Below are 141,368 nucleotides of genomic sequence, written 5' to 3'. Positions count from 1 at the left end.
GGGGATCAGGATCTATGCGACGGAGAAGGATCAGAGGAGGAAGGAAATTTTCCTTCCTTGAACTTCCTCAACTTATTTTACCACCAAAGCCTGATTTTGGAACCATTTCTCCCCGAGCAGCAATGCCCATTCCATACCCCTCCTGCATTGTTCAGGAAGGCCCAGCCCTATAGTGGGCTAGAAGGGAGGGCAAACCTATTTCACTTAATGTCTCTTAGGACCCAAGCCATTTTTCCCCATGACTCTTTATCTCACCCTTCGGCCCAGTGGCCTGATTTGGACATGCATTTCATAGCTTGCTAAGCCATTGTTGAGCACCTCCTCTGTGGCAGCATTCTGATCCTCCTTGCCTTAAACTACAGTTTTCTCTTATGTCCAAAATGGGGAACTGGGGTTTAGGTTGTGATTCTTATTTTCACTTACCTGGAATAAGCCCCATGGGTCTCGCATCTCAGCAGACGTGCATAGGAATGGGCTGTGAATGCATGTTTATAGCTTGTCCAGGTGAGCATTCCTCCTGGTTTGCTCACACAAAGTTGATGTGAAGGTTAGATTATATTCCGTCTTTACTGATTAGTTTGCAGGGTGGTTATACAACAGTGAACACTGGTTCTGGGTTGTCCTCATTTGCTTGTGGGGCGCTCTTCCCTTTCGTCATTCATGGACCCCACACTTTTCCATGCATTTCGCGGTTGCTTTCCAAACACCACAAAGTCTGGTTCATTTTTTCAAAAAGTGAATTTGTTGCACTCAGGCGACAGGGCCCTTTAACCCACTTTCATTACACTGTCCTAAATTTTCGGTTTGTGTTTGAATCCCTACCACAAAATAGTAACAGTCCAAAGGGACTCATAGTCTCTGGTATGAGAACATCGCCTTCGATCTTGGCCCCAGGAATGGCTTTGACTACGCACCTGCCCTTGGCCCATGGACTGAAATGCAACTGCTCCTACCTGTTTACTGCCTAGCTGCCTGGACTCTTGCTAAGGCTTGAGGGAGGTTTTGCCATTGCTTGCTTCTCTCATCTTGTGGCAGTGAGTTCCATCTATGAACTCTGTGATGTGTTAGGAAATATGTCTCAAAGCTCCCGCTAGTGAGTTTCATTGGATGGTTCCTGATTGGTTGGTTTATTTAGACAATTTATATAGTGCTTAAACACAGCCGTCTCTCAGCAGCATACAGGGAGTGCCATACAATGCAAATAAAAACCTGCCAAATCTATAAAATCAGAATTTGGTTTAGCATGCCCACTGGACAGGGGGGTTGTGTGTTGAGGTTTTGTTAGCTTTTGTTTATTTCTTAATTAATGGGTGTGATTATTGCTTTGTTGATTATTTGAGTACAGTATGGAGTTTTCATTAATTGATGTTAAAAGGTAAAGGGACCCCTGACAATTAGGTCCAGTTGCGAACGACTCTGGGGTTGTGGCTCTCATCTTGCTTTAAAGGCAGAGGGAGCTGGCGTTTGTCCGCAGACAGTTTTTCTGGGTCATGTGGTCAGCATGACTAAGCCGCTTCTGGCGAAACCAGAGCAGTGCACAGAAATGCCGTTTACCTTCCCACTGGAGCGGTACCTATTTATCTACTTGCACTGTGTGCTTTCGAACTGCTAGGTTGGCAGGAGCTGGGACCGAACAACGGGAGCTCACCCCGTCACGGGGATTCGAACTGCCAACCTTTTGATCGGCAAGCCCAAGCGGCACAGTGGTTTAACCCACAGCGCCACCCCAGTCCTAAATTGATGTTACATTATATGAAACATTAATGTGTTATATTATTTCCCCCCCCACACACACACACACTTTCCCTCCTAAGATATTATGTACAGTACTGTATGTCTTTTTTTTTTTTCACTTTATCTTCTTAGTTGCATTCGGGTTACAAGCAACTAATAATGAATGAATGAATGAATGGGATTTCTTAAAAAGTTTTCAGTAGATGCTGGAAGTTCAGCAGGCCTGCCATGGAAGGCAATACTGAATGCTCATTCTAGCATTATGAAGGAGAGAGAAAATGCCCAGTTCTCTTCTTGTTTCCCATTCCTGCCTTGCACATGTGGGGTGGAGCGGGAAGAAAACCACTTCAAAACAAAGGAATGTAGCAGCTTAAACCTGCCTGACTCACATCCTATTCTCTCTCCCCTTCTTGACCTCCCTGCAATCCAAACAGAAACGGGATCCCTGAGTCATTGTCCCTACCCACATTCACAGTTTACTGCTGCCTTTTTTTAAAAAAAACCCTTCTTTGGGATCTGTGCAGTGCCGGAAGGCATGAAACGAGACCTTATTTACCACCGGGGAGAAGCTGCACATGTCAACGTTTTCAGGCAGTTTGGAGACCTCCGGTTTAGAAATCCAGCTCAAAGCAAGGTCATTCCTGATGCTTTTCTGTCCATATATGGGACTATGAAAGAGCGGTGCACATTGGAACAGGCGCTTCCAAACCGCGTTCCGCAAGCTTCCTTCAGGTGGTCTGAGGAATGTCTGTGGATTCGTGGCTGAAGGCAGGAGAGAGAGCACACCCATTGCATTTAATATACATACTGATTTTTGATTGCTTCATTTATTTATTTATTTTGTTGCATTGAAATCCGAATTCTGTGGAATTCAATAAAATGCAATATATAAAAGACAATAAAAAACATATAGAGGTACCTCGGGTTAAGTACTTAATTCGTTCCAGAGGTCTGTTCTTAACCTGAAACTGTTCTTAACCTGAAGCACCACTTTAGCTAATGGGGCCTCCCGCTGCGCCGCCGGAGCACCATTTCTGTTCTCATCCTGAAGCAAAGTTCTTAACCTATTTCTGGGTTAGCGGAGTCTGTAACCTGAAGCGTATTTAACCTGAAGCATATGTAACCCGAGGTACCACTGTAATTGAAAATCATATAGCATCTAGCACAGCATGTTATGATTTGCTACAACAGGCAAAAGAAGAAGAAGAAATAGTTCAGTGGTCTGCACAGACGCTCCACAATTTTTAGATGGGGTGTGAGGGGGCAAGTTTGGGGACCACTGCTTTATAATCCTTTGCAGTGTTCAGGGGTTCCATAGCAAGCATTTAGGGTGGGGGTCCTCAGGCTCAGAGACTGAATGCTGCCCTCGAGACTTAACATATTTTTTGCTCTATAAGACTCACTTTTTCCCTCCTAAAAAGTAAGGGGAAATGTGTGCGCGTCTTATGGAGCGAATGCAGGCTGCGCAGCTATCCCAGAAGCCAGAACAGCAAGAGGGATTGCTGCTTTCACTGCGCAGCGATCCCTCTTGCTGTTCTGGCTTCTGAGAGTCAGAATATTTTTTTTCTTGTTTTCCTCCTCCAAAAACTAGGTGCGTCTTGTGGTCTGGTGCGTCTTATAGAGCGAAAAATACAGTATTTATCAGGCCCTCAGGATGCTCCCAGACCATGTCCCCCCCCCTCACTGGTCCTCCTCCACATCCTCCCCAAGTGCTTTGGCCTGACTGAAAAGTGTCCTTGAACTTTCAGTAACTCTTCTTGCTTTTCTGGATGGGAGGATAGGGACGGGTTTGTTTAGAAGAGAGAGGAAAGACATTTGTTTTCCTGGAATGTCAGCCGCTGCACAAAGCGAAGATAGAGAAGCTGTGAGCCTTTAGATCCGTATTTCCCAAACTTGAGTCTCCAGCTGTTTTTTTGGACTACAATTCCCATCATCCCTGACTACTGGCCCTGCTATACTTAGGGACGATAGGAGTTGTAGTCCAGCAAGACCCAAGTCTGGGAAATCCTGCTCTTGAGGTTGCTGGACTCCCAACTCCCATCAGCCTCTAGCCAGCATAACCACGGGTCTGGGATGATAGGAGATGTAGTCCAACAATGTCTGCAGGGTGCCACGTTTCTCATCCCTGGTACACAGGTTAAGAGTCACGTCCATTGCGCCACGTACCCCTGGTCCTGCCCCTTTGGCCCTTGGCTCCACCCACCACTGCCATGTGGCCCTCAGGATGAAAAAAGTTCCTCACTCCTGTCCTGATTTAGGGATTGAGCTCTTGTGGACAGTTTGTATCGTATAACTCGGGCTTGGGTCCAGGCTTAGACATTCTTAGAGTTGCTGTTGTTGTTGTTTAGTCGTTTAGTCGTGTCCGACTCTTTGTGACCCCATGGACCAGAGCACGCCAGGCACTCCTGTCTTCCACTGCCTCCCGCAGTTTGGTCAAACTCATGCTGGTAGCTTCGAGAACACCGTTCAACCATCTCGTCCTCTGTCGTCCCCTTCTCCTTGTGCCCTCCATCTTCCCCAACATCAGGGTTTTTTCCAGGGAGTCTTCTCTTAGAGTAGGCCCATTGAAATAATAATAATAATTATTATTATTATTATTATTATTATTTATTAGATTTAAATACTGCCCTTCACCACAAGATCTCAGGGCGGTTCACAGGGTAAAAATACAAAGTTAAAACACAAGTAAATAGTTAAAACGAAAACAACAAAACAATACACCCCCTTTAGTCAAAAGCAGTCAGGGATTATAATTTAACACTCTTCTGACCTCTTCCACAAAGGAGGCTGCCCACTGTATCTCTTAACGATTTATTCCATTTCATTTTGTTTGCATCTGCACTGGGTGTGACTAGGTCACTTGGTCAAACCCAATGTAGCAGCGGCCTCAGAAAAGCCCATTCATGGAAGAGTCTGCCTGCTGCAACCCTGTATGAGTCACTGCCCTGGGCTCATCTCTACCCATTCAGTGGGCCTCACTCAGGACGCATACAGAAACACGGCTCCACTGAGAATGGCAGATTCTTTCTTTTTCATACTCTAAAAGTAAAACCCTTCTTTGGGGGTGGTTAAGCTTTCCTCTCCTTTTATTAAATAACGATTTCTGCGTGTTGTCTGACATTTGGAAAAGCACGGCTTTATTTATCCTCCGCCCGTGCTGCTTCTGCCTTGCTGAATGCTTATTTGCCACCTGCTCCTTTCCGAAGATTGCTCTTCCATTGAACACAAGCTGTATATTTTACCGAGCTCCTCCTCTTACACACAAACACACCTGTCTCATGCCAGATTTACTGCTGCAGATCTGCCTGCTATCCTGCAGCCCTGGTACCATTCCATGCCTGCTTCTCCCGCATGCCTTCCCGTTGCCCCCTCCAAACTTCCCCTCATTTCCCCTTCCCATCCTTCAGCCCTCGCAGGCTCCTTCCCTCCTTCCCGTAAACAACGCAGGCACTTCCCAGGGGAAAGGTTACTAGCGGTCAGTGCAGCGCAAGTTCTTTGGGGGATATTTATGTCCAGAGAGGCCCGAGAGGGGAGTCCAGAGTGGGACCAGCTTCTCTGCAAGCCAGGAATTCCAGAGCAACGGCCACTGGGACACGAAGCAGGGTTGCTTCCTCCTGCGGCTGGTTTGTGAGAACAGCCGCCGGTGCGATCGCACAATATTAGCCTGGTTCTTTTAATAGTGGGCTGGCCAGCCTATGCTAGTTAACGGATGGGCACATTTTAATTTGCAGACTCACAAATTAAGGCTGCTCCTTTATTTATTTCTTTTGATTTTGGGGTTTCCCCGCCCTCTCGCTGATTATCGTCATAGGGAAAGGAAAAGGCAATTCCAAAATAGTATAGACTCCGTAAGGAAGCTATTTCGTGTTCCGTTCCAAACCCTCCCCAAGGTTCCGTTATAAGGAGGTTAAAAGGGACGCGGATGGCGCTGTGGTCTAAACCACGGAGCCTCTTAGGCTTGCCGATCAGAAGGTCAGTGGTTCAAATCCCCTTGACAGAGTGAGCTTCCGTTGCTCTGTCCCAGCTCCTGCCAACCTAGCAGTTCAAAAGCTCACCAGTGAAAGTAGATAAATAGGTACCGCTGTGGCGGGAAGGTAAACAGCGTTTCCATGCGCTCTGGTTTCCATCACATTGTCCCATTGCGCCAGAAGCATACTGGCCACATGACCCAAAAAGCTGTCTGTGGACAAATGCTGGCTCCCTCGGCCTGAAAGCGAGATGAGCACCTCAAATCCATAGTCGCCTTTGACTGGACTTAACCATCCAGGGTCCTTTACGTTTACCTTATAAAGAGGTTACTGTAATATTTGCAACTGGTTGATTTTTAAAAAGAATAAAGTAGTCCTTGCCAACTTGCTCCCCCCACTCAAAAGGTTATGTACTCCCAACTCCATAACCAGTATGACCAAGGGTCAAAATGAGTTAATATATTTATTGCTGGAATAGCTCAGTCAGTAGAGCATTAGAATTTTAATCTCAGGATGGTGAGTTTGAGCCCCCTGTTGGCCAAAAGTCTCCTGCATTGCAAGGGGTTGAGCTAGATGACCTTCAGCGTCCCTTCCAACTCAGTGATTCTATGGTTCTATTGCATTTCTACCCCACCTTTTTCTTCAAGGAGCTCAAAGTGGCATACATGGTCCTTCCCCCTCCTCATTTAATTCCCACAATGGCCCTATGAGGTAGGTTAGGGTGAACTGAAGTAACCCAGTGAGCTTCATGGCTGAGTGGAGATTTGAATCCGGGTCTCCCAGGCAGTGGCGTAGCGTGGGTTGTCAGCACCCGGGGCAAGGCAAGTAATTTGCGCCCCCTAACCGCACCGCACGCCTGGCACACTGCCCCCCCCTCCACAGTGGGCGGCGACCCGGCGGCTCGGATCGGATTCACACAGCCAGCACTGCAGTGAGAGAGAGTGAGTGAGCCAGGTAGGGGCAGAGAGCTGCGGGTGCGAGCGTGCCCCCCCAGATGTTGCGCCCGGTGCAGCCGGCCCCCCCTGCACCCCCCACGCTACGCCACTGCTCCCAGGTCCTAGTCCGCCACTCTAACCACTGCACTACACTGGCTTTGCTCAACTGTTCCAGACCTAGACTCACCTCTGACTCACAGGCTGCAGCTGGGGGCCCCTTTCATGTTTTCACTTCTGATTTATACTTAATAGTGCATGCTATTAATCCCGAAACGGCAGTTCACTGAGCAACATACATAGTGTTACTAAATGAAAACTAGTCCTGCAGTGTATCAGTCCCCAATTCGCCCTTAATGGACCAGCCTTCGCTGATTTGGTGCTTTCCCACCCTTCGTCCTGGCAGAATCAGGTGGTAAAGGAGAGCTGTGTGTCACAACATGTTAGTGTGTCGGCTGCAGTGTGCAAGTGTGTCGTGCGAAAGCTCCCTGTGCTCTTCCCAGAGTTGGAAAGGGGTTAGTTTAACCTCCAGTTTGCTAGTAAAACTGAATTGCTATACAGTGGTACCTTGGGTTACAAACGCTTCAGGTTACAGACGCTTCAGGTTACAGACTCCGCTAACCCAGAAATAGTGCTTCAGGTTAAGAACTTTGCTTCAGGATAAGAACAGAAATCGTGCTCCGGCGGTGCGGCAGCAGCAGGAGGCCCCATTAGCTAAAGTGGTGCTTCAGGTTAAGAACAGTTTCAGGTTAAGAACGGAGCTCCGGAACGAATTAAGTACTTAACCCAAGGTACCACTGTATTGCGAAATGATGCGTGCCTAAAAAGTGTGTCACCAACACGAAAAGTTTGGAAAGTTCTGCGGCAAAGTTTCAAGGTTATAGAGTGAACCGTACCACTTTGGCTTTCAGGTGGAGAACTGAGTTTAAACATCCCCCCTCACCCAGCACCAATTCCCTGCAAGCTGAAGAGAGAAAAACGCTAGCTCTGTCCTGTGCAGGTTTTCTGCTTATAGGGGAGTCTGTGAGCAGCGGCAGGGAAGCATCAAAAAAATGTGACCTGTCAGCTGCAGTTCCAGTGGTGCAGTCCGTTGTATCATCCTGCTCAGCTGCACGTGCTGAGCGAGGGCTGGATCCCACTGCGTTCAGAGGGTGCTTACCCTCAGGTTAGTTGTGCGGAGAACTGCAGCCTCAGGGCCAAAGCTCGACACGACACCATTCGTGCAGTTAGCAATTGTGTCTTTGTCAGGAGGCATATCGGGAGAGACAGACCTGAACGGAAAGAGTCTTCTTGTTTTTAAGCAACATGCTGCCTCTTCCTTTTGCCCTCTTCCTTTCTGTTTCGTTCTTCACAAACTTTATACCATTTGGCTGTTGTGGGGCTTGGGTGCATTTGCGCCAAAACTGTCTTGCGTGCCTGGTCACTCGGTTCATGCTCTGTGTCTGTATTGAGTGGGGTTTGTACGGAGAAAAGCAAGCTAATTTAGTCTCTGTGGGGGCAGGGAATCTGGATGCTACTTTGGCTTTGCCTTGTAAGTATATGTCTTGTCTTGGATCCCCGGAAAGCACAGGTTGCCTAAGATAATGACATACCCATCTTAAGTGCAATGCAGAAAAATGCATTGCTCCTTTCCTGGTTGCTTGTCCCGCCTTCCAGCCACGTGTTTGCAGGGAACAAGGGACAACTGCCATGAAAACAAAGAGTGTGTCTGTATAAGTGCATGGAACTAAAGTAAGGGTCAGCAAACTTTTTCAGCAGGGGGCCGGTCCACTGTCCCTCAGACCTTCTGGGGGCCGGACTATATTTTGAAAAAAATAATGAATGAATTCCTATGACCCACAAATAACCTAGAGATACACATTCTACTCATGTAAAAACATGCTGATTCCCAGACCGTCCGCAGGCCGGATTGAGAAGGCAATTGGGCCGGATCCGGCCCCTGGGCCTTAGTTTGCCTACCTATGAGCTAAAACTACAGTGGTACCTCAAGTTAAGCACTTAATTTGTTCCAGAGGCCCGTACTTAACCTGAAACTGTTCTTAACCTGAAGCACCACTTTAGCTAATGGGGCCTCCTGCTGCCGCCACACGGCTGGATCACAATTTCTGTTCTCATCCTGAAGCAAAGTTCTTAACCTGAAGTATTATTTCTGGGTTAGCGGAGTGTGTAACCTGAAGTGTATGTAACCTGAAGCATATGTAACCTGAGGTACCACTGTATATGTATATTTTATTTATTATTATTATGGTTGTCAGCAATGCATTCCAGAAGCAAGGGCTCCCTCCAGACATTCTTTCCATTGTGCATTCATAATTATTTGTGCTCATGATAGTATCAGAGCGGCTAGACATGACCCTGCTTTCAATAGCATTTGGTCCTGCAGAGGTTTCAGGGAGGACGTGACGCTTTGCTTCTAGTCAGCGCATGTCCCCATAACTCCCTGCTGAATTCCTGTAACTTTTCATACCACAAATGCTCCAGTTTATTTTTTGGTGCCGCTTTTGTTGCGCAGTAGCACCGCAGGAGTGATCCTCTAGGCAGCAATGGCGCGGTGAGGTTGTGGAAGGATTGCAGAACAAGAAACAACAGGGAACACTGTGTGGACCCTCCAGTATAAACCCACCCCTAATTCACTACTATTGCATATTGTCCAAAGCGGCACACAGAAAAACCGGGATGCTATCTTCCGGGGCTGCACAGTGCCCCAAAACACACAGTTTGGAGTGCTGCACAAGATTGCAGCCCTGGAAAATCACTTTTGGGGGGTGAGATTGCATCCCAAAATTGCGCGAGAGCACAGCTCCTAAATTGGCCGCCATGCTGTCGCAGGAAAAAACAGCATGTTTTGGTTTGCCCAGGACAATTGTGGGGTATGCTGTTGTTCCAATGACATGTTGCAGAGTACATCTACTTTAAAAGCACCAGTTTAGAGGGTCCCAAGTCCTATTGGGTTCAAATAAATGTGCATGGGATGGTTGCCTTACCAGTAAATTCTAGAGTGAGCCTATGTTTCCTCCTCAAAAGTAAGCTCCACATGGGAGTTCACTTCCTAGTAAGTTTGCAGAGGATCACAGGATTTAAGACCCATTAGGCACAATCAAATATACTTCAAAGTACACACATATAGGACTGCAGGCTAAATCAGTTAAGTTTGTTTACATTAACATAAAATGGAATAAGCATTTTGTTTCCCCCGCTTTGTTAATAAAGGATGTACGTATTTGTCACAGTGGGAGCTATCTTAGAAGATGCATGCCATCCTATGTGAAATAGGGTGTTTTCAGGGGTGGGGGGTTGCCTTTTCAGTGATGGAGCCTGCCACCTACAGATTTTTAAAGTTCTTTTATTAGAAACAATTATATAAAAAATGTGTTGCCCTTTTAATCAAGAACGCTTTTATCAGAGTTAATTGAAAGGGTTTTCATGGAGTTTTCATCTAGCCAATTAATTAGCTAAACATTCCACCCTGCACTGAAGTCTGGAGTTCTTGCAGAAATTCTAAATCCAGTTTTGCAGTGTTATTTTATAGCGTTACAACAATCACTAGGGACTCTACAGGCTCTCTCTCTTTCTCTCTCTCTCTCTCTCTCTCTCTCTCTCTCTCTCTCTCTCTCTCTCTCATACACACACACACACACACACACACACACATCATTAGTTCCATGATTGTGCCCCGGACGTGTGGAATTGGTTGTTGTGCATAGCAAATTCAACATCTTGGGAATCTCTGCTTCAAGTTTTATTGCTGTTTTGTTAAACAGAAGTAAGTTTCCAGACCTTAAGACTTCAGAGAAACACTTTGGAGTGCGTGGCTGAGCACATATCTCACAAACTGGTAGCAGGAGGGCAGGTTGAGAAAGCAGATGCAGAATACATTTTTATGCTAAGCAAATATCCTGGAAACTCTTCTTAAATTGAATACCTAAGACCGGATTTCAGAATTCAGCTTCTCTGGGCACAAAATGTGGAATCGCTCGCTCAGACAGACAGTTTTCATGAGGCTCTGTGGATTGTCCTTTTGTCAGCAAGCACGGAATCAGGCCAAAGAGGAGGAAGGACTGAAATCCAGTCATTACCGGGTTCCAAAGGGACAGATGAAAAAAGCCTGGCTGGCAGTATGGCTCACCATCAGGACACTGAATAAATCTAACATGTGCCCTGGCAGATGCCACCGTTTTGCCGGGGCTGTAATCCGTGCAAATCGGGGCTGGTGGTCCCTGCAGAGTACACGTGATTAGCCTAACTCGATGCCAACCGCACAGCCTGCCTGGAAGTCGGAGCATGAGATATTATTAGAAATAATTTCCTATGGCACGTTGAGCGCAGAGGGCTCGCAAAGTGAAACAAGGATGGTTTTGTTAATGAGAGGTCAGATGCCTGAGCTGGGCTGGCGCCAGCACCCTTGGGTGGCTGCTAGGAGCCAAACGCCCCGGCAGCTGCCCACCAACACTGGCACCGGTTTGAGCCTGCCTGCCTGCCCCTTGGCTGTGAACTCTTCCGGTATCAGCTAGCTGGGTCAGCCACTTGCCATTGTAAGGCCCAAGTTGTGTGTAATGCAAAGCCGAACCATAGTTTAGTGTGAGCTAGCAGGTTCCTGGAGAGGAGATTGCAGCCACTTTGTTCCTCCCTCCACTGCACTGATCTAAGCCATGGTTTGGCTTTGCATGTTGACTGATCCTGGGCTCATGGTTCAGCTTTTTCCAGGCTAAACATCACCCACCAGTTACCGAACTTCAGCCGTCTTGTAAAGATGTACAGTGGTACCTCTAGTTGCGTTCCGCTCTTGTTACGCACTTTCAGCTTACGAATGCAGCAAACCCAGAAATGTTTACTTCTGGGTTCGCCACGCATGCATGTGCAAAAGCGATCTGCGCGCTTCATGCATGTGCAGAAGTGATCTGCGTGCTTTGCGCATGCGCAAAAGCGCTCGATCGCGCCACGCACATGCACAGAAGAGGCACTCTAGTTGCGGACTTTTTGGGGTGCAAATGGCACCTAGAGGTACCACTGTATCTTTTTGCCCAGGCTTTCCCTGGACCCACAAGATTTGACTCTGTTGTTATTGAATTCCTGTTGTTATAATGCTGCTTTCCTTTTTCCTTTTTGGTATCTCAGTGTTACTATACAATTGTCTTGTTTTATGTTGTATTTAAACAGATTTTTAAAATACTAAGCGGTGTGGAAATGATTCTAAATAATAATAATAATAATAAAAATAACTGAGAGCCCTCTTGAGGAAATGCCTTGTTTCAAAACGCGGCATTGAAATTCTTGAGTAAAATAAATTCAGAAGTCCTTTTGAGTTTGCTTTTAGCACCCTCTGCATCCCAGAGGGTTTTGCAGTTTCTAATTCCTTTTTTTTTGTTTTGTTTACTTTTTCAAGTGTATTTCACAATGTTGTGTATTATCATCCTTTTTATGTATGTAATCAACAAGCAACAGAGCAAAGCCCCCCCCCCCAATTATTCCATTTTACAATTTTAGATCTGGAGATTTTAATAAGCATATTAATATTACACCCCCACACCCACCCTATCTATGCCCCAGACTTAAGGTGATGACTATCCCTGAGGTGGGTTCCTCATGCAGGGAGAGAGGCTGACCTAAGACTGGGCTTTAGGACCTCTTGGTGCTCCCTACGGTCTTACGATTTTCTTACATTCTCCTAAAAACAGCCCGACACAAGGGACTTGACCTGGGCTGCCTTCTTACGACGTGCCTCCCTCTGACTTTGCCTTTTTGCAGTTCTATGTGCTGGGAGCTGTGCTGGCCCCGATCCGTGTCGCTCTGGCCTTCGTGGTCCTGTTCCTCATCTGGCCCTTTGCGCTGCTCCAGGTGGTGGGATTGCCGGAGGAGACCCTCCAGGAGCCCTTCTCCGGCTGGAGAAAGTAAGTGGTGGGCCCCGCTCCGTGGGTTGCCTGGCCCTTTGGACCCTCCTGTGCTCGGCTCTCCTAATGCCCCTTCCTTTTGTTTCCCGCCTCCCCATTTCTCCCCCCTTTTCAGCACAGTTTCTCACGGTTCTGTCTACTTCCTGAGCCGCCTGATGTTCTTCTTGCTGGGCTTCATGAGGATACGGGTCCGGGGTCAAAGGGCTTCGCGCCTGGAAGCTCCCATCCTGGTGGCGGCCCCTCACTCAACCTTCTTTGACCCCATCATCCTGCTGCCCTGCGACCTCCCTAAGGTGGTCTCTCGCACCGAGAATCTCCACGTGCCGGTCATTGGAGGTGAGTGACTCCAGCACAACAGACCAGGGCCGTGGGGAGGGAAGGGAATGGGGCAGCCTTGCAAGGTGGGAAGAGGTTGCTCTGCGGCCCTCTCGGAGCGATGCCTCTGAAACGAGGACCCCATCTGAACTCAACATTTGAAGCTCTATCATGCCACTTTCAGTAGCCACGACTTTCCCACAAAGAATTCTGGGAACTGTAGTTTGTTAAGGATGCTGAGAGCCATAGGAGCAAACTCCTAAGGACTGAGGTCCCTTTGCCCACCCCCCAATAAAATATTTGAGAAGGCCTCCCACCCCCAAGTTGCCATTCAAATGACATGTGTGTGCCATGTCATGTGATTGGTTATGTGGGGTGAGGCTTACCTGTCCCCACCCCATATTTTATTCAAGTTGGCACCCCTGCACAGAGTTGTTAGGAGACCTCACAGAGCTGCAATTTCTAGAGTGTTCTAGGAAGAGCGGTTGGCTGTAGCACCACTTTGTGAGGGGAATAGGGGGGGTCTATTAGCACTTGGTAAACTACCTTTCCCAGGATTCCTTGGGGAACATAATGGCTGTTTAAAGTGGCATGAGACCATTCCAAATGTGTAGTGCAGATGAGGCCCAGCTCTTTCCATGCCTAGGTCAACATTGTAAATGCTGCACCCATCCCGGCTCTCTCATCTCCTGGCATTTTATTCCCCAGGATGGCCTGAAGCCTCTTTTTTCATGAAATGATGTGTATGGGTTAGCAGGAATAAACCCTATGTGCTGCCCTGCTCCGTGTCATTCCTACTGAAACAAATTTCTCCTCAGTCCGGCTAACTTCCAGTCTCGTTCCTGGGATTTGGGGAGGGGGAGCACTTCAAATTACAAAGCATATTCAGGTGAGGTGAGGAAGGTTGGTTTGGTCTTCCCATTTCCTGTTCAGAGAAGTGTCAAGAGAAAGGCCTTTAAATGTAAACGTAGCAGATACGTGAATGAACACATGTGGCTCTCCTGTGACAATTTGTTTGGCCCTCACTTGAAGACAGTTTTGTATACTCACTCATCTGATTCTCCCAAAATCTCAGCTTTATCAGGGTTTGGGGAGGGGGGTTGGCAAGGGGGGTGGTTTTTACTGTTAAATAACTCCATGTTCGTGTCGAAGCTTTGATGGCAAAGACTTTAATTTCAGCAGACCAGGTGGCTTAGGAGGGAAACGTGCTTGGGAAATAAAGAATGCCTCGTAACGTTTGTGTCAGTAAAGCACCGTATAATAATAAACAAGAGGCTGAGAAACAACAGTGGGCGGTGGACGTCCCCTTCCTGCCTCGCTGGTGGGCTTTCGATGGGACCACCTCCATGAGGCTCTCTCAGGTGTTGAGACCACACTGCATGCCACCAACCTGAGAGGCTCGAAAAAGAGGATTTGACTAATTAATGGAGAAATTGGAGACCAATTCAATGGCTTCTACCCATGATGGCTGTGCTCTGCCTCCACTGTCAGAGGCAGCAGTTCTTGTGAACACCATTGGCCTAATCCAGGAGGCCCTCCTGATGTTCTTATAAATAAAGCTCTCTTGGCAGTTCTGCCACTGCCAGAAGCATGGGGAGTGGCGACCTGGATATGGCAGGTTCCTCTGCGACAGCCCCAGACTGTGGAAAGTCCCTGACCACGGAGGTGCATTTAGCATTCCCATTTCATAATTTCTGCCATATGCAGTAGACACACCTCTTTACCCTTAGCCTTTAGAATCAGAGAATCGTAGCATTGGAAGGGACCTCAGGGGTCATCTAGTCCAACCCCCTGCCATGCAGAAGTCTCAGCTAAAGCATCCAGGACAGGGGACCACCCAACCTCTGGTTTAAAAACTTCCCAGGAAGGAGAGTCCACCAACTTCCAAGGGAGACCGTTCCACTGTTAAACAGCCCCGGCTGTCAGAAAAGTTATTCCTGATGTTTAGTCGGAATCTCCTGTCTTGTAACTTGAAGATTACAGTCATAACTCTTGTTACGTTTGCTTCAGGTTAAATCTTTTCAGGTTGCGTCCCACGGCAACCCGGAAGTACCAGATATGGTTACTTCCGGGTTTCGCTGCTCGCACATGCACACTCAAAAAGACGTCACGCACATGTGCAGAAGCGGCGAATCGCGACACGCGCAGACACGGGTTGTGTTCTGCTCATGTTGCGAACGGCGCTCTGGAACAGATCCTGTTCGCAACCAGAGGTACCACTGTACTTCGACAGTAAAGTATTTACAGTGGTACCTTGGTTGTCAAACTTAATCCATTCCAGGAGTCCGTTCGACTCCCGGAACCATTCAGAAATCAAGGTGCGACTTCCAATTGGCTGCAGGAGCTTCCTGCACTCAATCGGAAGCCGCATTGGATGTTCGGCTTCCTAAAAAAGTTTGCAAACCAGAACACTCACTTTTGGGTTTGCGGCGTTCGGGAGCTGATTTGTTTGGGAGCCGTTCGGGAACCAAGGTACCACTGTACTGGGATGTGCGTCTTTTGTTGAATCTATACTGTTCAGGCTGGAACAAGTTTCTTTTATTGTGTGTGTCTTTTAATACATTGTTCTGCTTTTAAAGAATAAATATATGACTGTGTCACCATGACCTCCCCTGGGACCTAGTGGCTAAGGGTGGACCAGAGATCTTAAATAAGTTGATTAAAATAAACAACAACAACAAATCCGTTTATTGTGAGGACCATGCCTGTACACAAACATCGACACAACAATAATTAAAAATATTAAAATAAAACAAGACTTCTGGGGAAGCTGGTCAGCTCTACTAAACCGGCCTTTGGTCTGATCCAGCTGGGCTCTTCATATGAAGCACTCGTTCAGATCGCCACAGCGATTTCAGCGATTTAGGGAAAGCTTCCTTAGGCCCATTGAGGTGTCTGGCGATGACCCAGGGATGCCCCTAAGTCCAATCCCATTTCTCTTTCTCTTCCACCCCCACCAGCCCTGCTGAGGTTTAACCAGGCCATCCTGGTCTCGCGTCACGACCCGGCTTCTCGCAAGAAGGTAGTGGAGGAAGTGAAGAAACGGGCAACTTCCCAGGGGAAATGGCCGCAAGTAAGGTTTTTACAGGAGCTGCAGTTTGCATTCCTGAGTTACCGGTTTGGGTCCCTGAGTAAGATAATCCACTTTACTTCCCCTTCTCTTGTTTGCAGGTACTTTTTTTCCCAGAGGGAACCTGCTCAAACAAGAAAGCCTTACTGAAGTTTAAACCAGGTAAGAGGCTGTGGGGAGTTGGGCAGATGAGCCTGTGGACAGAAGTGGGTGCAGGGCATTTTAGCTGAGGTAGGAACTCTACTCCTCTCCATAGCTGTCAACTTTCCCCTTTTCTTGCGAGGAATCCTATGCAGAATAAGGGAATTCCACTTTTTTAAAAAGGGAAACATTGAGAGCTATGCGCCTCTCATTCATGCTGGGCAGACATTCTAGCAAAAATGGGGGCACAGCCTGGGTTTACTTTCAGCCACCCATAGGATGACTTGCAGTTATTTTCATTGATTATAGTTTGTTGTTGTTTAGTCGTGTCCGACTCTTTGTGGCCCCATGGACCAGAGCACTCCTGTCTTCCACTGACTGCCGCAGTTTGGTCAAGCTCATGGTTTTTGTCCATGGAGTTTTCTTGGCAGTTTAGCAATTCTTTATTGTACAGTCATACCTTGGAACTTCAACTTCCAAAATGTTTGGAAACCAAAGTGCAGCTTCTGAAAAGGCTGCAGGAAGATCCTGCAGCCAATCAGAAGCTGCGGAAGCCACACTGGATGTTCAGCTTCCAAAAATCATTTGAAAACTGGAACACTCACTTCTGGGTTTCAATTGCTTGGGAGCCAATTTGTTCGGGAGCCAAGGCATTTGAAATCCAAGGTACGACTGTAATTTTTAATGTAAACTGTGTAGGTGCAAATAATAATTTAATTTGCGGGCATTTAAGTTTTCTGTTTACTGTTATATTCCAATGGATTATTTAATATTGCTTTATTTGATATAAGTTGTTTATTTGTAAGTTACATTTTTATTATATATATTTTTCCAGTGTTGGATCAGATTGCTATTAGGTGTGTCGCCTTTGCTATCTATTTTGCTGTTTCTTCAGCTTGCAAAACCGCCTTGTGTATAGCAATACAGAAAGGCGGTACACAAATTAAAAGTGACTTGAAAAGAATGAAACGAAGGACACAACAGCAAGTCTTGAGGGTGTGTGTTCTTCATCCTCAGGTGCCTTCATATCTGGTGTCCCCATCCAGCCAGTCCTCATTCGATACCCAAACTCTCTGGTGAGTCTACAAGAACATTAGGGAAGGGTGGTAGAACATCTGATTGGCTTGAGGAATCATCATCATCATCATCATAATTTATTTATACCCTGCCCATCTGGCTGGGTTTCCCCAGCCACTCTGGGTGGCTCCCAAAAGAATATTAACGACATGATAAAACATCAAACATTAAACAGCTTCCATCCCTGACATCTCCAGGTAGGGCTAGGAAATATTCCCTGTCTTACACCCTGGAGAACCACTGTCAGTTGGTGCTAAGCTATATAGACCCCATGTTTTGGCTTTGCATCATTCCATTGCTGATGTTCCTAAAGGTACTGATGGTGAGGCAGCTGAAGAGGCTGTATTTCAGTTCCTCCGCACATGCGTACAGCTGTGCACGTGAATTCGATGCCATGACAAACCTCCCTAATTTTTTTTTTTTAAGTGCTTCTTTTCTTTATAGGATTCGACGACATGGGCATGGAGAGGACCTGGAGTGTGAGTAATTGATGTCAAATCTGGAATAATAATATAATAATAATTTATTATTTATACCCCACCCATCTGGCTGGGCTTCCCCAGCCACTCTGGGCGGCTTCCAGAAAAATATTAAAATACTGGAACATTGTGTGCATTGATGTGTGGGGTGGGGTGTGCTTGTTCTGCAGGCTGATGTGGTCTCGGTTTGTAGCCAAGCATCACCTTCCATTTTTGTCCTTTCAGGTTAAAAGTCATCTGGTTAACAGCATCTCAGCCCTGCACAACAGTGGAAGTCGAGGTAAGGAAATGTCTTTCTTTTCTTTGCACCACAGCGCCCCCTACTGTGTCATGCTTCCTAAGTCCCAGATTGCCCGAACTCTTTAGGATTCAGAGTCAGAATCCATAAATTCAGATTCAGTTAGCTACCCACTCCACTTTTTGAAGGGAGTAGTTTTTCGAACACCCCTCATCCCCACCACTAACATTGTATAACTCTTTTATCATATGCAATTATTGGAATTTCTGGAAAATTTGAAGCCGTAGAGAGGGAGAAATGTTTTGCTGCTGTTTTTTTCTAGGGAAAAAGGGTGGAACTTTTGAGGGGAATTGAAATAGATGCAATACTCATTTGCCAAAGGTGAACTCATTTTACTACTTTAACTGCATAGAATGCACTATTTAGCAGAGGGGATGGCATGCAACGTACAGAGCAATCGTGAGGATGTTTATTCAGAGACAAGGCCCACTTTTCAGTGGAGCTCACTCCTAAGTAAAGGATCCCTGAAATTTCTCTCCTACTGGAAAAATGGGGGGTGGGAAGTCCTAGTAGAGTGGGGAAAGAAAGTAGGGGAAAAGCTGTGATTTTTTCCCCTTCCCATGAGGTTTCGTGGACCATCACAACTCTTAATCACATCCAACTCTTAATCCACAGCAAGCCATCTCTCCCCAATCGCGCTCATAATTCTTCCTGTCATTTTCAGTTCCTCCCAGTTTATCAGCCCAGCGCTGAGGAGGCTGTGAACCCCACACTGTACGCTAACAATGTCCAGAAAGTGATGGCCAAGTAAGTATGGAGAGGGAGCGGGTGTTCGTTGTTTGGGGGAGTGAGGGACTTTGGTAGGCTGGGCATGGGGTGGAATTCTGTTTAAAGTCCTTGCTTCCCCTCAAAGAATTCTGGGAAGTGAAGGTGACCCTTCAACAATTCCTAGCACCCTTAACAGTTCCCAGAAATCTTTGGAATTACAGTTGCCAGGAATCTTTGAGGGGAAGCGATGTGCTTTCTGTGTATGGCACGGATACGACCGAAGAGGTCCAGAAATGAGGAGGAGAGGCAGTGGCTGTGTGGAAGAAATGAGGTGAAAAAGCTGGACCCAGGCCCCCAACAACAGCCCCACAGGTTGCATGGACACGATCAAAAGTCCTCCATTCCACTTTTTCACATTGTGGAAACTTCTGCTGCTTGAAAGGTGTCAGAAGCAGCCGCAGGGACTGTGAGCACTTAAACCTGAGGCAAATAGGGAACATGGTAGCTGTAGTCAGAACAAGAAGGAGTAGCAGGTAAAATAAAGAGAGAGAGAGAGAGAGAGAGGCTTTTCTGCTAGCAGGAAAAACCCCATCACCCTTAAGCAGCTGATTCAAGTCTCTGGTGGTTAATGTCTGGGGGAGACGATCAGGATGTTTGTGGGCAGTGTGACTGCAGCATTGGCCCTTGATGCAATCTGACGGGAAACCCCTCCTCTTATCAGGTGAGGCCTCAATTTGCTACTTAGACCTTTTCCCCCCTCTCCTCTGCCTCTTGCCCCTTCTCCCTTTTTTTTTGGCCAGAGCCCTGGGAATCCCAGCTACAGATTGCGAGTTTCTGGGCAACCTTCCAGTCACCGTCGTGGGGCGCTTGAGAGTGGCCCTGGAACCACGCATCTGGGAGTTGGGCAAAGCGCTTCGGAAGGCCAGGTGAGAGGCCACATATGTGTGCAGGAAGGTTGCAGGTTCAACTCCAAGCATCCCCAGTTAGAAGGATCAGGAAGTAGGGGCTGGGAGAGATCTTGGCTTGAGATCCTGGGAAGCCACCCTGAGCCAAAGAACACTGTCTAGATGAGTCTGTTCTCTAAAAAAAAAAAAAAGAGGAATGGAGGGGCTGGGAACACACAGGAAGCAAAGGAAGATGCCTCATATCAGACTCTTGGTCCATCTAGATCAGTGTAAACGACTGGCAGCAGCTCCCCAGTCTCTCCCAGCCCTGTCTGCAGATGCTGGGAATTGAACCAAGAACCTTCTATGTGCAAAGCAGATGTTCTGCCGCGGAGCACGGGGTGTGCGTCACTGGCAGGAGAAAGACACTAGTTCAAGAGTGCACGAGAGGGTCCCACATCAGGGCCAGCTGCATAATGATGGTTGAAGCAGCAGTAATGCCCAGGATGCCACATTGCATTTTCTGAAGGCATCTAAGTTTCCCTTCAGTCTCCTCTCGCGACGGGCAGACATGTCCCCTCATCATCCATGGCTGAGTGAAGCATGTGGGGAAATCCAAAAGAAGGGTACAGTGGTACCTCTGGTTGCGAACGGGATCCATTCCGGAGGCCCGTTTGCAACCTGAAAGGAACGCAACCCATGTCTGTGCCTGCGCGGGCCACGATTCGCCGCTTCTGCGCATGCGCGTGACGTCATTTTGCGCGTCTGCGGATGCACGAGCGGCAAAACCCGGAAATAACCCTTTCCGGTACTTCTTGGTTGCCGTGGGACGAAACCTGAAAACGCTCAACCTGAAGCAAATGTTGAGATATGACTGTACTTGTTACGGTAAATGTGAAAACCTTGTTTTCCTTATTGCTTTCTCCCCTTCCTGCAGGTGCCCGACAGGTGGAGTCAAGGGTCATTTGGATTCCTTGCCTGCAGGTGCATCAGGACAGCTAGGGCCGAAGGAGCTGGCTCATTGGCTGGGGCTGGCCTGCCCTGAGGATGTCGAAGGGCTCTGCACCTATTTCCAACAGGTAAGTGGGAGCAGGAAGGAAAGCACAGAAGCGGCTTGTGCAATCGTAAGCCAGTATATTAAACGCGAAATGTCCTTGAGGGTTTTGGCAGGACAGCGGTATGCAAATGTAGCAAGTACAGTGGTACTTCGGGTTAAGAACTTAATACGTTCTGGAGTTCCGTTCTTAACCTGAAACTGTTCTTAACCTGAGGTACTACTTTAGCTAATGGGGCCTCCCACCGCCACCGCACGATTTCTGTTCTCATCCTGAAGCAAAGTTCTTAACCCGAGGTACTATTTCTGGGTTAGCAGGGTCTGTAACCTGAAGCGTCTGTAACCGTTATTGTTTTTTGTTTGTTACTATGGTATTTATTTTTTGTGTTTTAATATTGTAAGCTACCCTGTGATCTTTGGATGAAGGGCAGCATCGAAATTTAATAAATAATAATGATGCGTTTTATTCATTGCATTTCTATCCTACTTTTTCTCCATGGAGATCAAAGTGGTTCTCCCCCTCCTTATCTAATCCCCACAACAGCCCTGTGAGGTAGGTTAGGCTGAAAGGCCATGACTGGCCCAGCGTCAGCTTCATGGCCAAGTGGGGATTTGAACCCTGGCCTCCCAGGTCCTAGTCCTAGTCCTAATAATAATAATAATAATAATAATAATAATAATAATAATAATTTATTATTTGTACCCCGCCCATCTGGCTGGGTTTCCCCAGCCACTCTGGGCGGCTTCCACAGAGACCAAAAATACACTAAAATATCACACATTAAAAACTTCCCTGAACAGGGCTGCCTTAAGATGTCTTCTGATTGTCAGGTAGTTGTTTATCGCTTTGACATCTGATGGGAGGGCATTCCACAGGGCGGGAACCACTACCGAGAAGGTCCTCTGCCTGGTTCCCTGTAGCTTTGCTTCTCGCAATGAGGGAACCGCCAGAAGGCCCTCGGCGCTGGACCTCAGCGTCCAGGCAGAACGAATCCTAGTCCAACGCTCTAACCACCGCACCACACTGCCTTTCCAAAATAGAAAGGACATGGAAAGATGTGGTATTAAATGAATATCCTGAAACAAGGGGAGATGCTTTGTGAAAATGGCTGCAAAAATTCTAAATCACTGTTAATGTGCTCCCTGATTGGCTAAGGTTGGCCATTGTGATCTGCATGGGGAAAGCCGCCATTGTCTTAGCTATGTAGGCCTAACTTGCCCTCCGTTTTGCCTGCACATAGCCAAAATCTGATGGGAAACAGAATGGGGGAAATAATAAAACAGGGGTGAGCTATGGCTGTGAACACCTTTGCAAAAAAAAAGGTAATCCAGCCCCCTGCCCAATTTGTCGCTACAGTGGTACCTCGCAAGACGAACGCCTCGCAAGACGGAAAACCCGCTAGACGAAAGGGTTTTCCGTTTTGGAGGCGCTTCGCAAGACGAATTTCCCTATGGGCTTGCTTCGCAAGACGACAGCCCATAGGGAAATATCCGGGACAGCGGGGAAGCGCAGCGCGTCTTCCCCACTGTCCTCGGACCTCCTCCGAAGCCTGGCGGCGGGGCGGGAACACCTCCTCCCGCCGCCGCCGGGCTTCAGAAGGCTCCTCCGAAGCCGGGCGGTGGGGCGGGAACACCTGCCCCCGCCGCCCGGCTTCGGAACGATGCTCCGAAGCCGGGCGGCGGGGAGGGAACACCTTCTGAAGGCGGGCGGGAGGCGAAAGTCTTTGTTCCCCCCTGCCTGCCTTCCCGGGAGAGCGGAGAAACGCAGCTCGTTTCTCCGCTGTCCCGGACAGCTTTTGAAGGCAGGCAGGGGGGAGCATAGACTTTCGCCCCCCGCCCGCCTTCAGAAGAGGTCCTGGACCTCTTCTGAAGGCAGGCGGGGGGCGAAAGTCTTTGCTCCCCCCCGCCTGCCTTCCCGGGAGAGGGAGAAACACGCTGTGTTTCTCCGCTGTCCCGGACGGCTTTTGAAGGCAGGCAGGGGGGAGCATAGACTTTCGCCCCCCACCCGCCTTCAGAAGAGGTCCTGGACCTCTTCTGAAGGCAGGCGGGGGGCGAAAGTCTTTGCTCCCCCCTGCCTGCCTTCCCGGGAGAGCGGAGAAACACAGCGTGTTTCTCCGCTGTCCCGGAGGGCTTTTGAAGGCAGGCTGGTCTGAAGGCGGTTTCCCTAGGAACGCATTAATTGATTTTCAATGCATTCCTATGGGAAATCGTGCATCGCAAGATGAAAAACTCGCAAGACGAAGAGACTTGCGGAACGAATTAATTTCGTCTTGCGAGGCACCACTGTACTTTTTGAGGTTAAAGTTGAGCCAGGAGAACATCTGGCTCAGTGTGCAATGCATTTAGTCCTCTCCTTCTTTTATCTCTTCCCAGGATGCTGATGGCAACATGGACTCCCGGGAAGTGGCCCTAGCCCTGGAGGCATTGGAAGGAGAGCACAACCCACAAGAACTGACGTTTCGTGCTTTTAAGGTAACCACTGTGGTTGAGTTCGATGGAGAGAAAGTCAAGCTAGTAATTCGATGGAGACAGAGAAACCCAATTCTCTACTAAACATCTAAACAATGAGTTGGACTGCGCTGGCTAGAGGGTATGGGGTGATGCCTAGCCCTTCTGGCTTGCTGCTTCCCCCCTGCATTCCACTCCCCCAGCCATTTTTCTCCTAGTGGCGGGGGGAAATGCATCTCAGCATCTTGGTTGCGGAGAAGCATCCAGGGAGGGGAGTTCTAGGGTGGTCCCTACAGGACTTCTGTCCACGTGAAGCACAAGTGGGATTGTGAGTTTAGAAAGGGGTTAATCCGAGCGATGGAAGACATGGCTGTGTGCTGCTGTGGTCTAAACCACAGAGCCTAGGGCTTGCCGATCAGAAGGTCGGCGGTTCAAATCCCCGCAATGGGATGAGCTCCTGTTCGGTGGAAGCTTCTGCCAACCTAGCAGTTCAAAAGCACGTCAAGTGCAAGTAGATAAATAGGTACCACTCCAGCGGGAAGGTAAATGGCATTTCTGTGTGCTGCTCTGGTTTCACCAGAAGCGGCTTAGTCATGCTGGCCACATGACCCGGAAGCTGTCTGCGGACAAACGCCGGCTCCCTTGGCCTGTAGAGCGAAATGAGCGCCGCAACCCCAGAGTTGTCCACGACTGGACCTAATGGTTAGGGGTACCTTTACCTTTAATCTGAGCGATGGAAGACATGGCTGCGTGTCTCTGTGTCGGTCTGGGTGGGCTATAGAATGAAAGGGGCGGGGATTGGGGCAAAGTGGACCAAACCAAAGGTTTAAAGGGGAGGAGCCTCTGCTGTGGTGGGAAAGAGGGCATTATATGCAATGTTGCATTCAGAGTTCATATTTGTGTTGCTGACACGTACACCCCTCTGTACAACACTAGCTCTTCATGGAGACAGACGATGAGGCAGAGAACAGTCGGCTTTGCCAAGATGGATTCTGCGCCATTTTGCGCCTCCTGCTGGGCACACCAGGTGCAGATGGGGCCGAACTCTATAGTCGACTTTGTGGGGACCACAGCCAAGATGGATTGACCCTCGGTGAGATCCCTCATAAAAGCAGGGCATGGAAGGGAAAGGGGAGGCGTGACAGGTGTCATTGTATATCGAGTAAATGAAGGGCACGTTAACATCAAGTTTTGAGGAAGAAGGGCGTTGGGTTTTGAAGACTCCTAGGAAGTGGGTACAGACCAGGGTCTCATCCACACCATATATTTTAAGCATATGGCTTCCCCTAAAGAATTCTGGGAACTGTGGTTTGTTTGTTAAGGGTGCTTGGAATTGCAACTCTCTGAGTAGGTGAACAACAGTTGCCAGGAGTCTTTGGGGGAAGCCATGTGCATTAAATATATATTCAGGAAGGAAAGAGGTTGCTGATTGGGTAGAAATGAAATGAGAAGTGTGATGTGTTGATTTTGGTCAGCTCAGCTAGGGAAAATGACGAGGAAGCCCCTCTGGAAATGGAGAGATGGAGGGTTATGGAAATGATTATGGAAGAGGATTGGGGACAGCTATGGTAAGGGGCAAAAAGTCAGGAGGTTGATAAAAGCTGCAGGAAGAGGTGTCAACCCCGGGGTGTCCAACATGGCATCTGTCACTGGCGCCCAACGCATCATCTCCTCCCTCCCTGCTGAAATTTGTTGTGAAAGATGCATTCTGCAGTAGCCAGTAGACTAGCTGCAATGTTTGTCAGATTGCCCAGGCAGGCGAGCCCACAAGAGTTTCTCAGGTTTGCAAATGGGCCCATGGGTCCCAAAAGGGTGTCAGCGCCTGGTCCATACTGATGCAACTTCTGATGCCAGGGGATTCTCCTAGGGCTACCCATACACCACTTTTACACTGATATTCCTTATTTGTGCTTTTTATCTTGTGAACTACGTCGAGATCTTTAGATGAAGGGTGGTATATAAAGCTAATCAATGAAGTAAAATATTCACCCTGCTTTCCTTTTTCTCTCTTACCCAGATGAGTTCCAAGACTTCTCTCTCCGCCACCCTGACTATGCCCGCCTCTTCAGCACGTACCTGCGCCCGCCTGTGGCGTGCACTCTGTCCAAGCCTGGCCTCCCGCCCACCTATGCTAATGGCGTTCCTGCCTCCCCTCCCAAGAGCAAGGCAGACTGAAAACCCCCTGAAAACTCTTTAGCCATGTGTATACAACGAAACACACACACACACACACACAGCCATGCCACATCCTTGGCCACGCAGACCCCGCCCCTCCTGCTCGCTTGCTCGCTCTCTGCCGCCACGGTGGTTAGGCAAAGGGGGGCGGAGACACCCCCATCTCAGGGCAACCGTAACCGGGGAATCACAGCCGCAAGTTCTTTGGGGATTGGGGCTTCTCTCCGTTTATTTTAAAAGTTTTATTTTTGTTATGTTTTAATTATATCATTTTATCTTACGTTGTTGATATTCTGTTTTGTTCGTTTGTCAATGGGAAGGGAAGGATGGAAGGGTGAGATACTGTTGCTTTTCGTTTTATTTTCTGTTTTGTAAAATATAAAAAGTGCTATTTTATATATAAAATAAATATCTATATCTCTATAATAAAAAAAAAGATATATGTATTAAGTTTTAAAACAAAGGTGGTTCCTGATTTTGTTTGTTTGCTAAGACAACTTCTGGAAGACTGGGGGAAGGAGTTTGGGCTGTGGGTGCGGAAGATGGAGGCCACACCTTGAGTTTCAAGGTTTTTAGTTCAAGGTTTTAAGGTTTTTAGTTCAAACGTTGGAAGTTGGTCCATTTGAGCAAGTGGAACACTGACCCAGAACTCACTCTCTCTGCTTTCAGCCATCCCCCATCTGCCTGCCTTCTTACTTACAACCAGTCCAGGGGTTGGCACTGCCAGTCATTGCCTCAACCATTGTCCAGTGGCTGGCATAATGGGACACCATCACTGCTCACCTGATCTCTGGTTGGTCGCATCGCTACTGCATGCTAAGAGAAGGGCAGCACGGCAGCACTAGCAAACACAGCGCTGCGCAAACACGCTGGCAGAACCAATCTTGGGTTCCTGCTGGCACATTTGCACCGCACCAACCTCCCCAACCTTCTGCCCTCCTTTACATCCCAGTAAGCAGCGTTGGTGAGCAGTGACATCCCACCCTGCTGCCTGCTACTGCTGTAGTCTCGGTGTTGCCTCTGTAGAAATCAATAGGGAGGATGGGGACAAGATTAGAATTAGTCGGCTGTGCCCTGTCAATGGGTTTGGTTCCACCTCCTGTGGGTCTCCTTACCTTCTGCCCTACCAGCCCCAGTGGCCACCAGCCTCCGCTGAACTCAAGTTAGATATGCATGTTACGTGCCGAGGTTGCATTCAACTTGGCTGTAAGACGAGAGCAAAAGGTTGCACTGTGTCGCCAGCCTTTTAGCAAGAGTGATTCTATCCAGAGTTCTGTCCAGCCTGAAACTGGAGCATTGTAGCATTATTCAGAGACGGGGAAGGGAACTGGATCTTTATTTCTTTCCCACCCTTGTGCTATACAGCACAAGGGGGTTAGATTTGGGACTGGCTGCCAGCCCTGAACCTGTCATATAGCCAGGAGGTTCAGGACAGTGAGAAAGGGCAGAAGTATCATGTTTTCTTCCCTTTGCTTCCTGAAGCCTGCCTGTTTTTAAAAGCTCATGTCTCCTCCCTTCTCAACCTTAATGCTCGCCTCCAGGATGCTCGTGTGGACCCAGAATTGGCCTCCACAGTCACTTACGGACTCATTGTTAAAACCTGTTTATGGAAGACAATCTTACTCGGCTACGAATGATTGCCAAAGAAGAAGAAGCTATCAGCTGAAGAAGGCAAATCCCTATCCCTGTTGTTTTTAAACCAAAGTGACCATTTCAAAATTTTATAGGCTTGGAAATCACCTGTCTCAGGCTGGGGTTACTCTTCTGTTTTATTACACCCCCCCCCCATTTAATTTTATTTTTATTTTTAAACCAAATGTTATATGTTTGCACAGGTATGCAGAAACAAGCAATTCCAAAACAGATAGGCACAGGATAACATGAGTTCGATATTAGGCAGGCTGGTAGTCTCTAAGGTGGAGCTTTCAGAGCCAGGCTTGCAGCCAAGCAAGTTGGATTCAATATCTCTTTTAATTTGCTAAGAAATTTGAACAAATGCAAGGAGGGGGGTCTCTGTCAAGTCCCACGGGAAGCATATCTAGGCAGATTGTGACTCGGTCAAGTTATTTCGGTGCAGTCTTTTTCCCTGTTACCTGTAATATTTTGAGTAATGGTGGGGCTCTGAAATCTCAGCACAGGTGGCAGCTGCCAGAACGGGGACTTTAAGAGACTTTCCCAGGGTTTGCTAGAGTCAGCCTTCATTGAAAGAAAGGAGCGCTGCTACTGGTTGCGAAGGCGCTTGCTCCTCCGTGTGCCTGAGCCATTGTTCTTTCTTTTGTGACTGTGCTGAGCGGCTGTGTTGGCTTCTGGACTCCTGTTTGGTGGGGTGGTGGAATTCTGGGGCACCTGCGCCCTGGTGGAGTGCCTTGTCTTAGCACCTTGCTTCCCAGCATCCGTGGGTGAGGAGGACAGGGTGTCCCCTTGTTCCCTTGCGAGAGGCGCAAGGGCACTGTGAGGGGAGAGGCTGAGCTTGGAGGCAAGCAAGGAGGAGAAGCTAGATAGCTCCTCATCCTCCTCTTCGTCGTCTTCTTTAGCTCCATATTTAAGGATGTCTTCCATGCTTCCTCCGGGGAGTTCTGGAAGCAGGCCTTTTGCCACGGCGACTCTCTCAAGCAAATCTCCCCCTTCCCGCTTACTCGAGTTATTTGCATTACTCTCTGAACTGAAGAGCCCCCTGTGGGCTTTAGAAGGGAGCAGATCGCTAGACTCAGCTCTCTGACTGGGCTCATCATTTCCATGGCTGCCTCCACTGCTTCCTCCACCTTGCTGTAGTGGAAACGCTGCTCCCCCTTTCCCAGAACTGGCAGCCACAGGAGTGTGAGCTCCAGCTGGACTGCAGCTGCCTCCATCAGCTTCCACTGCGGCAACGTAGCTTGAAGGGTTTGGCGTGGGCTCTGGGTTCTGCTTGTCATCTGGAAGGTTTTCCACCCAAGGCGTGACTTTGCACTGATCTGTGAGTGGCCACTGAGACTTCTGGAATATCTCAGGGCACTTCTGGATACTTGGAGATCGAGGCTCTAGTAACGAGAGGGTGAAATATGGCACATGCTCAGAATCTGTGCCTGTGGGCTGCTCTTCAAGCAACCCTATCCGACTAGAATTGGATAGAGTCAACTTCTGTCTGTTTCCCTGGCTGAGTTCAACATGTGACTTTCCAGTTCCTTCATCTGTTTCCAACACGGGTGAGTCAATGGACTGTTGGCCATCTTGTCTGGCGGAAATTGGTTGTTTTTCTAATGATATATTATCTGCAGGCAACTGTACACTTTTGACTAAGCCATTGTCCTTTACTGATGTCGTTGTCATTTGCTTCCAGTTAGCCTCTGGCTTCTTCTGAGATTTGACCTGTGCTTCTTGGCTATTGAGATTATTCCCATGACCAAAGGGACTCAATGCTAGACTGTCTTGCGCTGCTGAGCTTTTCCCACATGGCTTGATGCCTCCTAACTGAGTTACAGTTACATTAGAGGTAGGTTTTGCCCCTCTATAAATGCCTTGGGACTGGAGTTGATTTTTGGCTACTTCTCCTTGACAGCCATTTAGCTTTTCACATTCAGCCTGCAGGAGTTCCTGTTTGATCTGGTTGTCTGGGTGAGATGTCATCTCATTACCTTGACAGTCAAGTTCTCTTCTACTGGAGATTTCCTTTGGCCCCCTATTACTTTGAACTTGGAGTTGACCTCTGGCCTTTTCTGCAGAGTCAACATTTTGTCCCCCATGCCCATTCAAAGTCATCCTAAGAGTCCTTTCTGCTGCTATGCGATCTCCTAATAACATTTTGTTTAGGCCTTGACGATCATGGTCGGTCCCTTTTGGATCATCTTCCTGTATTTTCCAGACAGCATGAGCCTTCTTTAGACATTTGACCTCCCCTCGTTGGATACCATCTTGTTTTTCACATTTGTTGTGGGGTGGTTCTAGATTATTCCAAACCAACTCCATCCCCTTATGGAACTGTCCTTTGACAGCAAGGCTGCCTTGCCCTGTAGCATGCTGCTTGACCTTTCCTTCTTGGCCGCCATCTTGCTTTGAATGTTCCAAGGCATGGGGCCTTGCAATACCTTGCTTGGCCTTGTTGTCCCCTTCGGACGTTAAGTTCCCAATAATGCTGGCATTTCCTGTTATACCAGGAGTAGCTTCCAGTGTGGCCCACTGGCTATGAGAAGAGTTTCCATGACTTTGAACCTGGCCTCGTCCCTGTGAGTTCTGGGTTTCCTCTTCAACTGTGCTCTTCAAGGAGAGTAGCAGGCTTGCTTCCTGGGAGTCCTGGGTGCCACATTTGTGAGGAGGAGAACTCTCTGCTTTTGGTGGAAAGCCTCGTTGCTGCGAATTATGTGCCAGTGGGGAACTGGTGGCTGGCATAGGCAATTCTGGCTGGTTGCTTCTAATGACTTTGCTGGTCAAAGGCCTCTTCAGGGCATGGCACGATGCATCTTCTCCTTTTCCATTACCACTGACCTCATCCTCTTCCTCAGACTGCGAGGGGGTGGAGTCAGAATGGGATGTAGGGTAGACAGAGGGCTCCCTTTCTTCTTCCGACAGCGCCAGGAGTCTCTTCTCTGTCAGCTGTAGACAGAAAGGAAAGAGGATCAGAGTAGCTATGGGGAAAGTTGCCAGTACTGCCTCTCAGCCCAGCCCTGTAGTGGGATAATTCTGTGCCTCCACAACCATGTGCAGGTTTGGACCCTCCAAATGTCCCTATTTTCCAGGGACAGTCCTGGATTTACAGAAGCCATCCTGGTTTCTGATTTGACCCCAGAAGGTCCCACTTTTCCTTATGATGTCCCTATTTTCATTGAAGGCCAATAGAAGACGTATTCCCTTTATAGGGAAGTTTTTAAATGTTTAATTATGATCTAAATATGTTGAAAGCCACCCAAAGTGGCTGGGCCAGTCGGATGAGCACAGTACCATCATCATCATGATGAGATAGGATGTGCCTATTTTGGAGGGAATCAGTTCTGGTCTGGCCTTTCAAAGGCCATTGCCAATGTCACTTTATGGGCACTGATGTGGCAAAAATAGGATTCCATGCATGATGGGAAATATGCTATGTCCCCATTCAGTGTTATGGTCAGTTTCCAGTTGTATGGGTAGTAACCAATACAAAATGGTTGGGACAGTCTTGACAGTGGTGAAGGGGAGGAGATAGTCCTCCAATTTGCACCATGGCCGCTCTGACCAAACAGCGGCTTTAAAATGGAAACAAGAAACGAGGCCTCTTTGTCTTTTCCACAGGTTTCACATACCTCTCTGCACAAGACTTCCAAACCGCAGGCTGCTGTGGCTAGAAGGCACAGTGGCAAAGCTGACATAACCACGGCTGTCGTGGTCTGAACTGGCCACATGAGCAGGCTCAAGCTGCAGCCTTGAAACTCCCCACGTGTCCCAATTCCCACCCCATTCTCATTCCGTGCATTACCTGGTTGGGTGTTAAGTTTAGCTCCTCCGCCAATTCTTCCATCAGATCTAGAGGATCCTGGCTTTTCTCTGGAGACAGCAAGTCAGCCATAAACTGTGGATGAATGACAGCTTCAACCTGTCAGAGAGAGGAAGGGGAAGCACCATGGCTTGTAGTATTGAGCCTGGCTGAAAAGGAGCAAAAGTCTGCCTGCCCAATCCTCACCCGAGAGATAATGTAATAACTCGTTCATTTAAAAATACTGTTAAAGATCTGGGTTAGGGGAGAGATCCCCCTAAAACCTAGGAATGAAGAAATGCTAGGATTTTGATTCATTGGGAAATGGATTAAAACATAAACTGCAGGGCTGTGCCAGACAGGGAATTCCTGGGCTGGCTTATGCAAACCAACCTTGTGAGATGAGATACAGCTAAAGGACCATTAACTTCTTCCCCCCAGGTGTGAACAGACGTATTGGGGAGGCTGCCAGGGTAACTCTGGGGGAGGGCAAAGGGTTTTATGGGAAGAAGGGGAGAAAGGGGCTGAGATCGATCTTGGAGAGAGGTTCCCTGAAGGTTCCATGCACTGCTGCCTATGGAAATGTCTATGCTGTAAGATCTGGGCTCCCTCCACACAGACTGGAGGCGTAAATAGGTGAATAAATCATATTTCTTTAGGCACAACAGCCTCCACTGTGTCTTCTATTCTCCAAAAGGACACAGACCCTCTATGTGTGCCTGGGACCCCATGGGCTCTTGCCATCACTCGGCAGAGAGAGGAGTAAGATGCAGGCTTTGGGGAAGTGAGGCTTTGTCAGCAGAGGAGTTTCCAACCTGCCATGGATGGGTAAGACCAAAAAATGGTGGGTAGAGACCACTGAATTCTAAGAGGGGAAGGGTTAGTGGAGCTAAGGTCAGGTTCAGGTGGTGGAGACATGAAGCAGGGAAAGGAAGTGGCTTGATGAATAAGGAAGACAAACTCAGCATATGGAGTGCTGTGGTCCAAGGCACGGGTGTGGATTGAGACTAGCCTTCCCCAACCTGGTGCCCTCCAGATGTGTAGGACTCCAACGTCCATCAGCCTCCGACAGCATGGCCAATGGTTGGAGATGATAGGAGCTGCAGTCCAAGAATCTCTAGAGGGCAGCAGGCTGGAGGAGGACTACAAATATCTGTTTATGATAGAGATTAGTAATAAAGGGAGGAGTAAAATACAAAGCTGCATAATTGCTTAGCAACACTCAGTAGTGCATTAAAGCTGGGCTTGTGCTGTTATAGCTACAAGACACAAAAGTCAAAGTTGGTGCTGGATGCTAACCATGTGTTTGTTGTGTGTTTGGCTGCCACCTTTTTAACATCTAGTAGGATTTACCCTGATGATGGTCATATTATGGCCCCCTCCAGGCGTCCTTTCTTATGGTGCATTCATGATAGTTTGTGCCCATGACGGTATCAAGGCACTTATACATGATTCCGCTATCAATGTTGTTTGTACTTACAAAGGTTTCTGGGTGGACATACTCCTTTATCAGTGCATGGCCCTCCTGAAACCCTGTAACTTTTTCATTTTACAAATATTCCGGTTTGTTTGTTGTCCTTCTTTCGTTCCGCTACAGTGCAAGTGGTGCCCCTCTAGACAGCAATAATGCAGTAACACTGGGGAAGGATTGCAGAACAACTAATAAATCAGAATGATGTGTGGGCGGTCCTGTATCAATCTGCCATTAATGCACTATTATTGCATTAGTGACTTGTTGCAGAGTATACATGCAAAAAAAACAACAGCCTGGAGAGGGGCTGAGAGAAGGGCTGCAAGATTTACATTTGCTCCATTCCCATGAAGCAAACGTCACCGTTGTTTACCTTACAAACAAATTCTTCATCATCACATAACTGATCAATATACTGCAGCAGGGCAGGATCTGGGAAGGCCCCCTCTTCCTGCTCTTGGGGGTTGTTGCACACCCCTTGTTCTTTCTTCTCGTCCTCTTCCTCCTCCCAACTCGTGTCCAGGCCTTCCATGATCTCAGCATACTGGTGCACCGCCTCGGCAGGGATCTCCCTGGGCGCTCCTGGGGTGGAAGTGCTGGGTGGACGCCGCTGGCGACGCCGAGGCTGGCGGCTCTTGGAAGCTGACTTCTTGGGGATGTAGACTTTGGGGGAAGCAGGGAGATCATGGAGTCAATCCTACATGAGGACACTGGGATAGGTGAACTCGAATGGCGTGTGCAACTCATTGCTGACCTATCACAGTAGTTCAAAAGGAGTGTAGCCATTTCCTGATGGGTCCAAGTTTAATCCACTTTTGGGAGGAGATGGGCTGCCGTCAGGCCCTGCTTTCCCCACCCACCCTTTTTTGCCTTTGGGTTGGCAACTGGGAGAACAGCTAGCACTCTGCCAAGAGGGCCTGCAGCAGCTGATCTCTGCCTAGGTCTGGAATGGGGAGAGGAGATTGTACCCCCAGCATATCCTTACAGGCCTAAAATGGTTGGTGACCCCTGCTCTCGGTATCTTGTTGCTAAGAGGAAGTGCTCAAAAATATGTTGGCAATGCCAGACGGTGTCTCAGAAGGCAAGGCTCATGGGGAGAGGAGCATAAGCAAGAATTTAAGTGGGCTCAGGGCTGCTGCATAGCTCCATCCCATAACTAGGGGAACCGGAATCAATTGCACAGCAAACAGAGTTAAATGTATTTAAATCGGCATATATATATATATATATGCGCAAATAAAATGTACTGAAATCTGCATAAAGTCAGGTTTTCTTGCAGCAGAAATTGGCTCAGAGTTGCAATTTTAAAATAAGCACCACACAGTCTCCCGGGCATAGGGAAGAATTAGCACATGGAGACGGTGTGTAAAATGAACCAGGAAGTCAATTCCATGTGGGGTTTTATGATCAAAGGCATACTGGCTGCCTGGGGTGAAAACATGCCAGACAGGGAAGCAATATAGAGTGGCCGGGGAAACCCAGCGGGATGGGCGGGCTATAAATAAATTAATTATCATTATTTTGGGGAGGAAAGAAAAGGAGCTCATTAGCCATTTGCATACGAGTTCCCCATCAGGTCCTCTTCCTATTGGCCTTGGGTGCTGATCCATTAGGTCAAAACGGGGCACTGCCCCACCAACCTCTGTCTGCCTTCAGCCAGCCCTCACCTGCCTGCCTTCTGACTTACAATCAATCTAGCGGCTGGCTCCAGCTGCCATCTTCCTTCTCCTTAGCCTTAGAGTTGCCCCTTGTAGAATTCAACAGGGAGGAGGAAGTGGGGAGGAAGACACTAGAATTGGCTGGCTCTGCCTGTCTTTGGTTCTGCCTCCACCTGCCGTTGAATTCTCTGCCTACTAGTTCCTACTGCTCTACTAGTTCCTTGAAGCCACCCCTGTTGGCCAACAGTTGGTCTAGATGGGTAAGGGTTTTGCTCAAAATGCAGAGGATTGTGGGAGGAAGACACTACCTTGCTGCTGCCCAGACTCAGGGGCAGGGGACGGAGGTGGCTTGTTGGGTTTGGGAGCTGGGGCCTGGAACTGAGAGCAACTGGCCAAGAGCTTCATCTTCTGGATCTGTTGTTCCTCTTCTGCTTCGAACTCCATGAACCTGAGAAAGGGAAGGGCAGAGGAGGGAGGGCGAAGTCAGAATGAAGGGACCCTCTTCACCCTCTAGCCACCCATAAGCCCATATGTGGGTGGGGAACTCTTACTTTTCTGCCATTTCGTAGAAGATCATGCGCTCAAAGTTACTGCTGTGCTCCCATTCTTGCACGGCACGGGGAACCCCATCCTCCAGGGTCATGTCGGGACGCAGGCGTGCCAGTGAGCGGAGGACGGGGCTGCAGGGGCAGGATGATGATGTCACATCAGTGAGAGCAAAGCTTCTAAAATGTGAACAGCAACCCTTGCCTCTATGGTCACACCCACACCAAAAATCTAAAGCACATTTAACACACATGGCTGTGGCATAACCGTCCCCATATAACCAGCGTGCTTAAGTCCTTTTCATGAAGGGGTTAAGACCATAGAGTAAGATGTGCTGTCAAGCTTAGCTAGGTCACTCCCCCTCACCTTGGGGAAGGGTTATCAAGCTCAGATCGCATGGCTCAAGCAAGCCATCTTTGTGTTTCTATGCAAATAAATTAGAATCATTCACCACTTTGGAAACTAAGTTTGACAGCCTGTGTTTTCTTACTGCTGTATGGGAAAGCACATGAATCTGACCTTTGAATAAGTAAACTTTTAAAAACTTACCATAGACGTGGTCTCTTTCTATAATAGAGGGGGATGTTGGAAGCAACTTAGAAGGGGATATTTTAAAGCAATATTTCCACACTTTTGTGGTTTTAAATTTCTCCAAACCTGGATCTAGGCATCCAGTGAATTCTTCTTTTTATTTACCATATCTTTTGCTTCCCAGCAATGACTTTCTCCAAAGAATCCTGGTAACTGCAGCTTAACCCTCACAGTACTACAATTCCCCACACCCTTAACAAACTACAGTTCCCTAGTTCCTTTGGGAGAAGCCATGTGCTTTAAATGTGCTTTCACATTTGGGTGTAGTTCATAGCCGTTCACCACCACAACCACCCACAACTTTGACCATCATGACATTTATGGAGCCTTCTCTAACCCAAATTTAGCTCCTTAACCTCCCTTGACAGTATAGGCAGTATAGCCTAGTGGTTAAAAGAAGACGAGGAGGAGACCTTCAAATAGGTGCCAAGGAGTGTTGTTGTTGTTACACTTGTACATGGGTTTTGAATACTTTGGAAAGCACCCTTTCTGCCGCGGAGGAACTTTGAGCAGTTGTAGCAACCCCTGATTGCAATTTGTCAATACTTTTCAGCTTATGAAATGCGCAGAATTAAGTGCTAAATCTACCTCACCCCACCCCCTGGTTTTAATTGTACCACTTCAGGTTGCGGGTCCTGGATTGCATGTCTACTCTAATTGAAATGTATTTTTCACAGGGGAATGTGCATGCATATTCAAGTGCAGTGTGGTCAGGTGGGGGGTTCCTTCTTGATTCTGCTGATAAACAGGAAAAACTAGCCCTTAGGATGATGGCTGTGTGAGTTGATATCGCACTTCAACAATTTCCCCAGGGTATAAAATGGGAATTGCCATGAAGTCTTGGGTTGGCAAAGTTAGGATTAGTGTTCAGTTTTCAACCAGGGCTTCAAGGTTCATAAAGAGAAACATTCAGAACTCCCAAATCCTTATTTTGCGTGGAGAGTTCTGCCACCAAACTCGTCTTGCTCATGACTCAAGGCCTTCCCTCTAACTTCAACCATTCTGTGTTTGTTGGATTCAGTGCCTTTAGAAAACAGTGGGATCCCACATCTCAGTACCAATGCTTTTGCTGTCACAATCAATAGTAGCCCAAGGCTGACCAATCCCCCTGCCAATCCTCACAGTTTGTTATCTGCTTACTATCCCCACTCTAGGTCACCCTTGTCTCCCAAACCAAATGATCCTTGCCACCAAGACCCTCACATGAAAAAACAGGCGAGAGCTTCGGCATCAGGCGTGGCAGGGAAATGGCGCCTGGCCAAGGCCTTGTAGCGTTGCCAGCGCCGATAATTCTCATAAACCCCCTTGGAGGTACAGGCAAAGGAGGCATCACTGGGAGGGGGCGCTCGGGCAGATGGCATGACCTCTGGCACTCTCTGTTTCCTAGCACCTGGCTCCTCGCCAGCTTTGGCCAGCAACACTGTGCGGATGCCGGGGCCTGCTGGCCCATCCCGACGCTGGGTGGCCCAGCCCAGTGGCATCCCTGTCACAAAGAAAGTCTGGGTCCGGGGTATTTCCTCGGCGCCCCCCATCATGGGGCCTTCTCTTTTTAACTTGATGATCAGCTTGCTCCCCGGGGCATCGGCTGAGGTCACGAGGAGAGCCGTCCCAGGGAAGGCGGGCAGGAGCAGTGAGGGGGCACTGGGTGGGCAGGAAGGTGGGGCAGGGCCCGGGGTGTGGGCCTGAGAGGCCATGGCCCTATGGGAGAAGGAATATGGAGCAAAGAGAGCTGTTCAAAGGAACTGGGGCCCTGTCTGTGTTTGCTCCGTGAAGTCCTGTTGTGGGATCGTTGACGGAAACGAATCGGATACAGGTCCTTCTGGGAAGTTCACAATGATGCCATTTGGTTTCCAAGAAGATCCATCATTGTTGACTCAACTCTAGGTGCGAAGGTTGAAGGATAACAATTCCAGAACCTAGACACCTTGGGGGTTCCAATAAGGGGGAGGAAGTTAAAGTTCTAACCTGCAGGCCTGATCTCTATTCTGCATGCTACGTCTGATTTCATCTTCATACTGTTTCCTGAGTATCCTCATGTGCAAGGGCTGTTAATGGATTCCACAAGGAGCAGGTGTTCCACTCGATCTCAGCATTACCTCCAACGTGGGCTGTCAACCTTTCTATTGGCTCCCGCTCCTGGGTCTTTAACAACAGCAGGATCTGCAGAGATAACAAACAGGTGACAACCTCCATGCTGCAAGACACTTCTCCAACCCGACCTATTATTATAAATAAAAATGTTGTTGTTGTTGTTGCAAAGATTGGGCATGATTTTTCCTGATTATCAATTGCTCGTCCTACCTCTGTCTATAGACATTTGAAAATGAAAAAGTGACAGGGGGAATCTGACCAGCATTGGTCCACACCAAAGATACACACCTCTCCCAACCCACGCCCCCAGAAATGATGCAAGAGGTGCTACCTGCCCAAATCCAGCCCAAATTAAAATAGCAATACAGTAGTTGTTTGTGAGGTGCCTGTTGACTTGTTTTGTGTCTGCTCTGACATCGGGCAGCAGATGCAAGCACAGGGTTATGCCACTTGAGGGCAACAAGCAACAAATCTTGACCAGTTTGAAACTGTTTAACTGCCATGGCTTCCCCTGTGGAACTTTGGGAAATAAAAGTTTTGAGAAGGTACTGAGAATCTGAGAACCATAGAACTGGGGAGTTGGAAGAGACCAGAAGAATTCTCTCTCAGGTGTGATGATTTGACAGAAGTTTCACCTGGGCACTGTGTGTGTGTGTGTGTGTGTGTGTGTGTGTGTGTGTGTGTGTGTGTTTCTGCTTTTTTTCTGCAAACCAGGAATTGTATCCAACCAAGTTCTTTCTAGAGCAAACCCTTTGAATTGACCCATGGAGTGGGTGTCACAACTGAAAAGGCTGTCTTCCCGGTTGCCCCAGTAAAAATCTTTGCAGTTTACGGCACAACCAGGAGGCCCTCCCCTAATGAGCTTCGTGATCGGGTAGGCTAATGTGGACAAACAGCCTGGTCCAACATTTGGGAGGATTTTCTTAAGTCAATGCTAAAACCTTAAACCTGCTCAGCAGCATATTATTATTGGCCAGTGCAGCTGCTTTAAGACTGGAGTAAAGTCGGTGTTATAGGATGCCCCATTCTTCAACCTAGATGCTGCATCCTGCACTTCTGAATTAGCCTTCAGGGCAGCCTTACACAGAGCATGTTACCACAGTCCAGCCTTGACATTACCAACACATGAGTCACAATGACAAGGCTATCCTTGTCTAGGCTATCCTTATCTAGGTCTGGAGGCCCTCCTAGACACTGTGACCTCTTGTGCCTCCAGCAATAAAGATGGATGAAAGAGTACTCCCAGACTACACCTTCTCCTTTTGAAGGAGTGCAACCTTGTCCAGTTCTGGAAGATCTTTCCCATTCCCAGACATGTGAACTACCTGCCCATAGGACTTCTATTTTGCTGGGATTCAGTTTCAGGTTATTTACCCTGAACTGCATCCAGGCAACGATGCAAGAATTGCACAGCCACACCTGGCACAGCCACACCTGACTAAGATGTAAAAGAGAAGCCCAGGCAGGTATCACCAGCAAACAGATGCCACCAGGCTCGAAATCCCCAAATGAGAGCTTGATAGGCCTTCTTAAATTATCGTCTCCTGTTTTATCTTCCTTCTTAATTCTTTGGTTTAACTATTCTATAAGGCTTGGCTCTGAGGCTTATTAGAACCCCATTGACATACAGCCATTCCCACAACTAGGCCTATCTCTTGTCCTCTCCTCTGCACGTAAAACTTTGTTTGGCCATCCTTGGGCTCCCGCTTATACCCCATGCTTAACATCTGGTTTGAATCAAAGAAACGTAGAGTTGAAAGTGACCACGAGGGTCATCTAGTCCAGCATTTCCCAACCTTGGGCCTCCAGCTGTTTTTGGACTACAACTCCCATAATCCTCAGCTAGCAAGACCAGTGGTGGGGATGATGGGAATTGTAGTTTGAAAACAGCTGGAGGCCCAAGGTTGGGAAACACTGGAACCCCCTGTAATGCAGGAATCTGTTGCCCAACATGGGCCCTAAGATCCCAGCACTTCAGAAACTCCTCCTTTGCCCTCTCCTGCTGGGATCCTGTGCCTGCCTCTTGACCACTTAGAATCAGGCTACTCAGCTTGCCTTTGGGCCCTTCGAGGTGTTTGTTTGTCATGACAGGGAAATGCAGAGGAAAGGTTGGGAACAGCAATTGCTTGAAGCAACGTGATCTAACCTCCTTGCAAACCGATCAGGATGAATGCTCCCAAGGCGCTCCTTGTCTCAGTAGGCCACACCTGTCCTCGCTTAACACCCTCTTTGTGATTTCACCTGGCAGGTATGTGTCCTTGAACTCTGACGATATCTGGAGGGAGGATAGAACAGGGTACAAAAATAAATCTACTTTAAATTTGCAAACCTTACATTTACTATTCTGCACACTTTTGACTCGTGCCCTGACCACTGATGGCATATGCCCCCTGGAAGGCTGCCCACAAATTAATGTGGCCCTGAGCCTGAAGAAGTCCATGCAGAGCTTGTCTGAGGCCCTGGGCAGGAGTCCCCAGTCAGCTGGGAGACACAGAGCTTTTTTGGCATGACAGTGTTAAGTCCGGCAGGCCTCTGGCAGGGCCCTCTGGGTACCTGCCCCACCCCTATCCCCCAAGCACATGTACCCACCTGCCCACCCCCTTTTGCAGAGGTACAGGTCACCACATTATTTGTAGAGGTGCTTTCAGTAGAGAAAGATGCAGACTTTCAATAGGGAACTCTGGGTATGTCTAGCCTGGAAAAGAGGAGACTGAGTGGAGAAAGGATAGCTATCTTCAAATATCTAAAGGGCTGGCACATGGAAGATGGAGCAAGCTTGTTTTCTCCTGCTCTGGAGGGTAGGACTAGAAATGACAAGGAAGGAACCTCCAACTAAACCTTAGGAGAAAACTTTATGACAGTATGAGTTGTTTCACAGTGCAGCGGTCTCCCTCGAGAGGATGTGGGCTCTCCTTCCTTGGAGGTTTTTAAACAGAGGTTAGATGGCCATCTGCCATGGTTGCTTCCACTGAGATTCCTGCATTGCTGGGGGTTGGACTAGATGACCCCGGGAGTCCCTTCCAACTGTACAATATAATTCCAGATTTGAGTCTAGTGTGTGTGGCTAGAGCAGATAGACTACAATTCCCAGAATGCATTGAACCAACAATGACTCCTGGAGCGGAGTACTGTACAGTATGAGAATCGGGAATTCTGAAGCCGAAAGACTACAACTCCCAGAATGCTCGGTTTCTTTACGAGCTCGATTAAAACATCCTGCTGGAGAGGAAGTGGGTGGGGCTAATGTGCACGTGAGTTGTACGGAAGCGCGTGTATATTGGTAGGAGGAAGCTCTTTTAATCCGTCTGCAGGTATATTGCTAACGCTTTCATAACCCGCAGCAATGTTTCTGCAGTACTTCCTCGACGAGCAAGGAAATAGGGTCTACACTCTCAAGGTAAGGATTTTACTTTAATGGCGTTTGTTTCTCCGCCCCCCCCCCAATTCTTAGTCCCTTTCTCCTTCCTGATGCCCCCCAAATCCAGATGCTATGCATATTAATTATTGTTATGTTCCAGCTAATACTAATACACTAATAATAATAATTTGATTATTTATACCCCACCCATACGGCTGGGTTGCCCTAGCCACCCATATCTAACTGCAATTAATCTTCTTTCCCGATTGTTTCTTTTAGAGATCGTCATTGGTTTAAATGTGGAATTATCTGTGCAAAATCTGCATGCTACTTTGATACTCAGGTCATAATTTAACTTTGTACTAATTGCATGGCTTTCGCTTGTGTACCCCCCCCCCCAAGTTAATTAAATACTTGTTTTTGGTCCTCGTGAATGGATTGGGGAGGGGTGTAGGAGGAAAAAGATTGTACAGTACAGGTCTAAGTGGTCTGTTGAAATCTTAAGAAAAGAGACATGTGTGAGTTCTCACGATCATGAAAAATTGTATTTTTATTAACTTGTTTGTTTATTAGAATATAAGCACGTGGGTAGGGAATGCCTTGTTTCGATTTCATGAAAGGCACTCTGGGAGAGTTGTGAGGCTCAGATTGGGAAGAGGAGAAGCAATGTATATCCTTTTCAGTACCTTGGAAGAAAGGTTGGACATGAAGAAAATAAAAGTGATTATAAGATGGAATGTGTAGCTTTTAGGGCTGGTTTGGTCTTGCTAGGATTGTAGTTGCTCACATATAGACTGCCAATATTAACGTACACATTTAAGCCAAGATTGGTGGGATATTGTTGTTGTTGTTAATGTCAGCTAACAATGTTCACACACACACACACACACACACACACACACAGAGAGAGAGAGAGAGAGAGAGAGAGAGAGAGAGAGAGAGAGAGATACAATATTTAAAACCAAGATTTTGTATGCTCACAAATTGCTGTGCCTTCTCTTCCCTGCTTTGCAGAAGGTGGATCCCACTGGCCAGCCAACATGTTCAGCCCATCCTGCCCGCTTTTCTCCAGATGACAAATATTCCCGACACAGGATCACCATCAAGAAACGCTTTGGAGTCTTGATGACCCAGCAGCCTCGGCTCGTTGTGTAAACTGCTTGCCAGCCATTCTGGTAGGGACCTCTGCAGCCCATGGAGATGAGACAAGCTTCCAGCTCCAAAGCAGCCTCGAAGATGTCGACACAGAAAACAAAAGTACCAGATCTGCATTTCTTCATTCCACTTTATCACTCGGACTTCTAGAGAGCCACTAATGATGTGCGAGGAAACTCCTGCAGTCTTCAAATGAGCTTGAATTCCTTCAGTTGCACCTGCTTGCCCCCTTGATTCTGGAAATAAAGCAAATGAAATACTTCATTTTATTCCTTTAACATAAGAATGCTGGTGGTGTTGTCTGAGTAGGAAACCTGGAATGATTTGGTTCTAGCAAAGCATCTGATATTGGGGGGGGGGGGTCATGTTGTGTAGTGAATAACAAAGCAGAGGGGGCTTCTCATCTGAAAAGGGAAGAAGCACTTGTATATCTCCGAAGTGGGGAAACTAGTGCTCCAAGTGTCCCAAGAGGAGTGCTCATGTTCAAGGTCTCTCCTAGGAAGGCATTCCACTCCTCTTTCTGTTCCCTCTTCCACTTTTCCAATCTCCTTTCTATAGCCAGTGCTCCTCATTGGGCTCTTTTGGAGAAGATTCCCCACCCCCTTAGTTTGTTTAAAACAAAATGTGCTTCTGCAAACATCTGGGTTCTCTGAACCATGCCAATAGCTCTGTCTTGTTTCTCATTAACATTGCTTTGATTACAGTCCTGGCAGCACTCACTAGCTGAGTTTGCTTGGAGAAGGAGCAAACTGATACTGCCTCACAATTCAAATCCATCACAGAAGTTCAGTATATGATATTAGAGCAGGGGTGCCCAAACTTTTTTCAAAAAGGGCCAGAACATGTGTGGGCTGACCAAAGTTGTTGAGCTTTTTTTAGGAGTGAAGTTACAATTTTACTACCCCACAGTTTTTGAGCTTTCTAGGATTGATTGGAGTTGCTGTGCTTTTTCTTAGGACATATACTGCCTCAGGGGCTGGATTAAATCAGATTAGGCCTACAAAACAGACTTTGGACATGCCTGTATTAGGGCAATATTTGCCAACCTGGCACCGTCCAGATGTTTTGGGCCTGCAGCTCCCACCTGAGGCAGATGGGAGTTGCAGTCCAAAATACCCTCTGGGTATTTTTGTTTGTATAAAATGGAAAACTTCAATAAAAATTTTATTAAACAAAAACAAAATACCCTCAGGGTGTTAGGTTGGTGATGGATGTACTACAACAACAACAACAAGTTTATTAAATTTGTGAGGTCCATGCCTTTACACAAAATACCATAAAACATTGTTAAAAGATAAACAATAAAATTATAAAAGTAAGCTAAAATTCATGTCATGCTATCCCAGCAAGGAAACTACCCAAAAAACCCCACCATTCAGGAAAGAAGATACAGCAACAGGTTAGGAGATCAATGGGAGGGACCTCACTGTTTCCTCCAGGAACCGTACCCTAGTTTTCATAGCCTTCACCACAAAGACTGCTACCACGTGAGAAATCCGTGGATCAGCGTCCACCAGTAAAAACTTTACTTGGTCCTCAGAGTTGACTATTGATTTGGGAATAGTTTGTAACATCGCATCCCTGAAGGCCGAATAGATGGGACAATACAACATGTAATGTATGAGATCCTCTTTGGTTCTCATATGACAAGGACATATACGCTGCTCTACTGGGATTTTTGCATATCTGCCTGACAGATAGGCCGTAGGAATGGTTTGAAAACGGGCCATGGTGAAGGCTCTCCGAAGGGTGGGATTGGTGATATTCGCTAAGTAATTGGCGCAGGTTTTGACTGTTTTCAGTCGGGGAAGCCAGTGGGAGGACCCTGGGTTCTGTATTTTTGTGATATCTAACAGAGCGTCTCTCTGCAGGATCCATTCCCGAACTTTGTCCGAGCTCCACAGTTTGAGGATATTAAACTCCGGTAGGGTGTATCTAACCAGGATCTCAGATAGGTTTTGACGCCAAGTGGTGTTCTTTTGAAGAGATACAAAGGCTTGTTTGGCTAATAAGGTGTTTGAGGTATTTGCAAGGTTGATGTAAAATCGTAGGAATCTTAAATGGGCTCTGGCAGACACAGAGGGTAATCCAACCTCCACCCTCAAGAAAGCTGCTGGGGTTCCTTGAGGAAGGCCTAGAATCCTCCTGAGATAATAATTTTGCAAAATTTCGAGCCGTTCCATCAGCCTCTGGTTCCACCCCCAGAGTTCTATCCCATATAACATCTGGGGAATAGCTTTCCCAACAAAAGCTCTTAATGCTGGGATCACCAATTGTCCTCCCCGGGTATGAAAGAAATTAAGCAGGACACCAATTGTTCTTCGTGTTAGGATGGTTACAGCCTTAAAGTGGGCTAACCAACTAGATGTAGCCTGGAATGTAACACCCAGATATTTAAAAAAAGGGCACTGTTCAATCACATGTTCATCTAAAGACCATCTAAAGGTGTGGCGAGCTCTAGTGAACACCACAATTTTTGTTTTGTCATAGTTTATCTTTAGTGAGTTATGGGAACAGTAGGCTGCGATCCCCTCCAGCATGCTGCGTAGGCCTCTTCGGGTGAGTGCCATTAAAGCCATGTCATCGGCATATAGCAATATATTCAGACGTTTACCTTCAAGGGCTGGAGCCGATGACTTGTACTTTGCCATGTACTGCACAATGTCGTTTATATAAAAGTTAAAAAGAAATGGGGCTAGCAGGCATCCCTGTTTGACCCCTTTCCCCAATGGCAGTGGGTCCGTAAGAGTTCCCGAAGGCCCAGTTCTGATTTTGATTGTAATATCTGTGTGTAACTCTCTGAGAATTTTTAAAAGTCGTCTGTCAATATCCGTTTCATATAATTTTTTCCATAGTCTATCTCTGCAGATTGAGTCAAAGGCAGATGTCAAGTCAACGAAGGCCACGAAGAGTCTGCTCTTATACGCTTTTGCATATTTAGCTACCAGGGTCTGTAGTACCATACAGTGACCTATCGTATTGTGGCCCTTTCTAAATCCTGCCTGTTCCTGGTTGAACAGGTTAGAATGGTCCGCCCAATCTACCAGCTTGTTTAATAAGTACCGGGTATAAAGTTTGTATGCAGTGTCCAGAAGGCTTACAGGGCGGTAGTTTGCTGGATCTTGAATGTCTCCCTTCTTGTAGATAGGGGCTACCACACTTAGTTTCCAATTTGCTGGGATTTTACATGTGTTGTTTATTGCCGTAAAAAGTTTGGCCAAAAAGATGGCCCACCATTGGGCATTTGATTTAAAAACCTCAGGGGGGATCATATCCTCACCAGGAGCTTTGCCATTTTTTAAAGTTTGAATTAGCTGTAGGCACTCTGATTCCGTAACCGGATCCCAACTAGCTAGATGATCATTCTTCAATAGGAGGGACGGACTCGAATTAGCAGTATATGAGGGTGTGTATAGCTTGGAAAAGTGTTGATACCACACATCGGATGGAATACTGCTGTTTACAATTTTTCCTTTGGATGAGACTCCCTGTGCTACTATTGCCCAAAATTTTCTATCGTCTCGCGATTTAATCGCCTTATCAAGTGCCTCCCATTGTTCCTTCCTATAAAGGGATTTCTTGAGTTTTAAGGTGTTTTTATAGTAAGAGCGCCATCTGTGGAAGTTTACCATAGATGACAGAGTCCTCTCCTGTTTTACCTTGTTTTGTTGTTTCCTAAGCAGGGATCTTAGCTTCCGGCAGTCTTTATCAAACCAGACCCCCGATTTGTTGTGTTGTTTGGGAGGCCTGGTGTTTATAAGAAATGGGAAAAGAGACCCTGAGACCCGCTGATATAATGAAAAATGATCAAAGTTAGGTAAAAGACACTGGTCTCTCAGAGCCAATAAATCTGGAGAGTGCAGGTGTTGTTTAATTTTAAGCTCCAGCTCGCTGTTCCATTTGCGCCTGCGTGGGGCCGGTGCTTGAGGAGGGACTGCACAATGTAGATGTTGTAATCCTCCTGATTCGAGGGGAGTTAGTGAGATTGCTCTAGGAAGATGGTCGCTCTCAGTTCTGTTAAAAGTGCTGAGACCCTGTGCCCTCTCCAAAATTGTTGGAGAGACCAGGATATGGTCAATCACACTTGCACCACGAGGGCCGATAAAAGAGAAGAAACCTCCTGACCTATCCATGTAAGTGCCATGCAGGTTGTATAAATTATGCTTAAAGGCAATCTCCAGTAATGTATTACCTGCCTTATTCAGGACCTTTTCATCAGAACTCCAAGGGATAAACCAGTCTGCCTCTGGTAAAAACTGGGTTTTGGAGCCATACGAATTGATGTCACTGCCTATCCTAGCGTTAAAGTCACCTGCCAGCAGGATGTTCCAGTCAGGAAATTCTATTTTGGCCTTCTCCAAGCATGACTCCAAATCTTCCCAGATTTGTACTGTCTGAGAGGAAGTACACATGGGGGGAATATAAACGTTGAAACATAGAAAATCTCCTCCTGTGTTATTGGAGATAAGTAAAATCTGAAAATTGTTACTCTTCAGATGGATGTACTAGATGTGTGCATGACAGACTTTTTTGCCTCGACAAATGAAGTCAGAAGAAATGAAGCACGCAACCCCAGAACAAGATGGATGGGTTTTTGTGTGTGTGTTCTCTCACGCCTTCTGTTCCTTAGTCTCCTTTTCTTTTGATAGTGCTTTTAAGCAAGTTGTTGCTCTCCACTTCCCTCTGGGAGGCAGTATGTAACCGATACTGATTAGCATTGGTATTCTGTGGAGGAAAGCGATGGCTCAAATTTGAAAGATCAAATACAAGCTTATTTGCCTGACAGAGAAGAAAGACAACATCAATTCCTACAGATTGACAATACCAGTCTCTTTACTGAGTGCATGGCTGGCAACATAACTGGGCCTAATAGCTCTCAATAACCTATGTCTATCAAGGGCCCAAGCCCAGTTTGCTGTCTGCCTGGGATTGCAAATAGGTTATGAATCACCTGGCAGGTCACTTACATAGCTGCTAGGCAACATTGGGTTACAGGCTGGCTGTAAGCTATTGTGTTTCATTTATCAGTCACAGTGGGGAATCCAACAAGGAGATTCAGTCTCCTAGCTCCCTGTGTACATTAGACACCGCCTTCTAATCGGAGGATAGGAATTCTTGCTGAACAAAAAGTCTTAGGAAAGGAACATTTGCAGAAAGGGAATTTTTAGGGTCAGAGCATCTGGTCAAGGATGTCTCAGATGGCATCATTTTAATCAGGAGGTCTCAGAACCGCTTGCCTATAGTGATTGTGATGACTGGGTTAGTTCATAAGACAGCAGGCTCCAACTTTTCCAGACCCACGCTCACCTTTAATCCAATCATGCATTTTGGGACCCATTTCTTATTTTTTTACCCCCTATTTCTATGGCTGCTGCTGTAACCAATCTTCAGTCTGGCAACAATACAGTAGTGGGTGTTTATTCACCAGTTGAAGTCTAATGATGTAAATTAAACAAGAATTGCCTGCTTATTAGCAACCAGGCTAAATTCATGGTGCTGGTATCCAAAGCCCAAACAGCTTCAGACCAATGTGTTTAAAATAATAATCTTAATCATTTTTCCCTTTTTTGCATTTACTCTCATTGATTGCTTGGGGAAAAAACCCTATTTTATTTTCTGATTTTACAGCATTCAACAATGAATATAAATCTACACAAATAAAATTTTCTGCAACTTCCCTTCCTCCCCTTATGCAGATTTTTATTTTTCTGTCATTTTCTTACTGTATATCTAAATAACCTTTTTACAAATTTATCCTTTATAATTCCTTTAAATTTCTTGCTGCTTGTGTTTATATTAATCGGGCTAATGTTTTTAGTTGTTTACAATTTGTTTTCATATATTCAATAAATCCCCCCCCCCATTCTGTTACAAAAAGTATTACTAGATCTCTTAATCTTCCGGCAAGTTTTGCCATCTTTGCATATTCCATCCATTTTAATTGCCAATCATCTCTTTCGGGGGCCAGTTCCTCTTTCCAATTTTGGGCATATATCATTGGGCAACCGTGGTTGCATACAAAAATAGATTTTTTTCTGGTCTTTTGGCACCTCTTCTCCAAGTATACTAAGAAGAAACGCTGCTGGTTTTTTAACAGATTATTTTCAACATTCCACCCCCCCCCCCCCAATTCATTATGGATTGTTTCCCATAAGACTTTCCCAATCTTACAGGACCACCACATATGAAAAAAGGTACCTTATTTTTCTCTACAATATTCTTATACCTTATATACCCAACTGATTGCTGCACTCTGCAGGAGACAGCTTCTTGCAAATAGCATCCAGGGGTTTGTTCAATATGATGTAGGAATAGGGCCTTTAGTGGAGGAACCTACTCCGTGGAATTACCTCCTGTTAAATATTAAACTGGCACCATCTTATTGTCGATTTGGCATTACTGAAGACTACCTGAGGGATAGATACCTGAGCCATGGTTTTCCCAGTAGTGATGTATGGAAGTGAGAGCTGGACCATAAAGAAGGCTGATCGCCGAAGAATTGATTCTTTTGAATTATGGTGCTGGAGGAGACTCTTGAGAGGTTCATGGACTGCAAGAAGATCAAATGCATCCATTCTTAAGGAAATCAGCCCTGAGTGCTCACTGGAAGAACAGATCGTGAAGCTGAGGCTCCAGTACTTTGGCCACCTCATGAGAAGAGAAGACTCCCTGGAGAAGACACTGATGCTGGGAAAGATGGAGGGGCACAAGGAGAAGGGGGTGACAGAGAACGAGATGGTTGGATAGTGTTTTCGAGGTTACCAGCATGAGTTTGACCAAACTGCGGGAGGTAGTGGAGGACAGAGGTGCCTGGCGTGCTCTGGTCCATGGGGTCACGAAGAGTCGGACACGAATAAACGACTAAACAACAACAACAACAACCTGAGGGATGAGGCTTATTAATCTCAGGATTGTAGGTTCGAGACTCATGTTGCGTGAAAGATTCCTGCATTGTAGGGAGTTGGACTAGATGATCCTCGTGGTCCCTTCCAACTCTCTTGATTCTATGGTTCCTCTTTGAAGAAGCCTTTTAAGTAGATTGATTTATAAAAATATTTACATATACTGTTCATTTAAAAGATCAGGGTAGTTTACAACAATCCTTTACATAAAACCATACAATTAAAAAATAATATCAACTAACTCTTGCAGAAGAATATTTTATTGTCAGCATAAGCTTGGTGGCAGTCTGTAGACTTCTCCCAGTATGCAGCTATATGGGTTGGTGGTTCAACCCATATAGCCTGGGTCAGGTTTCCTGCATTGCATCCCTTCCAACTCTATGATTTTTAGATGTTTTCATTGCACTGATACGTTTGCTGCCCTGGGCTCCTTTTGGAAGGAAGGGTGGGATGTAAATTTAATAATAAGTAATATTACACGGCGTTCCGTGTGCTGTGCTGGCTCGCCAGATGCAGCTTGTCACGCTGGCCACGTGACCCGGAAGTGTCTGCGGACAGCGCTGGCCCCCCGGCCTATAGAGTGAGATGGGCGCACAACCCTAGAGTCTGTCAAGACTGGCCCGTACGGGCAGGGGTACCTTTACCTTAATATTGCCTGAGAGTGGGATGCTGGAAAAAATATTCTATGAGTAATTTTGATGAGCTCCTTTCCCTCGTTGCTTGCTATGTGTCTTGGACATAGCTTGGGGGAATTTGTGGTCCTCCAAATGTTAGGCTCATTTTTCTTCACCTCCAGCCAGCATAGCCAATAGTCAGGAATGACTGGAGTTGCAGTCTACCATCCTCTGTATGGGCACAGATTAGCCACTCCTGGTTTACATACAAATACACAGTGTCCCTTTCTCATCACCATCCTTTCAGCCATGCTAGCCCTTTTGGTCAGAGTTTTGTGGTTTTGTCCTAAGAAAAATGGAGTAGTGCCTTTTTCTTAATCCCAATGTACCTTAATTTGTAATGTGACATCATTCAGTGACCTATAGAAGCTGCCAAATGTTGAACACCAACGGTGCTTTGGTAGGGCAAGTCTTGGCAGCTGCCAATTTGGGGTGTCATGAAAGGGCAGAAAATTGTTTATTATTACTGCATTTTTTGCGGGAAGGGAAGGGGTACTTATGGGATTTTCTGTGCCAGGTGCCAAAATAACTTCACTTGTCTTATGCATTTTAACATTGGGAACACCATTTGCTACGAAGCCTCAGGAAGAAAACCACCTAGGCTTAGGCCCTGTGCTTTGGGGAGACAGTTAGCCACATGTTCCTGCTGAGACGCATTTTCTGCTCCTAGTTAGCAAACATGTAAGCAGGAATTCAGAGGGGGAATATTAAGATTTCTCCCTCATTATAAATTTTATGTGCTGCCATTATGTTACCTCACTCCCTTTCCCGTCTCAAAGCCGAGATGTTTACAGCTGGTCAGAGCCCAAGGGCAGCTCTTTTAAATGCCTCTTGCTCGCTCACATCCTGCCACTGAAACCACAGCAAAAGTAGGGGGAACCAATCAAAAAGCTGTAAATGGAAAGCCTTCTGTTGTTTGTTCTCAAAAAGCAGAAGGGCTGAATGGAGGCTGTGCATATCGAGTTAACAATTTCCAGATCAGCCCCCAGCCTTGCAGTTCTCTTGTGCTGTTCAGGCTGATTCAGCCATTTTGCTGGCAAGGGTGTGTAAATGGAAATAATTTTGTGACCTCAAGCATGCATAGCGTGAGCTTGGGATGTGCAAGAAGCAGAATGCACATGACTGACTTTGCTGCAGGGTGGGAACCACCGTTGTCAGGAATATTCCTTAGGCTCATGTGACCATGTCCAAAATGCAGATTTCCTCTCCATGTTTCCCCTAACACCCAGTTAGGGTTATACTCCGAGCCAATGTGGTGCAGTGGTTCGGGGAGCATAGGACTCCACTGGGCAGGACCCAGGCTCAAATCCCCAGCCAGTCTTAATGCCCACAAAGTAAGTTTGGACCACTCTCAGCCTAACCCAACTCACAGAGTAGTTGTGAGGATAAAATGGAGGGGAGAACATTAAAAATAACTCAAATAGTCAGTTTGTTATTTAAGAGGTTTCAGGGCTTGAGCTGCATCACTGACATAAAAGCCCTGCTCTGTGTCTATTCCAGATACATTTTTTAGACAAGTTGTGGTCATTCTGTGTTCAGAAGAACTTTTTACTTTGATATCTAATACCATTTCATGCACGGGTTCCTGGTCCCCACATGTGTGTCGGTGGAGCACATATAAGCACACCACACCCTTCTACTTCTTCTTAATTTCCTATCAAGTGGCATTCAGAGGGAAACTGCCTCTGGCAATGAAAGCAGAACATATCCCTAACTGCTAGCTAACCTTGATGGCTAAACCACTTTTAAAGCCATCCAGGTTGGTGGCCATGCTTAATTTTCTCCCCTGCCAGCTTCTCATATCCCTCCTATGAAATATTGCCCTCCCTCTCCCCACTTATACTTTCAATATAGCAAGGAAATCCTATACAGGTCAACAACTGGATATGGTTGAACTTCTGACAAGGCAATAGGACAATGCAGATTATCAGTTTTATGGGTACTGGCGCTCATATTTTACATTTTCCAGTGTGGGTAGCTGTACTAAGCAAAAAACAAGCCAACCATCAACTGTATTTGCAGTAGCGATCTATCCTCACAGGGTTGTTTGGGATTACATGAGGTTGGAGGGAAGAACCAGGTACACCACCTGGAGATCCTTGGGAGAGGAAAAAGGTGCAATAAATATTAATTAAATGAAAACTGGAAAGTGCCTTGCGGCATCTTAACAACAGACAGCAAAAAAGAATTTTACAGCATAAAGCTTTTGTGGTGTGCAGCCCACTTCCTCAAATTCACACAACTGCAGCAGTCCATGAAAGCTTATGGCACAAATAAAATACACCACTTGCCTCTAAAGGGGCCACAAGCCTTATATTTCACATGTGGAGATACAGTGGTACCTCAGGTTAAGAACTTAATTCGTTCTGGAGGTCCGTTCTTAACCTGAAACTGTTCTTAACCTGAAGCACCACTTTAGCTAATGGGGCCTCCTGCTGCCGCCGCGCCTCTGCTGCACAATGTCTGTTCTCATCCTGAAGCAAAGTTCTTAACCCGAGGTACTATTTCTGGGTTAGTGGAGTCTGTAACCTGAAGCGTCTGTAACCCGAGGTACCACTGTATATATATAGTGTTGGGCTTTTTTTTTTGTGTGTGTGTGTGTGTGTGTGTGTGTGTATAAAGGCGCAGTCTTGCCCTGAAGCCACACTGCACAGGACCAGCCATACAAAAAATTATTATTATTTTTTATGATAATTTTTATTATTTCTCTCCCCGTCTCCCTCCCGCCCCCGGTTCTTCTGAGGAGAAGATGAAAGCCCAGCAACAGCAGCCGCTGCTCGCTCCTGCGCACGCGCGGAAAATCAACTGCACGGACGAGGAGGAGGGGCACTGGGGAGGATGAGGACAAGCGAGGAGAGTTACACGCTTCGCCAACCCCACCTCCCCGCCCCCGCCCCCCCGCTGCCCGCCTCCTCCTCCGAGCCGGCATCTGAGATAGCGGCACTGGAGCTGCGCGCGCGGGCAGGGAGCTAGAGCTGCCTGCAAGCTGCCGCCGGCGCCACCGCAGCGGCGATCATAACAGCGGCGGCCGAGGCGGCAGCGCACGCAAGCACGCGCGCGCGCGCGACCCTTCGGAACGTTCCGAGAGCAGCAGCAGCAGCAGCGGAGCGCGCGCCTGAGGTAAACAATTAACGGTCACTTAACTGCCGCATCTTACTTTCTCGGGGGGCTCCCATCGACCCAGGGGCTAGTGGTGGCGGTGGCGAAAGAGACAGGGCTGCGCACGCGCAGTTTAAACAGCACCCCCTCCCCAATTTCTGCACAGTGACCGGGGCAGGTGTGGAGCGCACACCTCTTCTGCACCTCCTTTCCCTCCCCATCTTTTCCAAGAGTTGTTGTACCTTCTCACAGTGGCTCACACTTCTGCTTTTTTGGGGGGTGGGGGGCTAATAATTTATGTGGGGCAGGCTTGCTTGCTAGGGTGAGGGAGAGCTTCCTCGCCCCACCTACCCTCGCCCTGCACACCTGGCGCAAGCTGGAGAGGTCTTTGCATGCTGCCACTTGCACCCTTTGCCTCTCTGCCCTTGGCATTGCTCAGCCTCGCACTGCCCTCCTGCTTGCGGTCCTTGGGTGCCTTCTCTGATGCGCTTGCCTCTTCGGTTGGTTCGCAGAGCACCCCCCCTTCCCCCCCCTCAGGAGACGCACACCCCTTTGCGCTCTTGAGGGCCCTGCCAAATTGACATTTCCTCTTGCGTCTGGAGTTACAATGGGTGGCACATGCATGCTTCCAAACTTGGCTCAGTCTTGCTCTCGCTGTCTTGAACCTGCCCCCGAGCCCTTATGGGATATGCCCTTATGTGTGTGCCCAAGTGTGGGAACTTTGGGGGATTGGCGCAATACACACCACGGGGTCCCTGTGTGGAAATGACTCATCCCTGCAGTTTCAATTTTGTGTAAGACACTAGACTTACATCTATATCCACTCTGTTTCTCCAGGCCCACCTAAGAAACATAACGTTCTTTTTCACGCTGTTGGGGAGCTGCAAACCCTTGTACTAGGCCCCATCCAGGGGTTATCTTCTCATACCAGGACCTTTGAAAAGCCACCAGAAGCCTGTGAAGTAATTGTGTGTTGTTTTTACAAGGGACAACATCATAACGGCACTTTCTGTTTGTTTTTGTTTTCAAAGTTCTTGCACTGGGACATTTCTTCTCCTTGGACTGAGATATGAAGGTTCTTGAATAATTGTTTCCAAGCCGGAATTCTAAGGGATATTAGCAATGAAGAAAACCCTCTTTCCTTGCATGTCACACTGGAAAACAAGTGGATTATTATTGAACTTTCACAAGGAACCCTCTAGCCTTTTTGTGTGCTTTGCAGATCTTTGCACTGAGATTTTCCCAGGCGGGAAGAAATTACCTCTATGCATTTTGCTGTGCCAAAAGATATTTGCCTCATAAACAAAACTTAACCGGGATCTGTGAGACGGTCTGTTACAACTCACATTAATGCCAGGAGTTTGCAGTGCAACCCTTTGGTAGACAAAGATTACAGTCACCTTTCCTTTAGATCCATAGGCTCCCTCTGAACAGGAAACTGCCTTACTTGCTTGATAAATGGGAATCTTCAGACTAATCACTCATGAAAATTGTTGTCTTGACAAAATCTTAGGTAGCATCTTCACTAAGTCTTCAGCTCTGCTTGTGGAAAATACATCTGATAATCATTGATATCTAGATGCAAAGTTGTGTCTGACCGTTTGTGAATAAATGCGAGACATGAATCTTTCTCTTGAGAGAGCACTTGGTAACCCTGTTGGTGTATGCTCTTTTGAGTGGGTCTTCTTCCTCTACCTGCTTAGCACTCCAGGCAACTCTTGATTAAAGTCACCAAGCAAGTAATTATTTCCCCCCTTCCATTCCTGCTGTCAAGATGGCTTCTGTCCGGTTCATGGTCACTCCCACTAAAATAGATGATATCCCAGGCCTGTCAGATACCAGCCCAGACCTCAGCTCCCGCTCCAGCTCCCGCGTCCGCTTCAGCTCCCGAGAAAGTGTCCCTGAAACAACCCGGAGCGAGGGTGCCAGTGACTTCTCTAGAGCAACCAGTTCACTGGCCACTGAAGCAGCTGAGCCGGCCACTGACAAGACTACCAATCCCCGCACAGATGCGGCTGAAGGTAGGTTGTCTTTGGCGTATTGGGTGGGAGAGGGACATCTGAATGGTAGAGGCAACCTTGTTAATGGAGAATGCTACCTAATACCACCTTGGGGACTTGATGGAGGTGCACAAAGCTTAAATAGAGTTTACAGCTTAGGAGTTCCAGAAAGGACTGCTCAAATCTTGGCTGTGCTGCAGATATAAAAGGCTGTCTTCTGTGATTTGGGTTATGCAAGGTGGGACTGAAGGTGGGGGGGGGGATCTCCTGTCGGTCTGACAATTCATGCATGCGTTTTGAATCAACTGTTTTCTAGCAGATGGTGTTTTCAGACATGAGTGGATTTTTTTGATTCACCTCTCCAAAATACATAACCTTGATGTGGCCCCTTCTTTTATGTCAAGGGCTTGGCTGTATTGCAGACAGAATAGTTCACGACCAAAATTTCCTCATCCCTCTTGCTGGGAACAGCTCTTGGCTTCCTATTTTCTAAAATGGGGAACATGCAAAGTAATTTCCTCCCCCCAGGCCATAGTTTCTTTCTGAGGGTATCTGTGCTTCTGATTTGTCCAGCTTTTCAGATTATCTGTTCTTCAGTTTTGTTGTTGTTGTTTTTGTGTGCCAGGAATTGCTGAGCAAGACTCATGGGAAATGACTCTGGAGAATTTCAGTTCCCCTAATCTTGTTGATTTCCTTGTCTCATGCATTTTAAAACGACACAATATGTCTGAGGTCAGACTGGTCTTTGCTCTATCACCACTGACTTAGTCACATCTTCTACTGTGGAGTTTATGAATAGCAACATTAAACTATCAACAGTCTTTGTAGATTCAGCCAGATTCTGAGCTGTAAGATTTACTAATCTTGTGACAGATATTTCAGAGACCTTTTTTTTTTTTTTTTTTAGTTTTTGAGATACGTGCACATAAAAGGGCATTGATAGGACACTCCATTCATTTACACACACCACACACACACACACACACACACACACACCTCCCTACCTTATTCTGGATTGTGTTGGTTGTGAGGCAGTAGCATTATCCTGGCCCCACCCCAAAAAAAACTGAAGATGAGAATGAAGAAATGCTTCACTAGATTGTGAAATAATAAAGTTGTTTGCAGTTGATGTAAATTGGGATGGGAAAGTTTTTGAAAATGATATACATACAGTAAAATGTACCATAGGTGGAGGGAGACTTGTAAATATCAATTTGCTTGCTCAGCTGTGATTAGCAAGAATGACCTCGGGGCAGTTTGGTAGGAAAACTTCTGTAAATTTGATTCCTCTCTATTTATCCATATTTAGCTACCCAGCTAAATGTCCTAGTTTATTGCACCTATTTTCTTGATTAAGGCAGCAATCATATCAAGATCTACCGGAATGAGCAGATTTAGGATCCAGGGGATCTCTAGTTGAAGCAGGAGGTTCCCAGGACAGCTGGGCTATGCTGACATTGCTCCCCATCCTTGGCTCAGCCAAAGGTACACCGGTATATCTCCCATCCCATCCCAGCTCAGCCAGAGCCCAGCTCAGCCGAGCCAGGCCCAGTGGATCTTAAGCCAGCATAAGCCTTAAAAAAACGAGGCATTCTGGGGTAGGACTAGGGGGTAAGGGGGCACTTAGACTGGAACATAAACCTGTTCAGCTCAGTTACATGACCTGGCTACCCAGCATAAATTAAGCTGACACAAGGGTGATGTAATCAAACAGTAATTAACACATAATTTATCCTGCCTTAACTTTACACCAGCTTATTGTGTGTAGGATTACTTTCTTAGGGAGAACTATTTCCGATAGCTATCCTTCCACACCATAGTCACACTTCTTCCATAGACGTACTTGTTATTCAAAGAACAAAAACAAATTCCCATTCAAATACCCTCTGTGCTGTTTCCTTCTTTTCTACAGAAATGAATGCAGTACATGTCTTATATGCAAAAAGCCCGCACTCTACCTTGCATCTGGCTTCTGTAGGCAAAAACCAAGGGAATCTGTGACTCTGCTGACGCATGGTAATAAGATCAATGGTTATAAAATTAACTCACAGGAGTCAATACTAAAGAATATTTAATATCTGGTGGCGTCTTTGGTGCTATTGCCTTGCCAGTGGCCACTTTTTTTTGTTTTACTGATTGTGCTCTTGTGCCTTTAACACAAAGTGGACAGACAGAGATATAAAACAATGAAGGGTGTTATTATGGCCCCTTAAAGACAACAGATTTACTGTAACAGTACGAGATGGTTGGACAGTGTTCTCGAAGCTACCAACATGAGTTTGACCAAACTGCGGGAGGCATTGGAGGACAGGAGTGCCTGCCGTGCTCTGGTCCATGGGGTTACGAAGAGTCGGACACGACTAAACAACTAAACAACAACAAAAGATTTCATGAACTACAGTATATTTTACCAGAATCATTGTAGATAGGTGTGAGATTGGCTCTTCTTGAGCTGATGACTTTTAGACTCAGGAGGATTCTCGTCTGTCATGTGGCTTGGAATCCCTTCAGTTCCTAATCTTATCATGTGTGTCTGAGGGGAAGGGAAATATGGGAATTAGTGTCTCAACCATGGGACTTTTACTTTGGGCTCCACAGTAGCATCCTGACTTGGTTAGTCACACCCTTGCCTATTATTGGAACTGATATTCCCCCAAGGGGAGCATCACTGCTTTCAGGTTTTACCGTAGTTTCTGTTTCTTAGCAGTTAGGGCTAAATTATACATTGCATTAGTCATGTAGTTTGCCTTAAATGCAGGGTTTTTCTTTCACAAATAGCCATTGGAGATGCAAGCAGATTGGGGCCCTGATGTGGGAAGATAAATTACTTTTACCCTTTGCCCACCACTGTGGGTTAAGGCCTCTCCAGATGGTCCTAGGCCAGTGCTCCACATAACCCAACAAGGGGTCCATTGCTACCATAGAGATAACAACATTGTCAAAAGTAGGGTGCCCATGGCTTGAGTTTTGAAAAACGGGGTCCTCAGGTAATTGGGAACCATTATCCTAATAATAATAATAATAATAATAATAATAATAATAATAATTTTTTATTTATACCCCGCCCTCCCTAGCCAAGGCCGGGATCAGAGCGGCTTACAAGCAATAATAAAAACAAGACGAATGATTACAACTTAAAAACAAAAATAAAATACAACATTAAAATAATGGAACATTAAAATATTAAAATGTAGCCTCATTGCAGGAGGAGAAGGAAAAGGAAAAAAGAAAGAGAGGGAGGGAATCAAATTGGCTCCAAGCCAAAGGCCAGGCGGAACAACTCTGTCTTACAGGCCCTGCGGAAAGAAATCAGATCCTGCAGGGCCCTGGTCTTATGAGGCAGAGCGTTCCACCAGGCCGGAGCCAGAGTTGAAAAGGCCCTGGCTCTGGTTGAAGCCAATCTAACTTCCTTAGGGCCTGGGACCACTAGGGTGTTGTTATTTATGGACCTTGAGGCTCTCCGTGGGGCATACCAGGAGAGGCGGTCCCGTAGGTACGAGGGTCCTAGGCCGTGAAGGGCTTTAAAGGTCAAAAGCAGCACCTTAAATCTGACCCTGTACTCCACCGGGAGCCAGTGCAGCTTGAAAAGCACTGGGTGAATATGCTCCCATGGCAGAGACCCCGTGAGGAGCCTTGCTGCAGCATTCTGTACCTGCTGGAGTTTCTGGGACAGCTTCAAGGGCAGCCCCGCGTAGAGCGAATTACAGTAGTCAAGCCTGGAGATGACTGTCGCATGGATCACTGTGGCCAGGTTGGGGCGGGAAAGGTAAGGGACCAACTGCTTGATGCGGCAAAGGTGGAAGAATCCTAGGCTGATTGATGGCTCCACCATGCTTTTGAAAGAAAAAAACTTGCACTTCAGGGCAACCCTTGTAATTAATGCAACCTGTAATTTGTTCTTTGTATATGCCTGCCAATTTTGCTCCTTTTCTGCCACTATACCATACCTCATCTCTATGCATCATTCTTTGTTTTCTAGTTTGCTTTTTTACATCTTACCTGCAAAAAAGCAATTGATCTAAAATAACCTCAGGAAACAATTGGACTCATTCCCATTAAATCTAAGAGTTTGCTTACATTATAATATCAAAATAGTATGTGGGCTTCACCTCTCCTTCGGTTTTAGGGCATTACTGTAAGTCTGGAAGCTTAGTTTGTGGACCTACGTGCATGTATGCAGGTTCATGTGCATGCTTTAGTAGGTCTTCCATAGCTGATGGTGTTTTAGGCTGTGACTCTAAGCTCTGCCTGCACAGCTTGTGACCCAACAAGCTGGATGCAGCTCACTAGGTGTGTATTGTGGCCTGCCATATGCTCAGTATCTCCTTCCCCACTTTTGAAATCCTAGCAGTAGAAACAGGAGATTAATGACCCCCCTCAATGCATAACTAGTGAGCTGTGTTCAGCTTGGTGGCTCACAGCTTCTGCATGTGTGTTTTAAGGACAATTAAATGAATTTAAATCCCATTACTTGCTCATTTCAGTTACCTGATGCTCTTATACTCTTTTGCTCGTTCTTATTCTTTATTAGGTTAAAACATTGTGTCACAGGTTGCAGGGGCATTGACATGACCTGTAAATGGTCCTGACCTATATTTGAAGCATTGGACAAGGTAGCATTTAAGGTTTCGTTTATTTATAAGAAAACGTGTACCTCACCTTCTGTTGCAGTCAGAACGCTGAGGGCACCTTTTCCAGTTTATTGCAGCCCTGCAATAATTGCAATATCTTTGGGATTTTTTTCCACAGGTAAATCCATTTAGGTTAGGGCTGTAAACAGTTTTGAGGCATGTTAACAAGTGAAAGTTGGTGGACCAGCTTTTGCTTCTATCTTAGCTGAACATTAATGTGCACATTTTCTCCCCTGCATATTGTCAATGTCTCAGAAAGTCTAACCCTTCAGGTTTAAGGAATCATTTGCTGGTACTACATCAGCCAATCACTATTTCCTCCCCCACCCAAACACTTGATTTCCTAGGCATCAGTTTACAGCAGTCATTTATACTCCTACCCCCTCTTCCTTTCAGATCATGTTGACATTATATGCAGACCCACGCTGTAAATGTAGGTCATCCTGCAAAAAACATGTTTTGCTCTTTGGATTTTTTCCCTAATGGACAGAGTGTCTGCTGTTTTGTCATTTTTCTCTTCCGGTTAAATGCCCTATCATTGGAGACCCAACCCTTCTGAAGTTGTAAATGAAGCCAGAAAGCCTTCTCTCCCCCAAACTCCACATGCACATGTATCAGACTAGATAAGTTGTATAGCCAGCCAGCCAGTGCTTCAGGGACTTCATGTCCCTGCCGCCTAGGCTGGTTTATCTCCTCAGAGATACTGGCTGTCGTTTTCAAATGGGAAACTGCTCTCTGCTGCTGTGTCCTTGTTGTGAGAATATTTGTGATTTGTAGAGGTTGGCAATGAGGGTGATGGCTCCTCAAGTCAAGGATGTGTGTAAAAGAAAGCCATATTCTATGTAGGTGGGAAAGCAAATTCTTTAGTCTTGGTTGAGTATTGCTCTCCCCCCCCCCCCGCCCCTGCCCCAGTACATCTTAATTTACATTTGTCAGCTCCACACACACCCCAAACATACTCTTGGGACTTATTTACATATGCAGAATTTGGATAACATATAATAACTTATATAAGCATATGTACTCAAGTAGGGAAGGTGTGCACATGCACACACAGACGTTGCAAAGCTTGGTTTTCAGGACACAAAGACCCCCAGGTTTCCAGATGCAGGTTTCTAAATTTGTATGTAAAGGTTGCTTTGTTTACTTTTGTTCTTAATTTGCACTTAGGTACGGCACTGGATATTTCTATGGGCATTTTTCTGTCATGAGCAAACACCTTAGTCTACCATTGCTCACTATTTTTTGTATTCCGGTCCATAATACTCCCCATTTTCTCTGCACAAGATGGCTTGTGTTCAGGGAAGTCATATTGGAATACCCCGAGGACCCTGTTGTGCTTCTAAAGAGGCAGTACTAATTTTATCTTAGTGGACATCTTGGGAAAGAATGGAGAGTGCCATTTCCAATAATATGTCTCCATGGCAGATGGGTGCAAACAGATAAGTGCTAACTTTCTTTATTAAATCTGAAAGCTGGAATTCTGCTTATTTGCCTAGCTCACATGTTAAATGTCATTTTGTCTATGACCTAATCATGTCCACACAGATTTCCCAGACAATAGCATCTGGTGTCCGTACTTCTTCTGTTCTTTGTTTATGCCAGATAACAATCTGCTTTCCTCCCCCATTTTTGTTTTCTCCCCCACTTTGATCCCGTAACAAGAAGCTCTTTGGCTGCTGCTGCCTACGCCTGTTTCATTTCATATGCTCAGCAGAACCCCAGAGTGGAGAAAGCTGTTGTTTCTTAGATGTGCACTTTAGCCCCCAATCCCTACCATTAGATCAGAGAGTTCACATGCCCCTTTGGTGCTGCCTCTTGTGAGGGGAATGCCACATCCCTGTGAGCTGTGGATAAAGAAGTATTCAAAGCACATGAAAGGTTAGCCCATCAGCCTGTAGTAACTTGGAGAATATGTCCTTAGAAGTTTATGTTTGTTTTATTCTCTCTCTTACCTATCTTACACTTCTTAGATGAATGGATGCCTTTTGTGAAATATGAATATGGTGCTGTTGAGTAAATGTATGCAAGTTGCAGCATAATTTCACTTTCCCATACATTGTCTATCATTAGATGTCATCTAGATTTTCACAAAAGAATTAGCTGCAAAATTATGGAATTGAAACAAGTCCAATAGACTGTATGTGGATGTCCTATATACCTAAGGAAGAAGGACCTACAAAATCCTTGTTCTTGAAGCTAGAAGATGAGTATGCAGGGACAAAGCTCACACTCAGCTGAAGATGCCTAACTATAGGATGCAAAGAAGTGATGATGCTCCTGGGAGGATTGCGTGGGTGGGAAAACACGTGTAATTTGGAGGGTTGCTTTTCTTTATACTTGAACCTGCTCAGTTAAGGGTTGCCTCTCTAGTAGTAAGAACAGCGCCTCACCTTTTTTGGCATGTGCGTATCATGTGTTTGGATCCAGGTATAGTTAAGAAATTGTTCTTAATGTTAGACTTAAATCTGTCTTTGAATATTTTATGGCTTTTGTCTTTTCCCACCATGTTTTGAATGAAAAATGAATCCCTTCCCTGAGAACTTATTAAATATTTGTTTTGAGGATTCAGCATGCCTTCTCCCCTCCCCAACAGACAGACTTTGTTTCCCTAAGCTGTACCTTTTAGCCTCTTCTCATACAATCTACTGTGTAGACCCTTATTTTCATCTTCACAGCTGAATCTTTTTCAATTTCATAATACTGCCTTTGAACTGTAGTATCGGGTGGCGCTGTGGGTAAAAGCCTCAGTGCCTAGGACTTGCAGATCGAAAGGTCGGCGGTTCGAATCCCCGCGGCGGGGTGCGCTCCCGTTGCTCGGTCCCAGCGCCTGCCAACCTAGCAGTTCGAAAGCACCCCCGGGTGCAAGTAGATAAATAGGGACCGCTTACTGGCGGGAAGGTAAACGGCGTTTCCGTGTGCTGCGCTGGCTTGCCAGATGCAGCTTTGTCACGCTGGCCACGTGACCCGGAAGTGTCTCCGGACAGCGCTGGCCCCTGGCCTCTTAAGTGAGATGGGCGCACAACCCTAGAGTCTGTCAAGACTGGCCCTTACGGGCAGGGGTACCTTTACCTTTACCTTTATAGGCTTAATGCTTTGAAGGGTATCCACTGTCAAAATATACTACCTTAGGGGCAGGAAATCCTTTTTATTCCAAGTGCCACATTCCTTCATGGAGAACCTTTTTAGGGGGGGCACATACCAATGGTGTATATGGCCAGAGGTAGTAGTGGGTGGAGACAGGGATAAAACGCAGGCAGACCAATTGTTGACTTTTGTATAGTAGGCCACATTCCAGCCACACGAAATTCAGAAGTTTCCACACCTAAACACATGCACACATCTCTCCATCCAGGCAAGCAAGATACATTATCAAGTTCAAGGATTCATTGCAGCTAGGCAAAAGCACCTGAGGAGGGCTCAGAGCACAACTTGTGAGGGGTGTGGTTTGGGGAGGAGGCATGGCCTGAGGAAAGTGCTCAGAGTCAGATAAGGAGACCTAGAAGGCTACATTTGACCCCTTCCCCCCATGCCTGAGCTTTCTCCTTTTCTTACTATCTTGTCTTTCTGTTTTGCCTGCCTCAGAATAGCAAGCTGAAATCAATTAATTGGATTTCCTTGTAAGTATACCAGCTCCATTTGTGGTTTTTTGGTCCCCCAAATTACTGAATTGGTTGGAATGCATTTGGAGACCTAAAGGGCTTTACATTTGATGCCTCTGCTAATGTAACTGATGTGCCGTAGCTGATGCACTTAGGCTCAGGGAGGTCATTAGTAAATGAGTTACTCTGGACTTCTCGAAGAACCAAGATTACGTTCTGTCCTGGCTTTGCCTTTGGTCTTTGTGCTCTTGGATTTAGCCAGATTTAGTCAGAGTGGGAAGTTGGAAGGACAAAACTGAAACTGGACACTTAAACATTTGGTGGCCATCTGTGTATTTACTTTAGGAAGCTAGTTTGTTGAGTCATTAGGATTCCCGTGGGTTAGTAAGAACAAAAAGCTCACCTGTTGCAATCAGCAGTAAATACAGGGCCCTTTGTAGTAGTCTGATGCTTTCTGTAAAGACTCTTGGAGAACTAAATAGATAAGACAAAGAGCTTTTTAATATTCTGAACAGTAGTAGTGTTGTTTCATCATTAATAAATGGCCAGCTATAAATCCAAATGCTTTCTACAAGCAGAAGAATGACCCTACGCCTACGCCTAAAATTCTAGTATCTTAACTAGAATCACAAATGTACCTGCAGTTCTAGGATACCATGGGCTGGGGATGCAAAACAATACATGAACAATGTAGTGGCTGTGAATCTGACTGCTTGACATCCTTTGGAAGTAACTGTTAACCTAACCTAATTTACAGGGTTCTTCTGATAAACAACACTCTGAGCTAATTGTAACAAATGAAACAAATAACATGATAGCTTGTGAATTGGCTATACATTGGCTGATGTGGATCAAGTGGAAATGTTGCAAATGTATATGGAGAAGCAGTCATGCAAGTGTCATGGTTCAGTAGAGTGAGTGAATTCCCCCCTCTTGTTTGTGTCACAGACTGATTTCACTACCCAGCACACAGCAGGTACTCTTGAATGTGTCCATTTTGTTAACATGTTGATGTTTGAGTGTTCCTGTAAATAGGCAAAATGACAAAAGACAAGACTGACTTCGGTAGACACTCAGGAAATTGTAATGGGCATCTCTTCTTTTTAGCGTTTCATCCTGCTTAATCTCTTCTGTGGCCAAAACTTATAGAAAGGCTCTAGTCCAGTGTTTCCCAACCTTTTTCTGACCATGGCCCTCTTCCGACCTTGTTTCTTTCCTGTGCCCCAAATAAGTACAAATCAATACAAATCTGAGATTCTGTCCCCCCCCCCCAACAAAAATCCTGGCTATGCCCATAACCTGCCCCCCACGTCCAACTGGTAGAAAGGTAGCTACTTAAATGTTTTGTTTGTAAATAGAACATGCTTTATTTATAATTTATACAAAATACAATTACATAAAATTCTAGGAACATAATGAAATATTGTTGAAGCAGAAAAACATAAAATCATGGAGCTGGAAGGGACCCCAGGGTCATCTTTCTAGTGCAACCCCCTTCAATGTGGGAAACTCAGCTAAAGCATCCATGACAGATGGCCATCCAACCTCTGCTTAGAAACCTCTAAGGAAGGAGAGCCCAGAACCTCCCAAAGGAGATCCATTTTCCATATGTTATAAAAAGTAAACCACTTATTTGACCCCAGTTACTTGGCACAGAGGGGGAAACGTACAGATACAGTCCGAAAGGCACACAGGGAGTTCTGTATATATGGGAGAATTTTAAAAAGCAAGTGGTCCTCACTGACCTGGTGCAAAAAGATCTTGTCATCTGGAGGAGCCTAGGCTGCCTAGAAAAAACACTATAGCCCCACATATCCATACCTGGGAGTAAGACCCACTGAACCCAGTATGGCTATCTTCTAACTAGACACTGCATTATTTACTAGATGCAAGTCAGCAGCACCAAACGATCCCATTCGGCTAGGCGCTGGGGTGGATTTCCCCCTGCGCCTTGCAGAGCCAGGCCAACGATGCCGATGGGCCCTGTGCCCCTCAGCAACATCCAAAGGTGCTGATCCACTAGGTGCTGGAGTAGATTGCCCAACGGGCCCAGCACTAGTGGCAGCAGCAAGCAGCTCTGGCTTGTCCAGCCCTACCCATTCCTACCCCACCACCACACTTGCCTGACCTGGGGGTTCTGGATCATGGGCTCTACTGATCAAAATGGGAGCCTCAGCGATCACCCTCTCCCGTTGGAAAAAAACCAGGACGGCTCAAAGAAAATGCACATGGCAAAAAGGAGTGCTAGGCCCTGGTGGGCTAGCCCCTTACCCACTTGTGACTGGCCAAGCAGGTAGCCAGCCAATCAGGATTTCCCCCTTCACTTTTCACTTCCCTCTATGGCCTCCTAGCCTCTTGCCCCCTCATTTACGCACTTTTCACCTGGGGCCCCCTTAGTATATCCTGGGGGGCCCCAGAAGGCCATATGGCCCCTAGTTGGGAATCACTGCTCTAGTCTTTCCTCATATTAATCTAGCCTTTCTAGCTTTCCAACATTTTTCATCAACTGTAGCAGTCCAAACTGAATGGAGAACTCTGGTTGTGGTTTAATAATAAAATTAATCCTAACAATTGTAGACTCAGAGAGATTTAGACAAGTTTAGTAATTTTGTGTGTGTGGATAAGTAACTTGGGAGGCATTCATACAGTATTTATGTATGTGAGTGCTGCTAGCAGGGAAACGAAGGAGAATTGTGACAAAGGAGAAAGTAGGTATTGATAAAATGTTGCACATTGATAAACTATTTTTATAACGGTAATATGTTTGGATAGGTCTGTTGTACAGTGCGCATTTGACAGGAATAGAGGTAAATGAACAACTATCAATAACTTTTCAACTTAAGAGAATAATACCCTTTTTCATCGCTGGTATTTAACCTTTGTGAAGATTCCGGTTTTAAAGTTCTGCTATATTCATATCTAATAAATGAAAATAATAGAAAATATCTCTATGCACTGATGAATGTATGACATACAATATCTAAATTATCAATGAAAAATTAATGGCTACATTTCAGGACTTTAAATGTTGTCAGGAGATGGGATGTGTCAGAGCTGTTGAGTCTATACAAAGGTGAAGAAAAGAAAATCAAGAAAATAGTAATTAAGAAAGATATGCAAGAGAAGATAAAAATAGTTTGATATTCTGCTAAACTGAGGCAAAAAACTGATTGTGGAACAACTTAGCACATCTACTTCTTTAAAGGTACTGTCCTATACACACTTACCTGGGAGTAAGTCTCACTGAACTCAATGGGGCTTCCTTCTGGGTAGGCAAACATGTGTAGGATTGTAAGAAAATATTTTAGATATGGAGAAGAAAGATCTGGGACAGATGTTTTAAAGAAGTTTTTTATCATCAAGACTTACCGGTAGTTATTGCCAGGTATGTTAGTGTTCTTAGCAAATGGGAAAGTACCATCATGACCAGATTTTAAGCATTTTATTTAAAATAATTTACCTTTCATTGTAAAAACAAGTCAGTTTACAAAATAAAGTTGATAAAATAACAACAAACCATACAAAGAGCTATCCAAAGTTCAGTAGAGCAATACTAGGGATCAGTGCTTGGGACTGCCAACATGAATGAACACCTGCACCATAAATAGGTGCCTGTTGTATTACCAACATATAGGCTATTAATTTATGACAGTGCATTCAGTATTTGCTGATACAGTTTTGATGTTACAGGAACATTAAACGAGACACATTAAACATAATAACCAGAAGTGAGAAGTGGTTGTAAAATAACTAATTGTGAGCAAACATTTAAGAGTCTCTTCTCAAAGGTTTACACTATTTATGGTTACACAGATATAAATACAGAAGGCAACGGGAGAGAAACTTGCAGACCAGCATTCCTGCTGCACAGTGGAAATATATTTGTGCCACAGGGGACTTCAATTTCAACAGATGCAGCAATAAAGACAAATGTTTACAAAACAGTAAACAAGAACCATAATTAGGAGTTTTAAAACAGAACAGCACATTAGAACATTTTGTTATTTTTGAAACCCACTGTTTTAATTTTTGCTGAACTCATGGTTCTTGAGCAATTGGAGGTAATGACATAAAACAAGGTGGTGACTCTGTATTTAATTTGTGAATAATAAAGAGCAGGATCTGGCCCTTGCTTCCTTGAGTCCTGAGAGTTAAGAGGGTCATTGAACTCCATACAGTGGCAGAACTTACTCAGACCTGTATAGTATAGCTCCCCTCAGCATGTGACATGCTGACCTCAGTCTCCTTTCGTTCCACTTCGGGGCATTAGCTTGGACCCACATGCTTATAGAGCTGGAGTAAAGATCAATGGAGGAATAACTGGAACAGCCAGCACTGAAATAGCAGAAGAAGATACAGCCAGATTATAATCAGAGGGTATATGTAGTGATTTGCAAATTGTTGGTTAGAATAACTTGCCAAAGGATCACAGGAACTTTATGAGTTCTGAATAAAGAACATTCTTTTGGAGAAATATTTTGGGCTCTAGTCTCCAAGCTGGACTTCTGGCTCCTTTATGCTTTCTGAGGATGAAGTTTTCCTCCAGTTCTGATGAGCTCTGTTTTGATCTTGAACAAGTGCTTACATTTTATGAGAAGAGGGGATGTGTGGGACTCAAACCTGTCGAAGATGCATGGCACTGATATTGTAACCATCATAGCGTCAGAGGGGATTCTTATTTGCAAGCACACTAGATTCCATCTGGCATGTGACAAGGATGTTTTGAAGTGTGCAGTGTACATGCAAGTCTACGCTTCTCACATGCAACCTTAACGCTTAGTTTTCTGACCTTTTGACGTTGAACCTGGCTGTGCTCTGGAATTTGGCTCCCGAGGGTTAATGAAGTAAAGGACAACAAAGATAAAATTCAAATAATTTAAAATTCAAATAATTTATTATATTAAAAAGAGAATAAGGATACCTATTAAAAAGTATTGGCACATGCTTTCATAAGCAACCCACCAACAATAGGCTAGTTTTAAAGATTTAGCATAAATAAAACATTGCATAGAAATACATACCATAGCTGGAATGAAGGGAAATTGTTTAGGAAAATGGATAGAAAACCAGCCAGAATTTTCTCTGAAACTAGAATATGCAGAAAACAATAAAGAGTAATGATTCTAAAAGCTGCTTTAAGAGCACGACATCCTACAAAAAAACAAAACAAAAAACTACAGGTGTGCACGTGTGTGTGAGTGAAGGAAGGAAGGAAGGAAGGGGGGAAGGAAAGAATCCAATTTGGTGATATTGATAAATGAACAAAGTTCATTTATCAAGTGAACAGGGAAAAGGTCTTCTGAAGGTGTTGGCTTCTGAAGGTGTTAAAGCAGCTTGCAATGTGAGCTTTTTGACTTTATAGGAATAGTGGAGAGAGAAAAAGTAATCAGCTGAGGCAAGGGTAGAGAAATAGTCTTTGGCGCTGGTGACAAGTCCAGTGAAAAGACATGAAATGGACTGTGAGCACATGAGAGCCAGTGTGGTATAGTGTACTTAGACTGTCAGGTTAGGACATGGGAGGCCAGGGTAAAATCCTGTCTTCCTGGTGGCTGCATATGATGGTATTCAAAGTTTTTTTAAATATTACCAGCCAGGAAGAGCTTGTTCTAAATTTTTGAGAATTGGTTTCTAAAATACATCTTCTGCCTGCTGTCCAGCTGGCTAGCTGGCTGACTAGTTGAAAATACATACAATACAATACAATACAATACATACATACATACATACATACATGCATGCATCATTTTATTTGTATGCTGCCTTTCCGTTATTAGAACCATGTACAAGGTGGCTTGCAACATGAAATAACACACCACATAATTACTAATGTAACAAAAGTAGGCATAAACAATAAATAAAATATCAAAAAGTACACAACCAAATTAAACAATTCCCACCTAAACCATAAGATCTAAGATACAGATACAAAAAATGATATCAATAACAGCAGCACCATTACCCCCAAAACAAAACACCCTAAACAATACTCCATCCCAAGAGACTGTTTTGCAGCCTCTGCTTTGTAGCTGGAGTCAGTCAGGGCCCCAACCACCCAAGCCAGGTGGGAAAAGTCCTGCAAGACAAGGAAACAGATCTTCCAGGACTCACTGCCAAGTACAGTGGTACCTCGCAAGACGAATGCCTCGCAAGACAAAAAACTCGCTAGACGAAAGGGTTTTTTGAGCTGCTTCACAAGACGATTTTCCCTATGGGCTTGCTTCGTAAGACGGAAACGTCTTGCAAGTTTGTTTCCTTTTTCTTAACACCGTTAATACAGTTGTGACTTGACTTCGAGGAGCAACTCATAGAACGCGGTGTGGTAGCCTTTTTTGAGGTTTTTAAAGACTTTGGTGATTTTTGAAGCTTTTCCGAGACTTTCCCGACACCGTGCTTCGCAAGACGAAAAAATCGCAAGACGACAAAACTCGCGGAACGAATTAATTTCGTCTTGCGAGGCACCACTATAGCATATATTTTGCCTCAAGCCACTGAAGCATCTTGGCTAGTTGAGGGAAGAAGGAAGGAGGGGTTTTCAATAACATTTTAGCTGATTATCTCCTGGCTTAACACTTCCAGAAGGAGTTTACAAGTGATAGGGGGATGACAGGATGGCAAAGATTTACAGAGGAGGAGACAGCAATCAGTAGAATTAGCAGGAAACTGTAGCCTGTACCTGAGAAAGGAAGCTGGGTTTCAGCTTCAAGAGGCAAAGAAGGAACCTTCCTTATGGATTTCAAGTTCAAGAAAGCGTTGTAGCAACTGTCAGTTCTATACTAGAGCTTGAATTCCATAATGGAGGCTCCTTTGCCTCTTGAGGCAGAAACAGAGCTTCCCTTTTCAGGTACAGACTATGTTTCTTAAAGCAAAAGCTAGATTTTAAGAGTAATTTGTAGCAAGGGATTTGCCCTGAGTAATTGCATTCTAACATACTGGTTACTGGAATGAATTATGAAGCTCATCGTTGCAGACATTAACTCAACCTTTAGGACCACCACCCTTCATGTGTTCCTCCCTGCATGCTCCTTTAATAATCCGAGGCCCTTCTCTGTATTCCTCAACTCCCCAAGGCCTTTGCAGATGGCAACAAAAAGTAGGGCACACATTGCTAGTGACACCCACCTTGTGGAATGCCCAGTTGAGATTTGACAAATCCTGACACTTTATGGTTTTAGGCATTGGCTCAAACCTGAGTGTTTTTGAAGGACCTCAGCTAAAAAACTGCTTTCTCTGTGCCTTCATTTGGGGTCTTTTTTTGGGGGGGGGGTTGTTTGTTTGTTTTGTTTTTTTCAGGGTTGGGAGTTATGAGTTGCTTTTTGTTGCTTTTGGAAATTTTGGGTTGCCACTATGTTGGTGTTTTCTGATGGTTGTCTTAATTCATTTAATTCATTTGATTTCATGGTGTGTATATATATATGCTGTAGTGAGTTGCTTTGAGTTTCTTTCTTTCTTTTTGAGTTTTTTTTTTTAAAATATAAATAAACCTGGTTCATTCTGTTCACCCCTGTCACCTCAAAGGAAGTGACCACGCCACGCTTCTGACCAATGACATCTGGCAAAGTGGGGTGCTCTGCTCCCCACTCCGACCCCCACTCACTGGGTGGCATCTTTCAATTTGAAATATTTCTCTCTAAATCCATTCTGAAAGCCATGAGTGATGGAGATGATTTCAGTCTCACTGATCCTGGCAAGTGTAGTGCTTGTGCTGGGTTGAGTGTTTGCAGTACTGGCCTCACATTCCCAGTTTAGCTGTCTTTTAAGCTGATTATGGCACTGGTCCTAATCTCAGCATCTTGAAGGTATAAATAGTTTGGGTGAGATTTCTGAAAGTAGAACTGGAACAACTGGACTTTTCTAGATTGGCTGCCTGCCTGAATTATTTTAGCCCACTAGAGTGTGGCTACTTTTACTAAATGAGTATTTAGAGCAGGGGTCAGCAAACTTTTTCAGCCTTGGGCTGGTCTAATGTCCCTCAGACCATGTGGTGGGCCGGACTATATATTGGGGAAAAATATGAACAAATTCCTATGCCCTACAAATAACCCAGAAATGCATTTTTAATAAAAGGACACATTCTACTCATGTAAAAACCCGCTGATTCCCGGACCGTCCGTGGGCCGGATTGAGAAGGCGATTGGGCCGGATCCAGCCCACGAGCCTTAGGTTGCCTACCCCTGATTTAGAGTGCTAAAGGCTACATAAAGTTATACAAGTATTGCAGTCTCTGTCCAGTGGACTTAAAATGTACATCAGTTATACAGAGCAGGTTGTGAACCACAGATATGGCTGCTAGGTGGTTGTGTGGAGTCAGAAAAGAAGAATTTTTAAAAAAATATTGCTGAAAACTTGTATCTTGAAATACAGTGGTACCTCGGGTTACAGATGCTTCAGGTTACAGACTCCGCTAACCCAGAAATAGCACCTCGGGCTAAGAACTTTGCTTCAGGATGAGAACAGAAACTGCGCGGCAGCGGTGCAGCGGGAGGCCCCATTAGCTAAAGTGGTACCTCAGGTCAAGAACAGTTTCAGGTTAAGAACGGACCTCCAGAAGGGATTACGTTCTTAACCCGAGGTACCACTGTACCTGGGAAGAGGCAAAAATATCTTAACCTTTCACCCACCCATTCCATTATCTTCGTGTTTTTCAAATTTAGGTCTCTAACTATTGTTCGACTACAACTCCCATCATCCCTGACCACTAGTCCTGCTAGCTAGGGATGATGGGAATTGTATAACAACAGCTGGAGACCCAAGTTAAAGAAACACCGCTTATCTCTCTTCCTCCTCTTCTCTCCCCTCTATTCTTTTTCTACTCTTTTCCGAGAACTGGAGGTTCTACCCAGGATTTATAACTCCCAGATATTTTTTTCTTGGTTCAACCACTTAAATGCTGTTCCAGGAACATCACAACACCAGCTCCGATTCTCTACTGCCCACAATTCTTCTATAACCTGGGGGGATTTTCTCCCCGTACTAATTGCTCAATGCTTCTGGGAATATTTAAAAGCAACTAGGGACCCCTCTGCATTCAATTGTCATTGTCATGCAGGCATATGCACTGTGAGTCACATTATGGCTTTGGGGGAAGGCATTTTGCCCAGATTAGGCAGTCTTCTGGTAGGGAGTAGGCTTGCTTTGCTGAAGTGCTTAAATTTGTTTTGTATAGTACATTTCTTGTCCCACAGGCACCACTAGTATGGCTACACCTCAGTCACTCCTATTCTTTGCTTTATAAATGATAATTACTCATAGCTGGATTCTTCAAGTACATGCTGGTTCCTGGCCCTCTGTTACATGACCTTTACAGCTCCTCCCAGCTTCATCCTTACCTAGTACCCTGTGTGTGGTGTTTGTAGAGTTGCCAACCAGCTCTCACGCCTGCAGGCATGTTGTATTTCCTCCCCAGCCCACAATGGAAATGTTTCTGTGTGGCTGCTACTTCATTGTCCTAGCTTAAAGGCAGCTGCAAATCAATGCTCTGGATCTGTCTGTCTCCTGTCTCACTGAACTGAAGGCAGCAGTAGAGGAGGGTATAATCCTCTTAGCACCAATGTGGTAAATATGCTTTCTGGCATGCGTACACCAGGACGCATCCACTCACATACTGGTGGAGGTGTGTCTTTCTAACACGCACACAAACCAGCACACACCCTATCCCTCCCATTCCTCAGGGGTTGCCTGTCACCTGATCTACCAACGCTTTCAGTTCTTCCGTTTCTGGCCTGGGAAGAAAGTTTTGCATTGAACATGCCTCAGTTCACTGTGACAAAGGTAGAAGATGATGATGAGGGGGAAGTGCAGGAAGGCATGCAGAAAAGAGCCAGCACAGGGCAGATCTGGAAACCTAATGAGACTGCCGGGTCAGGTAAGCAAGTTAGCTTGGATCTCTTTCTTTGAGATTTCTCCCTCTTCTCTCCCCCCCCCCCAACTTTTTACTTGGGAAGCTTTGATACGGAGAAGTAATGTTTAGTCCGTGTTACTAGACTCCCCCTTTCTTGTCTGCTAGTAGGCAGCCTTTGTGACTCCTCTAATTTTGTTTCCAGCTCTAGATATTGCCAGATTTCCCTTCATCACCAGTAGCATTCCCAGTGTCTCTGTTGCTTTAATTCACATCCCTCCCACCTGACCTTCTATAATCCAATGGTAGACTCTTTGTTGGAATTTTCTGGTTTGACCTTTAGTCAAACAATAACTGAATGCCAGGGGGCTGATTACTGATGTGGAACAGAAATATAATCAAATGGTTAGAGGAGGCTATTGAGGTTTGGCACCAGGTCTGAGCTCTCTGCCCCACTTTCGGAAGGAAATGGGGATCCACGCAGTAGTAACAAAGAGCCAGGACGCCTAGGTGCTATTTTCAGCTCTCGGATAGGAAAGCTGTCTAGAACAATGGAAAACTATAGGTTCTGATTCCCAAGCAATCTTAGGAATATCATCTAGACGTCAGAGCAACGTTGAATTGAGCAACAACATTTTCTAGTACCATAAAAAACCCTTAAAGCTGCTCTGCATCCCACCTTCTGAGCAAAGTTTCAGGATATCCCCTTCTTTATCTCTTTAGGATTGCATTCATTCTAGCATTCACAAATGTTGCATGTAGCTGGTGGCCATATATCCGTTCCAAACAGGTGATACCTGTATAACATTTTCTCCTAGAGTAGGTTTGCCAGGCACCTTGCTATCTTTACACTCTTTCCTATGCTGTACTGTCTTTCTGCTTTCCAGTATCAATTTTCTTGTGATTCCTATTTAACTGTATGAGTAGGAATTGCAACAACACATTTGCATTGTGGAGTGCATCTGTTTAGGGTTCCAGCCAAGATACTCTGCTCTATTACCCTTATTGACTGGTAGTTTTCCATCCCTGCCCCTCCAAGAGTCAGCCAGCATTCTATGACAACTGAGCATGTCATTGTTAAGCCGTTTTGGGTGTGTCCCTCCCCATTCCCATTTTATTTATTTACTTCTGCAAATCTTGGAGTTCTGCCAAGCCTGCTGATAGCTCCCTCTGCAAAAGGTGCTGTTCTAGATACATAAGGATCCACATGTTTTGTTGTTGCTTTGAGTCTTGAGAAATAAAGAAAGGGCTTATTGGTCCCAGCTTAAGAAAGCTTGTATATCTGTTCTTTTCCATTATCTTCTCCATCCCATCTTCTCCATTAGTAAGGCCTTGCTTTTGCTGGGTGGGAATTGGGCTGAATAGTTTATCTTCAAAGTGTTATCCTTCTCTCAGCACCAGCAAGACCTTTGATTTGTTAAACTAAAGTTTTTTCTCACAGCTTTGTCTCTTATTTGTTCTGTAGATTAAAACCACTTTATGTGGATTAAAACCACTTTGTAAAAGTCTCACTGGTTTTGGCTGTGGTTTTTACTTCTAACTGTTAGAGTGTTGGACAATGACCTGGAGACTAAGGTTCGAATCTCCACTCATCCATGAAGCTTACCATGGGTTGTCTCTCAGCCTAACCTTCCTCACATGTTTTTTTGTGAGGATAAAATGGGAAGGAAATAACCGTGTTCACCACTTTGCGATCCTTGGGAGAAAAGGTGGTATATAAAATGGATGAATAAAAGAATGAAAGGAATCTTACACGAAGTGGATGTGATGATGTTCGTAATACAACAAGCATTTATTTATCACCTAATATTGCTGTTGGTCTAGAAATGGTTAACATTGGTCTGTAAAGTGGTCTGTCTCATCCTTCTTTCTCCCTATCACCCCAAAAGGTAACTCACTATTATTCCCATTTATTGGGGGTTATTGGGTTGTTGTTGTTTTTATTTTGATTATGTACTTTGTCATTTTATATTCTGATTTTATCCTGTGAACTACCCTGAGACCTGCGGGTATAGGGCGGTATATTAATTCAATAAATAATAATTATTTTACAAACTTCGACAAACGGCTTGCTTAATGCCACCTATTGATTTATCTTATACTAATAAAGTAGGGATCTGAACCCAGAATGAAGCAGGACTCCAGGCTGCAGAAGATGGAAAATTAAGAACATAGACTCCTGGGCATTTTTCTTACTTAGGAAGGAATAAAGTGGCAAGTAGATTTGTTAGTTAGGAATTTCTTAGTTACAGGATTGACAATAGGCAGCAACCTACTTTAATGCTCTTTGTGTGTTCATCTTTCCTCTGTGTGATCAAATGTACTGTACTTGAATTATACACAGTTGCAATTGGAAAGTGACATGTGAACAAGAGGTGGTACCAATGCTACTGATCTGCCAGCTACATAGTTGGATACCAGCCCTATTCATGAAAATATCATTCAAATTTTGTCAATGACTATGGTAATTAAAGGCTGTGCATTTTGCTGTCTGCAAAACCAGCTGCTGTGTTTGAGAGACCTGGAAATGGCATGTACTTTTGTGTTTTTGCTCTTGGTACTGACAGTAAGGTTCTTGTGCTGCACAATGGCCCAGATGATTTGATTTGGGTTCTGTCTGAGAGAGCTGACTGTGATCTGGCAACCCAGGTTAAATAAACTCTTGGTGCACAAATAGCTACAACCATGGGATTGTTCAGTTTACTGTTTTTTTATTGAGGACAGGGTGTTACATCACACACTGTTCCCCCAGTGAATGCCCTTTAGCAGTCAGTTCCTTGTTGAAGAATCAGTGGGGCATAGTCTGATGCCTTACGCTTCACCCTCTAGCCTGCCAGCACCTTGAATTCCTTCCCAGCCCCTTCTCCCTTCTGGGCTTCGGGTCAAATTGAAACTCCATTCAGGCCCTATCTGCCCCCACTTTTCCTCTGCAGCTAGTAGGAACTCTGAACCATCCTGCCAACAGCTGCACCTTTCCCATCTGTTCCCTATCCGGCTTAGTTCCCAACCGTTCTCCACCAGCAATCTCTGCTGACCAAGGACCTGATCCTGCATTTCCACAGGAGGGAGGGAAGTGTAGGTGGGCAGTCCTTCACATTGGGGAAGAGACTTTTCTTTATATTCCAGCTTATTCCAAGAGCTCATAGTAGGTTGTTGCAACTGCTAAACGGACACAAGAGAGTCATCCTAGGTGTGCTGCTTTCACTGCCTAATTGGGCTCCTACTTGGCCTGCTATTCATACACCTCAAATACCTTACACATATCTCTCTATATAATTTGGCTTTGTATACATAATATCCATAACCAAGCAATTTCATTATTATTGTTGTTGAAAGGAGAGAGAAAAAAGAAAGAATAAAAAAGTGAAGACAAAAAAACAGAACAAAAATAAGGAGAGACAGAGAAAAATCCTCTACCACATTAGTGTTACATAACGAAAACAAAAAACAGATAATCCAGTTTAACAAGTTTTGAAAATAAAAACAGAAAAAATAATCCAAATGGAAAAAGAAAAAGAATGATTTCTGGAGTGGGCTGAGCTCAGTTTTCTCCTCCTCCTTTCCTATCCGCTTGACTCTGACTTGTTAATATTTTATTCAAAAGTGGTGGTGACTTTTGCTGCTTCACTAGTCAATAAACAGGTGATACAGAACAGGCATAGGCAAACTCGGCCCTCCAGATGTTTTGGGACTACAACTCCCATCATCCCTAGCTAGCAGGACCAGTGGTCAGGGATTATGGGAATTGTAGTCTCAAAACATCTGGAGGGCTAAGTTTGCCTATACCTGATATAGAACGTTCTCTTGTTGATTTTCACTGCTGATTGTTTATACCCCAATCTACCGGTGGAACGCCCATACTGGCAAAACAATATATTTAACAGTGTATCCTCTTATTAGTTAGTTAAGGGAGTCATTCAAAGCTTCAGTTCCAGGGTGAGGAATGCCTCTGCAAAATCTGGCTGGTCAAATTTGTGAGTTTGACCTGAATATGAAATAAAAACTTTGCTGGGAACTGAATGTAGTATTTCACATTCTTTGCCCTAGGAAGGGATTTTGCGTTAACAAATTTAGAGCGTGCTTAAATCACATCCTTGGAAAAGTCCAGAAAGAAATATATATTCTTCTGTTCCCTCTTCACTGGGGCTTCCATTGAGTTTTGGCGGAATTTGTGCAAGAGCTCATCTCTGTCTTGAACACACACAAACTTGACAATTACTATATTTGAGGGAGCCCACGTCCTTTGCCTTTTCACTGGGATTTTGAAAACGTATTCTATGTCAAACTGATGTTGAGCTGGCAGAGAGAGCACCTCTTTGACCTTAGGCAAATAACATTGTTCTGTCCCTCTAAATAAAATAAGAATCACAAAGACCTTTCACCATGCGCACAGAGAGGGAGAAAATGTGTACTCTTCAAATCACTTTTTTATTCTGGATGTAGTGGTTCTGAATAACTATCAGCCCTTGGATCCATAATTTTTGTCATTTCCACAGATTAAGGTTGTCATTCCACACAAAAGCTTGCTTTGAGAAACTCCCTCTTTGTGGCACACCTTAAAGCATTCTAATGGTGTCTTTCACCTCTTGGTAAAATGAGTCAGAATTGAAGGGCAGGGCTTTTTGAAACCTGGAAGTTAAAAATGACTGTGGATAGCTATTTTAGGGGCTAAGGTTAACCTTGGAATGGAATATGAAGGGCAGAAACAAGCATCTTAACATTAGACCTCCCAGGCTGAGTAATGCAATCGCATGCCCTCAGCGTGACAATCTTAAGCTCAAACCCTTTTTCTGACCCTCCAAAATTCCACAGTCTCAAAAGGATTTGCTCATTATTGTGCTGCTATCAAGATGGAAAAAAACAGAAGTTCACTTCTAGTCAGACTTAGACTATGTACACACATCCTTCCTGGTCGGAAATGTCCAAATCCCAGGATTTTCCATATAATCTCTATTTATCCCAGGGAGTTTGAATCCCTTTATCCAATGAACAGAAACAATGCCTTCTGTGTAGGGCACTGAGTGCAGACTCAACAAACAAAGGATGCTTCTGCTGCTGGAAGTTGAATGGTGCCAACAGGACTGGGGAAATTGCCAAGACTGGGGTGGCTGACAAGAGCAAAGATAGGTTGTTGAACAGAAACACATCATTTGTGTTTGATCCCTCATCAACAGACTTTGCTTCCATCTGTCAGTTCTGAATGATCTGCTGTCTACTCTGGCATCGCCCACATGTTCACTTTGCAGGCCTTGATAGGTGTGATGCACTTCACTAAATTTGCTGGCCTCCAGCTAGACCCATGGCCTTGCATCCCCCTGTTCCTCACTGCATGCTGTTGCCCCAGACAAAGGCACCATTTGGAGCTCTATTCATGTGGACCTTGTGCATGTCTTTACATTTTGAAGAAAACATGTAACTGCCTCCCCACCCCTTTCTCCTCTTTTAAAAATAAACAGTTGCTTCTACCATACCTTCCCTTGTTATTATTTTTGCACCTTTTTGCCAATACCAGGCCCACCCACAAGGCATAAGGTGTAAACATGCATAAACAGTAAGCAATATAATATATCAAAATAATAAACAATATAAGCTGCAGCAGCACACTTGTATTAACAAAACTTATTGAAACATAAAAAATTACAAAAGTGAATGGGCCTGTGTCCTCCTTGGGAGAGCAGGTTGGGAGTCCCTTCAAATTACTTTATGAATGGTTTTGTTCTGCTGTTTGCAAGTACACAGAATGCGTGAATGGATTGGTGCAAAAGCACTGCAACTATCCCCTAAATTGAATTGCTGGGTCTTCCTTTAGGATTCAAGTCAATTTTAACCCCTTCCCGATTTTTCATATACTTTTTGGAGATGGAAACCCTATGCCTACCCTAAAATGCACTGTGCTGTCTCTAGTCTCCTTCCCTTGGTTATCACAATCCGTTTTTAAGGTAGGAAAATGAAATGATTCAAGCAAATCAGGTTGTTGTGATTTTCCCCCTCAAAAATTCATTGTTAAATGGGTTTGACACCGCTCCACCTGTATATTACCAAATCTTTGCCTTCTGGGTCTGGGGTGTTTGCATTTTTATTACAAGAAACCTCTCTAGAGAATTTGAGGCTCAATTTGTCACAGAGTCAGGCAGATCAATAAAGAAGGGAGACAGTGTAGCATTCCCTAAAGGGAATTTATTTTATTTATTATTTTATTTTATTTGTTTATTTAATTTAAAGGAAGACTTTGGAAAATTAAACCAAAAGTAGGGAATTAGTCTCCTGCATTAATTACTGTGTCAGGTAAGGACAAACATACATAGAATGATGTTTATCTGAATAAAAAAGAGGGTGGGTAGAGATTCCCCCATAGCCCAGTCAACAGTAATCAAATTCAGAGGTGGAGAAGATATTGGGGAGAAGTCAACACCCATCTTGCATGTCTAAACTGTAATAAGAGTGCTGTTGATCTTTCCCACCACCATTTTCACAACATTGAAGGACCCCAGAGTTCCGGCCACACTACTCCCCACCCCTACAATCTGATCACTCCAGCAGGCCAGCCAAGTCATAAGCTATAGAAAACCACTCTGTCCTGGGGAGGGGAGAGGATGCTAGCTAGTGGTCACAAGTGACAACCACTATGCACATGAAACAAAGCTCATTCACAGAGGCTGAATCAACATATCTTAATAGTGGTAGAGGGTGGGGGGAGATACTGATATGATTCTGTCCTGTTGATTTTGCTGGCTTGCCTTCTCAACACAAAAAATTACTCCCTTTCCCCAGTTGTCCATTACCATAATGCCTGAACAAAGCCCGGTGGGGGAAAAACCCTCCTCTCCCCTTTGAGTTACAGAGTGTTTTCAATGGTGTGTGGGAGGGAAAGGAGATAAATACTTTTCTATGCTACTTGAAAGGCTTATGAATATTCTACATTTCCTCCCCACACCCCGTTGCAGCTATTCTTGTTTTGAAATCACAGCTTAAGACACTTATTTTTTTACTCCTTACTATTTTTGTTGCTGATTGTGATTGCGGGGGAAGAAAGCCATTTTTGAATCTTGGGGAAGTGGGAGAGAGAAACTTTAGCCCATCACTTTATTCCCTCATTCTCCCTTTATTTTGCGATTCATTTTCTTTCCCGTTTTCTGTTTGATTTTGCAGATGTGAGTCAAACTTCCGTCACAGGGGAACAGTATCAGCTCTTAGGTACAGTATTACAGGAATTTTGTGTGTGTGCAGTATATATGTCTCCTGTGTCTATCAGTGTTGCCCATTGTTAGACAAAGGTGTATGTGCCCCATTGCTAGGGGACAGGTGAAAAATAAGTTCTCTGTGTGAATGCATGTGTGAGAAAGAATGACTAGTAAAGAAAATGGTATATGTGTGTAACCATCTTATGTTGAAGGCACAAATGTCCCTGTGTGTGTGTGCTCTAGGGCAGACCTGTAGATAGCCACTCTACTGGTTGCCTGTGGCAAGTATTATCCAGATGAATAGGGCACTTCATAGAAGTTATTGTTTAAAAGCCATAAATTGCTAGCAAGTACAGACTTGCTGGTAATTTTTGTAGGCTGTTGAAAAACTGCTTTAGGCAAAAACCTTACTGGAATGCTCTTGTTCAAACTAGATTTTTATAGCATTTAATTTCAGCCTAAATTCTTTTCACCAAGGGATGGTAGCCGTCTCTCTGTTTACAGTGCTCTTGTTTGAAGATCGAGGTGACATTGAATTCAGACCTGTATCACATCTAACACTAAGAAGTGTTGTCCTAACAGGGATCTGCTTTATTTGATTGTTCCAGAATAACAACCTTTGAACTCACTGCTGTATTTTATACATTTGAGGGAAGTAATCCTTGATGGTTTAAAGACAGCCAATGATCTTTGTAAAGATCAAGGATTCTTGACTTGGAATAGCCGGTTGCATAAGTAGTAGCAGGATTGTTATCTCTGGTATGTCATAGTTAGTGCATTTAAGGTACCCTGGAGACATAGTAAGCAGGGGTAAGCTGCTGAAATACTCAGGAACTCCTTGTTCCTATACACTGAGGATGCTATCTAATAATAAAAATTCAGAGAAGCTTCACACTTGATTTGAATAATGGATTCTGCATCTTTTTTTAAAGAAAACCCCAGAAATAATTTCCATTAATTTCATTTGCCTTTTCCCGTATACAGCTGGCCTGTTGCCATGATTTGTATCAGTGCTTTTTCACTCCTGTAGCCAGAACTGGATGAAACATCTCCTGAGCTTTATTATCCGCTTCGTTCTGAATGTTGAGGGAAACAGGGTGTGGTGTTAATCCAGCCCAGCCAGATGCCAAGATTCCATGCCTCAGGGTTGTTGGGTAGGCCCCAGTAATAAATGTTGTGGTTCCTTGCTTGCGGACAAGCCTGTCTTTATGATTTACTAATTTTTTGAAGAGCACCCAGCCCTAGAGTCTGTTCACTTACATATCTGCATTCTGTGAGATGGAGCTGGAGGGGAGAGAGGGATGTTTTCTCACGTGGCACAGATAGATTTAGAGTTCAGGGGCTAGCATATGCTGATGGTTTAGAGAATGGGCACCAGGTCTCTGCGGTTCTGTTTCTGGATATATGGATCTGATGGGGTAGGAGAGAAATGAAGGCAGCTAGTAAAGCAGGGTACAAGGAGAGATTGGAATTCCTTATTCTCAAACATTGAGACAGTTGGTATAGTTTTTAGCTTTCATGGTTACACATAAAGTTGGGAAAATATGGTAAAATTGCAAAAAGGACTGTAAACAAATAAAGGCTTAGGCTACGTGTACAACATACATGTAAAGCACCTTCCACACACACAAAACTAATCGGAGCCATAGGTTTTAAGGATGCTGAGACTTGTAGCTCTATGAGTGGTAACCTATAGTTCCCAGGATTCAGGGTGGAGGGTGGCTTTAAATGTGCTTTAGATACATGATGTGTACACAGACTTTGTTAGCATTTAAAACTGCTGTGATTTTTAACCTTCATTCAAGGACTGAGTACAGCTTTTCACACCTGAAGCACTTATAAGAACCTTACAGGAGGAGTTATAGATAGGTAGCCGTGTTGGTCTGCCATAGTCAAAACAATTTTTTTTTTTCTTTCCAGTAGCACCTTAAAGACCAACTAAGTTAGTTCTTGGTATGAGCTTTTGTGTGCATGCACACTTCTTCAGATACACTGAAACAGAAGTTGCCAGATCCTTCTATATAGTGAGAAGGTGGGGAGGGGTATTACTCAGAAGGGTGGTGGGAATGGGTGATTGGCAGATAGCTGTGATGAGCCTGTTGACGACTCTTAACGACTGCAGTAGGTGTTACAGGAAAAAGCAAGGGGTGAGAAGGTGAAAAATGGCTTTGTCATGTATAATGAGATAAGAATCCAATGTCTTTGTTCAGACCAGGTCTCTCCATGGTTTTAAGTTTGGTAATGAGTTGCAATTCAGCAGCTTCTCTTTCCAGTCTATTTCTGAAATTCCTTTGTAGCAAAACAGCTACTTTGAGATCTTGGGCTCAATGTGGTGCCTTCCATAGTTCCAGTTACAGATAGGTAGCCGTGTTGGTCAAGATCTCAAAGTAGCTGTTTTGCTACAAAGGAATTTCAGAAATTGCAACTCATTACCAAACTTAAAACCATGGAGAGACCTGGTCTGAACAAAGACATTGGATTCTTATCTCATTATAAAGCCATTTTTCACCTTCTCACCCCTTGCTTTTTCCTGTAAGACCTACTGCAGTCGTTAAGAGTCGTCAACAGGCTCATCACAGCTATCTGCCAATCACCCATTCCCACCACCCTTCTGAGTAATACCCCTCCCCACCTTCTCACTATATAGAAGGATCTGGCAACTTCTGTTTCAGTGTATCTGAAGAAGTGTGCATGCACACGAAAGCTCATACCAAGAATTAACTTAGTTGGTCTTTAAGGTGCTACTGGAAAGAAAAAATTTTTTTTTGTTCTTACAGGAGGAGTACAACATGCCCCTCTTTAATTTGGAACACACCCTGTTCTTGAAAATTACAGGCAAACAGCTTTCAAGTACATGCAATTTAAATATGCAAATTGCCATTGCCGTCGTGCTTGTTAGCCTTTTCCTTACTGGTGAATTCAAACTATTGCATTTGAGGGAACTTTTCCTCCATATGAGGCTGTAGCACAACCATGCATGTAAGTTTGCTAAACTTGGCTGCTTGCCTGTCTGTCTGTCCTTCCAAACACCAGGGGGAAAAAGAACCTCCAAAGCTGCATGGGACTCCCTTGCCTTTCCCTTCTGTCTTGGCAATGGTATAAGGCAAGGAGAAGTGAATGCTTGACAGCAGTATTACTCAGATGATCTTTCTAGCCTCATATTCCTTATTTCTGTGTAGCGTATTTCTCCCCTAAACCCCTTGCCTGCTGCTCACTACAGACCCCACTCATATGGGGACAATAGTAAATGCCCTGTGGTAAAAATTAGTGTCAGCAGCTGAGCAGGCAAGTAGCTCATTATCTGAAAAGATCTAGGGTAAGGAGGGGGGAGCAACTTTTCATACCAAGTGGACTGCAAGAGTACTTTGACAGGGAACCCGTAAGCCGCATACTGCCTTGTGTGTGCTACCTTCCAACGCCCGCTAAGTGAAGCGCTGGGCTTTGGAAAGGGGACACAAAGTCCTGTCAGGGTCCTTGAACCTTCACTCATCCCTTCCCAAATCCCAGCACCTTTCTTACCTGCTTTCTGAAGGCAGCGCAAGGGCTGTGGCTGGGTGTAGGCCACCAAAAAGGCCGTGATGGACCACCTTGATCTAGGGTGTTTCTCTTACTTTTCCCACTGCCCAGATAGAGCTCCAATAATCTAAATGTATGCGCAGCACTAACTCTTTGCTGGACTACTCCTTTCCTTCCATTTGATCTCTCTCTTGTTGCAGATCCTGGTCACAAGAAGGATCCTCATAATGCCTATCTCAACAATATCAACTACGAAGATGGCGATGAATTCTTTGACAAGAATTTGGCACTTTTTGAGGTGAGATTATTGTTGGTGGGTTAGTTCTTCCTGCCTTTTGCCTTCCTTCCTTCCACTATATGTGTCCATATATGTATTAATCGGTGTTAGAAACAGATATGAAAACTAGGAGCTAAATGGCACCTTAAACCTAGGTTATGGGTGCAACAATGGAATGTCTAGGCACAATTTTTCAATAACAGTAATACAAAGCTAAAAATGAATAAACTGCAGCTAAAATATTATGTTCATTTTTCACATGGTCTAGTTCTTCCCCTGCCCACTCCCCTAATATTCTTAAGAGGGTCTCTTCTCCAGTCTCCAGAGAGTAGCTGGAAGTGGGGAGGCAGAAAAAGCTCCTCTTTTCCTTCCACTCAGCAATTTTAATCTGAAATCTTAGGCACAGTGCTGTGCCTAGAGCTCAGAAACTGCCTGCTCTAATGAAATTCCCTATTGCAAAATGCACCTAGAACTATGGGAGTTTCGAACACTGGTTTAAATCCTTCCTTATAGCATAGCCTTTCATGATAGCTGGTATTATGTCTGCTCTGTTTCCCAAGGCTATGCATGGTTGTTGTTTTTAATTCCGCAAAAACACAGAAAAAGTTGCAAAGGATTGGGAACTGTGACATGGGAAATTGCATCTTGGAAATCTTACGTCTCTTTTATTTTTTAAAGGTTATTTTTAAACTCTCATAGCTGCAGCGATGGACTTGAAAATGTATAGGCAGGGGTGAGAAATCTCTGGCCCAGGGATGAACAACCTGCAGCCCACCAGATTTTTCTGGACTACAACTCCCATCAGCTCCAGTCAGCTAGCCAGTGATCAGGGCTGATGGGAGGTGTAGTCCAACAACATCCGGAGGTCCGCAGGTTGTGCACCCGTGCTCTGGCCCATGGGCCAATCTTGACCCACAGAGGGTCCAATTTGGCCCATCAGACCTTTTTCCCCAAGCTGCACCTACTTGCCAATCAGCTGACATTACTTGGTGATGAGGTTCAATCCTGATGGAGGCTGCTTCACTTTACTGCAATGAATGCACTGGCAATGCAGACTTCTCACCCCACCCCTGTGGGGAATGAGCTGGCAAAGCAGGCCCCTTTGCTCATCAACTGGTAATCAGAGTATTGAGTCCTACTGGACTGAATGCATTGGCAAATCAAATCCCCCTCCCCACTAGCCCCCAGCTGATTTTGACAGGTGGGTAGGATGGCCTTGTTAGTATTTGTACTGTATTTGTTAGAAGATGTGTTTTACAAAAAATAAATTGTATTGGGGAAAGAAAACCAATATACAGTGGACCTTCTGGATACGAATTTAATTCATTCCGGGGGTCCATGCACACCCTGAATAATCTGTATCCAGAGGTGGCACTTCTGCACATGCGCGAGTGGCGAAACCCGGAAAAATACTTCCGGGTTTGCCACTTTCGCAACCCGAAGTTTACGTTACTTGAGAGTAACGTAACCCGAGGGTCTACTGTAATATAATGTAACATAATGTAACAGCTGCAAAATCTTGTGACTCCAATTAAGGTCACAGAAACGCTGAACCATTGCTTTGTTAATTGGTTAACTCCCTTTAAAAGTGAGCCTGTATGTGTCTTTGGTAGTGATAGGAGGGGTGGGAGTTGGAGGTTGGTTGCTTTGCTGAGCGTGGAGGAGACTCCAACAACATACTGCCGGAGGAGTTGGTAAGGACAGACAAACTATAATTTCTGCACTGCTTCAAAGGAGTTTTAGAAGCAAGAAGAGCCTCTCATGGGTTCAAGAGAGTGAAATACAATGCATCCAACTCAGTATATATGTATAGTAACTTGTAATAGTGGCCATCCTGCCAGTAAAGAGTCATCTTCAGAGTATTGTGTGTGGGGTCTACTTCATCCCTAGGGCTTTGAGGGTGAAACCTCTGTATCACTCTGCATAAATCAGAAAAATAGCTAACAACCCCACAGCATCACAATGTCAGAAGATCGACAAGGGTGGCCCTGCTTACCTGTCAAGGTGGGCCCATGGGGTGTGGGGAAAAAGTTGTCCCACCCCTGTGGCAGAGGAAGGAGGTGCAAATTGATCAAAGATTGCAAATTTGCCTAATTTAGCAAAATGTAATATACAGATTGCAGAATTCAGAATTTCTTGGCGTATAAGTTGTGGGGTTTTTTTTTAATGCTAAGGTTACACCAGCCTGCTTGTACCCAACCCATTTCTGTCATATTCTGCTATCCTATGTCTTCATTCCCAAACTACTATAACTATGCTAATGACTAGTGGTTTTTTGCCTTAGGAGATTTTTCATATTAAGTTTTAATGTCTACTGCCATCCTTTCCACTTTGCAGGAGGAGATGGACACCCGGCCCAAGGTGTCCTCCCTGCTCAACCGCATGGCCAATTACACCAACTTGATGCAGGGAGCCCGTGAACATGAGGAGGCTGAGAATGTCCCTCCAGGCAAGAAAAAAGCTATCAAGGTAAGGAGCTTGTTGATAGTGAGATACGTAGGCAGTTAGAGGTGGTAAGCATTTGAAGGTAGTGAATGTCCAAAACATTCAGAGTTGATGCTTTCGCCATGGCTGCCCTACAACTATGGGGCTTCCCTTTCCTGGAGACTTTCCAGAACAAAAAAACTGTGCTTCTTGAAGTTTAAAACACCTTTTTGTTTGACATGGATTTTAGCCGCTGGTCTTAAGGGAGCATGAGGTAAACCTCAAAAAATATTTTTGATTTCTTGACATTTGTTTGAAATTTGTAGCAGCCAGTTAAAAAATAAATACATCAGATCAATTAAAAGCCCTGCTCAGAGTTATGCAAAATGTTCGGATTCCTAAGCCACCGAATCAAGCTCTGAGGTATCTGAGTAACCAGGTACCCAGGATTATTCCCTAGTCCTGTGAGCAGGGCTTTAGTTTTTATGTGTTGCCTATTTGCAATTGATTTTTAATATGACTTACTATATGTACAGTTTAGTGCTGTTACCTGCTCTGCACTTGGTGGCTGGGTTTGTCTGGGAATTCAAACAAAGGGGTGGGATTGTCAAAGAGAAAGATATCTGAAGGTCTGAGTAGCAGAGATGTTGCAGGTATTTAAATCACGTATGCAAAGGATGAAGAGCAAGGTAGGGGCAGCAAAGTGGAGTAGGTTTGGTTTTGAGAGTTTGTCCTTTTCCTTCCAGTCTCCACAGATGGGCACATTCATGGGAGTCTATCTGCCTTGCCTGCAGAACATCTTCGGGGTGATTCTCTTCTTACGGCTCACCTGGGTGGTGGGTACAGCTGGCGTGTTGCAAGCCTTTGCCATTGTCCTCATCTGCTGTTGCTGTGTGAGTTCCTCTCTCCTACTGTCTGAATTTTGTCCTGGTTTAGGGGTTTTAATGTCTTAGAGAAGAAGATTGGAGTGAGCAGTCTGGACCACAGCATGGAGATGGGGGCTAAATCTTACTTTGTGACTTTAGCAGGCCACAGCTGAGATCCTAATGTAAAAGTCATAAGATTACCCTTCTTCCCATATGCATCCAGCTGTGTCATGAGGCCAGTGATAGATTTTATTTCCACAACTTGCCAGATTTTCTTTAGCTGTAGTTGTATCTTATGGGAAATTGCCTATTGTCCTATCTAACAAGAGTATAATTGCACAACCTAATGAATGAAAGCCCTTTTTCATTCATTTCATTTTTGTGTGTTTTTCTTCTAAATCCTCCTGTGGACTTTTCTCCTCCTCAGACTCTGCTAACAGCCATCTCCATGAGTGCCATTGCCACCAATGGAGTTGTGCCTGGTGAGTACTTAATATCTAAAGAGCCATCTTCTCCCACACTTCCCTGCCCACCAAATACATTCATCTTCAAAAGCAGCCCTGAGTGCTCTCACCATCAGAACTTAACCAAGTAACTACTTGGGAAAGGTTCTTTTCTGAGGTGGTGCCCAAATGGTGGAATTCTTTCCTTAAACTTGTTCACCAGATACCAATGCAATCTATGTCAGATGACGTTCATCTTGCCATAAAAACACAATGCCTTCTTATAGTATTTGAGATCCACATAAATGACTGCTTTGTTTTGTGCTATTCATCGGCTAACTCAGTTGATCATAACTTGTTGGTTTGTTTAATTTCATTTGGGTGCTGTCCTGACAAAATTCTAGAAATAAAAAGTTCCTCTACAAGCAGATGTTTAGGATGTGTAGGGAGTGCAAATGATAGCCCTTTTCCCTATCTGCAAAGTCTCTTGACCTCCTACCCACTGCTTTATTTCCTCTTCACAGCTGGGGGTTCCTACTTCATGATCTCACGAGCTTTGGGGCCTGAGTTTGGAGGAGCTGTTGGACTCTGCTTTTATCTGGGCACCACCTTTGCTGCTGCAATGTACATTTTGGGAGCCATTGAAATCTTCCTGGTAAGTGTTCTGCTCCCCTAAAATTAACGAGATGCAGTGCTCCATAGTTGTGAAACAGGTGCTATTCCACACGGCTGTGGCCACTTCCAAGCAGCCTGACACCCTTGAGCGGAGTGAGCACTTCTGCTAATCTTGCAAAATCCATGTTTTTCCCCTCTATCTGCTGACCTTTCTAAAAGTGACATGTGTCTCTTTCTTCCCTCTCTCAGATGTACATTGCCCCTGAGGCAGCCATCTTCCATAGTGAGGATCCCTTGAAGGAGCCAGCAGCCATGCTCAACAACATGCGGGTGTATGGCTCAGCCTTTCTAGTGATTATGGTGCTGGTGGTGTTCGTGGGTGTACGCTACGTGAATAAGTTTGCCTCTCTCTTCCTTGCCTGTGTCATCGTCTCAATCCTGGCCATCTACGCTGGTGCCATCAAGTCCTCTTTTGCACCTCCCGACTTCCCGTAGGTTATCAGCATACTTGGATATGATTAATTGTGATACTTGGATATGATTCATTGTGACTTCTCTTTTAATCAGTCTGGGATGTCGCAGATCCTACAAGAAGTTGTTGGAATATGTAGTTTTGTGAATGTGCATAGAGTTGTCTGTTCTGGGGAAGGGTTAGGGATCTTTGGTCACAGTTTTTTACAAGACTGCAACCATCTCTCCATAGTTAGATAACTTCATTTTCCCATGCCCTTGGGCAACTTAAGGGTTGGGACTCTCAAATTTGTTTGTGCATGCCTTGGCCTCTTTATAGCCTAACGGGTTTGTTCATCTTTTTGTGTCTCCTCTCCATTCAGCGTGTGCATGCTGGGGAACCGCTCTCTCTCCCGGCACCACATTAATGACTGTGCCAAGACGGTGGAGCGTGACAACATCACCCAGCACACTGTCCTCTGGGAGTTTTTCTGCAATGCTACCAAGCACCACAATGCCTCCTGTGATGATTATTTTCAGCACAACAATGTCACCGTTATCCAGGGTATCCCAGGGCTGGCCAGTGGCATTATCACTGGTGAGAGATACCTTTCCTTCCCTGTCAACAGTAAACTTGGTTTTCCCCATGTTGGGACAATCCAAGAGGTGTCCTACACGCTGTCTAGATAAACAGCCATTTCCCTTCCCTCCCTAATTGAGGGCCTGTGTCGTGTAGTGGCCAGAAATAGCAACTGGGTGTCCTTGAGACAGTTACCACCTCTTAGCCTAACCTATCTCTTAGTTTGCAAGAAATTTGTAGACCACTGGAGGAAGGGTGGGATGATGATGATGATGATGACAGCAATAATTGTGGTGGTTCTGGTGGTAATAATAATAATAATAATAATAATAATAATGGTATTGATAATTGCAGAGAATCTTTGGAGCAGCTACTTGGTGAAAGGTGAAATAATTGAGAAACCATCATTGCATTCAGCTGATGTGTGGGGAAGCCTGAATCAGCAGTATGTGCTGTCTGACATCACCACTTCCTTTACGCTTCTTGTGGGCATCTTTTTCCCTTCAGTCACTGGTAAGAGCTACGTTGTTGCTATGTATTGTTCAGAGGTGTCTCCAGAGGCAAACCGTTCCAGAAGTGTAGATAGCCAACTTTTAATCTGGGATGCTTATACTTAAAACACAGGTCTTTCTATGGACTCTTGCAGCTCTCAGCAAAGCACCCTCTTTCAGCCTAGGAGTAAGGACTTAATATTGCCCCAGCTGTGAGCTGGACTGGATGCAGTTTTGTTGCTGCTGTTCCCCTCTAATGGCCCAGTTTGATGCAATATCATCTTTCTTCATATTGCCCAGCATAAGATCAACTATTTTCTTTTACATCAGGGTAATAGATCATATGCAAAAATTATTCAAAGGTTCAGTATAGTTTCTTAGCAGTACCTCCTTTGGTCACAGAATTTTGTTTTCTTGCCCTCAGAAAATCTATTTTTTTGTCTTCACAGGAATCATGGCTGGATCAAATCGTTCTGGAGACCTGAAGGATGCCCAGAAATCCATCCCCATTGGTACCATCCTGGCTATTCTCACCACCTCCTTTGTGTGTATCCTTCCTGGCAAATGTAGGGTCAAATAAGCAAGGGGTGGATAAGGGTGGGATGGAGGAATTTGGTGCCTGTGTGGGAAGGATGGCTGCCCTTTTGCATCCTTCGCTTTCTTGCAAGAACATCTTACTGCTCCTTGACCATTTGACACATCAGATCTTAGCAACGTAGTGCTGTTTGGGGCATGTGTGGAAGGTGTCGTGCTCAGAGATAAGTAAGTAGTAACTTTCCCTAGTGCCACAGTTCTCAGATATAAATCAGATGTGAAATTTCTATTTTGGATTCAAATTTTAAGCTGTGTTCTTAAAAGGCAGTTATGGCTACTTACCTGGATGGCTTTAAAAGCAAATTAGACAAATTCATAGAGGAGAGAGCTGTTAATGGCTACTAGCTACTATGGCTGTGCTTTGACTCCACAGCTGTAGGCATTAGTGCTTTTGAATACCAGTTGATGAAAGCCACAGGATGGGAGATTGCTCTTGTGCTTGAATCCTGCTTGTGGGTTTCCCACAGGCATCTGGTTGGCCAATGTGAGAACAGGATGCTGGACTAGATGCGTCATTGTGACTAAAAATGTGGGGCCATTTTTAGGGGCAGAGTCTCAACCCTTTGGCACATATTTCTGGCCCACTCATTTCTCAGCCATGCTGGGTACATGCTGTTAGCCTGGATCCAACCCACAGAAAGGAAGCTGGAGAGAAAACTAAGGCTGCAATCCTATATCTGCTTTCCTGGGAGCAAGTCACATTGAACTGACAAAACTTATAGGATTGTACTGTTAAGTTAGTTGCATCTATTCCTTTTGAAACCAGTGGAACAAATGCAACTAACCTAGTTTGGATCCAATCCTGCATCGTCTGATTTCTCTGTGTGCTGGACCATTTGTTTCTGCTGGATCTTTGTACTTCTCACTATTAGCCCTTAGACAGATACCTAATGGCCTCACTTTTGCTTCTATTGGATAGGTTTGGTGATACAGTGAAAGGGAATCTGGTGGTCGGGACCCTGTCCTGGCCCTCCCCTTGGGTCATTGTCATCGGTTCTTTCTTCTCCACGTGTGGAGCTGGGCTGCAGAGCCTCACCGGCGCACCCAGACTGCTACAAGCCATAGCCAAGGACAACATTATACCCTTCCTGCGGGTAAGAGTGACAACCGCTAATTGACTTGCTGCTGGAAAAAAACTTGGTTGTCCCAAGTAATTTGTTTCCTTATTCACTCTAGGTATTTGGCCATGGCAAAGCCAATGGAGAACCCACGTGGGCCTTGCTTCTGACAGCAGGCATTGCAGAACTGGGGATCCTCATTGCCTCTTTGGATATGGTAGCACCCATCCTTTCCATGTAAGTGCCATATTTATCATGGGTTAGAGTCTCTAGGAATTGTACACAGCTGAGACTATTTTGTGTTCTCCCCTAGGTTCTTCCTGATGTGTTATCTCTTTGTCAACCTAGCCTGCGCATTACAAACTCTGCTACGCAGCCCCAACTGGAGACCCCGCTTCCGATACTATCACTGGTAAGAGGGCCACACTACCTAGTGAGTGGGAGGAGGAAGAACATTGGCGGGTACTACAAACGGTGTGTGTGTGTGTGTGTGTGTGTGTGTGTGCAAATTCAGACTCCCGAGTTCTACGTCCTGCTGTGCAAAAGGAATGGGGTTAGCATAAAATGAGGGAATAGGGGCTGGACTCCTGCCCTGTGTATTTGGTATGTCTGCTGACAAGTACAAAAGGTTCTCTTAAATGGAATACAGCACCCTTAGACTCTGGGCTCACATTTTAAATAGCAAACGAAATAATAGTCTGCATGCTTTCCTCCCTTCCCCCTTTCTCTTCTTGTAGGGCACTCTCCTTCATGGGCATGAGCATCTGTGTGGCACTCATGTTCATCTCCTCCTGGTATTATGCAATTGTTGCCATGGTGATAGCTGGAATGATCTACAAATACATTGAGTACCATGGGTGAGTGTCTGTAACCTTCCAGAGCTCTAGGATTCTAGCCCTCTTTATCCAGCCTCTTACTCCACAGCCGGGGAACAGCAGGGGGAATTCCTTGCAATCACACTCACTCAGTCTCCAGTTGGGTGAGAGCAGAATCATTTCCTTTATGGAACTGTTGCTGAGATCGTGAGGGTGAAGGTTTGGTTGTGGGTTTTTTAAGGCTCAGGCTCTGGAAATAGACGGTTGCAGCCAGAAGTTTTGGGGCTTCTTACCTTCAGTTGCAGGATTTTTGTTTTCTTTTTGTGAGAAATGCAGGTCAGAGGGCATGAAGGCTTGGAATCATGATCCCTTTCTTTGAATGTTGAGGGTGGAAGTCACCACACCTGGCCTCTTTTGTGATGCAGCCTTGTCCTCCTGCCTCCTGCATGATTGCCTTGGCTGCATTTCCCCCTCTGCCAATGCTTCTGGAAAGGAGGGGCACTGAGTGACTTGGCTCTCCTTGAGCTCATTTGGCTGAACATTTTCTGCATCCCCCAGGGCCGAGAAGGAGTGGGGCGATGGCATCCGTGGCCTGTCCCTCAGCGCAGCCCGCTTCGCCCTGCTGCGTCTTGAGGCGGGGCCACCCCACACCAAGAACTGGAGGTAGGAAGAGACTTGATGCTTCTTTGTTTTGCCATGGGCTGTGTGTGCCACATGCAGAGACCTTGTGCATGCATACCTGTATTTGTGTGCATGTGCTGTGGAGTGCTCCAAACATGCACACAAATACGCTCTTCTGGGTGGCAGCCTGAACCCACCTGCTACTTTGCTCCTTGTATGTGCATTTTGGACTTTCTTTTCTTTCTTAGGCCACAACTGCTGGTGCTGCTAAAGCTGGACGAGGATCAGCACGTGAAGCATCCGCGCCTGCTCACCTTTGCCTCTCAGCTGAAAGCTGGAAAGGGCCTCACCATTGTGGGCTCCGTCATGGTGGGCAACTTCCTGGAGTGTTACAGTGATGCACTGGCTGCCGAGCAGGTGAAGCCCACTGCTACTCACTGGATTTCATAGGTCAAATAGGAGGTGTAGGCACTGGGGTTGATCTGGCAGTCAGGCCATCAGACTTAGAAGCCCTACTTCCTGATCCTAAATGTAGAGGACAGTTGTGGTCATTCAGGCATAATGAAATGGGATTATTCTTTTCCAATATTCAGCAGATGCAAGAAATGTAGGAAGCTGACTTATACTAGTCAGACCATTGTTGCCTCTAGCTGAGTATCATTCACACTGACTATAGCAGTGACTCTCCAGAGTTTTAGACAGGGATCTCTCCTTGCTTTACATGGAAATACCTAGGATTAAACTCCATTGCCGTATTAATTCCTGCTGCAGAAACCTCCAGTATATTGATTTTAGAGACCATTTTCTCAGTAATATCCCGTCTCCATAATGCCTTCGACCCTGAAGGACAATCTTTTAAATACTTAACCAACTTAAGTGAGTTGGAGTTCAGCAACACAGGATTTCACTGTGGCAAAGCATTCACCGGGTTGGGGCACAGAGTGCTCTCCATGCTAGTGCCCTCTAGCAGCCTTAATGTTTCTTGTTTCAGACCATCAAGCACCTGATGGAGGCAGAGCGGGTGAAAGGCTTCTGCCAAATCGTGGTGGCTGCCAAAGTGCGAGAGGGCATCTCCCACCTCATTCAGTCCTGTGGGCTGGGTGGCATGAAGCACAACACGGTTGTCATGGGCTGGCCCAACGCCTGGCGCCAGAGTGAGGATGCCCGTGCTTGGAAAACCTTCATTGGTAAGGCCTCTCCCGTAGGGAGGTGAGAGCGAGGGCTTCCTGGTCAAGGGATCCATATTGCATTACTCTCTCTTTCTACCCTGCAGGCACTGTCCGAGTGACTACAGCTGCTCACCTCGCCTTGCTTGTGGCAAAGAACGTGTCCTTCTTCCCTAGCAATACAGATCCTTTCCCCGAGGGGAGCATTGACGTCTGGTGGATTGTTCATGATGGTGGGATGCTGATGTTACTCCCTTTCCTCCTCAAGCAACACAAGGTGCTGGCGGCGGGGGGGGGGGGTATCACTGGGGGAGATGAATCAGAGGGGAAGGTAAATCGGTAGATGGGGCTGCTAACTCTCTTTTCCCACTTTAAAGGTGTGGCGTAAATGCAGAATCCGCATCTTCACTGTAGCCCAGCTGGAGGATAACAGCATCCAGATGAAGAAGGATTTAGCAACCTTTCTCTATCACCTCCGCATTGAGGCAGAGGTAGAAGTGGTGGAAATGGTGAGAGACAAAACAGGCAGAGGAAGCCAGGAGGGGTTAGGGGCATTAGTTGGTTTTTGTTTTTCCTGTGGTCAGCAACTTAGGCGTCACACAGTCAAGGGCAGGACTTGGAAGATTGATTGGTTAATAGAGAAATGAGGCAAGGGCTTGGACATATGTTGGATATAAGAAGCTCTTCCCTACCTACTAGAAACCATACCCTGATGCCCCCTGTTTTTTTCAGTGTTCACCTATAACTTCAGGCAAATTGTGAATTGTCTTCCTGTCATCTCTCCCCTCCCCTCCCCTCCCCTCCCTAGCCACAGGGCATAGCTACTCAGATCTTTGTTTTACCTGTTCTCTGCCTTTCAAAGAAATTACTAGTTCTTGCTTTGTAAGCCACAAAATTCTGTTGCTCAGAGCATATCTACAATTGTGAAGATTCCTAGAGAAAGGCACACAGACTAATGCATGCATCCAGTTCTGCCATTTTGTTGCACTAGGAAGAAATCTGGGCATTTTTGTGCACTCTGAATGTACCAGAGCTGGCCAGAGGACAGATCGCCTTGGCCGCACTCTGTGTATGAGTTTACACTTTGTCTCCCAACAGCATGACAGCGACATTTCTGCCTACACCTATGAGCGCACGCTGATGATGGAGCAGCGCTGCCAGATGTTGCGGCAAATGCGTCTCTCAAAGACGGAGCGGGACCGAGAGGTGAACTGGGCTGGGACAAGTGGGAAGGGGAAGGACTGAAAGACTAGCACTTCCTAGTTGCTTCTTCACTGATCTTCCTAGGTGCTCCCCACACAGGCGCAGCTGGTGAAGGACAGAAACTCGATGCTGCGGCTGACGAGCATTGGCTCAGATGATGACGAAGAGACTGAGACTTACCAGGAAAAGGTGCACATGACGTGGACCAAGGACAAGTACATGGCATCCCGAGGGCACAAACCCAAGACCTTGGAGAACTTCCAGGATCTGCTCAACATGCGGCCGTAAGAATCTGCCAAGTCCCAGGACACTTCAGCCCATTTCTGTTCACTTGACTCTTTCCTGAAGTTCTGTCCTGCATTTTATGGCTTCCTGAATCCTCTTGGATAGTAACAAATCTTATTCTTTTTTTTTTGTTCAATCCTAGCATGCTTTGGGGTCACACTTCTGCTTCTCTGTGGCAAGACCACCTTTGACACTTTTCTTTAGGGTTAGGAGTCAAGAGACAAATGTCCTTTCTACTTCTTCACAGCTCCAGCTGCTTCAATAACCACACCATCAAATGTTACATTATTTCCACTGCTTCTATTTTGGCAGCATAAGGTCATTCAGTTTGTTTCCCATCTCCAGTGTGGTCCAGACCCTGTTGGCATCTTAGATTGCTGCAGCTGCCATATTGTATCCATTCCCTCCTCCAATCCATATGTGTCTTAGTGCTTTCTCCAGTTTTCCAGAAGCCAGATCTCTGAGCCAAAACTTCCTGCAAGTGTACATCCATAGGCATGCCTGGTCTTAGTGACAATTTGTCTCTTCCTTCCTACGACCCAGGGACCAGTCCAACGTGAGACGTATGCACACAGCTGTGAAGCTCAATGAGGTCATAGTCAACAAGTCCCACGATGCCAAGCTGGTACTGCTCAACATGCCAGGCCCACCACGTAATCCTGATGGTGATGAGAACTGTATCCTTTTCTGCAGGGTCCTGTCTTATGCTGGGATGCAAGAAGGATTGGAGGTGGCAGCAGGACTAGGGTATGTGTGTATAAGAGAGAGAGAGAGAGAGAGAGAGAGAGAGAGAGAGAGAGAGCTATTTCCTTGACTGCCTTCTAACTGCAGATATGGAATTCCTGGAGGTCCTTACAGAGGGGCTGGAGCGTGTGCTGCTTGTGCGGGGTGGTGGCAGCGAAGTCATCACTATCTACTCCTAGGGGAACTAGGAGGGCTTCCTCCTGATAGACTCTGTTCTGTCAAATTGACATCTGCTTCCTGCCTGTCACCACCTGCAACTTGATCTCCCAAGGAGAGCAGCTATCAGTGTCACACCTCCTATGCTTTCTTTTCCCTGTGGCAGTTTGGGGTTCTTCAAATGGGGTTATTTCCCCTATTTGGAGACTAGAGTTGACATTTCCCCATGCCTTCCGTAAAGGTACATGCCGGAAACTGCATAAGCTTGTCACGAAAGGAGATTAGACTGGATTGGGCTGGGAGATGGCTGGATCTTCCCTTTAAAAAGCGTAGGACTAGTGAGGCAAGTATTACTTTGGAGGGATTAAACAGAGCAAAAACGTAGGTTGCTTCCACCTTAAGAGTTAACTACTGCTTCTGCCCTCTGGTGGGCATGACAAAAATGGAGCAACAGGGTCCTCCTACTGCAGAGACTGTTACATTTCATTGTTGAATCAAGAAGAGGAGAAATGATTGCTGCTTGGAGGACCTAGAGGGAGGGAGATGCAGCCTCCATTGTGCCACTTTCTTCTGGTCAGTGCCAAAGTCTTTCTGCTTTATTTCCCTTGAAATCAAGGGGAGGGACAGCATTTAGGAAGATGGAACTGACTCCTACAGTACTTATCTCATACCCTAATCCCTTGAGGGATTCCAAAACTCAAACTAATTGTTGGCTGGGTGTGGGGGGAAGAGTTGACTCTTAAGCCAGGCTGCAGGTGGCATATTGATGGAGGGACATACATAACTGTTCTACTTTCTTTTCCCTATGGTCCTCACACTCCTATCTGGGCAAGGAAGCTAGACCAATTTGCCAGGTCCTTCACTGTAGCGTCTGGTTGCTGTTACAGGTTGAGAGGAAAAGGAGACGGCAGCCTCTCCTTTCTAAACCATAGAAAGAGAAGTAGAGCAGCAATATCTCCTGACCTTTGTAACATGCCCTCCCTGCTCCCAAGTGGCTACCCTTCTCTTCCCTCAAGCTTGGGCCAGAGAAGGCTATTGTGACCCTACCTGTGTCTATACTGAGGACCCACAACTTGCTGTATTTTGTGAGTGTTGGGAAATAAGTCCTTCCTACCCCTACAGAAGCAAACACTGGAAAAGGTGCTGTGCTGTTTTGTCCAACCCAATTTCAATGACGGATGTCTAATTCTCCTCCTCCTCCCACCACTTTGCTCAAGTATAGTATGCAGGGACCACTCCTCTTGGGGGTAGCCTTAAAGCAGATTCAGCTCCAGCCTCTCCTCCACTTTTCTTTTAAAAGGGAAGTTCATGTTAAGTTCCTCACCTCTTATTTTGGGGGAGGTCTTTTAATTTATTGGGGGGGATGACCTTGTTTACATACAGCATCAAGTTTTGGGGTGTGATTTTTTGCTTCCTGAATTATGTAAAGAATAAACTTTTTATATATAATTCTTTTTTTGAAGTTGTGATGATTCATTATGTCGTATTCATTCAGTCTATACTCGCTATTTTCGTGAAAATGTTAACTGATTAGCTTCTGGTATATAGACCTATACTTGGGTCCATTCCAGTCTGGCTATGGCACTGAAACTGCCTTGGCTGCCCTGGTTGATGACATTTGCCAGAATAAAGGCGATGCATACAAATGGCAGCGGCAGTCAGAGCAATTGTAGGCATCCCCCCCCCCCCACAATAGCCCAACAACTCTGGGCAATCTCCCATTTACTTAATTTGGGGTCCCAAAAAATAGGGGTTGTCTTTATACAAGGAAAAATACGGTAGTTATGGGAGGGTACTGTTTAGCACCATGGGAGGTGTCATGTGGTGTCTCACAGGGTTCTATCTTCACCTGCACGCTGTTTAACATGTATATGATGTTGGTCATCAGGAGAGCTGGAATGAAGTATCATCAATATGCAGATGAAACCTAGCTCTCTTTTACAACAAACAAACAAACAAAAAATTTGGATTTGACATCCCGCTTTATCACTACCCTAAGGAGTCTCAAAGCGGCTAACAATCTCCTTTCCCTTCCTCCACAACAAACACCCTGTGAGGCGAGTGAGGCCGAGAGACTTCAGAGAAGTGTGACTAGCCCAAGGTCACCCAGCAGCTGCATGTGGAGGAGTGGGGAAGCGAACCCGGTTCACCAGATTACGAGTCTACCGCTCTTGACCACTACACCACACTGGCTCTCACAGTTATATATTTATTTATTTATACTCCATCTTTTTCTCTGACGGGACTCAAGATAGCATACAGCTCTCTCTCCCATCAGGATGAGGCGGCAGCTGAGGTATTAGACTGGTGCTTGGAACGGGTAACAGATTGGATGTTGAGCAGTAAGTCGAAGCTTAATCCTGAAGACAGGTGTTGTGTCCAGAGTTCTTATGTCATAGGAGGTGGGGAGACTGTCTATTCTAGACAAAGGAGATGCAGGGCCATGCCTCTGGCAACACAGAGACCCTCCCAATATTGCTGTCAGGTTAGGGACCCTTTCTGCACAGGCCTCTACATGCATAGCTTTCTCCAGAAGCTGGAACTATGCACAATTGGCAGGCAAAGGTGGGGTGCTCAAAGGCATGGTTTTTCTACATATTTTACCTTTTCATCTGACTAATATTTGAAGGGCCCCCCTGTGTGCTGTGTATGAAACAATAGTGCCTAATTGTGAATATTTTCAAGGCACTTAAGCGTCACCTCTCACCCCAAGTGCCTCATGCCCTTTTCCAGACTATTAAGAGCCAGGAGCACCGTATTTACTTGAATGTAATATGCCATCGAATCTAATGTGCACCCTCATTTTCATGACATAATTTGGCAAAAAAGGTGTGCATTGTTGTTGTTTAGTCGTGTCCAACTCTTCGTGACCCCATGGACCAGAGCATGCAGGTGCGCATTACATTCATGTAAATACGGTATGTGGAACAGAGGAAGCCGCCTTCCTTATACCAGCTCATCTAGCCCTGTACTAGCTACTGTCCCTGGCTCTCCAGCACTAGAGTTCACCTGGCACCTGCTCTTTTTCTAAATGGAGAGTGTAAGAACCTGAATGTGTGCCATCACAAAGTATGATCAATACATGTACACATTATGTAACATGAAAATGAATGCTGAATTTATCAGCATGTAAAGTGTCCTGTACCCATTTTCAAGAAAGCGGTGTAAACATTGAAACACATGTGCATAACATTTTATTCTGCTTTCACCACAACGGGGAAGGTGAAAAGAGCATGTCAGGATAAGCCTTCTGCTCCTCCCTCGGCAGAGAACATCAGTCTTTCACATTCTGTCTGCATCTTCATCTGCTATTCCACATAGCACCACCACGTAATTAGGACCCAGCAGTCTTATTAGGAGTGATGGCAGACGAGTATTCTACAGTAGCGATCCAGACATCTAAAGCAGCAGTTGGTTTCTGGAACTGGGTTGGGTCATAACACTAGACCCCCACCCGTGAATTCCATGCGCTGGCCATAAAAAGAAGGAAGTGTTGTCAATAAACCTGAGCAAGCATCATCATAGCTTCACGGTCCTTAAAATAAGGCCCCCAAGCACTGGGACAAAGACTATGTTAAACATCCTACCATCACTGCTTTAGTTTTAAGCACTGAGATTTTGTAGCAATAAGAATCCAGAAGCGACTGAAGTGCTGTTCCATGGACATTGGTACAAAACATCCCCATCCCCCCAGCCTTTTAGAGTACACCATGGACAGTTAGAACATGTCATCTGAGTGGGGAGGGAGAAGATCACCTCCATTCATAAACACATATTCTTCAAAATGTCAGACCCTCCATACTCACCTCGGGTGGCTCAATAAAAGCTAGCCAATCAGAGGCATGAGTTGGCAGCAGCCCCATTGATTGGCATTTGTAAACCGCTAATGCCAACCCTAAAAGGTTGCCAATTAGGTATACCAGGCCCTGCAGGAACTTCTGGCTTGAACTCTCAAGTAATTTGAAGGCTGTGGGGACAGCAGAAAATAAGTCAGAGGCAGACCACAAACATGCAGCACAGGTCCAGCTTGCTGGCCTGTTTTCACTTCTGAATATTTAGTCAAGCAAGGTACAGTACTAACTACAACAGAGTTAACATCTGTTAGCATGTTAGAAAACTATCCACACAGAGACAGAAAAGATACCTAGCCATGAATTTCTACCCTAGAGGGTTTAACCGTTCAGTCGCATGACAATGGATGAACCCAGTTAAGCATTTCCTGCTGTTGAGGAAAGTTAGTGAGCAGAAGGTTCATCAAGCATTAGGTATTTATACTGAAGAATCCACTTCTGAACACCCACACTTCAGATGAAACGCTGTATATGAATTCTCCAGGCCTATGTATAGCATTTTAAAACAAACTACACAGTGCATAGCATTCTCCACTTCTATTGGTGCTAGATGATTGCTTAACTTCAATAATAGATTTGCAAGAACCCCTGAGATCTGCACCTTTTACCCGGTAAGTCCAAACCACCACTACAAATGTACATTTATACATTTTTGTATTACTTTCTCCTAATTACTTGTTATCCTCTAGAGGATCGCAGGGCCATATACTGTATATAAATTCCCACCGCATTTATTCTTGCAGCAACCCTGTACATCTCTAGCGGATAAATTCATGCACACATACCTCATTCACACAACTGTTCCTGGATGACCATTTGGGGATTGTATGAAAAAACGGGAATAACCATTGCTTGCACCAAACCACCATACCTTGCCCCTTATGTCTAGCTATGCATGTGCAAGAACCCTCCCTCACTGGAGGAATCCTTCAATTCCTCATGTACACTGATGCAATCCAAACTGGGAGCACTTTTACCATCCCTTCTGTTGGTGTGTACAGGACTATTTTGCATTTTCCTCAAATTCCCAGAATGCAGTCTTTTCAACTGGGATCACAGACAAATCCCATGAGGCAAGAAATGAAGAAAGCTTGGGATAAAAACACACTTACTGGCAGAGATGGACATGAGTGCTTGGATGGGCCTCCAGGCCATCATACAGACCATCATAGTGGGGAAGATGGAGATTGTGTTGCCTGCCATGTACATGATAAATAAGTTCATAGGGATTTGCTTCAGGGGGCCCAGAGCAATATCCCAGCAGCGCTGAAAAGGTGGAAGAGAAAAGAAAGTAGAATCAAAGAGCAAACTTTATTCACATTCACCTTGCCTTCTTCAAAACTCACATGAAGAGGGTATCTGGCTCCAGTGTTCTGCACAGCACAGAAAACCAAGAGATCCAGTGGCCACCCCCACCCCACCCCAATTCTTGCACTGCACTACCTTTTCTACTAGGATGCGATCCGTTTCCTGGACGCTTGTGTCTGGCACCTGCTTGTCTGAATAGCCGATGGGATAGAGGGTGTCTCCCTGGCCACCGCTCCGATCACTCCGGCCTCTGGCAAGAGAAAGGCATGGGTCATATCTGAGCTAAATCCATATACCTGCCACAGACAGAGCTACCCCTGGAATCACGCTAACTGCTTACACCAGGAGACGATATAGAGATCTCCAGTTCAGTACATACCTGCTCCCACTGCCTGGACCACTCAACTCAATGGCCCATTTGAAACGCCGTCCGCGGTTGGTAACTAGCCCCCCAGGGGTGCTCATCGCTGCCTAAGGGAGAAAAGAAGGCGTAGACAGATACTAAAAGAGAACCTCAACCAGAGGTTGAAGACCTAAGCAGCTTGACCCTTCTACATACTTCCAGTGACTCCCAGGAAATCACAAGCTTCTCCAATGCACCCTGCCTCCTTCCAGCTCTGATAAAACAATCATTTCTCAAGTTAGGGGCTAACACTGAAATGGAACCCAAGAGGACCCTGGGTTTGTAGATCATGTCAGCTAAAGATTCCCGGAGTGGTTTAGGATGAATTGCAAGGTCTCAGCCTCAATTCCTTATCTCCAAAACAACGTGAAGTGCATCATATAGAATGCAGGATGAAATGTCAACAGCAGCCTAAGACACTCTTCTCTGTCCCAATCCCACACAACTTGCACACCCTGATAAAACTATCCATTTCACTTGTGTAATAGTATTTCTGATCATCTAACAAATCCACCTTCACACTTCCCTGCTTCTCGTTTACCTATTTCTCTGTATCCTCAAATCAACTTGCCCCTCACAATCCACATAGGAATCTTATCAAATAGCCCTTTAAACCAATATATGCCCTGTCTCCCACCTACAGACCTGATAAAACATTCAGTCTGCTCTCCCAAACTACAGTCTCTGAGCTGTCATGGGGCCTCCCCTGACACCTTCGAAGCACCCCCATTCTCAGCTTCCCTAACAGTTATGAAAGTCTGATCCTATTCCTTTCTCAGGGTTGTCAGTACCATTAGGCAGAAGTAGCTTATTGTGAGCGCTGTGGCAGCCCATTGTTGTTGATATCTGCTGTACTATTATATGCAATGATTATTGGGGACAGATTTATTATTATGAATTATTATTATTTTACTGATTGCAGCAAAACATCTTAGGCCAGCCTGGCCCTCCTTTCAATCCAACTCATGCATCCCATGACTGCATTCTTTTCTCCTTCTCTTCCCTTGACCCACAGACCCCATCGAAGGCTTGCGGAGAGGACACTTTCCACCATCAAGCTTTCCTAAGCCACCGCTGCTACGTATTCCAAATAACGTTCTTGCTGGGTTGATCACGTACCAGCTTTTGCTCACTGTCAAGCCTGCTTGGAGGCCTGGTGTCAGGTCTAAAGGCAGGGTGCTCCAAGCACGAAGAAGAGCTCATTTTCAGCATATAATCGGCATTACATGCAGCACATTGTTTGGACCGACGTGAGGGAGAATCAAAGTAATAATGCGCATTGTCTCTTCTCCCCAGAATAATAATAGTAACAACAACAACAACAACAACAATAATAATAATAATAATAATTATTATTTTGAGGGGGAGAAAAAGATATAGGATCGATATAATATCTGGACTCGTTGCTGTTGTCACTAAGAGGGGAACTGCAGCTTCAGGCGAAGGAGCCAGTGGGGAGGGACAAAGATACCACCCCCTCCAAACCAGAATCGTCCTTCCCTGCAACAAAACCTGCTGGGCCCTCGGAACAGACCCTGAATAGGATCGCCTACCTTTGACGTCCTCGCTGCCTCTTCGGAAACACTCTCGCCCCGCTGCCTCTATGGCCCCGGCCGCTTCCTGTTCCTGTTTCCGGTGACGTCACCAAGAGTTGAAACCATGGCAACCCCTCTCCCCAATCACATCGCCCTTTAGGAGAGAAAACGATTCCCCAATAGTAAAAATAATTTGCTTTGCATACGTGTGCGTGCGTGTTTATAATACGCTTCGGGGCCCCCCCCGGATATAGAGAAAAGGAAAACACAAGCCCTTCTTCACTCTTCCGGGTTGACATTAACCCGCTTCCCTCGCGTTCCGCGGATGCCACCATAGAGGTTCCGAAGAGCAGAGCGGCACCATTTGGTTACCTTTCGGAAGCGAGCCTTTGCCGGAAGTGAAGTCCGGGCTGCTCGTTTGTCTAACCGCTTGCCTCCATCTCTATGGTCTTGATTGATCCGTGGGCTTGTTGAGCGTCTTTCCCCGCTGCGCGCGCGCGCAGCCAGCTGCTTCAGCTATGAGAGTCTTAGTGGGTGAGTTAGGAAGGGGCCTGGGCGGGGAGGGGAGCGTGGGTCAGAAGACCTTGTTACTGTTACTGTTGCTGTTATATGATTATGATTATGCAAAAGAGGTTTGACTAGCTTTTGTTGCAAAGGAAACCGGGAGTTGGGTTGCTGTTTGGAGGTTGTGATTTGCAGCCAGCTTTGAGTTGCTGGCAAGCAGAGTCCAGGGGCACGAGCACCACCAAACGGGACCCAGTGGAGAGCGTGTCCTTCCTCCAGGCGAGCAGACCCCTGAGCAGAATCTGTGGGTTTCATGTCCATTATCTCAGGATGTTGCTGGCTCTCCTTCCTGGTTGGTTTTTATGCAGAAGTTGGGTGGCCATCTGTCATGGATGCTTTAGCTGAGGTTCCTGCATTGCAGGCGGTTGGACTAAATCAGGGGTCAGCAAACTTTCTCAGCAGGGGGCCGGTCCACTGTCCCTCAAACCTTGTGGGGGACCAGACTATATTTTTTTTGGGGGGGGGGTATGAACGAATTCCTATGCCCCACAAATAACACAGAGATGCATTTTAAATAAAAGGACACATTCTACTCATGTAAAAACACGCTGATTCCTGGACCGTCCACAGGCTGGGTATAGAAGGCAATTGGTTGGATCCAGCCCCTGGGCCTTAGTTTGCCTACCTATGGACTAAATGGCTCTTCAAATTCTACAGTTCTATGATCTGGCTGTCTAATTTATCGTTATGCTTCTTCCAAAGAGCTCAAGGTGGTGGACATGGTCCTCTTCCTCACAGCAACTTTGCAAAATAGCTTAGTCCAAAAGACAACTTCTGGCCCATGGACACCCTGGCTGAGTGGAGATCTGAACCCACAGCCCCATGCCCAGAGCTCTTGACGATTTCACCAAAGCCGTGTCGCCTAAATAAAGGGCAAGCGTCTTTACCCGGCAAGTGAGGAACAATAGGGTCTTCCGCCTGCAATGCTTGTTTTAGAGGCTACCACCTTTCCTACCCAGCTTCTGAAGGAATGAAAGGGACACGATTCCCTTACTTCTTAACTTATTATTTATGTATTAAATTTGTTAGTCGGCCAAAGGGATTTACAGTGAAGGAAACAAGCAGACAACATCCTCCACACCAGCCCCATACAATAGATACATTAAAACCAAGAGGAAAAAGAAATGCCTCTCACCCACTTCAAAAAGGTCACAATTCGTTAAAGTCCAAAGCTTGGTTATAGAAGAAGGGGTTTTTTTGGTTCTGGTCAGCCTGAAACAGACACATTGCACGGGGTATGTGCAGACATGTTGGACTAGATGACCCTTGGGTCCCTTCCAACTCTATGATTCTGCAGTGAAATATCTCCATTGCCCACCTGGCCATTGGTTTGCCTCAGGTTCTCAGTGATATGAAGCATCACTCACACAGCTAGTGCATTCATCTGTAATCTTATGCATACATATAAAGTTGGAGGAGGTCCTGTAGAACATTCCCTTTATGCTTCATCAGAGGCATCCCCACACTATTTCACAAGCTGTTACTTTTCAGGGTAGGAGGTACTCTGTACCTGCCTAGGACTGGGCCACAGAATTTGTATGTTTGTTTGTTTGTTTGTTTGTTTGTTTTAACTCCTAAGCACATCTACTCAGCAGCAGTGGGACTTACTCTTTGGTAAATGGGGTTGGGATTACAGCCTTACTCTTGATTATTTGGGAGGGGGTAATTTTTTTGTGTCACCCACCACCTTTCCTCTGATTGCCTGGTGAGCTGTCCCATTATCTCTCTGTATATAGCCATTACTTACAAAAATAAAATCCTTTATATAAAAAAAATGCAATTAAATTTTTTTTTTCCCATATTGAAATTAGGTGGTGGGACTGGATTTGTTGGCAGAGCCTTAACCCAGTTGCTGAGGAGCCGAGGGCATGATGTCACTCTGATTTCCCGCCATCCCGGAAAAGGGCGGACTACCTGGGTATGTGATGAGGGCTTATTTTAAGCATGTGCAGAATTTCCACAATTCCCTGGCTCTGCCGCTGTGCTTTTAACCAGGGGGTGGCTAACCCTTTTCATCTCCGAGGGCAACACCACCACCTTCCAACTCCTCCAGGGGCCACATGCCGGAACACTGGACGTGACCAAAAGGGCACAAATTACACTTCCAAATTACAAGTGGCCTCCAGAACAGGCTTCAGAGAGGCAGTAGGAGGGGAGCCACAATTAGCCATTTGTTGTTCTTTTAACTTAACGGTGGGTACCTCAGGCCAGAAGCCCAAATGTGGCCCTCTAAGGCAGTGTTTCCCAACCTTGGGCCTCCAGCTGTTTTTGAACTACAATTCCCATCATCCCTGACCACTGGTCTTGCTAGCTAGGGATGATGGGAGTTGTAGTCCCAAAACAGCTGGAGGCCCAAGGTTGGGAAACACTGCTCTAAGGTTCTCTCTTAGGCCCTTGGGTTTCTCCCGAGGCCACATCCTCTCCCAGACACACATATGCTAAAGGTAAAGGGGCCCCTGACCATTAGGTCCAGTCGTGACCGACTGGGGTTGCAGTGCTCATCTCGCTTTATTGGCCGAGGGAGCCAGTGTACAGCTTCCAGGTCATGTGGCCAGCATGACTAAGCCGCTTCTGGTGAACCAGAGCAGCACACGGAAACGCTGTTTACCTTCCCGCCGGAGCGGTACCTATTTATCTACTTGCACTTTGACGTGCTTTCGAACTGCTAGGTTGGCAGGAGCTGGGACCGAGCAATAGGAGCTCACCCCATCACGGGGATTCGAACCACTGACCTTCTGATCGGCAAGTCCTAGGCTCTGTGGTTTAACCCACAGCGCCACCGCTAGTCCCAGGTAGTCCTAGGTAGCTGTAAAGTATTGGGGCCCGCAGTCCAAAACAAAAAAGACAGTTTCACTCCTACCCCTGGATGCCGAGTTGCATATCGATAGAGAAAACCGATCAGGAGCGGGATGGGCAAATTTGAGTGGCAGGGGAGGCGCTTGTAGCTAGAGAGACTAATGCTACACATTCCTCCTCCTCCTCCTCCTAGGATGAAGTTTCCCGCTTGGGGCTCCCTCCTTGTGAAGGTGTGGTCAACCTAGCTGGAGAAAATGTCCTTAACCCCCTCCGTAGGTAGGTCCCTGGACGAGATCACTCAGGGTGATTAATACGACTTTGCATCTGACCCTGATACTTGTATTCCTAGCTGTAGTATCAAAGCTGAGCCAAGGGGAAGGAACAAGCAGTTGATAGGACAGGCCCAAGGGACAGTTGCCGGAGGTCTAGAGGGCAGAATCAATTCCACCTGATCGGTGGAGGGTGGGAGGGATTGCTCCCACTCAGGGTGGTCCAGACTGCGGGCCGCACGTGGAACAAAAACTTAGCAAGCTGCTCTGAGACTTGTGTAAAAGCCATTATGTACGGTGATACAAGGATAGTTTCTTCCAATGCTGCAGGTGGAATGAGTCCTTCCGCCAGGAAGTGGTTGCCAGTCGGATAGAGACCACAAATACTTTGGCGAAAGCCATTGCAGGAGCTGAGCGCCCACCTTCTGCCTGGATCCTTGTCACCGGCGTAGGTATTTACTTCCATGCTAGCTAAAACTGTAGCTTCGCTATCCACTTGGTGGTTTCTGGTAGCGAAATAACTGTGGGGGCAGAGTGCATTCCCTGAATCTTGGGAGCTTGTGAACATGCAGTGTCCTATGACTCCACAAGCAATTTTACAAATATGAAAAGAAAATGGTATGCCAACACCTAGGAGTCTGAGGAAGGATGCCGGCTGCAGCCTGTTTCAATGTTCAGGATGCTATGGAATGCCCACAAACATTCTGTGTGCTCAGGTGAATGTGTCAACAGTAGAATGACCGACTGAGAAGTATGTAAGGGGGTGAAGAATAACTCCTCAGAGGACCTGGGGACAAGGAGGGGTGGTGTGCTGTTGGCAGTGGGGGGAACACATACGCAGGGAAGCTGGGAGGTCCCACGAGGGCAGGAAATCCAGAGCTGGCTAAAGGCAGAGTGGGCTTACCAAGGATTTAAAGTGATTTTTAGAAGGGCTTAAGTGAAGAATGTGTCAGAGAAATAGAAGCCTAAGAGAAAGACATAAAACTGGGAAAGAAATAAAAGGAAACAAAAGGGCCCTTCAGGATTGTCACTTCCAAAGTTAAAAGCAGTTGGGGAATTTAGGAAGCCTTAATACAGGTTTCTTGTGATATAATTATTCAGGGTTGGCTAGTTAGGTAAAATCCAGGTATAAGATAAATCACACTATTGGTAAAAGGTGTGTCCCAACCCCAGGTTACTACAGACCCAGCCCCACCACTGAATACACAGAAGAGAGTCCTGGCGGAGACTTTGATTTCTTTTCTCGCCTGGTGACCCGTTGGGAGGCAGCAGCGAAAATCCCCGGTGACGCCACACGCCAGGTGGTAGTGAGATCTGGTAAGTTGGGGGGTAAGGGCCGTCAATGGAGAAAAGGGCATCTTTGGAGACATGGGGTCAGCTTGGATGTGGCGTGTGAAAGCCCAGAGACATGAGAGGCCGAGGGTGAGATCAAAGCTCTCATAGCCTCAGCGCCTGTGTGTCTGACTCTGAGGCTGATATTCCTTCATACAATGTGGGTGAGAGTAGCAGGTGCTTACAGGCTCCTGTGCCCCAATTCAACAGTCAGAACTGTGGTCTGAAGACACGATTTGCAGCGATCCCACTGAAGCCACAGGCTTGAGACCACATGGGAACTCCACCAAAACCACCATTCCCCTTTCCCAGATTCTATTAAGGATGTGCCACGAATGATTGTACACTTCGAGGCAGATGGGAAGGGTAAGCCTCCTGTTCTTCTTGATGAATCAGCCATCTGGCTCCTATAGGGCCAGCACACTTTTCCTCTTTGCTCACTGTGAGTGTGATTTAACTTCCAGACCTGTGTAAAGCCAAGCCCAGGAGATGCTTCTGTATAAACTTGTACAAGCTATAACCCTGTGCAACTCACCTGCATGGCTTCCCTATAAGTGCTTTTTTGCCAGTAAGCTTGCACTCCCTGAGCAATAATTTTTATTTGTTCTCCCTCTCTTTGCCTCCAGGCGTGGTGCTGGGCAGAGAGGGCGGGGCTGTTGCCCAGATGTTGTGGCCCTTTCGCCTCGGCCTGGGAGGCCCCATCGCTTCTGGCCGCCAGCCTTTTCCCTGGATCCATGTGGCCGATTTGGTAGGCATCCTGGCCCATGCGCTGGAGCGGGAGGATGTCCGGGGGATCCTGAATGGCGTCGCACCATCCGCCGTTACCACCACCAATGGGGATTTCGCTCGGGCTTTGGGGTCGGCCCTCCAGCGGCCTGCCTTCTTGCCTCTGCCAAGCTTTGCTGTGTCAGCCATCTTTGGCCCTGAGCGGAGTGTCATGCTGCTTGAAGGACAGCGCGTGGTACCCAAACAGACTCTGGAGAGCAACTACCGCTTTGCGTTCCCTGATCTTCCCTCTGCCCTCCAGAATATTTTAACCTGACCCAGGAAAAAGTGTGTCTAGTAGTAGTAGTACCGTATTTTTCGCTCAATAAGATGCACTTTTTTCTTCCTAAAAAGCAAGGGCAAGTGTCTGTACGTCTTATGGAGCAAATGCGTGGTGCCTGGAGCCAAATTGCCCAGGGGCAAAAAGCAGATCATGCTTTTTTTTTTTTTTTTAAAGAGGGAAGTGGGTGTTGAAACAAAGCCGCTGATAGTTTGCCGATCAGGGAGAGAGATAAGGGACACTAAAGATAAAGGAGGCTGCCTGGGAGGGGGGGAGGTAAAGACAGCAAACTTGCAAAGGGGGGAAACAGCAAGACGAAAGCAATAAGGAGAGAAATTAGAAGAAAAAGAGGAGCAAAAAACTGCTCCAGCTAAGGAAAAGACACTACACTAAGGCAAACAAGAGGGAAGGGAGTGTTGAAAGGAAACAGCTGATTGGTGGGATCGGAAGAGAGATAAGGGATGCTAGCAGAGGCTGCCTGGGAGTGGGGAGGTAAAAGCCCATGGATCCTCAGTATTTTTACATTGGGTCACCCCAAATTCACCATCAGATCACATGTCTGTGGCCACAGCATGAACCACAAAAATCATACATCCACTGTTTCCTTCAGAATATTTTTTTTCTTGTTTTCCTCTTAAAAACTAGGCACATCTTATGGTCAGGTGCATCTTATGGAGCGAATAATACGGTAATTCCTTGGTAGATAAAATCTTCTGGTTTCCTCCCACCCCACTGCTTTATTAAGTTTCGGTTCTGTTAGTTTTTGCTGACAACGCACACAGGAAAAAGAAGCTTGTGGGCACCTTAAATATGGATTGTTGCAGACGCTTTTGTTAAGTTGTTAAGGTTCCCCCAGATCTGTGCATGTGTGTGTGCACATTGTAATAAGCCGTTCAAAGGCTTTTAGGTGCCTGTCTCCTTTGGCAAGAGGGGGTTCAAATGACAAAAGGCACAGCCACTTACTCAGGGTGTGTGTGCGAACATGCACAAATATAAAATTTGTTTTCTTTTGTAAGAATAAAAGCTGCTGATAGTTGGAATAGCATTGTGGAAAGAGGATTTGTTTGCACTGTTGTTTGTTCTTGGGTGGAAAGTCTGCCACACTTTCTGCCTAATGTTGAGCCAGACAGTTGGTCCATCTAGCTCTGGACTGTTTACATTTACTGGAAACAGCCCTCCAAGATTTCAGAAATGGAGATTTCAAAATGGCACCTCCACCCAGACGTCAATGTACAGCTTCCCACCCCACCCTCACCTCAGGAACCCTTGTGCCACATTTTGCAGTGGTGTCTCAAGAGGCAGCCAAATCTGTGACAAAAAATAGACAAAGTTACATCAAAGCGATGTTTGTCTGCCATCTTGATTCAAAATGGTGTCCGGTGTCCAAATGACAATGAAATCTGCTGCCCCATGTTGGGAACTCCCTTGCCAAGTTTGGCGAAGATATCTTGAGATGTGACTGAACCAACGCCAAAAGAAAAAAACAGGTAAGTCACACCAAACTTACATTTTGGTCCTCCATCTTGATTCAAAATGGTGGTCGCTGACCAAACATTGATGAAGAGCGCTACCACCATCTTGGAAACTCTTGTGATAAATATGATGATGATATCTCAAGAGGTGCCCAAACATAGAGAACAGACAGACAGACAGACGCACCATTCTCCAATATATATATACGTAATAGATGATCTTCATCACCTATTTCAATCACACAAGGACCAGAATAGCCACACACAAAAACACAAGCAAGCCCGTACGTTTTTCGTTTTACTGATTAAGGTTGACGCACAATGATTAAACAACTAAAGCTTTCATTGAGACTGATTGAATGAGGCAAACGGGTGACCCTTGAGATGCTGAACCACAATTCCCAACATTGCTGCTCATTGGCCATGCCAGCTGGTTAGTTTGAGTTCAGCAATACCCAGAGGGCACCATTTTGGCTGCTCCTGGATTAAATTTTTATTCAGCAACACGGCAGCAAATTTAGAACCCATGTATGGTGTAGCGGTTGGTTCTAGAAATCATAACAATAATTTTATTTTTCACGCCATTGGGTGATAGGGCACAGGCTATTTGCACCTGCTGCTTGAGATCATCTGCAGTACAGCCGACCACGCAGCATATTTTGGAGAGGACCTGTTCAATCTTTTTCTCTCTAGAAGTGCTCTGCTTTGTCTCATCTTCCACATATGCTCCAGGGGGGAGATGCTCGTCATGTTCTTTGCTGTCACCTAAGAAAAACACGAGGTTGTTTCGTAAGAACTGTGTTACGGGGTGATGGATTTGGTCCAGCAGAACTCTTCTTAAGTCGGGGGCGACTGGTTCTGATTGCCTTGCCTCAAAAAAGGATATTGTAGAGCAGGAAAAGGTTCACAAAGGGGCTCAGAAATGGATCGAGGGGATGGGAGAAGGTTCCAGCACCTGGGGCTTATATGCATGGCAATAAAAAGCTATGCCTGGTGTGGGGAAAAGGAGCGTAAACTTTTCATTCTCCCTCATAATACTAGAACTTGGAGAAGCTGCATGTTGGAATATCTGGGATGGACAAAAGAAAGTACTTCTTCAACCAGCCCATAATTAAAACTATGGAAATCGCTACCTCCAAAAAAAGTGGTGATGGCTCTAACCAGGAAAGCTTTAAAAGAGAATTAGCCAAAATCACGGAGGCTAAGGTTATTAGTGGGGGGACGCGGGTGGCGCTGTGGGTAAAAGCCTCAGCGCCTAGGGCTTGCCGATCGAAAGGTCGGCGGTTCGAATCCCCGCGGCGGGGTGCGCTCCCACTGCTCGGTCCCAGCGCCTGCCAACCTAGCAGTTCGAAAGCACCCCCGGGTGCAAGTAGATAAATAGGGACCGCTTACCAGCGGGAAGGTAAACGGCGTTCTGTGTGCTGTGCTGGCTCGCCAGAGCAGCTTCGTCATGCTGGCCACGTGACCCGGAAGTGTCTTCGGACAGCGCTGGCCCCCGGCCTATAGAGTGAGATGGGCGCACAACCCTAGAGTCTGGCAAGACTGGCCCGTACGGGCAGGGGTACCTTTACCTTTACCTTTTAAGGTTATTAGTAGCTACTAGCCACAACAACTACTTTATTTATTTATTAGATTTATATGCCGCTCTTCATCGTAAGATGTCAGGACGGCTCACAGAATAAATCACAGGATAAAAACAAGTAAATAAGTAAAACGAAACAGCAAAACAATGCCCCCCCTACCTTCCCACAGACACATTTAAAAGGCTGTAGAATATTAATCAGCCCAAGGCCTGGATGAAGAGGAACACTTTCGTCTGGCACCTAAAAATAGATAATGAAGGCGCCAGGCGAGCTTCCCTGGGGAAAATATTCCACAGACGGGGAGCCACTACAGAGAAGGCTCCGTTCTCATGTTGCCAGCATTCGGACCGCTTGAAGAGGAGGCAGACGAAGGCGGGCCTCAGACGATGAACGCAGAGTCTGGAAGATGGGCGGTTCTTGAGGCACTGCAGTCCTGAGCCGTCTTAAGGCTTTGTAGGTCAAAACCAGCACTTTGAACTGGGCGCAGAAGCTAATTGGGAGCCAGTGCAGACAGCAAGGTTTTTTTACCTCTTCTGCACAGCAGTTGCTGAAATCTCAAAGGTGGACTGCACTGTTGCACTCAGGTCCTGAGGACCATTGTGAGAACAGGACGCCGGACAAGATGGGCCCGGGGGCGCCGGGTATAGGGAACGCAAGGGGTTTCAGGCCCCTCAATATTTTGAGGCAGGGGGCTGAGCCTCCCTGCCAATATTGAGGGGGCCGCCATCCCCCGCCACCTCTGGCGAATGCCAGCACTGCTGGGCAGTTTTTGGATCCCCAATGTTGGGCCCAAGTCGGTGCGCCTGGATAGGCCTTGGGTCTGGTGTGCACACACACACACATACACACAGACACACACACACACACATCCTGGGCCAAATTGTAAGTGTTTATCATTGGTACACGAATCTCTTAGCAGCTTGGCCCCAGATTCCTTTAGGGATCACTGTGTTCCTTATGTGCACATTGAAGCTCTTTGGTCAGCTGAACATGTCCTTTTGCAAGTGCCACGTCATGTTGCTCCTTGGGAAGTCGATCTTGCGTGGAAGCCCATCTTTTGGGACGTCCTGCCGTTCAACCTTGGGCAGGTACTTTATTATAAATTTTAAGTGGCCTCCACTTGATATATCAATATCAACAAGTCTATATGGGCACACAGTTCAGTCATGTGTAATTGCTTGGAAATTATGTTGATTTTACATGTATTCTATTGGATAATTCATGTCTATTTCACGTCCGTGATGTGGAGATTTTTTTGAAAATTAAGCGTTTCATAGCATTTCTTAAATAAATAAATAAATAGCGTCTGTCAGCATTGGATATACAAGACACACACAAATATTTCCCCACCTAAAAATCAAACGTGACTATATCGCAAGTCTTTACCAGCACTTCCCATTTTTTAAAAAGAATAGTACCGATTTCAAGGCATGTTTTCCCTCTGCCCAGCTGAGCCTTGCTTGCCAACCAGGAGCCCACTTCCTTATACTACTTTAGATATATCCCAATATTACCCCGACAACATTGGCTTCCTGTGCAAAGGATTGCCCTGTTGGAGTCAGCTTCCCCTGTTTCTTTTATTCATTTTTAACCAATTATGTAAACCTAAAATTTAGTATTTGGGGGTTTTTTGCCATTCATTAGCAGCGGCCGTGAACTTAAGTTTGTTTAAATCGAGCATAGGCTCTGGCCTTGCCATTGTCCATCCTTGGGCTGACCACAGTAGCCAACTGACACAGTAAGAATCCAGAAAACCGAACACCCCACATTTAGCTGATGTTAGCTACTTCCAGTCAACAGCCTTGTGTTGTCTGAAACCTTTGAAGGACACCCAGAGATGATTACCGTATTTTTCCGTGTATAAGACTATGTTTTTGGCTAAAAAAAAGAGGCAAAAATTGGCTGTCATCTTATACACGGATAGTGAATACAGGGGGGGGGGGGTCATGTGATTAATGGCAGCAGCAAGCAGGAGATTGGCAGCGGCGATTGGGCAGGCGATTGGTGGATATTGGCGGCTGCGGCGAGGTGTGTGGTCAGCAGTGGCTGTGGCAAGCGATTGGCAGTGGCTGGCAGGCGGGTGAGCGATTGACAGAAGTGACCTCCCCCACCCCCCAAAAGCTAAACAATGTCTTAATTTGGGGTTAAAAAAAAATAGGGGCCGTCTTATACATGGGGGCGTCTTATACACTGAAAAATACGGTAAATCCCGCCAGGAATTTTAGCCCTCCATGGGAAAAAGCTGAATCATTTCAGCATGGCAGTGCCACCTGCTGGAAGCAATAGCAGAAATAGCAGGGGACACATGGACTCTGTTCATACAAGCAAGTTTAATACGGAGACTGAAGAATATAGTCCAACAGGTTAGGGCGGAATTGAATTTGTTCCCAAAGCTTCACTCATAATTTTCTTCTTTAGCGCCAGGCAGTATCCAAATGTCTGGATATTTTTGAAATGCCCACCAAATATTTGCTGCTTGTATTTGACATCCTGATGGCACCCAATGTCAGTGAGTTGAGATTTGCCACTAGTTGACCTCCAACGGCATTTAGTATTTTAACACCCGAGAGTTTATGGGATTTCTAATTTGATTTCACTAGGTCATGTTCTTCCTTGGATCCCTTGCTTGGCTTCCCATCCCATATCCACCACAACTTCCTTCTACTTATATTTGCAGCAGGAGTTGGGAACCTCTGGCGCACCGGTCCAATAGAAACCTGAGCTGTGTGAGCAAGTTTCCTAGGGGGAATGGCTCACACTGCAACTCAATCTCTGCAGAAGGCAAGCTTTGGGTCTGCTGCCTATCAGGGGATGAGTAAACAAACAAACCCCTGTGTTGCAAAATATGAGTCAGCAATATCCAAAGCAACACGATGGCCAGAAACAATAACAATGTGAAAAACTTTATGGAATAATACAAAACATCAAAACTAACAAACTGAAGTCTCTGAAAGTCCTTAAATGAATCATGGTGCCAGACTTTACCCGGCAGAGAGCAAGCTGTGAAGCTGTGTATGATCAGCAAATGTCCAATTCTGATGCCCAGCTCTGAACTCCGCTGAAAAGTGTTTCCGGCTAGCAACTACTGTTTTGCTGAATTCTTCATCAGCCAACAGTGACTACATAATTGCATGATCACTGTTCCAGAGTATTTTTATTATATCTATTCAAAAAAAGATTGGTTAATGAAGAAATTACATATTTTTCTACTTCATTATTTTACTTTTATTTTTGTATTGTATGTGGTGTGTGTCTCACGTTGCAAAATGCAATCCCTCCTGCGTGAGAGAGCAAGTGAGCATTTGGGTGTTGTTGGGAGAGGCTATACACCTCTGTTTTGTTGCTTGAACCAAAATTGTAATCTAGGAAGATGATGTGATGGTTCTTTGTTTGTTTTAAAATTCAAGCAAGGATGAAATCTTGCCTGTATTAAGAGCCCCTCCAGACTAGTGGGGTTTTCTTTGTGTGTGGCTGCATCCTGCAACATGTCATTGATACAATAATTGTGCATTAGTAGTGGATTTATACCAGGCAGCTGACACAATATTATTTACACTATTGCTCTCTGGATCTTGCTTTGTAGAAGAAAAAAGAGGGATGAATCAGATGGGGGGGTTTCTTATTTTGGGGATATTTTTTTAAAAAAAGAAACTGATATGAAAAGAAAGGCTGTACAGCACAATCATCAGGCAGTGAAAAGGCAGAAATTGAAAGGTCTGAAATTTACAATTCAGTGCCACTGTAGTTTAAGGGAGAGCTTTTTTCCAACCAGAACTTGCCAGAACTCAGTTCCGATATCTCTCAGGTGGGCACCATTGCCATTCTCTCTTTTTTAAAAAAAAGATATTTATTAGAATTTTACAAAATGAAAAAAGAAAAAAGAAAAATACAAAATAAAAATAGTTTAAAAAAAACAATTCCATCTTTCCATCACTTATCTTTCATTTGCTTGTTTCCCGGACCTCCTCACACCTCCCTTTTTGTATTCCCGTTCAATTTGTTAGTTCAGCAAATCCTTCCCCTCTTTGTTTATCCTAATCTTTAATCTTAAAAATATTGTAACATTAAATTTTTGTCTATTAATAGTCCATTTTTTTCATATTCCTTATAGCATTATAGCTAAAAACCACATAACTTTTCATCCAACATCATTCTAACATTCATTAATTTTACAATATTTCTGTAGATAGTCTTTAAATTTCTTCCAATCTTCTTCCACCGACTCTTCTCCCTGGTCTCGGATTCTGCCGGTCATTTCTGCCAGTTCCATATAGTCCATCACCTTCATCTGCCATTCTTCCAGGGTGGGTAAATCTTGTGTCTTCCAATACTTTGCAATAAGTATTCTTGCTGCTGTTGTGGCATACATAAAGAAAGTTCTATCCTTTTTTGGCACCAATTGGCCTACGATGCCCAGGAGAAAGGCCTCTGGTTTCTTCAAGAAGGTATATTTAAATACCTTTTTCATTTCATTATATATCATCTCCCAGAAAGCCTTAATCCTTGGGCACGTCCACCAAAGGTGAAAGAATGTACCTTCAGTTTCTTTACATTTCCAACACTTATTATTGGGCAGATAATAGATTTTTGCAAGCTTGACTGGAGTCATGTACCACCTGTATATCATTTTCATAATATTCTCTCTTAAGGCATTATATGCCGTAAACTTGATACCTGTGGTCCATAACTGTTCCCAGTCAGCCATCATAATGTTATGTCCAACATCTTGAGCCCACTTAATCATAGCAGATTTCACCGTTTCATCCTGCGTATTCCATTTCAACAGCAAGTTATACATCCTTGACAAAGTCTTAGTTTTGGGATCTAACAGTTCTGTTTCCAATTTTGGCCATTCTCAACTCTTCCTAGAAAAATGGCACTGGTTTAAGGATTATTAAACATACGAAGTATTAGCCTATCCTGCGGGAACCATGAGCTACATCCAACTAAGTTTTACTCAGAATGAACCCATTAAAGTTAATGTACCTAAGTCAGTCATGCTCATTAACTTAATGGGTCCGCTCTGAATAGGTACAGAATTGGATGCAACCCAATGTGAGTATTATTTACATTTTTTTTATTTTCAATGTCAGATTATTAATATTTTATGTATGTGTGTGTGTGTGTGTGTGTGTGTCTGTGTGCGTGTGTAATCTTTCTTAACTTGTCCCCAACTTAATCTTGTGTTATTTTTCCCCATATTAACTGAAAACCAAAACTGATTATACCACACATCTTACAAATTATCACAGAAGGCTTCCTATTCTGATCATTCATGCTAGTATTAATTGGTATTGGAGCTTTTTTATTTATTTAAATGAAGTCAGTATTTTTTTCATGTGATCCATTACACCCGTCTCCCCAACAGTACTAGAGAGGCCACACAGGCCCTCCAAATGTCCCTATTTTCCAGGAACAGTCCTAGATTTATAGAAGTCATCCCAGTTTCTGTTTTGATCCCAGAATGTCCCGCTTTTCCTTAGGATATCATCGGAGAAATGTTGGAGGGTATGGAGTTATGAGACCCCTGAGCTAAGGAGATCAGCAACTACGCAACCTCTTGAAGACATCTGCAGGCAGCTCTGTATAGAGGATTAAAAATAAAAATGTTTTTGTGTGTGTTTATGTATACTCACTACAGCATTAATGTCTCACATCAAATATAATTGATCTGTAGGAAGATTTTCATGATCTGAAAACAGAGACAATGTATCAGGTATGTGTTTTGGTAACTTAAAAATCTCTAATCAAAACAACACAGGGAGTGAAGAATATAGTCCCACACTTTATAACTGAATCACGTTTTCATCTTTAATGCCGGGCATTGCTCAAAAACTTTCCAATGGCATGACTATTTTCCAAATACCCACCCAATATTTCTTGCTTGTCCTTGCAATCAAATATTCTCACTACATGCAGGAAGTCCCAGGTTCAAGTCCCAGCAACTCCAGACATGGCTGGGAGAAGCTTTTGGCTGAAACCTTCAACAGCCGCTGTCTCCCTGGGCAAGCAATACTGGCCTAGATTGGCCAGACACAGTATAAGGCAGTTTCTTATGGAGGTATTGTACAACACATAACACCTCTTCACCAGAAAACCTCCCTTCTGCACCACCTGTGCAAACAACTAACAAAATTACGGGCCCATTAGAGCACACATTTCCTTTCCCCCGTTCACAAATCTGTTATGACTAAGATGTCCACCTGGCTCATGAAACGGCTTTTGCATCTTCCATTGCGGTTTCCATTGCCTTCTGCATTACTCCCTCCACAAGCCCTTTTCATTACTCGTAACACTGACGCTTCCCCCTTTGCATGCACTCGCTCATGATAAACACGTTGAATGCCATGAGGACTGCCCATCTTGGATGGGGAAGTTTCAGGGAACGAAAAAACCAGCGGTGAGATGTCTCTGTCATAAACAGAGGCATCCTTTGCTATAAGCAAATAATAAAACTGGCTCTTTTTCACGTCAGCAAATGGCTGTACTGCCTACTTTGCTCACAGGAAGAAGAGACTGAAAGCACCCTCAATTCTAGACCCACTGGAGTTGAGGAAGAAGAGGCAGAGGAAACATCCTTCTGTGTCATGCCTGTCCCACGAGTGGTTAACTTTTGACCCTCCAGGTATTACTGGACTACAAATCCCATCACCCCGATCACTGGCTATGCTGACTGGGGTTGACAGGAACAGGAGTCCAAACAATATCTGGAGGGCCACAGATTACCCACCCCTAGGCTGCCATTCCATATTTCCTACATTGCTCCCGTTTCCTTGTCTTTTTTTAAAAAAAGATTTTTATTTATAATTTTCATTTATAACAAATAAACATTTCAAACGGAATAAAGCAATCCTTACATATAATACCTTGACTTCCCTCCCCATCTTTCTGCGGTTCCTTAAATTTACTTTGGTCAAGTATTAGCCGAAAGATCGTAGATGAGGCAGCAAACTATTCTCTCATCACTTTTTGATTTTGGATCTATCAACAGCAGGGAGGAAAGTATGGCTTGTGGACAAGCCTCCCTGTGTTAACAGTAGCACAATTAAGGGCCCATCCAGACATTATTTTTATTATGCATTCTTGATGAATTGTGCTCATGATGGTAGCAGGGTGAGTACTCTTTGTGCCTGCAGATGTTTTGGGCCAGACATGCTGCTTCATTTCCTTTTAAAAAAAATAAATAGATATTTATTTGGTTTATCAGATTAACATTTTACGGTCACATATCCAACATACAACATAAAAACAAGATTCCAAGGAATCTCCTGGACTTCCCTCCTCCCCTTTGTGGGTCCTATTGTTAATCATTTCCTCCTGCATCGTTTATAATAATCCAAATCTTTTACCTCTCCATTGTATCTAAAATTCACCATTAAACTACAAGTGATATTCCAACCCTACTAACAATTTTAACTGTTTACAATGATCTTTAAGATAAGTTATAAATTTTCCCCATTCCTTATTAAAATTTTGGTCTGCCTGATTTCTGATTCTTCTAGTCATTGTAGCCATTTTGGCATAATCCATCAACTTGAAATATATATAAAAAATAAAAATAAATGTCCAGTAGCACCTTAGAGACCAACTAAGGTTGTTCTTGGTATAAGCTTTCATGTGCATGCACACTTCTTCAGATACCAACGGAAGCTTATACTTCGGATATGCACACGAAAGCTTATACCAAGAACAAACTTGGTTGGTCTTCAAATGTTTTCTGAATGTCAGGTTCCATAGTTGTTTATCTCTTTGACATCTGATGGGAGGGCGTTCCACAGGGCGGGCGCCACTACCGAGAAGGCCCTCTGCCTGGTTCCCTGTAGCTTTGCTTCTCGCAATGAGGGAACCGCCAGAAGGCGCTCGGCGCTGGACCTCAGTGTCTGGGCAGAACAATGGCGGTGGAGATGCTCCTTCAGGTATACTGGGCTGAGGTGGGTGGCTTCTTCCAAAAACACCAACACGCTCACTTCACACACAATGGAGGAGTTGTCATTTGTGACGTGAGACACACACAATAAAAAACCCATTTATCGGCAGCAAATATACATTAACGCCACCGCCTAGGTTTGCACCCTGTAAATTCACAAATCTGTTGCGATTCCATCATCGTAAGGGCTGAACAAATACACTTTAATGATCATGGTAAAACCAGCATGGGGGAAAAATCCCCCAGCACTAAAGTTATTACAAGGAAAAGCTGATGTAATACATGGTGACCTTCGAAGTGTGGTGACCATGGTGAATATCTAATGGAGTGAGTGGATGTCCTGTATATATAATAGCTGAGGAGAAAGTGCAACTCCATATTGTGGGTTAGATGCACACTTTCTTGCCACACTCTGATTTGAGCACCACTATCTTTCTGAACTATGAAGAAGGTCACTGCAGCCGGATTGCTCTCCCTGTGCCTTGCGATGGTCGTCTCTTCCATAGCGCAAGACTCGCCTGTGATACTGTGTGGGAGAGAATTCGTGAGAGCTGGCATCGCTGCTTGTGGTGGAGTCCGTATCCAGAAGCGCCTTCTGGCCATCTACTCTCGAGATCTCTCAGGTAACCCCAAAACTGTGCTTCCTCTCTTAAAGAGCAGGTTGAACAGGGAATCAGGCAGAGGGCCTTTCTGGTAGTGGCACCCACCCTGTGGAACGCCATCCCATCAGATGTCAAGGAGATGAGCAACTATAGAACCTTTAGAAGACATCTGAAGGCAGCAGCCCTGTGTGTTTTATTATGTTTTTATATATGTTGGAAGCCACCCAGAGTGGCTGGGGCAACCTAGTCAGATGGGCAGGGTACAAGTAATAAACTTATTATTATTAATGCTTAATAATTTAGCTAGGAGAATGTGATTTCTATTTTGTTTATTTCATTACATTTCTATATTCTCCAAGGAGCTCAGGTTCCAGTGTAATGAGAAAGGGAGAAAACAATCTATCCTCTTTTTCTACAACATGCAGAATTTTATGCACCTCCATCATGTCTCCTCTTACTTGCCTTTTCTCTAAATTGAAAAGCTGCAAATGTTGTAACCTTTCCTCATAAGGGAACTCTTTTTGGTCACCCTTTTCTAAACCCTTTCCAGTGCTAGAATACCCTCTTTGAGTTGAGGCGACCAGAACTGTTCGCCCTTGACTTAAGAAGAGTTCTGCTGGGTCAAGCCCAACACTCTGTTTGAAGTTCTTATGAAATGACCTTGTGCTTTTCCTTGTGTTTTAATGAAGCAGATCAAGGAAACCACCTCCAGAACGAAGATGTGATTTTTGACCAAGCCAAGGGAGCCGTAGGGAAAAGAGGGCTTCGTTCCGTGGAAAGAAGAGAGAAAAATCCCTCTACCCTCTCCATAACGTGCTGCACTGATGGCTGTACTTTAGATGATCTCCGTTTGCTGTGCTGACATCTCATGTCTCTGTACCCAGTGAAATGAAAAATCAAATAGCATTGTTTTCTTGAACAAACTGCTAAACCATGCGTAGACTCCAAAATTTGGTGCTGGGACCCTGAATAAAGCTTTAATCCAGGGCTAGCCAACGAGCTGCCTTCCAACTATCGTTGGACTACAACTCCCATCAGCCCCTGTTGACATGGCCAATGGTCAGCAACGATGGGAGTTGTAGTTCAGCATCATCTATGGGCTCCACATTCCCCCTCTCTACCTAAATCAGTTTCATTCAATGAAAGCTTTAGCTGATTAACCCATGTAGGACAATTTTAATCAATGAAATGATAAAATTAAGGGCTTCCTTGTATTTTGTGTGTGGCTATTTTCATCCTCGTGTGATTGAAATAGGTGAGGAAACTAATACAGAATATTAAACAAAGCTTGGCCTCCTGATTTTTGCTTTCGATAGATTTTGCTTGTTAAGTCTCTGTGTTCAACGTGGGTCGAAGTTGGCTTAATTCTTCTGAAACTGTTAAACCATGATCTCCTAGTTAAGGAGAAAATGGTAAACCATAGTTTACGGAAGGCTTCCTGGTTTATCGCTTCCTGCTGCAAAGGGCAGAGAGGTCAATTTATATTTCAGTCTTTTAAGACCTGGATGTAACTCATGCTCAGCTTCATGTGTATATGCACCTCTGCTCCCTGAAGGTTGAAAGTTACAACATGACTCAGGATGTAGGACCAGCCAGCAGTCTGGTGTCCATGATCAAGTGGCAGATAGTTCAGTATCCTAGAGGACATAAGAGGGAAAGAAACAGACAGATAGACAGACAGACAGACAGACAGACAGACAGACAGACAGAGGAAATACTAACATAGGTCCAGGGCATGGAGAAGTCTAGTTGGACAGGAGACTTTCAGGACCATGGACAGATCACTGGGCCTGAGCAACTACAAACTGTCACTATTTTCCAGGGCCATCCAAATTTCTCCTTATCCCTCCACTTTCCTCCAGGGAAATCCAGTCTTTACTACTGAACCAGAGCAAATGCCAACTAGATTTTCTCTGGATGGATGTTTTGCACCGCTTTATCACTGAAAAAGTGGGTTTTCCCAGGGAAAGCTGTGAGGAAAGGGCAAACTCTGGCTTAGAACGTGAGGGGCAAGTGGGAAACTGCCCGGACCCGTGCTCTTTAGACAAGGGGCAAAAGGCAAAACACTGAACAGAAGTTGATTTGGCGCTCTTGAGCAACAACCTCCCACACCAAAGCTGGACTTGAGTGAGGTACGTAAGGGGGAAATGCACCAGGAAATGTGGAATAACAGCTTCCTGAACCTAAAAGGTAAAGGTAACGGACCCCTGACAGTTAAGTCCAGTCGCGAACGACTCTGGGATTGCAGCGCTCATCTCGCTTTACTGGCCGAGGGAGCTGACGTTTGTCTGCAGACGGTTTGTCCGTGTAATGTGACCAGCATTACTAAGCCACTTCTGGCGAAACCAGAGCAGTGAACAGAAACACCATTTACCTTCCCGCCGGAGCGGTACCTATTTATCTACTTGCACTTTGAGGTGCTTTCGAACTGCTAGGTTGGCAGGAGCTGGGACCGAGCAACGGGAGCTCACCCCGTTGTGGGGATTTGAACCACCAACCTTTTGATCAGCAAGCCCAAGGCTCAGTGGTTTAGACCACAGTGCCACCCGCGTCCCTACTTTATAGTATTATACATGGTGTAATAATATCAGAACTTGGGGACATCCAATGAGGCTGAATATACCCCACCTTGAGCTTCTTGGAGGAAAGGAGAGACATGAATGCAATGAAATCAAATAGAAACCACATATTCCTAGCTAAATTAAGCCCTGGTCAACCTGCCCTTTAAGAGAGAAAGCACTGTTTTGGGTTACCGGAGACATCTTGAGAGTCAATGCTCAGAAGGTGCCTCTGGAGATGGACTCTATGGCAACATTTGAAGACAGCCTTCACGAACTTTCTCCTACATAACTTCACAGGCGATTCTTGTGTGATGGAAGACACGGCCATCACAAGGCATAAGAGAGAGGAACCTGGTTGTGGCAACCTTCTTTGTGGTTCAGAAAGAGTGGTGCTGCAATCAGAGTGTTTGCAGGAAAGTGAGCAGCTAATCCACAAATATAGAGCTGCACTTTCTCCCCCGCTATAATAGATACAGGACATCCACTCATTTCATTAGATAGGCACCATGGTCACCACACATTTATTACATCAGCTTTGCCTTGTAATACCTTTCAATAAACACACAAGACGTAACCGGATGTACTTTTAAATAAGCAAGGTATACTTCATAGTATCAAATTGTAGATTTCAACGGAAGTCTCATAAAGTTCAACGAAAAAAGCAGAAGACCCAGTGGATCAGTTCATTCTCTAGTCAGTTCATGCATAAGGTCCACACATGTAGAAGTGTCTATTCCACCTGTGTGTTCATAGAGTCCAATAATCCACATGAAGAGTTGTTACAGTTCCACAGAATCCTTTCACAGAGTCTAAGACGAGGTTTTCCGGAATATTAGCCTTGTTTCGCCATCCTAGGCTTCATCAGATCCACTATCCTGTAATATTACATATGAGCCTGTACTACTGATGAAGCCTAGGAATGCAAAACAAGGCTAATATTCTGGAAATCCTTGTCTTTGTGGAAGGATTCTGTGGAACTGTAACAACCCTTCATGTGAATTATTGGACTCTATGAACAGACACTTCCGTTGAAATCTACAATTTGATACTATGAAGTATACCTTATTTATTTAAAAGTACAGCCGGTTATGTCTTGTGTGTTTATTGAGTATGTTTCATGTAACCATAGGTTTGCTGTTGTTTTGTAATACCTTTCCCCATTTTTTGTTTTCCTCAAACAGCCATTGAAGTGTATTTATCTGGCCCTTAAGACGATGGAACCACAGCAGATTTATGACTTTACAGGGTGCCAGCAGAGGTGTTAGTGCATATTTGTTGCCAATCATTATTTTACTTTTATTTTTGTATTGTATGTGGTGTGTGTCTCACGTTGCAAAATGCAATCCCTCCTGCGTGAGAGAGCAAGTGAGCATTTGGGTGTTGTTGGGAGAGGCTATACACCTCTGTTTTGTTGCTTGGACCAAAATTGTAATCTAGGAAGATGATGTGATGGTTCTTTGTTTGTTTTAAAATTCAAGCAAGGATGAAATCTTGCCTGTATTAAGAGCCCCTCCAGACTAGTGGGGTTTTCTTTGTGTGTGGCTGCATCCTGCAACATGTCATTGATACAATAATTGTGCATTAGTAGTGGATTTATGCCAGGCAGCTGACACAATATTATTTACACTATTGCTCTCTGGATCTTGCTTTGTAGAAGAAAAAAGAGGGATGAAACAGATGGGGGGATTTCTTATTTTGGGGATTCTTTTTTTAAAAAAAAGAATCTGATATGAAAAGAAAGGCTGTACAGCACAATCAACAGGCGGTGAAAAGGCAGAAATTTAAAGGTCTGAAATTGTAGGTCTGCCGTTGTAGTTGTACAGTTTAAGGGACAGCTTTTTTTCCAACCGGAACTTGCCGGAACTCAGTTCCGACACCTCTCAGGTGGGCACCGTTGCCATTCTCAACTCTTCCTAGAAAAATGGCACTGGTTTAAGGACTATTAAACATACCAAGTATTAGCCTATCCTGCGGGAACCATGAGCTACATCCAACTATGTTTTACTCAGAATGAACCCATTAAAGTTAATGTACCTAAGTCAGTCATGCCCATTAACTTCATGGGTCCGCTCTGAATAGGTACAGAATTGGATGCAACCCAATGTGAGTATTATTTACATATTTTTTATTTATTTTTAATGTCAGATTATTATTATTTTGTGTGTGTGTGTGTGTGTATTCCTTAACTTGTCCCCAACTTAATCTTGTGTTATTTTCCCCCATAATAACTGAAAACCAAACGTGTGTGTGTGTGTATATATATATAATCTTTTTCAACTTGTCCCCAACTTAATCTTGTGTTATTTTTTTCCATAATAACTGAAAACCAAACCTGATTATACCACACCTCTTACATATTATCACAGAAGGCTTCCTATTCTGATCATTCATGCTGGTATTAATTGGTATTGGAGCTTTTTTATTTATTTAAATGAAATCAGTATTTTCTTCATGTGATCCATTCTACCTGTCTCCCCAACAGTACTAGAGAGGCCACACAGGCCCCCCAAATGTCCCTATTTTCCAGGAACAGTCCCAGATTTATAGAAGTCATCCCAGTTTCTGATTTGATCGCAGAATGTCCCGCTTTTCCTTAGGATATCATCGGAGAAATGTTGGAGGGTATGGAGTTATGAGACCCCTGAGCTAAGGAGATCAGCAACTATGCAACCTCTTGAAGACATCTGAAGGCAGCTCTGTAAAGAGAATTAAAAATAAAAATGTTTTTGTGTGTGTTTATATATACTCCCTACAGCATTAATGTCTCACATCAAATATAATTGATCTGTAGGAAGATTTTCATGATCTGAAAACAGAAACGATGTATCAGGTATGTGTTTTGGTAACCTAAAAATCTTTAATCAAAACAACAACACAGGGAGTGAAGAATATAGTCCCACACTTTATAACTGAATCACATTTTCATCTTTAATGATGGGCATTGTCCAAAAACTTTCCAATGGCACCCACCTAATATTTCTTGCTTGTCCTTGCAATAAAATATTCTCACTACATGAAGGAAGTCCCAGGTTCAAGTCCCAGCAACTCCAGACATGGCTGGGAGAAGCTTTTGGCTGAAACCTTCAACAGCCACTGTCTCCCTGGGCAAGCAATACTGGCCTAGATTGGCCAGACACAGTATAAGGCAGTTTCTTATGCAGGTATTGTACAACACATAACACCTCTTCACCAGAAAACCTCCCTTCTGCACCACCTGTGCAAACAACTAACAAAATTACGGGCCCATTATAGCACACATTTCCTTTCCTCCGTTCACAAATCTGTTATGACTAAGATGTCCACCAGGCTCATGAAACGGCTTTTGCATCTTCTATTGTGGCTTTATGAAAAGCCTTCTGCATTACTCCCTCCACAAGCCCTTTTCATTACTCGTAACACTGACGCTTCCCCCTTTGCATGCACTCGCTCATGATAAACACGTTGAATGCCATGAGGACTGCCCATCTTGGATGGGGAAGTTTCAGGGAACGAAAAAACCAGCGGTGAGATGTCTTTGTCATAAACAGAGGCATCCTTTGCTACTTCCTCTTTTTCACGTCAGCAAGTGGCTGAACTGCCTACTTGGCTCATAGGAAGAAGAGACTGAAAGCACCCTCAATTCTAGACCCACTGGAATGGGGAAGAAGAGGCAGAGGAAACATCCTTCTGTGTCATGCCTGTCCCACGAGTGGTTAACTTTTGACCCTCCAGGTATTACTGGACTACAAATCCCATCACCCCGATCACTGGCTATGCTGGTTGGGGTTGACAGGAACAGGAGTCCAAACAATATCTGGAGGGCCACAGATTACCCACCCCTAGGTTGCCATTCCATATTTCCTACATTGCTCCCGTTTCCTTGTCTTTTTTAAAAAAAAGGTTTTTATTTATAATTTTCATTTATAACAAATAAACATTTCAAACGGAATAAAGCAATCCTTACATATAATACCTTGACTTCCCTCCCCGTCTTTCTGCGGTTCCTTAAATTTACTCTGGTCAAACGCCATTAATTGGAGAGTATTAGCCGCAAGATCGTAGATGAGGCAGCAAACTATTCTCTCGTCACTTTTTGATTTTGGATCTATCAACAGCAGGGAGGAAAGTATGGCTTGTGGACAAGCCTCCCTGTGTTAACAGTAGCACAATTAAGGGCCCATCTAGACATAAAAACAAGATTCCAAGGAATCTCCTGGACTTACCTCCTCCCCTTTGTGGATCTTATTGTTAATCATTTCCTCCTGCATTTTTTATAATAATCCAAATCTTTTACCTCTCCATTGTATCTAAAATTCACCATTAAACTACAAGTGATATTCCAACTCTACTAACAATTTTAACTGTTTACAATGGTCTTTAAGATAAGTTATAAATTTCCCCCATTCCTTATAAAAATTTCCGTCTGCCTGATTTCTGATTGTTCTGGTCATTGTAGCCATTTTGGCATAATCCACCAACTTGAAATATATATAAAAGCATAATAAAAATATCCAGTAGCACCTTAGAGACCATCTAAGTTTGTTCTTGGTATAAGCTTTCATGTGCATGCACACTTCTTCAGATACCAACGGAAGCGTATACTTCGGATATGCACACGAAAGCTTACACCAAGAGCAAACTTGGTTGGTCTTCAAATGTTTTCTGAATGTCAGGTTCCATAGTTGTTTATCTCTTTGACATCTGATGGGAGGGCGTTCCACAGGGCGGGCGCCACTACCGAGAAGGCCCTCTGCCTGGTTCCCTGTAGCTTTGCTTCTCGCAATGAGGGACCCACCAGAAGGCGCTCGGCGCTGGACCTCAGTGTCTGGGCAGAACGATGGCGGTGGAGATGCTCCTTCAGGTATACTGGGCTGAGGTGGGTGGCTTCTTCCAAAAACACCAACACGCTCACTTCACGCACAAGGAGGAGTTGTCATTTGCGACGTGAGACACACACCACACACAATAAAAAAACCCATTTATCGGCAGCAAATATACATTAACGCCACCGCCTAGGTTTGCATCCTGTAAATTCACAAATCTGTTGCGATTCCATCATCGTAAGGGCTGAACAAATACACTTTAATGATTGTGGAAAAACCAGCATGGGGGGAAAATCCCCCAGCACTTAAGTTATTACAAGGAAAAGCTGATGTAATACATGGTGACCTTCGAAGTGTGGTGACCATGGTGCATATCTAATGGAGTGAGTGGATGTCCTGTATATATAATAGCTGAGGAGAAAGTGCAACCCCATATTGTGGGTTTGTTGTTCACTTTCTTGCCACACTCTTATTTGAGCACCGCTATCTATCTGAACTATGAAGAAGGTCACTGCAGCCGGGTTGCTCTCCCTGTGCCTTGCGATGGTCGTCTCTTCCATAGCGCAAGACTCGCCTGTGATACTGTGTGGGAGAGAATTCGTGAGAGCTGTCATCGCTACTTGTGGTAGAGAACGTATCCAGAAGCGCATTCTGGCCATCTACCCTCGAGATCTCTCAGGTAACCCCAAAATTGTGCTTCCTCTCTTAAAGAGCAGGTTGAACAGGGAATCAGGCAGAGGGCCTTTCTGGTAGTGGCACCCACCCTGTGGAACGCCCTCTCATCAGATGTCAAGGAGATGAGCAACTATAGAACCTTTAGAAGACATCTGAAGGCAGCAGCCCTGTGTGTTTTATTATGTTTTTATATATGTTGGAAGCCACCCAGAGTGGCTGGGGCAACCTAGTCAGATGGGCAGGGTACAAGTAATAAACTTATTATTATTAATGCTTAATAATTTAGCTAGGAGAATGTGATTTCTATTTTGTTTATTTCATTACATTTCTATATTCTCCAAGGAGCTCAGGTTCCAGTGTAATGAGAAAGGGAGAAAACAATCTATCCTCTTTTTCTACAACATGCAGAATTTTATGCACCTCCATCATGTCTCCTCTTACTTGCCTCTTCTCTAAATCGAAAAGCTGCAAACCTTTCCAGTGCTAGAATACCCTTTTTGATTTGAGGCGACCAGAACTGTTCGCCCTTGCCTTATGAAGAGTCCTGCTGGGTCAAGTCCAACACTCTGTTTGAAGTTCTTACGAAATGACCTTGTGCTTTTGAGAGCCAGTGTGGTGTAGTGGTTAAGAGCGGTGGACTCATAATCTGGTGAACCAGGTTCTTGTCTCCGCTCCTCCACATGCAGCTGCTGGGTGACTTTGGGCTAATCACACTTCTCTGAAGTCTCTCAGCCCCACTCACCTCGCAGAGTGTTTGTAATGGGGGAGGAAGGGAAAGGAAAATGTTAGCCGCTTTGAGACTCCTTCGGGTAGTGATAAAGCGGGATATCAAAGCCAAACTCTTCTTCTTCTTTTCCTTATGTTTTAATGAAGCTGATCAAGGAAACCACCTCCAGAATGAAGATGTGATTTTTGACCAAGCCAAGGGAGCCGTAGGGAAAAGAGGGCTTCATTCCGTGGAAAGAAGAGAGAGAAATGCCCCTACCATCTCCACATCGTGCTGCACTGTTGGCTGTACTTCAGCTGAACTCCAGTTGCTGTGCTGACATCTCATGTCTCTGTACCCAGTGAAATGAAAAATTAAATAGCATTGTTTTCTTGAACAAACTGCTAAACCATGCGTAGACTCCAAAATTTGGTGCTCGGACCCTGAAGAAAGCTTTAATCCAGGGGTAGCCAATGAGCTGCCCTACAACTATTGTTGGACTACAACTCCCATCAGCCCCTGTTGACATGGCCAATGGTCAGCAACGATGGGAGTTGTAGTTCAGCATCATCTACGGGTTCCACATTCCCCCTCTCTACCTAAATCAGTTTCATTCAATGAAAGCTTTAGTTGATTAACCCATGTGGGACAATTTTGATCAGTGGAATGATAAAATTAAGGGCTCGCTTGTGTTTTGTGTGTGGATATTTTCATCCTCATGTGATTAGGTGCGGAAACTAATACAGAATATTAAACGAAGCTTGACCTCCTGATTTTTTGCTTTTGATAGCTTTTGCTTGTTAAGTCTCTGTATTCAATGTGGGTCGAAGTTGGCTTAATTCTTCTGAAACTGTTAAACCATGATCTCCTAGTTAAGGAGAAAATGGTAAACAATAGTTTACGGAAGGCTTCCTGGTTTATCGCTTCCTGCTGCAAAAGGCAGAGATGTCAGTTTATATTTCAGTCTTTTAGGACCTGGATGTTGTTGGGATACTGCCAGGGAGACAAAGGCCATCATGCCCCCACGCTGTCTCCGGACAATCCATCGATCTCCCGTAGAAACGCAGTATCAGTCAATTAGCGACACAAGCCTCAGAAATAGCTTTCCACATTCCAAGGACTGGTGCACGCTCTATCAGCAGAGTTTGCACAACGAAAGATACACTCAGGAGAGCATATTTACAACTTTATTCAGCGTTGGTCAGAACAAAGAAAAAACATGACTGCCTGTCTGTGTGTTCAGGCACAGAGAGAAAGCAACAGCTAGATACAAAACAGTAACTTCCTGTGAGCAGGAAATACGCAGACTGTGACTCAAACAACAGCCTGCTCCCTGTTTAAGGTGGAACGGAAATATCCTAACAGATGTAACCATGCTCAGCTTCATGTGCATATGCACCTCGGCTCCCTGAAGGTTGAAAGTTACAACATGACTCAGGATGTAGGACCAGCCAGCAGTCTGGGGTCCATGATCAAGAGGTAGATAGTTCAGTATCCTAGAGGACATAAGAGAGAAAGAAACAGACAGATAGACAGACAGAGGAGATACTAGCATAGGTCCAGGGCATGGAGAAGTCTAGTTGGACAGGAGACTTTCAGGACCATGGACTGGGCCTGAGCAACTACAAACTGTCACTATTTTCCAGGGTCATCCGGATTTCTCCTTATCCCTCCACTTTCCTCCAGGGAAATCCAATCTTTACTACTGAACCAGAGCAAATGCCAACTAGATTTTCTCTGGATGGATGTTTTGCACCGATTTGTCACTGAAAAAAGTGTGTTTTCCCAGGGAAAGCTGTGAGGAAAGGGCAAACTCCGGCTTAGAAAGTGAGGGGCAAGTGGGGAACTGCCCGAACCCGTGCTCTTTAGACAAGGGACAAGTGGCAAAACACTGAACAGAAGTTGATTGGGCATTCTTGAGCAACAACCTCCCACACAAAAGCGGGAGTTTGGGGAGTGAGGAACATAAGGGGGAAATGCACTAGGAAATGTGGAATAACAGCTTCCTGAACCTAAAAGGTAAAGGTAACGGACCCCTGACAGTTAAGTCCAGTCATGAACGACTCTGGGGTTGTGGCGCTCATCTCGCTTTACTGGCCAAGGGAGCCGACGTTTGTCCACAGGCAGTTTTTCCAGGTCATGTGGCCAGCATTACTAAGCCGCTCCTGGTGAAACCAGAGCAGTGCACGGAAACGCCGTTTACCTTCCCGCTGGAGTGGTACCTATTTACCTACTTACACTTTGACGTGCTTTCGAACTGCTAGGTTGGCAGGAGCAGGGACCAAGCAACGGGAGCTCACCCCATCACGGGGATTCAAACCGTCAACCTTCCGATCTGCAAGCCCAAGAGGCTCAGTGATTTAGACCACAGCGCCACCCACGTTCCTGAACCTAACCTCCCTGTAAACAGATCTGAACAAATGCTTGGTCTAAGCTCTCTGCAAACAAATGCCCAAAATGTGCAGGATCTCTAGAACAAACCCCAACCTCAAATTATGTCTCTCCTTCCAGGCCCTGACTGTCAACTTCTATTGGTTTAGGGGTGAAACCATAGAAGGGCAGCCCTCAGACTTGGAACTGAGCACTCTGTCTCCTCTATTGCCTGTCTATTATAAGAACAGAAGAAGAGAGGCCTGCTGAATTAGGCCCATGGCCCATCTAGTCCTGCATTCTGTTCTCACAGTGGCAGACCAGATTCCTGTGGGCAGCTCAAAGCAGGGCCTGAGCACACCAGCTCTTGCAATTCTCTGCAATGGGCGTTCAGAGGCATCCTGTCTCCAACAGTGCCCATTAGGGCTGGATGATATCTGGCTTTCAACATGATGATATATCACCAGCTAAGCATCACGATATACTGATATATCACAGTGTCTGAAATAAGGATGGTGCTATAGAGAGGCATTGGCTGGCTTCATGGTTTTCCCCACACTGTGATTTTTGCATAGTGCACGCACCCTCACAGACATCGTGATTCATGATACATTGCTTTTTTTTTTAATAAATATTTTTATTGAGTTTCATTTCTTATAGTCAGAAATATACAGAATAAAGAAAAAAGGAAGAGAATAAAGAGAAAAAGAAATATAAAAAAAACCAACTTTCCATAGTGTTTTTACCAATCCAACTGGACTTCCCCACATCCTCCAAATCCTGCATTCTTTGTATTAGAAATATCAGCAATTTGTTACCTTATTTCATATCTTATTGTATCTTTCAGTTATCATGTTTCTAAATTCCAAATACTGTATCCCAATTCTTATACTTTTTTAAAATAAACATAATAAAATTATTTCATGTTTCCACCTCTTTTTTCTTATAACTTAATTTTCAATTCATCAAAGTCAAGTTGCTGAAGCTAAAGTTTCCTAATCGTGCACATTCTTAACATTCGTACAGCTTATAATGTTTTTGCAAATAGTCCTTAAATTTTTTCCAGTCCTCTTCCATTGTTTCCTCTCCCAAATCTTTTTTTTTGTTGGGGGAGACCTAGGTTTTTTGGGAGGGATTTATTTGTCCTGTCTCCACACTTTTTATGATAGAGGACCACTGTAGTCACCCCCAACGACACGTTCCCAAGATGGAGGGTGAGGGAACAGCTGCAGTCGCCTGTGGTTCCTGCGCAATGTTTGCCATCTTGCCAAAGGTTGCAGGCAGCTTTACCTGCAGCAATTGCATGTTGATTGCCCTCTTAAAAGACAAAGTCCAGCAACTGGAGGAACGTGTAGCTACGCTCCAAAGAATTAGAGAGCTGGAACTCTTCTTGGAAGCAACAGAGCACACCGTCCCCACCAAGGAAGAGACAGGGGACTCCCCTGAGAAGGTGGCTAGTTCACCAACACAGGAGCCAGATATATGGAGAAACGTGACTCAAAGAAGTAGGAGGCCCAGGGTTCGCTCTGATTGTTTAGAAATACGCAATCGCTTTGAGGTCCTTTCCCCTAGCATGGAAGACGAAGAGCAGACTCCATTTGAGGATCTCTCCCTCATTACAGTCGATCAGGTACATGAAGACGAGGAGCAAAGGCAGTCCTCTGGGAATGTCCAGGCGACCTTGGAACCGACAGCTCACAGAAGAACCCCGACCAGACCTAAGAGGAGGCGTGTAGTGGTGATAGGGGATTCCCTACTGAGGGGAACAGAAGCAGTGATCTGTGGGCCTGACAAGATGTCTCGGGAAGTGTGCTGTCTCCCCGGGGCTAAGATCCAAGATGTAACTGAACGACTGCAAGGAATCATAAAACCCACTGACAAATACCCCTTCCTCTTGGTTCATGTGGGAACCAATGACACTGCAAGCAATAGCCTCCAGAAGATCAAAAGAGATTACGAGGCTCTGGGCAGGAAATTGAAGCAATTAAATGCACAAATTGTCATCTCATCTGTCCTCCCAGTTGAACGACGTGGCCCAGGGAGAGAGGGAAAAATAGTGGAAGTGAACAACTGGCTTCGCAAATGGTGCAAACAGGAACGGTTTGGATTCTTAGATCACGGAATGCAGTTTCTTGAAGATGGACTTCTGGCAAGCGATGGGCTGCACCTCACAACGGTTGGGAGGAATGTTTTTGCAAAAAATCTCAGAAACCTCATCAGGAGGGCTTTAAACTGACTAATGTGGGGGAGGGAGACAGTGCTCCTGAAGGTAGGAGTCTATCAATTGATGAAGATGATCATCCAAATGTCATAGACCGAATGGAGCAAAGAGCATGCAGACCTAGTGGTGGGAGGAGAAAATCCTTAAATAAGAGACACGGGGGAATGATTAATGGACTTCAATGTCTGTACACTAATGCGCAAAGCATGGGAAATAAACAAGATGAGCTTGAGCTCCTGGTACAGCAAACTAAATATGACATAATAGGAATCACTGAAACCTGGTGGGATAAATCCCACAATTGGAATGTAATAATGGAGGGATACAATCTATTTCAAAGAAACAGACCAGACAAGAAAGGAGGAGGAGTGGCGTTATATGTCAGGGATGTGTATACCTGTGAAGAGATCCAAGATTTAGAACCTCAAAGCCAAAGTGAGAGCATTTGGGTCAAAATTAAGGGAGCGAAGAATAACAGTGACCTCATTGTGGGAGTTTACTATAGATCCCCAAGCCAAACGGAGGACATAGATGATGCCTTCCTGGAACAGATGGCCAAGCATGCAAAAGGAAGGGAGATAGTAGTAATGGGGGACTTCAATTACCCGGATATTTGTTGGATGTCAAACTCAGCCAAGAGCATAAGGTCAAACAGATTCCTCACTGGCCTTGCAGACAACTTCATTGTCCAGAAAGTGGGAGAAGCAACAAGAGGAACAGCCATTTTAGATCTGGTCCTAACCAATGTTGATGACCTGGTTAGTGGGGTAGAAGTGGAAGGATCATTAGGCGCGAGTGATCATGCTCTTCTGAAGTTTACTATACAGCGGAAAGGAGCAGCCAAGCATACTAGGACTCAATTTCTCGACTTTAAGAAAGCCGACTTCATAAAGCTTAGGGAAGTGCTGGGTGAGATCCCATGGACAGTAATACTAAAAGGAAAGGGAGTTCAAGATGGCTGGGAGTTTGTTAAGAGGGAGATAGTAAAAGCACAACTTCAGGCAATACCAATGAGACGGAAACATGGAAGGTGCCTAAAGAAGCCAGGGTGGCTATCTAAAGAACTTTTAACTGAGTTAAGATTAAAAAAGGATGTGTACAAAAAATGGAAAAGGGGGGGAACCACCAAAGAGGAATTCAAACAAATAGCCAGCACGTGTAGACACAAAGTCAGAAAAGCTAAAGCACAAAATGAACTCAGGCTTGCTAGAGAGGTTAAAAGCAACAAAAAAGGCTTTTATGGGTATGTTCGTAGCAAAAGGAAGAACAAAGAAACCGTGGGGTCACTCAGAGGAGAAGATGGTGAAATGCAAACAGGGGACACAGAAAGGGCTGAACTCCTCAATGCCTTCTTTGCCTCAGTCTTCTCCGATAAAGAAAACAATGCCCGACCTGAAGAATTTGGAGCAAATGATTCAGCAGAGGAAACACAGCCCAGAATAACTAAGGAGATAGTACAAGAATACTTGGCTAGTCTAGATGTATTCAAGTCTCCAGGGCCAGATGAACTGCATCCAAGAGTATTAAAAGAACTGGCAGATGTGATTTCAGAACCACTGGCAGTCATCTTTGAGAATTCCTGGAGAACAGGCGAAGTCCCGGCAGACTGGAGGAGGGCAAATGTTGTCCCTATTTTCAAAAAGGGGAAAAGAGAGGACCCAAATAATTACCGCCCAGTCAGTCTGACATCAATACCAGGGAAGATTCTGGAGCAGATCATTAAGCAAACAGTCTGTGAGCACCTAGAAAGGAATGCTGTGATCACCAATAGTCAGCATGGATTTCTGGAAAATAAGTCATGTCAGACTAACCTGATCTCGTTTTTTGACAGAATTACAAGCCTGGTAGATGAAGGGAACGCAGTGGATGTAGTCTACCTTGATTTCAGCAAGGCATTTGACAAGGTGCCCCATGATATTCTTGTAAAGAAGCTGGTAAAATGCGGTCTTGACTATGCTACCACTCAGTGGATTTGTAACTGGCTGACTGACCGAACCCAAAGGGTGCTCATCAATGGTTCCTCTTCATCCTGGAGAAGAGTGACTAGTGGGGTGCCACAGGGTTCTGTCCTGGGCCCGGTCTTATTCAACATCTTTATCAACGACTTGGATGATGGACTCAAGGGCATCCTGATCAAATTTGCAGATGACACCAAACTGGGAGGGGTGGCTAACACCCCAGAGGACAGGATCACACTTCAAAACGACCTTGACAGATTAGAGAACTGGGCCAAAACAAACAAGATGAATTTTAACAGGGAGAAATGTAAAGTATTGCACTTGGGCAAAAAAAATGAGAGGCACAAATACAAGATGGGTGACACCTGGCTTGAGAGCAGTACATGTGAAAAGGATCTAGGAGTCTTGGTTGACCACAAACTTGACATGAGCCAACAGTGTGACGCGGCAGCTAAAAAAGCCAATGCAATTCTGGGCCTCATCAATAGGAGTATAGCATCTAGATCAAGGGAAGTAATAGTGCCACTGTATTCTGCTCTGGTCAGACCTCACCTGGAGTACTGTGTCCAGTTCTGGGCACCACAGTTCAAGAAGGACACTGACAAACTGGAACGTGTCCAGAGGAGGGCAACCAAAATGGTCAAAGGCCTGGAAATGATGCCTTATGAGGAACGGCTAAGGGAGCTGGGCATGTTTAGCCTGGAGAAGAGGAGGTTAAGGGGTGATATGATAGCCATGTTCAAATATATAAAAGGATGTCACATAGAGGAGGGAGAAAGGCTGTTTTCTGCTGCTCCAGAGAAGCGGACACGGAGCAATGGATCCAAACTACAAGAAAGAAGATTCCACCTAAACATTAGGAAGAACTTCCTGACAGTAAGAGCTGTTCGACAGTGGAATTTGCTGCCAAGGAGTGTGGTGGAGTCTCCTTCTTTGGAGGTCTTTAAGCAGAGGCTTGACAACCATATGTCAGGAGTGCTCTGATGGTGTTTCCTGCTTGGCAGGGGGTTGGACTCGATGGCCCTTGTGGTCTCTTCCAACTCTATGATTCTATGATTCTATGATTCTAAATCTCGGATTCTGCCAGTCATTTCAGCCAATTCCATATAGTCCAACAACTGCGTCTGCCATTCCTCCAGCGTGGGTAAATCTTGAGTCTTCCAATGCTTTGCGATAAGGATTCTTGCTGCTGTAGTGGCATACATAAACAAGGTTCTATCCTTCTTTGACACTTTCTGGTCTACCATGCCCAGGAGGAAGGCCTCTGGTTTCTTGGGAAAGGTATACCTAAATACCTTTTTTAATTTATTGTAAATCATTTCCCAGAAGGCCTTCACTTTTGGGCAGATCCACCAGAGGTGAAAGAATGTCCCTTCTGCCTCCTTACATTTCCAACATTTATTGTCAGACAGGTGATATATCTTAGCTAGCTTGACTGGGGTCATGTACCACCGGTATATCATTTTCATAATGTTTCCCTTCAAGGCACTACATGCCGTAAACTTCATTCCGGTGTTCCATAACCTTTCCCAGTCCTCAGACATAATGTTATGCCCAATGTCCTGTGCCCATTTTATCATGGCAGATTTAACTGTCTCATCCTGTGTGTTCCATTTAAGCAGCAAGTTGTACATTCTTGAAAGTATCTTAGTTTTTGGTTCTAACAGTTCCGTCTCTAGTTTCGATTTTTCCATCTGGAAACCAACTTTTTTGTCTATTTTAAAAACCTCTTGAATTTGAGCGTAGTGTAACCAGTCCCGCACCTTATTTTTTAATTTCTCCAGGCTCTGCAACCTCCACTTGTCTCCAATTTTTTCAATTATTTCCCAGTATTTCGGCCAGTAGGCCTCCATATTGGGTCTTTTTCGAGCCTTGGCCTCCACTGGTGATAGCCACCTCGGGGTCTTATCCTCTAACAAGTCCTTATACTTTGTCCAGACCATAAGTAATGCTCTTCTGACAATATGGTTTTTAAACAATTTGTGAGTTTTAACCTTGTCGTACCATAAATATGCATGCCAACCAAAAGCATTATCAAACCCTTCCAGATCTAGGACATCAGTGTTCTCCAACAGAAACCAATCCTTCAACCAGCAGAAGGCTGCAGATTCATAATATAACCTCAGGTCCGGCAGGGCAAACCCCCCTCTTTCTTTTGAGTCAGTTAATATTTTAAATTTTATTCGGGGCTTTTTGCCCTGCCAAACAAACTTAGATATATCCTTCTGCCACTTCCCAAAACATTCCACTCTGTCCATGATCTGTAGGGCTTGAAACAAAAATAACATTTTAGGCAATACATTCATTTTTATAGCTGCAATTCGACCCAACAAGGAAAGTTTCAGTCTTGACCAAGTTTCCAAATCCTTTTTGATTTCCGACCAACATTTTTCATAATTGTCTTTAAATAAGTTCAAATTCTTAGCGGACAAATGAACCCCTAGGTATTTTACTTTTTTAACCACACTTAATTCTGTTTCCTTCTGAAACCCATCTGCTTCTGTGGATAACAAATTTTTGGCCAGAACCTTGGTTTTTTTTGCTTGTTTAGCTTAAATCCCGCCACCCGACCAAATTCATGAATCAGTTCTAAAACTCTTTTTGTACTAGATTCTGGCTCCTGTAATGTTAAAACCAAATCATCTGCAAAAGCTTTCAGTTTATATTGTTTCACTCCGACCTGTATTCCTTGCACCAACCGGTCCTCCCTGATCATGTTCAAAAGCACCTCCAGGACTGAGATAAATAGAAGAGGGGATAGAGGGCACCCCTGTCGTGTCCCTTTTTCAATTTTGAACCCATCTGTCACCACATTGTTTACTATCAATTTAGCTTTTTGCTCTGAATAGATTGCCTCTATTCCATTTTCAAACCCCCGTCCCACTCCCATCCCTTCCAAATTTTTCTTCATAAACATCCAATAAATGTTGTCAAAGGCCTTCTCCGCGTCTATAAAGATTAACACTGCTCTTGTGTTGATTTTAGATTGCAAAAGTTCCAAAATGTCAATGATATTCCTAGTGTTATCAAACAAATGTCTTCCTGGGAGAAAGCCTGCCTGATCCTTGTGAATTACTTCATTTAGTACTTTTTTAAGTCTACTTGCCAAAATGTCTGCAAAAATTTTGTAATCCACATTTAGGAGTGAGATGGGACGGTAGTTCTTAAGTTGAATCTTTTCAGTTTCTGATTTAGGTAACAATGTGATGAAAGCTTCTTTCCACATTTCTGGTGCCTTCTTCCCCTCCATAATCTGGTTACAAACCTCCATCAAAGGTTGTATCATATAGTCCTTCAAAATCTTAGAATATTTGGAGGTAAGTCCATCAGGGCCTGGAGATTTGCCTAGTTGCATATTCTGAATGGCACCTTCAATTTCCTGTTGTGTTATTTTGCAGTTCAGGATTGTTTTCTTTTCCTGGGTTACTTTTGGTAGTCCATTGATTTTTAAAAATTGATCTACCTCAGACTCTTTCTGTGGCCCCTGTGCGTAAAGTTCTTTAAAATATCTCTGGAAACATTTTCTAATTTCTTCTGGTTTCTGAACAATTCTCCCTTCAATCTCTAGATTTGTAACTGTATTCAATTTTTGTCTCTTTTTCAACTGCCATGCTAGCAGTTTTCCGCATTTATTTGCTGATTCAAACGATCTTTGTTTCATTTGTTTAATTTTCCATTCAACCTCTTGATTTATCAATTTCGAATATTGTGCTTGATGGAATTTAACTTCTCTCAGCACCTCCTTTGACTTTGGTTTAGATCTCAATTTTTTCTCTCCTTCTCTTATTTTCTCCAAAATCTTCTCCTTTTTTTCATTTCAGAGTCTTTTCTTAATCGTATTTTGTTGTATCAGAAACCCTCTCATAACTGCTTTGCTTGCGTCCCAGATCATTCTCTTTTCTACCGTAGTATTCAGATTTATCTCAAAGTAGTCTCTTAAGGTTTTTTGGGCCTTCTTCACAATCTCCTGATCTCTTAATAAAGTGTCATTCATTTTCCATCTGAAGGAGCCGGTTGGAATAAGTCTCAATTCCACTTTCAAGGCGTTATGGTCGGAGCAGGTTTTGGGGCAGATTTCCACTTTTCTAGTCTTAGGTGCCAGCCCTCTAGTTGTCCATATTTGGTCGATTCTTGTCCATGACAAATGAGTCTCAGAAAAGAAAGTTCCTTCTTTACCTAGGGGGTTTTTTTGCCCTCCATATATCAATCAAATCCATATTGTCAGTTAGTTCAAAGAAAGTTTTAGGTAGTCTGCCATCTGTTGTTAAGTTTTGGGTTTGTGACTTGTCCATATTTGTAGGTACATGATACATTGCCAGGAGGAAAAACTATGAAACCAATATGACAATATGGATTTCAAAATGGTTTGGGGAGGAATACAGCCGTACCTTGGTTGCTGAATGCCTTGGAACTCATACGTTTTGGCTCCCAAACAATCAGAAACCAGAAGTGAGTGTTTTGGTTTTCTTTTCTTTTCTTTCTTTCTTTCTTTTTTTTTAAAAAAAGGTAAAGGGACCCCTGAACATTAGGTCCAGTCGCGAATGACTCTGGGGTTGCGGTGCTCATCTCGCTTTACTGGCCGAGGGAGCAGGCGTACAGCTTCCAGGTCATGTGGCCAGCATGACTAAGCCACTTCTGGCGAACCAGAGCAGCGCACGGAAACGCTGTTTACCTTCCCGCCGGAGCGGTACCTATTTATCTACCGTATTTTTCGCTCTATAGGAAGCACCCGACCATAGGTCACACCTTGTTTTAGAGGGGGAGAACAAGGAGAAAACATTTTCCCCCTCTCTGCTCAGCGCCCCTTCAGCGAAGTGGCAAGAGAAATGGAGACCCTTCCATTTCTCCTCCCGCTTCGCTGAAGGGACGCTGCGCAGCTCTCCCTCTCTGCTGAAGCCAGGAGAGTCTCTCTCTCCCGGCTTCAGCAAAAGGAACCTGAAGCCTTCGGAGCGCAGCGTGAGTTCCTGCTGTACTCCAAAGGCTTCAGGTGGCTATCCCTGAAGCCTGGAGAGCAAGAGGGGTCGGTGCGCACCGACACCTCTCGCTCTCCAGGCTTCAGCTAAAGCAACGCATAGCCTCCAGAGCATGGAGGGAGCTGTCCCTCTGCACTTTGGAGGCTTCGCGTTGCTATTGCTGAAGCCAAGGAGCCTGCATTCGCTCCATAGGACACACACATATTTCCCCTTAATTTTTGGAGGGGGGAAAGTGTGTCCTATAGAGCGAAAAATACGGTACTTGCACTTTGACATGCTTTGAACTACTAGGTTGGCAGGAGCAGGGACCGAGCAACGGGAGCTCACCCCGTCGCGGGGATTCGAACCGCTGACCTTCTGATCAGCAAGTCCTAGGCTCTGTGGTTTGACCCACAGCACCACCCGTGTCCCTTCGAAGTGTTCTGGTTTTCAAATGATTTTCAGAAGCCAAATGTCCGGTGCGGCTTCCACAGCTTCCGATTGGCTGCCGGAGCTTCTGGCAGCCAATCAGAAGTCATGCTTTGGTTTCTGAACATTTTGAAATTAAAATGGACTTTCGGAATGCATTCCGTTTGACTTTCAAGGTACAACTGTATTGATATATCACCCAGCCTTCCCTTCCATTAACTTGTCTAGCTCTCTTCTAATCACCCAGGTTGGTTCCCAACGCTATCCCTTGCCAAGCAAATTCTATAGCCGAACTATCCACTGTGTGGAGAGGTACTTC

At 45.2% G+C, this 141,368-nt stretch overlaps 6 protein-coding genes and 1 long non-coding RNA gene across 11 annotated transcripts in view; 5 read left to right on the top strand and 2 right to left on the bottom strand.

Moving 5' to 3' along the window:
• LPCAT4 (lysophosphatidylcholine acyltransferase 4) overlaps nt 1-25,634 on the top strand; it is a 34,479-nt gene extending 8,845 nt beyond the window's left edge. The window contains exons 2-14 of one of the 2 annotated variants that reach the window (XM_028701935.2): nt 12,380-12,522; nt 12,638-12,858; nt 15,798-15,910; nt 16,009-16,069; nt 17,066-17,124; nt 17,570-17,604; nt 17,830-17,884; nt 18,567-18,649; nt 19,411-19,536; nt 20,432-20,573; nt 22,922-23,020; nt 23,933-24,089; nt 25,014-25,634. In XM_028701935.2, the coding sequence (XP_028557768.2) occupies nt 12,380-12,522; nt 12,638-12,858; nt 15,798-15,910; nt 16,009-16,069; nt 17,066-17,124; nt 17,570-17,604; nt 17,830-17,884; nt 18,567-18,649; nt 19,411-19,536; nt 20,432-20,573; nt 22,922-23,020; nt 23,933-24,089; nt 25,014-25,171 (1,452 nt within the window). In that variant the 3' untranslated portion in view covers nt 25,172-25,634. The remainder of the gene's footprint in view (nt 1-12,379; nt 12,523-12,637; nt 12,859-15,797; nt 15,911-16,008; nt 16,070-17,065; nt 17,125-17,569; nt 17,605-17,829; nt 17,885-18,566; nt 18,650-19,410; nt 19,537-20,431; nt 20,574-22,921; nt 23,021-23,932; nt 24,090-25,013) is intronic. The other variant, XM_028701936.2, reaches the window with a different exon arrangement.
• Nucleotides 25,635-27,040: 1,406 nt separating this feature from the next.
• Nucleotides 27,041-41,394, bottom strand: LOC114581603 (uncharacterized). 2 transcript variants are annotated; one of them, XM_028701932.2, is made up of 8 exons: nt 41,287-41,394; nt 39,094-39,222; nt 36,822-37,016; nt 34,271-34,399; nt 34,028-34,167; nt 32,435-32,724; nt 30,594-30,710; nt 27,041-29,737 (listed from the first exon to the last, which is right to left on the bottom strand). In XM_028701932.2, the coding sequence occupies exons 3-8, from the start codon at nt 36,890-36,892 to the stop codon at nt 27,392-27,394; spliced, it is 3,093 nt and encodes a 1,030-aa protein (XP_028557765.2). In that variant the 5' UTR covers nt 36,893-37,016; nt 39,094-39,222; nt 41,287-41,394; the 3' UTR covers nt 27,041-27,391. The 2 variants fall into 2 exon arrangements, with proteins under 2 accessions (XP_028557765.2, XP_028557767.2); XM_028701934.2 differs by lacking the exons at nt 36,822-37,016; nt 39,094-39,222; nt 41,287-41,394 and adding an exon at nt 36,060-36,788.
• On the top strand, nt 40,184-41,719 carry NOP10 (NOP10 ribonucleoprotein). The gene is made up of 2 exons (XM_028701937.2): nt 40,184-40,344; nt 41,320-41,719. Exons 1-2 carry the CDS (start codon nt 40,291-40,293, stop codon nt 41,458-41,460), a joined length of 195 nt encoding a protein of 64 aa, XP_028557770.2. The 5' UTR covers nt 40,184-40,290; the 3' UTR covers nt 41,461-41,719.
• Nucleotides 41,720-51,917: 10,198 nt separating this feature from the next.
• Nucleotides 51,918-97,137, top strand: SLC12A6 (solute carrier family 12 member 6). Of its 3 annotated transcripts, none has more exons than XM_028701578.2 (26): nt 51,918-52,156; nt 52,973-54,156; nt 79,353-79,397; nt 83,101-83,198; nt 85,515-85,646; nt 86,348-86,494; nt 86,895-86,949; nt 87,435-87,565; nt 87,775-88,016; nt 88,359-88,573; nt 88,910-89,068; nt 89,496-89,594; nt 89,751-89,808; nt 90,560-90,734; nt 90,817-90,935; nt 91,012-91,110; nt 91,436-91,555; nt 92,072-92,176; nt 92,383-92,551; nt 93,126-93,321; nt 93,408-93,577; nt 93,678-93,809; nt 94,399-94,506; nt 94,588-94,787; nt 95,332-95,465; nt 95,620-97,137. In XM_028701578.2, exons 2-26 carry the CDS (start codon nt 53,910-53,912, stop codon nt 95,709-95,711), a joined length of 3,447 nt encoding a protein of 1,148 aa, XP_028557411.1. In that variant the 5' UTR covers nt 51,918-52,156; nt 52,973-53,909; the 3' UTR covers nt 95,712-97,137. The 3 variants fall into 3 exon arrangements, with proteins under 3 accessions (XP_028557411.1, XP_028557412.1, XP_028557413.1); XM_028701579.2 differs by having other exon boundaries at nt 51,919-52,156; nt 94,603-94,787; XM_028701580.2 differs by lacking the exon at nt 79,353-79,397 and having other exon boundaries at nt 51,919-52,156; nt 94,603-94,787.
• A 1,728-nt stretch (nt 97,138-98,865) lies between these two features.
• On the bottom strand, nt 98,866-102,983 carry EMC4 (ER membrane protein complex subunit 4). The gene is made up of 6 exons (XM_028702955.2): nt 102,804-102,983; nt 101,227-101,318; nt 100,983-101,097; nt 100,652-100,805; nt 99,495-99,655; nt 98,866-99,158 (listed from the first exon to the last, which is right to left on the bottom strand). Exons 2-6 carry the CDS (start codon nt 101,310-101,312, stop codon nt 99,123-99,125), a joined length of 552 nt encoding a protein of 183 aa, XP_028558788.1. The 5' UTR covers nt 101,313-101,318; nt 102,804-102,983; the 3' UTR covers nt 98,866-99,122.
• Nucleotides 102,984-103,172: 189 nt separating this feature from the next.
• SDR39U1 (short chain dehydrogenase/reductase family 39U member 1) lies at nt 103,173-109,831 on the top strand. Its single transcript, XM_028702954.2, has 6 exons — nt 103,173-103,319; nt 105,161-105,267; nt 106,339-106,421; nt 106,745-106,866; nt 107,588-107,731; nt 108,373-109,831. Exons 1-6 carry the CDS (start codon nt 103,304-103,306, stop codon nt 108,786-108,788), a joined length of 888 nt encoding a protein of 295 aa, XP_028558787.2. The 5' UTR covers nt 103,173-103,303; the 3' UTR covers nt 108,789-109,831.
• Nucleotides 109,832-120,164: 10,333 nt separating this feature from the next.
• LOC144325263 (uncharacterized) lies at nt 120,165-121,675 on the top strand. Its single transcript, XR_013390547.1, has 2 exons — nt 120,165-120,396; nt 121,065-121,675. It is a non-coding gene; the product is annotated as an uncharacterized LOC144325263 (long non-coding RNA).
• Nucleotides 121,676-141,368: the final 19,693 nt, after the last annotated feature.

Source organism: Podarcis muralis, chromosome 13, assembly GCF_964188315.1.
Source record: "Podarcis muralis chromosome 13, rPodMur119.hap1.1, whole genome shotgun sequence".
Lineage (NCBI taxonomy): Eukaryota > Metazoa > Chordata > Lepidosauria > Squamata > Lacertidae > Podarcis > Podarcis muralis.
The sequence above is the reverse complement of the archived record's forward strand: the minus strand, read 5'-3'. Positions and strand labels throughout refer to the sequence as shown.

Bases quoted from the DNA above. Each gene is read 5' to 3' on its own strand.
- LOC114581603 (XM_028701934.2), bottom strand. From the start codon at position 36,550: ATGGCCTCTCAGGCCCACACCCCGGGCCCTGCCCCACCTTCCTGCCCA. The intron at 32,725-34,027 runs GTAGTGTCTTCC...CTTCCCCCAAAG, and splicing joins TGAGTCTGGGCAGCAGCAAG to TCTACATCCCCAAGAAGTCA. The intron at 29,738-30,593 runs GTAATGCACGGA...TTCTGTCTACAG, and splicing joins TAAACTTAACACCCAACCAG to CTGACAGAGAAGAGACTCCT.
- NOP10 (XM_028701937.2), top strand. From the start codon at position 40,291: ATGTTTCTGCAGTACTTCCTCGACGAGCAAGGAAATAGGGTCTACACT. The intron at 40,345-41,319 runs GTAAGGATTTTA...CCTGCTTTGCAG, and splicing joins ATAGGGTCTACACTCTCAAG to AAGGTGGATCCCACTGGCCA.
- SLC12A6 (XM_028701578.2), top strand. From the start codon at position 53,910: ATGGCTTCTGTCCGGTTCATGGTCACTCCCACTAAAATAGATGATATC. The intron at 86,495-86,894 runs GTGAGTTCCTCT...TCTCCTCCTCAG, and splicing joins TCCTCATCTGCTGTTGCTGT to ACTCTGCTAACAGCCATCTC. The intron at 87,566-87,774 runs GTAAGTGTTCTG...TCCCTCTCTCAG, and splicing joins GAGCCATTGAAATCTTCCTG to ATGTACATTGCCCCTGAGGC.
- EMC4 (XM_028702955.2), bottom strand. From the start codon at position 101,312: ATGAGCACCCCTGGGGGGCTAGTTACCAACCGCGGACGGCGTTTCAAA. The intron at 100,806-100,982 runs GTAGTGCAGTGC...CCACCTTTTCAG, and splicing joins ATCGCATCCTAGTAGAAAAG to CGCTGCTGGGATATTGCTCT. The intron at 99,656-100,651 runs GTAAGTGTGTTT...CTGTCCCCACAG, and splicing joins ACTCATGTCCATCTCTGCCA to CCTTCAAATTACTTGAGAGT.
- SDR39U1 (XM_028702954.2), top strand. The intron at 106,422-106,744 runs GTAGGTCCCTGG...CCAATGCTGCAG, and splicing joins GTCCTTAACCCCCTCCGTAG to GTGGAATGAGTCCTTCCGCC. The intron at 106,867-107,587 runs GTATTTACTTCC...TCCCAACCCCAG, and splicing joins GATCCTTGTCACCGGCGTAG to GTTACTACAGACCCAGCCCC.